Here is a 144,179-nt window from a genome sequence, read left to right as displayed (position 1 = left end):
ACCATGAACTCTTTGCATCTCTTAAGATCTGTGTCAGTTGGAAAGAAAGATATTATGTAGGACTTAAACCACGGATCAAGCAAGGTTGCCAAAATGTCAAGATCCAAATGCAAGATGTTGTAAACTCTCTGGTCCTGATGCAGGGAATAAAGTAACATATTTAACAGAATTGCTTCATTTCATCTCCTTCTTCAGTTTCTCTAGCTGCTTTTTCAGTAGTTTAACAGGATCATCTGATTCAGACTGGCAATGTCTCAACTCACTTCATTGGTTACTATTTCAAATTGTTTCAATATCTTACATAAAATGGAGAGTATTCTCTACTGTGCTGTAGGTAAGATACATTCCACCTCCTCTACCTATGCCATGGCTTGTAGTGTAGGTTTGGATGGCTTTTTGCTGTTCTTCCACTTGATGAAACAGGGATGTATGGTAGTTAATATGCTGGCAGATGGGATGCCACCCGCTGATATAGTGCTGCCAGATTCCCGCCGCCTGTCAAAATGCCAATGCCACTGTCCTGAAGGGTATCAGGATACCAATTTCAACATCCTGACCACCGGAATGCTGAACAAAGGATCCAGGTAACATTAGCCCGGTGATGGGGGGTTAGGTTTAGAAATCCTCTGGGGGAAATCAGAGTTAGGCAACCCCCAGGAAGAATAAGGGTTAGGCTGCAGGGAGGGGGATTTAGTGTTAGTCACCACTGGGGGGAGGTTAGGGTTAGGCACCCCCCAGGGATGTTAGGCACCACTAAGGGAGGGTTAGGGGGGAGAGGGGATCAATAGGGTTCTTAACTGCCCCTGTTGGGATGTTTACTCATCGGGATTCTGGCATCAGGAGTTAAACTATTCAGCCGTCGATATTTCATAGCCATTATGTTGAAACATATAAAGGGTGGAATTCCACATGGCAACTACCTATCACTTCAGTTGGTGGAATGGCAAATTGAACTGTTCTTGCAGCTGCAGCAATATTTTACATGTGGTTGCTAAATGCCAAAAATGCCCAGAAATTTTACAGACAGCATCTCCTGCATGCACCTGTCATTTAAAAAAAAAATCTGAACCACCAAGTTTATTATGTATGTAAAATGTGGTACGTGTTCAAATTCACCCAGTTGTAATGCTCATATAATGTTACTTGTGTTATCGGCAATAACAAATCCTGAGGAGAGTGTAAGCAGGGTAAGCCATTTTGCTATCACACTCCTGAGTTTTGAATTGCTGGAATTGAGGAATTGCTATTCTGTTAAAATGGAATCGAGGTGGAATTTGGTATTGGGGACACAGGATCTCAACTAACTGTCTTAAACCATATGCATTGATAACAGATATTGGATGCAGATCTAATGCTAGCACAGTCATCATGGCTTTAGTGATCTGCTGTGTAGTTGGATGGCAGCTTTCATACTTGCTTTGTCTGAACATTAGTTTTTCACATTCAATTGTTGTTTGAAACTATTAGTTTTCATGGTCCCCTTCTGTGATAAAGATTCACCCCCAGCAGCAGCCCTAGCATGCAAGTCAGTTAGTCTTCACAAATTGAATGCTGGAGGACTACCTCCCATTATTAGTAAGGAGATTGAAGATGAATGTGTTGGCGGTGTAGATTGCATGTGCTGTGATCTATTCATGCTGCTTGCAGCTAATGCTGGACTGCTTGTTATTAGTTTACAGTAGTTTTGAGTTTTACCCAAAATAATTTGCATGCATTCGCTGTAAATTATGTAACAGGGAGGAGGTTTCTAGATAGTTAACATCCATACCTCTACTTACTTTCGCTTCACAAACTGTACAGATGGCTTGACAAATGTTATCAGGATTTGGGTAAAAATAATTCCACACTAAACAGGTGGCTTTTTTGGTCTTATATCCTGCAAGAACTGCAGCCACAGGTGGCTGACTTACTTTGACACAAACAACATCCTCCTCTTGAAATTTATTAACTTGTTCTTGTCCAACAAATTCATCATAAACATCCTCAGTAGTGTCAGATACACAAATATTCCCCTCATCCTGTTGCACTTCTACAGTAGCATCCTCAATTACTATGTCACCATCTTTACTTTTATTGCTACTCATCCTCACATTTGCAAAGGGTGCAGAAATGTTGGAAGGATACATCTCTAGGATTATAGTGTCAGAAATGTCAGACTCACAGCACTCATGGACACCCTTAGACTTTCCTCAGGGAGTTGGGAAGTTTGTGAACACACAGTTTGTTCTTTAGCCATAGTGGGTGGTTTTGTGCACTGATTTGCCTGTTTTAAAGGTGACACCTCTAGATTGAGAGCGAGAAGGTGTTCCATGTGAGGTTACAGAAGATGCCTGCCTGAATTTAGCCCCAGCTTCTGCAACAGGCATTCTAAAGCCTAAAACAGCAGTAGCAGGACCAAACTTGCAAAGAAAGGCCATGGTATGAGCCCTTGCTTGCCACTGCAAGTGTATGGCATGTTGGCAATTTAAAATTTTTAGGTAGGAAATGTTCCCTTTATTGTTAGAGACAATGTTTTTCTTTAATGTTGTGAAATATTGATTAGCTTTCGGATGTCCTTTTTTAAACCTTTTTTCCACTTGACAACATTTAGTAGATGTTGAAGCACTATCATGACTGGCAGCATCAACAGCACTAGTGCTGAGTTGCTGCTCCTGCTCTTCAATCGACTGATCAATGATTGGTTTTATTTTTGACACCAGCCAAGAAATAATTTTTTTACACTTGAGAATTGTTTGGGGGTGCTAGATACCATTGCTTACACTGGTAGGAAAACACACTCTGCAATTTTTTTTGCACTAATATCTTTGTGTTCTATACACAAGCAACACTGGCAATTGTTTTTCACACACTTTGTGTATTTAATTTGGTGCATGTTTTCACCACTAAAAACCTTGTGGACCTCGCACACATTTTGGATTACTGCAGGTATGCGCACTCCCAATACCCGCAGTATCCAATTCTAAAAAAATGGTACAGTAGCTTCCACTAGGGATGCCATCGACCATCGATATTTTCAAAATGTCCAATGGTTGCTGGCCAATGTTAACTAGTTTTACCATCTCTAGCAGAGAACCACTGGTCCGATGGCTGAGCATAAGCTGATGTTTGTTTTTTTAGCGGCAGGACAGAGCCCCCCAGTGCCCACCAAACCCTACCCCATTTTTGATTGGCCCGTGGGCTCACAGCAAAAGTGACCATCAGTAGAGTGCAAACCATCGATTGTTCACCATTGATGATTTGTGTGCTATAAATTGTAATCACAGATGGGCCCATCGATAACTATTGATTGACAACCCACTGCCATCCCTAGTCTCTGCAGTTCCCAGTCATCTCCCTCTATCTATGCAGTTAGGTAGGGGTTGCTGGGAGGTGAGGGGGCTGCTGGAGATGTAGTTCTACTTGCTGCTTCCTCAGGGGGCTTACACAAACCTGGGTGTCACACACTCTTACTAACACACTCATACAAACTACAGACACAATCACACATACACACACTTATTTACACACTGCTGCTGCAGAAAACCAAATCCCAATTCTGGAGGAGGAAGGCACCGCTTAGGAAGGAAAGAGTAATTCCTGACTAATTAAGCCAATTGGAAACTTCCAATTGTTTAATTAGTCATTAGGGGTGTCGCAGGGGTCCCAGAGCAAATCCCACCCCATTTTTCTAAAATTATGGGTTTTAGGACAAATTGGTCGTGTTCTGGGGCTGCGAGAAAAAAACTTCCCTCCCCTCAAAAAATTAAAACCCTGCACCTAATTCCCTTGGAGGAACAGGTCTTTGTGGAAATTGTTTTGGGGTGCAGATGATGAGGAGACACCACCGCAAACAGAACAATTTGTTTTAAATAATAGGGAAAAACTCAAAACTTCATGGGAAGCAGCAGCCTCAGATACAGTAGAGGATTTTTGAAACAAATAAACAATATACTGTATATATTGTGCAGGTTCACATTAACAAAAAAATAAATACAATCAACAACACCACAACCAGACAGTGGCTTGTTTGTTTGCACTGTAGTGTGTGAGTGTGTAGTCAATGTGTGAGACACATAGAACATGCCTGAGTCACTCTGGGCCTGATTCAGACTAGCTCGCAAGCGCTATGGGCCTCATTCAGAGGCAGTCGGAGGATGCAAGCGGTCGCTCAGAAACTGGGCGGCCACTTGCATCTTGACTGGCCGCCTCTGTTGCGGTCGTTAGGCAGTGGGTTAACACCCACAGCTCTAACGACCGCTCGGGTGATGGTCGCGATGGTCAGAGAGGCCTCCCCCAAATGGTAGGTGTTCCCATGGGAACGCCTCCGTTTGGGCTGCCACCCCCCCCGACATCAACAGCTCGCCCCCTTTGGAAAGAGACCCGCTACGACCGGCGCTGTCGGTCGTAGCGGGTCTCACGCATGCGCACGAGGGAGCCGGCTCCCTCGTGCGCATGCACACTGGCAAAACATCGAGGCGGCCGTGCGGTCGTAGACCGTACGGCCACCTCTGAATAAGGTACCATGTGCTCGCAAGCGGATCGATGGTGACCCACTGTGTATGCGCACGACGGAGATGGCTCCGTTATGTGCATGCGCGAGACCCGGATAGCGACGGGCAAACCGTCGCTCCGGGTCTCGTACCAAAGGGGTGTGCTGTCGATGTTGAGTGACAGCACGCCCCCCTTTGGTGGGTGGGCTGGGGGAGTGGCTGCCCAAACAGAGGCGTTCCCAGGTGAAAGCCTCCACGTGGGGGAGGCCCCACTGACATCACGAGTGGGATGAGTGGGAGAGATTTCGGCTCTGTGAGAGCCGAAATCTCTCTGGTGCTTGCAGCAACGAGACCCTACCACAAGGATCTTGTTGCAAGCTCGATGGTCATGATGGTCTTGACCATCGCGATCATCTTCCTGGCCACTCACTATAGCTGTGGGTGGTCACCCACAGCTATGCGAGCGGCCAGGAGGCCGCTCTAAAACCAAGAAGGCCTGCCCTGATTCAGAACAAGCGCTCTGTCAGAGCGTCCAGCTCTGAATCAGGGCCTCTGTCCCTTTCCACCAGTCAGTTACTCCAGCTACTACTTAGAAAACTATTCACACTCCTACCTACTCCTCCTAGTCCTAATGGTGCCCTAATGGCGTGCTAATGGCATTTTCTATATTACAGTGCTCCAGCCCACAGACAATCACCCTCTCCCTACACTCTCCTGTGTAAAATGGTGCCCGATCACAAGGGAATAACTTTTAAATGCAATCCAAAATATGTGAGATCTGATGCTGGGAAGATGACCTTTTACCTCATTTTGAGATCCGAACTTGGCAGGAAGACTCAGAATAGGGTATGGGCTGCATCCGAATGTCTCCCTCGGAGGGGGTGACACCAAAATGCCGGCTCCTCTGTAGTGACAGGAGTTGGGTGCTGCAGTGTGACATTCTCCTGCAGCACCCGGTTTCTGTCATAGAAAGTGCTGACAGACAAGTCTCCAAGGGGCAGCCCAGAATCTCCGGAGATGCTGGGCTGTCCCAACTGGAGTGACATCATTGGAATCCCTACAAGTCCACGCCCATTTATTTTAGCCCATGCCCCCTTTTTGGGCTCGCATAGACACTGAACAGTCAGAGTGCGCACCAGGTGTTACCAGACCCAGTGACGCCTCTGCCCAAGCTGGGACTCGATTTCACTCGTAACATCTAAGTTTGGGTGTGTTCGGTATCCAGGGAAGCTAAATGCTTATCTCTAATAAGAGGATTAATGTTTTTCTCATACTATATAATTTAGGTAGTTTGCTTGACAATTAAATGGAATATCTACCTCCAAAACCATCTCAGCACCTCCTACATCATTAGGAATAGGACCAAAATAATAGTGCACGTAACTATCCTGCTGTACTATATTTGGAACATAAAAAAACATTACAGAAAAAAACATGTCATCACATTACAATAAACCTCCACACGCAACCTTTAGTGCATAACAATGTAAATATGTTTCAGTTTGATTAATTCAAAAGAACTTCTTTTAACCCAGTCTGTCAATCTGTTCAAAAGGTAGAACACAGTCTTAAATAACAGCTATACAATGAAACCTGTTATTCGCCCAAACCTGTTATTCCTCTCTTGGGATGTGACATTCTTGTGCTACTAGTGGTTTAAACATCATTTACCATTTCTAGAACATAATGATGTTAATATCTTGTTTAGGGATGACCGTCGACTATCAGCAATTTCAAACCATTGATGGTCCTCTGCCCTCGGTGGCACAGAGCCCCGCAATGTTTTTTTTCCTACCTGGCGCTGGGAAATGAAGCATAGCTCTGCCTCCTGGTGCCACTCATGAAGCCCCGCCTCCAAATCTGATTGGCCCTTTGCCCAATAGAGCAGGGCTGACTAATAGAGTAGGGCCCGGCTGACCATCAGTGTTTGAAACCATCGATCGTTTTATGGCAATGGTTACACGCCATCGATGTTATCACTGATTGTACCATCAATGCTAACCATTGATGGTTACCCTACCGATGGTCATCCCTAGTCCTGATAAACAAGTTTTATGTCTAGACATTAATAGTGTGTTGTGATGCTGATTGTCACAGGTACAAAGACTTTTGATTGATGCTCTTTGCTTCCTACAGTCCCCTGCTAAATCAGATAACCGGCCATCAAAGGAAATGTATCCTCTGTGAAAACCAAAACCGAATCATTAGCATATTTTCCTAGAGCAAATAACAATAAGAGGTAGAGATGTGCATTGACCCCCATGTTTTGAGTTTGGCTTTGACAAAACCACCCTCAAGTGTTTTGGTTTAGGTTTTGGATTTCTTTAAAAATTGATAAAAACATGTAAAATAATGTAATTCGGGCATATTTTTTGTTAATACAGTATTATTAACCTCAAAAACATTAACTCCCCCCCCCCCCAATATTTTCTGCTTAAATACTTGGATGCACACAAATAAGCCGCTGAAATATATATATGGTAACAAGGCTTGTGCCTCAACTCAATGAAGGACTGAATAATCTCTTTACTGTTAAAAATCTCTAGAATTCACTAACTCTGGCTGGTGTGGTGCACTCTACACCATTACCAATAGTCCTTTGTGTGTGACACCCACCATACGGACAGTTCTGCATGTGGTGCAATATTATATTCTCTTACCAGGCAATACTCTTCAGGATCTTCTTTGATGCTTCACCAAGAACAATCTTACAAAGTTCCTTAGTTTTCACAATAGAACAAATACAATTCAGCAATTCTCAATATGACGCTATGCACATACAATATGAGTAAGACATACACTTGGATTCTTAGGTCAATTTTATTAAGCTGGAATTCTGGAACCAAAGGTCCGACTGCCGAAAAAGGGGTTAAGCAATAGACATTCAAACAGGACAGTATAAATACGCAAACAGGCAAATATACATATGCAATGTCAATATAATAGATAAACTATAACTCTATTATTTTGTGCATAAAACCAAGAATAGTTTCTCACTACCTATGCATGCAAGAGAGTGTCTGATTATCATAGTGTTTGCAAATGGTGCCCAGGATATTTTCTGAAGTCACAGTAGTTTGAAACCTAGCAGTACTGCAGTCTGTATTATAGTCTATTTAATATGAAGAACAAGGGTATTGTATCCTGTCTCCTTATGCTGGCAACTGACAGATGATATCTCTAGCAGATTACAAGTATCTAGACAGGTATGTAAATGCAATTCTTACTGATCGCTAATCCTGGCTCTCCTGCACTGCTTGTTCTATACTTTGGCTACTTTTCTGAATCAGCTGGGTTGATTCAGGGACATAGGCCCTCATTCAGAGCCACTCGCTATCGGCAGTACGCTCGTTCCGAGCGATGTTCGCACATCTGCGCATGCGTACGGTTTTTAGTACGCATGCGCGAACCAGTCAGTGCGGCCAAAAATCATTTGTACGCTATTTTGAGTGACAGAATGAGGCGTATGTGGGTGGTAACAGGGGAAGGTGCTTGAAAACGGGGAGTGGAGATCCGAACGCAGGCGTGCTTAAAGGTCAAAAGGGGCGTTTTAAGGGAATGCATAATTAATACAGCAGCGTCATTGACCACGTCACTTGGTTTTTTTTAACTCAGAACTGCTCGCAAAATAGCGGTTGAAAAAACCAACCACAAGAATAGCGAGCAGTTCATACGCTGTACGATGTACTCGATTAATCTAATAAATAGCGGACATGACGTATGGTGCGAGCGGCCAGGGGGCGTTTTTATCAAATAAACGAGTGTATGTTTTGCTCGCTCGTTCAGACTTAGAGGTGTGAACAGACTGCAATTTGCGAACGGATCATTTGAATAGCCACCCCTTGTTTTTGAACGAACGACCGCAAATAGCGAACGGCTCTGAATCAGGCCCATAGGCACTTAGTGAGGGGATTTACTGCGGTATAGTCAGTGCCAGATTAAGGCCCTCTTGGGCCTGGAGCTGAAATTTCTGAAGGGCCTATTGTGTGCTGCTGCAGGGGGTGTGATTACTGATATGGGGGTGTGACCAGTGATGTGGGGGTGTGGTCTGTGCCATGGGGTGTGGCTAGCACCATGAAGCATAGCTACCCGCCTACATTCAACCATCTCAATCTCCCTCCCCTCTTTGATTATATGAAGCATACACCACCTGTTCTTAAAAAAAAAAATACAAACTTCGGTTTATTAATAAAATGCAACAAATTTTATTAATAACGTGCTTTAACAGAAACATACCTGAAAATTGCTAGTTTTTCAATATTTACAGTTGAACAAAGTAAAAGATGCAGAACATGAAAACATAAATAAATAAACTAAATAAATATTAAATAAAGCTAAAATATATGATCTGAATATTAAATGAAATATGTTAACTGTGACTGCAAAAAATTGCTCCATAAGTCAGGGGCCAAATTGTAAAAAGGTACGCTCTGGAATTTGCTACATAGGGGTCAGAGATAGATAGATACAGTTGCAAGATCCACATTTTCAGCAGGATGCATACAGACATAATACTTAATACCCACATCGGACCTACCATGGTGCTACTTCATCGCGCATTGATGGCGTCAAAGGTTTCACGAGATTCAGGCGACACAGAGCATCCACACTGCAAATGAGCTGTAAACAAAGAGTGTGATTGGGATCCTGCCTCACAATTGTTGGCCCCGTGTCAGTGTTTCAACTGCCAAACCAGGGGCGTTTCTATAGAGGAGGGGGCCCGTGAGCAGTCTCCGACGCGGTGGCCGGCAGCGCACTGAGCTGTGTGCGGCCAGCGCTGGAGTTATAGACTCTGGGTACTAGACGGTGCCCAGAGTCTATAGTGTATGCACAGATCACCAGGAAAATGGCCGCGGCGGCTATTTTCCCTGTACTGCGCATGCGCAAACGACGGCTGCCGCAGCCATTTTCCAGTCATTTTACAGCACAGTACCCCCATGCTGACGTGGGACTTCGGAGAGGTAAGTAATATTATGGGTGCAGTGTGTTCCCCGTACACCCTGCACCCATTAGAGATACGCCTATGAGCCAAACCACTGCGATCACAGGGCCTGATTCAGAGCCGGACGCTCTGACAGAGCGCTCACTCTGAATCAGGGCCGGCCCTCTGGTTTTTTTGAGCGGCCTCCTGGCCACTCGCATAGACCATCGCGACCATCGGGCTTGCGACGAGACCCTTGTGGTAGGGTCTCGTTGCCGCAAGCCCAAGAGTGCTTTCAGCTCTAACAGAGCCGAAAGCACTCCCACTGACATCACTTGGGATGTCAGTGGGGCTGGCCCCAGATGGTAGGCGTTCCCATGGGAACGCCTCCATCTGGGCTGCCACGCCCCTGGCCCGCCCACCAAAGGGGGTGAGCTGTCACTCAACATCGACAGCACGCCCCCTTTGGTACGAGACCCGGAGACCTGAATCAGGCCCACAATGCAAACTCAGCACTACATAAGGACGCCCACTTTACCATACGCACATCTGTAATACATAGCAGAATAGCGAAACCAATCGGTACAACTGAGTACCATCACAGCCTCACACAGTTGCACAAGCCCTGACCTTACTCAGAAATTGCTAACAGCCATGCACGCTATGAGACTTCACACTGTGGCGTGTGAACGCGTCGGCACGCCTGCGTTTCCCCAACCATCCCCCCCGCGCCACCACCCACAAATGGCACTTCCTGTCAATCACTCTGCGATGGATCTGCAAAGTCTCTGAGATCGCAGTCCCGATCGCAGTGGCCTCTTTCCACACTGTGATGCATACACATGTGCAGAACACAACAATTGCCCTATTGCATAGTTGTGATCGATAATGAATCAGGCCCTGTTTGTATGCAACCTGACAAAATGTTAATCTTGCACCTACCCCTTCCTATCTCATTCAAATATTGCACTTTTATTTTCCATTGTTTCACACATGCAAAAATCAAACATGCTCTCTCTATATATATATTTATAATATATACACATATATATTATATATATTTATAAACACATAACACATTTTTATTATCTATATACATAAAAAATATGAGATATGGTAAGAACTTACCCTTGTTATCTCTATTTCTACGAAGTCCATAGGGTTCCACAGGATACCTTGGGGTATAGGTGTGACGTCAGTCGCAGGGCACCAAAGAGTTAAGCTTTCAGCCTCCCAGGATGCACTAGGTTCCCCTCCTATACCCCGCCCCCGGGCCAAGGCACCTCAGTTAGTTACCAAGCCATAGGCCGGAGGAGGAGAAGGAAGAGAGAGAACAAAGATCTGGACACATACAAGAATCACATTCTCACCAGAGGGAGACGGAAAACCGGTGACCAGAGCAAAGCCCATCTGCAGCACAGGTGCGACAGGGCGGGAGTCCTGTGGAACCCTATGGACTTCGTAGAAATAGAGATAACAAGGGTAAGTTCTTACCATATCTCATATTTTCTACTTCAGGGTCCATAGGGTATCCACAGGATACCTTGGGGATGTCCCAAAGCAGTATCCTTTAAGGGTGGGGACGCTCCTGTGCAGAAAGGAGAATCCGCTGCCCGAAGGAAGCATCCTGAGAGGCGAAGGTGTCAAACCTGTAATACCTCACGAAGGTATGGACAGAAGACCACGTAGCAGCCTTGCAGATCTGAACTGCCGAGGCACGTCGAGCTGCCCACGAAGGACCCACAGACCTAGTGGAATGAGCCTTCAGAGAAGGAGGGACCGGTAGGCCTTCATGAAGATAAGCTTCAGAAATAGCCATACGGATCCAGGCTGCCAAAGTTTGCTTTGAAGCAGGCCAACCCTTTTTACGGAAGCCATAGAGGACAAACAAAGCGTCCGACTTCCTAAACGAAGAAGTGCGGTCAACATAAGTCCTTAAGGCCCGCACAACATCCAAAGAGGCCTCACCCACGGAAAGACCCGGTGAGTTAAAGGCCGGAACAACTATTTCCTCGTTAACATGAAACTGGGAAACAACTTTGGGAAGAAACTCGGGCCGAGTGCGGAGCACTGCCCTGTTCCCATGAAAAACCAAGAAAGGGGGTCTACAACAAAGAGCCCCTAACTCAGAAACACGTCTGGCCGAAGCAATGGCCAGAAGGAAAACAGTCTTAGCTGTTAGCCATTTAATATCCACTGAGCCCAGTGGTTCAAACGGCGGTCCTTGGAGAGCCCTCAGGACCACAGCCAAATCCCAAGGCGCCACAGGTGGAACAAAGGGCGGCTGAATACGGAGAACACCTTGCATAAAGGTGCGCACATCCGGGATTGTAGCAATCCTACGGTGAAACCAGACAGATAGGGCCGAAACCGGTACCTTCAAAGAAGCAAGGCGAAGCCCATGATCTAGTCCCGCTTGCAGGAAGGCGAGAATCCGAGACAGACGAAACTCCCGCGGTGCATAACCTCTCGGTCGACACCACTGGAAGAACATATGCCACACGCGATGGTATATCCTCGCGGAAGACGGTTTCCGAGCTCGTAACATGGTACGCACCACAGAGCTGGAAAACCCCCGGGACCTCAGCATGGCCGTCTCAACAGCCACGCCGTCAAAGACAGCCGAGTCAGGTCCGGGTGAAGGCAAGGACCCTGAGACAGAAGGTGCGGTTGTAGCGGCAACCGCAGAGGACTGTCCACGGACAGACCCTGAAGGTCTGAGAACCAGTGCCGTCTGGGCCACGCGGGAGCTATCAACAGGAGCGTCCCTCCTTCCTGTTTGAATTTCCGGATTACCCGTGGAAGAAGGGAGACCGGAGGGAACAGGTATGCGAACCAGAACGTCCACCGGACGGACAGAGCATCCACCAGAGACGCCCCTTCATCTCTTGTGCGAGACCTGTACACCAGCAACTTGTTGTTGTGCCGGGACGCCATGAGGTCGATTTCTGGAAGACCCCACCTGTCCACCAGTAGTTGAAAAACGTCCGGGTGCAGGGACCATTCCCCTGGATGAACGTCCTGGCGACTTAGAAAGTCCGCCTCCCAATTTAGCACTCCCGGGATGAAGACCGCTGATATGGCCGGAAGATTGCGCTCCGCCCAAACCAGGATCCGAGAGACCTCTACGAGAGCCGCCCGACTGCGAGTTCCTCCTTGCCTGTTTATGTAGGCCACGGTGGTAGCGTTGTCCAACTGGACCTGCACCGGGTGACCCTGGAGAAACCGCTGTGCCTGCAGGAGAGCATTGAAGACCGCACGGAGTTCCAAGATATTTATTGGAAGCTCCGCTTCTGTCGGCGTCCACCTGCCCTGGAACAAGTGTGGACCCGAAACTGCTCCCCAGCCCCGAAGACTGGCGTCCGTTGTCAACAGGACCCAATTTGGAACCCAGAACGGACGTCCCTTGTTGAGGTGGGTCGTCTTTAACCACCACGCAAGGGACAGGCGAACCTCCGGGGTGAGCACAATCGTCTGGAACTTCAGAGACTGAGGCAGCCCGTTCCACTTGGACAGGATCAGGTGCTGCAGAGGTCTGGAGTGAAACTGGGCGTATTCCACCATGTCGAACACCGACACCATGGAGCCCAGTAACCTCATCGCCGAGTGTAAGGACACCCGGCGGCTGTGCAGACAACTGCGCACCCTTGACTGTAAAGCAGAGATCTTGTCCTCCGTCACGAAGATCCTTTGCTGTCCCGAGTCCAATAAGGCTCCAAGATGCAGAATCCTCCGAGACGGGATTAGAGTGGACTTCTGCCAGTTGATTAGCCAGCCGTGCCGTTGCAGCAGTGCAATGGTCAGGTCCAAGTGGTGTAACAGGAGCTCTGGAGATCCTGCCACCAATAACAGGTCGTCCAAGTACGGCAACATGCGGACTCCTTGCAGCCGCAGAGAAGCCGCCATGACCGCCATCACCTTGGTGAAAACACGTGGTGCTGTCGCCAGGCCAAAAGGTAACGCCCGAAACTGGAAGTGGTCGCTGCGGATTGCAAACCGAAGGAACTCTTGATGGCGCAAAAGAATAGGGACATGCAGGTAAGCATCCTGTATGTCCAATGACACCATGTAGTCCCCAGGTTCCAGCGCCAGAATGATGGACCGTAGGGTCTCCATCCGAAACTTCGGGACCCGCAAAGACTTGTTGAGTGCTCTGAGGTTGAGAATCGGACGATATGACCCATTGGGTTTCTGTACCAAAAATAGATTTGAATAGAAACCCTGGCCCCTCTGGGAGAATGGAACAGGCACTATAACTCCAGCCTGGAGCATAGTGTGCAATACCTTCAGCAGCTCCGTAGCCTTGTTCCGGTCTGATGGTAGACCTGTGGTGAAGAATCGAGCCGGGGGTCTGTGCCGGAAGGAGAGGGCGTACCCGTGGGAGACCACCTCCAGAACCCAAGTGTCTGTCGTAGTGAACGACCAACACCGGGAGAACTGCAGCAGACGGCCTCCCACCCTGGGATCCCCCAAAGGGAGGCCCGGACCGGCAGGCCGCAGGCTTGTCATCTGGCTTGGGGGCCGGACGTCTGGTACTCCATGCCTGTTTCCGGGGCTTGACCGATTTCTTAGGGCCAGCCTGTCGAGGAAACGACTGTGGTTTGGGCCTGCCCTGGGCCCTAGATGACCGAAAGGACGATGGTCCAGAACCAGAAGGAGCAGCGGCCGACGGGAGACAAGCAGATTTGGCTGCCGCCAGCGTGGCCACAATCTTATCCAGATCCGGACCGAAGAGAACTTCTCCGGTAAACGGCAACGCTTCCAGACCTTTCTTGGAATCTGCGTCCGCCTTCCAGGATCGCAGCCACAAGGTGCGACGAGCAGCTACCGCTGCTGAAGAAATTCTAGACACCAGAGTACTAATGTCTAGAGCCGCCTCGTTGATGTAGGTGGCCGAATCATGGAGATTGCCAATCAACTCCGCCTGTTCGGCCGGACAGTCGGATTCAAAAGAAGCCTCTTATGAATCCGCCCAGCGCTCCATCGTTCTGGCAACCCAGCAAATGGCCATAGCCGGCCGTGCTGCCCCCCCTGCAAGGGAATAAGCGGACTTCAGGCAGATTTCTACCTTGCGGTCCGTAGCATCGGCAATGTGGCACTACGGACAAGACAGGTCACGTGAGAATCCACCTGTGGAGGGGATTCCCACTTAGCAAAATAATTATCCGCGAACGGATAAGCCACCGCCAGGCGTCTCTGCGGCTGGTATCTTTTGCCAGGTTGTTTCTACGCCTCCTCTAAATGGTCCACCAACTGACCCGAAAGAGGAAAGACTGTGGCATCGCCCTTCACATCTTTGAAAAAGGCATACTTAGATTTAGCCGCTGGGGGAACTTCGTCCTCAATCACCAAGGCTGTGCGGACCGCCCGAATAAGTCCAGGAATATATACTTTGGACTTAGCATCAGCGTCCTTAGTATGGAGAGGTTCCTGATCGTAAGGATCCAGAATCTCCCCATCATCAGACGTCCCTTCGTCATCCTCATAAGGAGCAGACAGAGACCACACCGGCCTTTTATGAGGCCGCATCACAGACTCCCCTTGCAACACATCCGACAAGTGCTGTACAGAACTCGTCAGGGTGTTAACCCACGCTGGCTCCTGAGAACCCGGGAGCGGGGAAATAGGGAGACTGTGGGGTACCACCAATTGTCGTGGGAACCCCTGCATGGGTGACGACACCACAGACTGCTGGGACAAACCCATCGGAGTAAACGCGGGCTGCGGAGCTAACTGGCCCACTAAAGCTGTTAACGCCTGAGCGAAACAAGCCCAGGGCGGCTCCTGTACCGGTGCTGTAACCATAATAGGCCGCGCCATGGACAAACACTGGCGGCAAAGGCCCTCCGCGCTACCCTCCCCCTCCGCTAACGGTACTTTGCACGTGGTACACTGTAGCCGGAGGGGAAAATCACTTTCAGACATGATGGCACCACGTATGTGACCTCTCTCACCAATTAAGTATTAAATAGGCGAGAGACCGCCCTGCAGCACCGCACTGCAAGGGCTTTAGCAGAAAGAACAGGGACAGTAATAAAACTGACAGTTTTGAGAAGATAAAGTTACAGGCAGCAGCGCTAGCACAGTCACATACAATGCAGAGAAATAACAATTCCTGCAGTAACAGCGCTGATCACTCAACTACACAGACACAGGGCCTGGTAGGACACAGCGCTGCATACACAGACCTGAGCCACAGCGGAGGAGAGGTATGCGGGGGGACCCAGACCACGATGCTTCCTTCCAGGCTTCCAGCAGCATTCACCATGCGTTGCAGAGAAGATGGCCGCCGAGGAGCAGAGAGAAGCTGGCCTGGGGGAGGAGCGCTGACACAGGACCAGTCAGCACAGTGCAGAGAGGGCTGTGTGCAGCGGGGGAGGCGCCGGCTGTGAGACAGGGAAGGCGCGCTCCCCTGGCATGCATTTAACCCCTGGGACGCCGCAGCGCTACCGCTCTGCTGCGGTCCGCTGTCCCAGGGGGTAGTGGAAAGTGCAGGTTCAGTACCTGGCTCCACGCTGCAGCCAGTCCCCAGGGAGCCCCCTGCCTGGGGACTTAGGACCATGTGACCAGCGGGGACCCACCGCGGGACCCCGCTGCTTACCTTTGTCCCCCTTGGATCCGGCCATGGTCCGGTACATCTGGGGTCACCGCTAGCTGTGACCCCAGATGCTCACCAGCATCCCCGGATCGGTACCGGCGTTCTGGTACCGGCGGGGGTGTAGGGAAGACAGCATGGACGTCAGGACTGACTGTCCATGCTATACATCCAGATGTGCAGCCACAGCTGCACTGAAGAAAGCTTCAGGGGCTCTTCTAGCCCCCACTCCGACAGGTGCACCCGACGCCGGCCGGGCACCAAACTAAACTGAGGTGCCTTGGCCCGGGGGCGGGGTATAGGAGGGGGACCTAGTGCATCCTGGGAGGCTAAAAGCTTAACTCTTTGGTGCCCTGCGACTGACGTCACACCTATACCCCAAGGTATCCTGTGGATACCCTATGGACCCTGAAGTAGAAATACATATATACTACAAATATATATATATATATATATTAACACACACACAGTATATTTATATATACATACACAGCCTATATATGTATATATATATATATATATATATATATGTGCACAGTATTTATATACAGTGTTTATATTATATATACACACATACAGCTTATATACATACATGAAATATAAATGTGTGTGTGTATATATTTTAAATGTTTGCAGTATACTCAAAATATGTATTTATATATAATTAAACTTTGTAACAAACTCTGGGCCTGATTCAGAGCCGGACGCTATTTGCGCTCGCTCGTTCAGAAAAAGGGGGTGGCTATTCAAATTAACCGTTCGCTGTTTGCGGTCTGTTGACGCCTCCATGTCTGAACGAGGGAACAAAACTTGCAGTCGGAATTTTGGAAAAAGCGCCCCCTGGCCGCTCGCATCATACATCATGTCCGCTATTTATTAGATTAATAGAGTACATCGACCGGCGCCTGAACTGCTCGCTATTCTTGTGGTTGGTTTTTCCTACCGCAATCTTGCGAGCAGTTCTGACTATAAAATAACCCAGTGACGTGGTCAATGACGCTGCTCTATTAATTATGCACACCCTTAAAACGCCCGTTTTGACCTTTAGGCACGCCTGCGTTCTGATCTCCACTCCCCGTTTTCAAGCACCTTCCCCTGTTACCACCCACATACGCCTCCTCCTGTCACTCAAATTAGCAGGCATTCGCTATTTAGCGAGCACACGATTTTCAGCTGCACTGACTGGTTCGCACATGCGTATTACAATCCGTACGCATGCGCAGATGTGCGAACATCGCTCGAACGAACAAGCGGCCGCTTACGAGCGGCTCTGAATGAAGCCCTCTGCTCACTGCTCAGCAGCAGGACCGACTTGCAGCTTACCTCAGGACTGCTGCTGCCAGCTGCTGAGTCTGCTCGTGCTTGTGCCTGGTGGACATACTCATAGATAGAGCCGGGCTGCTTCAGGCTTTTGGTGCAGTGGTGGTGGGTGGCATCAATGTGATGTTACACGCAGTGCGTCACGTGGTGCGGAGGTGGCGGCACCGGCGCCGAGTAACTGTGAGCTAGTGGCGCTTGGAGGGCAACTAAAATCCCCCATTCACCACAATCATGTTTTTGCTTTCGGCTTTTGAGCCATCGGTGCCGCGGGTGGGGGAAAGGGGGGGTGTCGTGCGCGGCTGGGGGGCGGGGCCTCGGACTGCCACTGGCAGACTGTGGAACGGGGAAAAAAATCCTGGCTAGCACACACAGCACAGATCTTTCTGTGTGGGCCTATTCTGATCGAGGGCCTGGAGCTGTAGTTCCATCAGCCCCATTATTAATCCGGCCCTGAGTATAGTGATACCATTGCTCCGTCTGACTCCACACTTACATTGCAGCTATTTCAGCTAAAGCCATATGTGTCCGTAAAGCTGCGTTTTTAATAGCTACACCCTGTAATGTGTTGGAAAGAGGTGTTTCTTGAGTTCAGGATTATACAGTCTCAGCTACTTCTCTAGAGGGGCGCTGTGGTGCATCCCAAATACTACGTTCCGTGCCTGAACTTGGTAATAGAGGGGTATGTATGTAGAAACAGCGGTGGTGATGGTACTCACTGCTCCGATCTCTTCAATTAGTGCTGACCCTGGGCTCAGGCGCACCTTCCAGCTGGCCTCCGCAACGATGGGCTCCACCTCCTGTGACATGGCCCTCTTCTGGACCACAGCCTCTGGACCTCAGGGCCGCCCTCAGCACCCCTCCTTGCCCGGCAGACCGGCCTCTCCCTGTCCATCCAGGAAGTCAATCCCCGATCACCGGCTCCTCGATCAGCCGGCAATTGTCACTCCGGACACAGCTCCCAGGTAAGCGCTCTCGGGTCCTGTCACTTCAGGCTCAACTCCGATGACACTGCACTCTCCTGGCAGTGTCCTCACAGCCTTCCGGCTGCTCCGCACAGCCTTCCGGCTGCTCCGCACAGCCTTCCGGCTGCTCCGCACAGCACTCCGGCTGCTCCTCACAGCGTTGTCAGGTCAGTCCCACTTTTCTCCTTGCTCAGGCAGCTCTCTGCCCCGCGTCACTGTTACCGGTATCCCTAAGGTACACGGGACGCTTTACACAGGAGCTCCGCTCCACAGCACTGGCTCAGGCCAACTCCTCAACGGCCCCTGCAGGTACTCCCTTATAACAGCGGTCGCGTGCGGGTTCTCTTCCCGCCGCTCACATGCACTGCTTTAGCCCACTGACATACTGGGCTTATTCCATGGGGACAGTTTTACCCTATACAGTGGCTGCAATGTCTTGTCTCTGGCCGCGTGCCCCTCATTCCTTATAGTTCAGAGAGGGCAGCCTGCACCATTTTCCCCATGTGAGGGGGTTAAAACATATATATATATATATATATATATATATATTAGTAGACAATGCCCCAGCACTCGTCAGAGTGAAAGAATAATAAATGCGAAGGTGCCCTCCAGGGGACAAGCAGACGAAATTACAAGTGATAAATGGCGGCACTCAACGTCTTGAAAAAATGCAAACTCCGTTTTAGTCCAAACGGAGTTTGCATTTTTTCATGACGTTGAGTGCCGCCATTTATTACTTGTATGTATGTATGTATGTATATATATATATATATATATATATATATATTGGCAGTTAAACTGCTCTACTATACAATGAATACATATAAAAATATGACTGGCACTTTTCTCAGTCCAATGGGGTACAGTTTATACACTTTGGGGGTAACACACGTGACGAAACCAGAGCATGTACTTTATACCTATATCCTCATTTCCTTTTCCTATCTCACTTAAGATATTTAGAACTGTGTAATTAGCACCAATTTGATTTATGTATTTTAGGTGTTAATTGGCATTAACAAGCGGTGGAATTGTTGATGTTAAATAAAAATGTAGTCAGTATTGCCTGAAATTAGGGGTGTGCACCGGCCACTTTTCGTGTTTTGTGTTTTGGTTTTGGATCTGGATCTTTCTTCGTGTTTTGGATCTGGATTGGTTTTGCCAAAACCACCCTTCCGTGTTTTGGGTTCTGGGTTTTGTGTTTTGGATCTGTATTTTTTTTTTAAAAAGCATAAAAACAGCTAAAATCACAGAATTTGTTGGTTTCTCTGCTCCTATGCTATTATTAACCTCAATAACCTTAATTTCCACTCATTTCCAGTCTATTCTGAACACCTCACACCTCACAATAGTGTTTTCATGTCCAAAAGGTTGCACCGAGGTAGCTGGATGACTATGCTAAGCGACACGAGTGGGCGGCACAAACACGTGACCCATCTAGGAGTGACACTGCAGTGGCAGACAGGATGGCAGTTAGAAAAACTAGGCCCCAAACTGTACATAATGCAAAGAAAAAAAAGAAGTGCAAGATGGAATTGTCCTTGGGCCCTCCCACCCACCCTTATGTTGTATAAACAGGACATGCACACTTTAACAAATCAATCATTTCAGCGCCAGGGTCTGCCACACAACTGTGGCTGAAATGATTGGTTCGTTTGGGCCCCCACAAAACAAGCTGGAAATTAATGTGTCCCTGCACAAACTGGCTCTACGGAGGCAAGATGTCATCCTCATCCTCCTCATCCACCGATTCCTCACCCTCTTCAGTGTGTACATCCTCATCCTCACAAAGTATTAACTCGTCCCCACTTGAATCCACCACCACAGGTCCCTCTGTACCTTCTGGAGGCTGGTCTCCCTGGAAGAGCTGATAATTCATTTTGATGAACATCATCTTCTCCACATTCTGTGGAAGCAACCTCCTACGCCTTTCGCTGACAAGGTTCCCGGCTGCACTAAACACTCTTTCGGAGTACACACTGGAGGGGGGGCAACTCAGGTAAAATAGAGCCAGCTTGTACAGGGGCCTCCAAATTGCCTCTTTTTCCTGCCAGTACAGGTATGGACTGTCTGACATGCCTACTTGGATGCTGTCACCGATGTAATCCTCCACCATTCTGTCAATGGTGACAGTATCATATGCAGTGACAGTAGACATGTCAGAAATTGTTGCCAGGTCCTTCAGTCCAGACCAGATGTCCAAACTTGGTCCTGCCTGCCCTGCATCACCGCCAGCGGGTTGCTTAGGATACCTAAGTTTTTTCCTGGCAGCCCCAGTTGCGGGAGAAAATGAAGAAGGAGCCGTTGACGTGTCACGTTCCGCTTCAGCTGACAGTGTGTTCACCAGCAGGTCTTTGCACCTCTGCAGGCTTGTGTCGGCCGGAAAGAGAGACACCACATAGGCTTTAAACCTAGGATCAAGCACGGTGGCCAAAATGTAGTGGTCTGATTTCAACAGATTGACCACCCTGGAATCCTGGCAAAGCGAATGAAGGGCTTCATCCACAAGTCCCACATGCCGAGCGGAATCGCTCCGTCTTAGCTCCTCCTTCACTTTCTCCAGCTGCTTCTGCAAAAGCCTGATGAGGGGAATGACCTGACTCAAGCTGGCTGTGTCTGAACTGACTTCACGTGTGGCAAGTTCGAAGGGCTGGAGAACCTTGCACAACACGGAAATCATTCTCCACTGCGCTTGAGTCAGGTGCATACCCCCTCCTTTGCCTATGTCATAGGTGGATGTATAGGCTTGTATGGCCTTTTGCTGCTCCTCCATCCTCTGAAGCATATAGAGGGTTGAGTTCCACCGCGTCACAACCTCTTGCTTCAGGTGATGGCGGGGCAGGTTCAAGAGTGTTTGCTGGCGCTCCAGTCTTCGGCACGCAGTCGCTGAATGGCGAAAGTGGCCAGAAATTTTTCGGGCCACCCAAAGCGTCTCCTGCACGCCCCTGTCGCTTTTCAGAAAATTCTGCACCACCAAGTTTATTGTGTGAGCAAAACATGGGACGTGCTGGAATTTGCCCAGATGTAATGCCCGCACAATATTGGTGGCGTTGTCAGATATCACAAATCCCCAGGAGAGTCTAAGTGGGGTAAGCCACTGGGCGATGATTTCCCTCAGTTTCTCTAAGAGGTTGTCGGCGGTGTGCCTCTTACTGAAACCGGTGATACACAGCGTAGCCTGCCTTGTAACGAGCTGGCGTTTCTGAGATGCTGCTACTGGTGACGCTGCTGCTGTTGCTGCGTAAGGTGATACATCTACCCAGTGGGCTGTCACAGTCATATAGTCCTTAGTCTGCCCTGTTCCACTTGTCCACATGTCCGTGGTTAAGTGGACATTGTGTACAACGGCATTTTTCAGGACACTGAGGACACTTTTTCTGACGTTTCTGTACAGTCTCGGTATCGCCTGCCTAGTGAAGTGGAATCTAGACGGGATTTGGAACCGGGGACACACTACCTCCATCAATTGTCTAAATCCCACTGCACTAATGGCGGATACCGGACGCACGTCTAACACCAACATAGCAGTCAAGGCCTCAGTTATACGTTTTGCTTCAGGATGACTGCTGTCGTACTTCATCCTCCTCGCTAAGGACTGTTGGAGGGTCAATTGTTTAGTAAAAGTAGTGGTGTTCCTACTTCCTCTCTGGGATGATGAACGACTCCCAGCAGCAGCAACAGCAGCAGCGGCAGCAGTAGGCGTAGCAATGCAGGATCCTCCAGAGGAATCCCGGATAGGAGAGTCAGTCATGCCAGTGACATGGCCTGCAGGACTACTTCCGATCTTGACTAAGGAGGAAATTGACGAGGAGGGAGTTGATGGTGTGGTTTGCAGGCGCTTGGATACAACAGGACAACGGGATTTAGGTGTCCCTGGACTGCTTACGGTCTTAGCCAAAGTTTCTGAACTTGACAGTAACTTTTTATGAACGCGCTGCAGGTGCCGTATAAGGGAGGATGTTCCTAGGTGGTTGACGTCCCTACCCCTACTTATTTCACCTTTACATATGGTACATATGGCAAGACAGTTGTTGTCCGGATTTGGATAGAAATATTGCCAGACCAAAGAGGTGGAATGTTTGGTCTTCTGCCCAGGCATGACCGTGATGGGCTTTTTCATCCCACGGACAACAACTGTCTCCCCCGGAGCCTGATTTAAACAAACCACATCACCATCAGAATCCTCCTCGCCAACTTCCTCCTCAGCGCCAGCTACACCAGTATCCTCATCCTGTTGTACTTCAACAGTGACATCTTCAATTTGCATATCAGCAAGTGGACTGTGGGTGCTCCTTTCAGCACTTGCAGGGGGCGTGCAAATGGTGGAAAGAGCCACCTCTTCCCGTCCAGTGCTGGGAAGGTCAGGCATCGCAACCACCACCACACTTGGACTCTCCTTGGGGATTTGTGATATCTTCTTAGAAAGCACAGTTCTTCGCTGTGCTTTTGCCAGCTTAACTCTTTTGATTTTTTTAGTGGGAGGAGGGCTTCCATCGTCATGTGAAGCTGAACCACTAGTCATGAACATACTAGGGATCGACCTTAGCCGTTCCTTGCCACTCCGTGTCGTAAATGGCATATTGGCAAGTTTACGTTTCTCTTCAGCTGATTTAAATGTCTTTTTCAAGGTCATTTTCCTGAACTTTGCCATTTGGGATTGTATGTGCCCTCTACTATGACATTGGGCATCGGCCTTGGCAGACGACGTTGATGGCATGTTATCGTCTATGTCATGACTAGTGGCAGCAGCTTCAGCACTAGGAGGAAGTGGTTCTTGATCTTTCTCTATTTTATTTTTATCGGAGAAAGTTTGGTCCTCCATTTATGTTATATCGATTTGATATATACGTGCGGCTAAACACAGAAAATAATTTTTTTTTTGGTTTGGACTGGAGTGTACTTTGTGGGTTACAGCACCCTTTAACGGTCAAGCCAGCCGGCCCTTTACTTATGACACAGGCGCACTCTTGGCACTACTTTGTTGATGCACGTGCGGCTACTGCGCACACAATTCACAAACACAGAAAATAATTTTTTTTTGGTTTGGACTGGAGTGTACTTTCGGGGGTTACAGCACCCTTAACGGTCAAGCCAGCCGGCCCTTTACTTATGACACAGGCGCACGCTTGGCACTACTTTGTTGATGCACGTGCGGCTACTGCGCACACAATTCACAAACACAGAAAATAATTTTTTTTTGGTTTGGACTGGAGTGTACTTTCGGGGGTTACAGCACCCTTTAACGGTCAAGCCAGCCGGCCCTTTACTTATGACACAGGCGCACGCTTGGCACTACTTTGTTGATGCACGTGCGGCTACTGCGCACACAATTCACAAACACAGAAAATAATTTTTTTTTGGTTTGGACTGGAGTGTACTTTCGGGGGTTACAGCACCCTTTAACGGTCAAGCCAGCCGGCCCTTTACTTATGACACGGGCGCACGCTTGGCACTACTTTGTTGATGCACGTGCGGCTACTGCGCACACAATTCACAAACACAGAAAATAATTTTTTTTTGGTTTGGACTGGAGTGTACTTTCGGGGGTTACAGCACCCTTTAACGGTCAAGCCAGCCGGCCCTTTACTTATGACACAGGCGCACGCTTGGCACTACTTTGTTGATGCACGTGCGGCTACTGCGCACACAATTCACAAACACAGAAAATAATTTTTTTTTGGTTTGGACTGGAGTGTACTTTCGGGGGTTACAGCACCCTTTAACGGTCAAGCCAGCCGGCCCTTTACTTATGACACAGGCGCACGCTTGGCACTACTTTGTTGATGCACGTGCGGCTACTGCGCACACAATTCACAAACACAGAAAATAATTTTTTTTTTGGTTTGGACTGGAGTGTACTTAGGGGGTTACAGCACCCTTTAACGGTCAAGCCAGCCGGCCCTTTACTTATGACACAGGCGCACGCTTGGCACTACTTTGTTGATGCACGTGCGGCTACTGCGCACACAATTCACAAACACAGAAAATAATTTTTTTTGGGTTTGGACTGGAGTGTACTTTCGGGGGTTACAGCACCCTTTAACGGTCAAGCCAGCCGGCCCTTTACTTATGACACAGGCGCACGCTTGGCACTACTTTGTTGATGCACGTGCGGCTACTGCGCACACAATTCACAAACACAGAAAATAATTTTTTTTTGGTTTGGACTGGAGTGTACTTTCGGGGGTTACAGCACCCTTTAACGGTCAAGCCAGCCGGCCCTTTACTTATGACACAGGCGCACGCTTGGCACTACTTTGTTGATGCACGTGCGGCTACTGCGCACACAATTCACAAACACAGAAAATAATTTTTTTTTGGTTTGGACTGGAGTGTACTTTCGGGGGTTACAGCACCCTTTAACGGTCAAGCCAGCCGGCCCTTTACTTATGACACAGGCGCACGCTTGGCACTACTTTGTTGATGCACGTGCGGCTACTGCGCACACAATTCACAAACACAGAAAATAATTTTTTTTTTGGTTTGGACTGGAGTGTACTTTGGGGGTTACAGCACCCTTTAATGGTCAAGCCAGCCGGCCCTTTACTTATGACACAGGCGCACGCTTGGCACTACTTTGTTGATGCACGTGCGGCTACTGCGCACACAATTCACAAATACAGAAAATAATTTTTTTTTTGGTTTGGACTGGAGTGTACTTTCGGGGGTTACAGCACCCTTAACGGTCAAGCCAGCCGGCCCTTTACTTATGACACAGGCGCACGCTTGGCACTACTTTGTTGATGCACGTGCGGCTACTGCGCACACAATTCACAAACACAGAAAATAATTTTTTTTTGGTTTGGACTGGAGTGTACTTTCGGGGGTTACAGCACCCTTTAACGGTCCAGCCAGCCGGCCCTTTATTTATGACACAGGCGCACGCTTGGCACTACTTTGTTGATGCACGTGCGGCTACTGCGCACACAATTCACAAACACAGAAAATAATTTTTTTTTTGGTTTGGACTGGAGTGTACTTTCGGGGGTTACAGCACCCTTAACGGTCAAGCCAGCCGGCCCTTTACTTATGACACAGGTGCACGCTTGGCACTACTTTGTTGATGCACGTGCGGCTACTGCGCACACAATTCACAAACACAGAAAATCATTTTTTTTTTGGTTTGGACTGGAGTGTACTTTCGGGGGTTACAGCACCCTTAACGGTCAAGCCAGCCGGCCCTTTACTTATGACACAGGCGCACGCTTGGCACTACTTTGTTGATGCACGTGCGGCTACTGCGCACACAATTCACAAACACAGAAAATAATTTTTTTTTTGGTTTGGACTGGAGTGTACTTTCGGGGGTTACAGCACCCTTAACAGTCAAGCCAGCCGGCCCTTTACTTATGACACAGGCGCACGCTTGGCACTACTTTGTTGATGCACGTGCGGCTACTGCGCACACAATTCACAAACACAGAAAATAATTTTTTTTTGGTTTGGACTGGAGTGTACTTTCGGGGGTTACAGCACCCTTTAACGGTCAAGCCAGCCGGCCCTTTACTTATGACACAGGCGCACGCTTGGCACTACTTTGTTGATGCACGTGCGGCTACTGCGCACACAATTCACAAACACAGAAAATATATTATTTTTTTAGCACTTGGGGGGAGCACCCCTGATGGACAGAGCACCCCCTGGACAACACTACAGCACTCCTTTAGGACTGGGACACTGCACAGGACTTTGGAGTGGACACAGCCCCTATGGAGAACTGACTGCACAACACAGTCCAGCCAGCCCCTATGGACTTTGAAGTAGTGGACACAGCCCCTATTAACAACAGCAGCACAACACAGCCAGCCCCTATGGACTTTGAAGTAGTGGACAACAGCAGCACTACACTACACTACACTACACAGCCCTAACTCCCACCCTCCCTCTTCACTGTCCACAGCCGAGTGAGAAAATGGCGCCGACGCGGGTACCTTATATAGGATCCAAAACCCGCGAGACTCGGAAGGCGGGATGATGACGTTTTGCCTCGATTTCAGATCCGAGTCAGGCGGGAAAAGTCGAGCCTAACTCGGATCGGACTCGGATCGGGGGGGCTCGGGGGGGTTCGGATTTCAGAAATCCGAACCCGCTCACCCCTACCTGAAATAAAGTAATTATTAAGGTTTTATTCTAATAAATGTGTTTATAGCTTTTGCAGTGATTTGGATGGATATGGGTTAAAATTAGGGATGAGTGGGTTCGGTTCTCTGAGAACCGAACCTACCTGGATTTCGGGGATCCGGGGAGATCCGAGCAAATCTCAGATTGACCTGCCTGCCCCGGATCCCAATCCCGAGGCAAAATCTTGCGATCTGCTGTCGGATCTCGAGGTTTTGCCTCGAGCGGCCATTTTTGAAAATCCCTTTGCCTTCAATGGGCAAAGCGCTGATTGGCTGACAAAGCCATCTGTCACGTCTCTCAGCCAATCAGCGTTATGCCCATTGAATGAAGAGAAAACACAACTAAAAGAAGATGGTGCTGGTTCTCGCAGCCGGCACCCCCTGCTGCCGACACACCGGCTGCCAGCACCCCACCCCCCTGCCAACACACCAGCTGTCGGCACCCACACTGCTGACACCACCGTCAGCCCAGCTGCTGACACCACTGGCTCCCCCATGCTGCCGACACCGCCTACACCCTGTTTTGAGAACACCCCTGCACTGCCGACACAGTCAGCGAACCTGCACTGAGGACACTGCTAGCACCCCCGCTCTGCCGACACCACTGGTACCCTGCACTGAGGACACTACCAGCACTCTACCACTGCCATTCCAAGGACACAGTCAGCAACCCCTGCACTGCCGACACAGCCAGAAAATCTGCACTAAAGACACCGCTGGCACCCCCGCTCCACTGACACTGCCGGTACCCTGCACTGAGGACTCTGCTAGCACCACAGCACTGCCATCCCATGTACTGAGTACACCATCAGCAACCCCTGCACTGCCAGCACAGCCAGCAAACCTGCACTGAAGGTACCGCTGGCACCCCCGCTCTGCTGACACTGCCGGTACCCTGCACTGAGGACACTGCTAGCACCGCAGCACTACCATCCCATGTACTGAGGGCACCATCCATATATTGTCATTAAAATAATCATCCACCAACGTATTGATGCTTGCTGTATCAGACTGAGTCACGTTAGAGATGTCAATAATTTGGGGAAATTCTTTTTAGCCTGACCAGATGTCATAATAGTGTTGCACTGAGTTGACTCATCATCATCACCAGTGGGTCTCTTGGGAAAGGTAATTTTACCTGGCAGCAGCATTTTCAGGATAAACTGAAGCAGGAAACATCATGTCATGTCCCAACTTGCTCACCATGAACTCTTTGCATCTCTTTAGATCTGTATCAGTTGGAATGAAAGATATTATGTAAGACTTAAACCAAGGATCAAGCAAGATTGCCAAAATGTCAAGATCCAAATGCAAGATGTTGCAAACCCTTTAGTCCTGATGCAGGGAATAAAGTAATGTACTTAACGGAATTGCTTCATTTCATCTCCTCCTTCAGTTTCTCTAGCTGCTTTTTCAGTAGTTTAACTAATGGAATCATCTGACTCAAACTGGCAATGTCTCAACTCACTGCATTGGTTACTATTTCAAAGTTTCAATATCTTGCATAGAACAGAGAGCATTCTCCACTGTGCTGAAGTAAGGTACATTCCACCTCCTCTCCCTATGCCATTGCTTGTAGTGATGTTTGGATGGCTTTTTGCTGTTCTTCCAGTTGACAAAACAGGGATGTAGTTAATATGCTGGCAGATGGGATGCCACCTGCTGATATACCGATGCTGGACTCTCGCCGCTCTGCAAAATGACAATGCCACTATCTCAAAGGGTATCAGGATACCAGTGATGGCATCCTAACCACCGGAATCCCAAATGAAGGATCTGGGTAAGTATCAGCATTAGCACAGTGATGGGTGGGATAGGTTTAGGGACTCTCTAGGGGAAATTAGAGTTAGGCACCCCTGGGGAGCACTCCAGTGGAGCATTAGGGTTAGGCTGCGGGGAGGAGGGGTTAGGCACCACTGGGGGAAGTTAGGGTTAGGCACACTCCTGGGAGGGTTAGGTTAAGGGTGCTGGAAGGGGGTGTTAGGCACCACCAGTGGGAGGTTAGGGTTAGGCACCCCCCCAGGAAGGATAGGGTTAGGCACCACTAAGGAAGGGATAGGGGGGGAGAGGGGAGGAATAGGGTTCTTACCTGCCCCTGTTGGGATGTTCACTCATCGGGCTTCCGGCATTGGGAGTTGAACTATTCAGCTGCTGATATTTCATACCCATTACGATGAAACATATAAAGGGTGGAATTCCACATGGTTACTACCTATCGCTTCAGTTGGTGGAATGGCAAATTGAACTGTTTTTGCAGCTGCTGCAATATTTTACATGTAGTTGCCGAATGCTGAAAATGCCCAGAAATTTTACAGACAGCATCTCCTGCATGCACTTGTCATTTAAAAAAAATCTGAACCACCAAGTTTATTGCGTGTGTGTGATATGTGTTCAAATTCACCCAGTTGTAATGCTCATATAATGTTACTTGTGTTATCGGCAATAACAAATCCTGAGGAGAGTGTAAGCAGGGTAAGCCATTTTGCTATCACACTCCTGAGTTTTTCCAACACCACCTGTATGTCTCTTAGTGAAGCCAGTGATAAAGAGTTGCCTGCCTGTGAATGAGCTGGGGTTGCGTGTACTGCTGCTGCTGAAGGTAATGCATCTACCCAGTCAGTGCCAGATTAAGGCCCTCTTGGGCCTGGAGCTGAAATTTCTGAAGGGCCTATTGTGTGCTGCTGCAGGGGGTGTGATTACTGATATGGGGGTGTGACCAGTGATGTGGGGGTGTGGTCTGTGCCATGGGGTGTGGCTAGCACCATGAAGCATAGCTACCCGCCTACATTCAACCATCTCAATCTCCCTCCCCTCTTTGATTATATGAAGCATACACCACCTGTTCTTAAAAAAAAAAAATACAAACTTCGGTTTATTAATAAAATGCAACAAATTTTACTAATAACGTGCTTTAACAGAAACATACCTGAAAATTGCTAGTTTTTCAATATTTACAGTTGAACAAAGTAAAAGATGCAGAACATGAAAACATAAATAAACGAAATAAATATTAAATAAAGCTAAAATATATGATCTGAATATTAATAAATATTAAATGAAATATGTTAACTGTGACTGCAAAAAATTGCTCCATAAGTCAGGGGCCAAATTGTAAAAAGGTACGCTCTTTGGAATTTGCTACATAGGGGTCAGAGATAGATAGATACAGTTGCAAGATCCACATTTTCAGCAGGATGCATACAGACATAATACTTAATACCCACATCGGACCTACCATGGTGCTACTTCATCGCGCATTGATGGCGTCAAAGGTTTCACGAGATTCAGGCGACACAGAGCATCCACACTGCAAATGAGCTGTAAACAAAGAGTGTGATTGGGATCCTGCCTCACAATTGTTGGCCCCGTGTCAGTGTTTCAACTGCCAAACCAGGGGCGTTTCTATAGAGGAGGGGGCCCGTGAGCAGTCTCCGACGCGGTGGCCGGCAGCGCACTGAGCTGTGTGCGGCCAGCGCTGGAGTTATAGACTCTGGGTACTAGACGGTGCCCAGAGTCTATAGTGTATGCACAGATCACCAGGAAAATGGCCGCGGCGGCTATTTTCCCTGTACTGCGCATGCGCAAACGACGGCTGCCGCAGCCATTTTCCAGTCATTTTACAGCACAGTACCCCCATGCTGACGTGGGACTTCGGAGAGGTAAGTAATATTATGGGTGCAGTGTGTTCCCCGTACACCCTGCACCCATTAGAGATACGCCTATGAGCCAAACCACTGCGATCACAGGGCCTGATTCAGAGCCGGACGCTCTGACAGAGCGCTCACTCTGAATCAGGGCCGGCCCTCTGGTTTTTTTGAGCGGCCTCCTGGCCACTCGCATAGACCATCGCGACCATCGGGCTTGCGACGAGACCCTTGTGGTAGGGTCTCGTTGCCGCAAGCCCAAGAGTGCTTTCAGCTCTAACAGAGCCGAAAGCACTCCCACTGACATCACTTGGGATGTCAGTGGGGCTGGCCCCAGATGGTAGGCGTTCCCATGGGAACGCCTCCATCTGGGCTGCCACGCCCCTGGCCCGCCCACCAAAGGGGGTGAGCTGTCACTCAACATCGACAGCACGCCCCCTTTGGTACGAGACCCGGAGACCTGAATCAGGCCCACAATGCAAACTCAGCACTACATAAGGACGCCCACTTTACCATACGCACATCTGTAATACATAGCAGAATAGCGAAACCAATCGGTACAACTGAGTACCATCACAGCCTCACACAGTTGCACAAGCCCTGACCTTACTCAGAAATTGCTAACAGCCATGCACGCTATGAGACTTCACACTGTGGCGTGTGAACGCGTCGGCACGCCTGCGTTTCCCCAACCATCCCCCCCGCGCCACCACCCACAAATGGCACTTCCTGTCAATCACTCTGCGATGGATCTGCAAAGGCTCTGAGATCGCAGTCCCGATCGCAGTGGCCTCTTTCCGCACTGTGATGCATACACATGTGCAGAACACAACAATTGCCCTATTGCATAGTTGTGATCGATAATGAATCAGGCCCTGTTTGTATGCAACCTGACAAAATGTTAATCTTGCACCTACCCCTTCCTATCTCATTCAAATATTGCACTTTTATTTTCCATTGTTTCACACAGGAAAAAATCAAACATGCTCTCTCTATATATATATTTATAATATATACACATATATATTATATATATTTATAAACACATAACACATTTTTATTATCTATATACATAAAAAATATGAGATATGGTAAGAACTTACCCTTGTTATCTCTATTTCTACGAAGTCCATAGGGTTCCACAGGATACCTTGGGGTATAGGTGTGACGTCAGTCGCAGGGCACCAAAGAGTTAAGCTTTCAGCCTCCCTGGATGCACTAGGTCCCCCTCCTATACCCCGCCCCCGGGCCAAGGCACCTCAGTTAGTTACCAAGCCATAGGCCGGAGGAGGAGAAGGAAGAGAGAGAACAAAGATCTGGACACATACAAGAATCACATTCTCACCAGAGGGAGACGGAAAACCGGTGACCAGAGCAAAGCCCATCTGCAGCACAGGTGCGACAGGGCGGGAGTCCTGTGGAACCCTATGGACTTCGTAGAAATAGAGATAACAAGGGTAAGTTCTTACCATATCTCATATTTTCTACTTCAGGGTCCATAGGGTATCCACAGGATACCTTGGGGATGTCCCAAAGCAGTATCCTTTAAGGGTGGGGACGCTCCTGTGCAGAAAGGAGAATCCGCTGCCCGAAGGAAGCATCCTGAGAGGCGAAGATGTCAAACCTGTAATACCTCACGAAGGTATGGACAGAAGACCACGTAGCAGCCTTGCAGTTCTGAACTGCCGAGGCACCACGTCGAGCTGCCCACGAAGGACCCACAGACCTAGTGGAATGAGCCTTCAGAGAAGGAGGGACCGGTAGGCCTTCATGAAGATAAGCTTCAGAAATAGCCATACGGATCCAGGCTGCCAAAGTTTGCTTTGAAGCAGGCCAACCCTTTTTACGGAAGCCATAGAGGACAAACAAAGCGTCCGACTTCCTAAACGAAGAAGTGCTGTCAACATAAGTCCTTAAGGCCCGCACAACATCCAAAGAGGCCTCACCCACGGAAAGACTCGGTGAGTTAAAGACCGGAACAACTATTTCCTCGTTAACATGAAACTGGGAAACAACTTTGGGAAGAAACTCGGGCCGAGTGCGGAGCACTGCCCTGTTCCCATGAAAAACCAAGAAAGGGGGTCTACAACAAAGAGCCCCTAACTCAGAAACACGTCTGGCCGAAGCAATGGCCAGAAGGAAAACAGTCTTAGCTGTTAGCCATTTAATATCCACTGAGCCCAGTGGTTCAAACGGCGGTCCTTGGAGAGCCCTCAGGACCACAGCCAAATCCCAAGGCGCCACAGGTGGAACAAAGGGCGGCTGAATACGGAGAACACCTTGCATAAAGGTGCGCACATCCGGGATTGTAGCAATCCTACGGTGAAACCAGACAGATAGGGCCGAAACCTGTACCTTCAAAGAAGCAAGGCGAAGCCCATGATCTAGTCCCGCTTGCAGGAAGGCGAGAATCCGAGACAGACGAAACTCCCGCGGTGCATAACCTCTCGGTTGACACCACTGGAAGAACGTATGCCACACGCGATGGTATATCCTCGCGGAAGACGGTTTCCGAGCTCGTAACATGGTACGCACCACAGAGCTGGAAAACCCCCGGGACCTCAGCATGGCCGTCTCAACAGCCACGCCGTCAAAGACAGCCGAGTCAGGTCCGGGTGAAGGCAAGGACCCTGAGACAGAAGGTCCGGTTGTAGCGGCAACCGCAGAGGACTGTCCACGGACAGACCCTGAAGGTCTGAGAACCAGTGCCGTCTGGGCCACGCGGGAGCTATCAACAGGAGCGTCCCTCCTTCCTGTTTGAATTTCCGGATTACCCGTGGAAGAAGGGAGACCGGAGGGAACAGGTATGCGAACCGGAACGTCCACCGGACGGACAGAGCATCCACCAGAGACGCCCCTTCATCTCTTGTGCGAGACCCGTACACCAGCAACTTGTTGTTGTGCCGGGACGCCATGAGGTCGATTTCTGGAAGACCCCACCTGTCCACCAGTAGTTGAAAAACGTCCGGGTGCAGGGACCATTCCCCTGGATGAATGTCCTGGCGACTTAGAAAGTCTGCCTCCCAATTTAGCACTCCCGGGATGAAGACCGCTGATATGGCCGGAAGATTGCGCTCCGCCCAAACCAGGATCCGAGAGACCTCTACGAGAGTTGCCCGACTGCGAGTTCCTCCTTGCCTGTTTATGTAGGCCACGGTGGTAGCGTTGTCCGACTGGACCTGCACCGGGTGACCCTGGAGAAACCGCTGTGCCTGCAGGAGAGCATTGAAGACCGCACGGAGTTCCAAGATATTTATTGGAAGCTCCGCTTCTGTCGGCGTCCACCTGCCCTGGAACAAGTGTGGACCCGAAACTGCTCCCCAGCCCCGAAGACTGGCGTCCGTTGTCAACAGGACCCAATTTGGAACCCAGAACGGACGTCCCTTGTTGAGGTGGGTCGTCTTTAACCACCACGCAAGGGACAGGCGAACCTCCGGGGTGAGCACAATCGTCTGGAACTTCAGAGACTGAGGCAGCCCATTCCACTTGGACAGGATCAGGTGCTGCAGAGGTCTGGAGTGAAACTGGGCGTATTCCACCATGTCGAACACCGACACCATGGAGCCCAGTAACCTCATCGCCGAGTGTAAGGACACCCGGCGGCTGTGCAGACAACTGCGCACCCTTGACTGTAAAGCAGAGATCTTGTCCTCCGTCACGAAGATCCTTTGCTGTCCCGAGTCCAATAAGGCTCCAAGATGCAGAATCCTCCGAGACGGGATTAGAGTGGACTTCTGCCAGTTGATTAGCCAGCCGTGCCGTTGCAGCAGTGCAATGGTCAGGTCCAAGTGGTGTAACAGGAGCTCTGGAGATCCTGCCACCAATAACAGGTCGTCCAAGTACGGCAACATGCGGACTCCTTGCAGCCGCAGAGAAGCCGCCATGACCGCCATCACCTTGGTGAAAACACGTGGTGCTGTCGCCAGGCCAAAAGGTAACGCCCGAAACTGGAAGTGGTCGCTGCGGATTGCAAACCGAAGGAACTCTTGATGGCGCAAAAGAATAGGGACATGCAGGTAAGCGTCCTGTATGTCCAATGACACCATGTAGTCCCCAGGTTCCAGCGCCAGAATGATGGACCGTAGGGTCTCCATCCGAAACTTCGGGACCCGCAAAGACTTGTTGAGTGCTCTGAGGTTGAGAATCGGACGATATGACCCATTGGGTTTCTGTACCAAAAATAGATTTGAATAGAAACCCTGGCCCCTCTGGGAGAATGGAACAGGCACTATAACTCCAGCCTGGAGCATAGTGTGCAATACCTTCAGCAGCTCCATAGCCTTGTTCCGGTCTGATGGTAGACCCGTGGTGAAGAATCGAGCCGGGGGTCTGTGCCGGAAGGAGAGGGCGTACCCGTGGGAGACCACCTCCAGAACCCAAGTGTCTGTCGTAGTGAACGACCAACACCGGGAGAACTGCAGCAGACGGCCTCCCACCCTGGGATCCCCCAAAGGGAGGCCCGGACCGGCAGGCCGCAGGCTTGTCATCTGGCTTGGGGGCCGGACGTCTGGTACTCCATGCCTGTTTCCGGGGCTTGACCGATTTCTTAGGGCCAGCCTGTCGAGGAAACGACTGTGGTTTGGGCCTGCCCTGGGCCCTAGATGACCGAAAGGACGATGGTCCAGAACCAGAAGGAGCAGCGGCCGACGGGAGACAAGCAGATTTGGCTGCCGCCAGCGTGGCCACAATCTTATCCAGATCCGGACCGAAGAGAACTTCTCCGGTAAACGGCAACGCTTCCAGACCTTTCTTGGAATCTGCGTCCGCCTTCCAGGATCGCAGCCACAAGGTGCGACGAGCAGCTACCGCTGCTGAAGAAATTCTAGACACCAGAGTACTAATGTCTAGAGCCGCCTCGTTGATGTAGGTGGGCGAATCATGGAGATTGCCAATCAACTCCGCCTGTTCGGCCGGACAGTCGGATTCAAAAGAAGCCTCTAATGAATCCGCCCAGCGCTCCATCGTTCTGGCAACCCAGCAAATGGCCATAGCCGGCCGTGCTGCCCCCCCTGCAAGGGAATAAGCGGACTTCAGGCAGATTTCTACCTTGCGGTCCGTAGCATCCTTAAGGGAGGACATGGATGGCATCGGCAATGTGGCACTACGGACAAGACAGGTCACGTGAGAATCCACCTGTGGAGGGGATTCCCACTTAGCAAAATAATTATCCGCGAACGGATAAGCCACCGCCAGGCTGGTATCTTTTGCCAGGTTGTTTCCACGCCTCCTCTAAATGGTCCACCAACTGACCCGAAAGAGGAAAGACTGTGGCATCGCCCTTCACATCTTTGAAAAAGGCATACTTAGATTTAGCCGCTGGGGGAACTTCGTCCTCAATCACCAAGGCTGTGCGGACCGCCCGAATAAGTCCAGGAATATATACTTTGGACTTAGCATCAGCGTCCTTAGTATGGAGAGGTTCCTGATCGTAAGGATCCAGAATCTCCCCATCATCAGACGTCCCTTCGTCATCCTCATAAGGAGCAGACAGAGACCACACCGGCCTTTTATGAGGCCGCATCACAGACTCCCCTTGCAACACATCCGACAAGTGCTGTACAGAACTCGTCAGGGAGTTAACCCACGCTGGCTCCTGAGAACCCGGGAGCGGGGAAATAGGGAGACTGTGGGGTACCACCAATTGTCGTGGGAACCCCTGCATGGGTGACGACACCACAGACTGCTGGGACAAACCCATCGGAGTAAACGCGGGCTGCGGAGCTAACTGGCCCACTAAAGCTGTTAACGCCTGAGCGAAACAAGCCCAGGGCGGCTCCTGTACCGGTGCTGTAACCGTAATAGGCCGCGCCATGGACAAACACTGGTGGCAAAGGCCCTCCGCGCTACCCTCCCCCTCCGCTAACGGTACTTTGCACGTGGTACACTGTAGCCGGAGGGGAAAATCACTTTCAGACATGATGGCACCACGTATGTGACCTCTCTCACCAATTAAGTATTAAATAGGCGAGAGACCACCCTGCAGCACCGCACTGCAAGGGCTTTAGCAGAAAGAACAGGGACAGTAATAAAGCTGACAGTTTTGAGAAGATAAAGTTACAGGCAGCAGCGCTAGCACAGTCACATACAATGCAGAGAAATAACAATTCCTGCAGTAACAGCGCTGATCACTCAACTACACAGACACAGGGCCTGGTAGGACACAGCGCTGCATACACAGACCTGAGCCACAGCGGAGGAGAGGTATGCGGGGGGACCCAGACCACGATGCTTCCTTCCAGGCTTCCAGCAGCGTTCACCATGCGTTGCAGAGAAGATGGCCGCCGAGGAGCAGAGAGAAGCTGGCCTGGGGGAGGAGCGCTGACACAGGACCAGTCAGCACAGTGCAGAGAGGGCTGTGTGCAGCGGGGGAGGCGCCGGCTGTGAGACAGGGAAGGCGCGCTCCCCTGGCATGCATTTAACCCCTGGGACGCCGCAGCGCTACCGCTCTGCTGCGGTCCGCTGTCCCAGGGGGTAGTGGAAAGCGCAGGTTCAGTACCTGGCTCCACGCTGCAGCCAGTCCCCAGAGAGCCCCCTGCCTGGGGACTTAGGACCATGTGACCAGCGGGGACCCACCGCGGGACCCCGCTGCTTACCTTTGTCCCCCTTGGATCCGGCCATGGTCCGGAACATCTGGGGTCACCGCTAGCTGTGACCCCAGATGCTCACCAGCATCCCCGGATCGGTACCGGCGTTCTGGTACCGGCGGGGGTGTAGGGAAGACAGCATGGACGTCAGGACTGACTGTCCATGCTGTACATCCAGATGTGCAGCCACAGCTGCACTGAAGAAAGCTTCAGGGGCTCTTCTAGCCCCCACTCCGACAGGTGCACCCGACGCCGGCCGGGCACCAAACTAAACTGAGGTGCCTTGGCCCGGGGGCGGGGTATAGGAGGGGGACCTAGTGCATCCTGGGAGGCTAAAAGCTTAACTCTTTGGTGCCATGCGACTGACGTCACACCTATACCCCAAGGTATCCTGTGGATACCCTATGGACCCTGAAGTAGAAATACATATATACTACAAATATATATATATATATATATATATATATATATTAACACACACACAGTATATTTATATATACATACACAGCCTATATATGTATATATATATATATATATATGTGCACAGTATTTATATACAGTGTTTATATTATATATACACACATACAGCTTATATACATACATGAAATATAAATGTGTGTGTGTATATATTTTAAATGTTTGCAGTATACTCAAAATATGTATTTATATATAATTAAACTTTGTAACAAACTCTGGGCCTGATTCAGAGCCGGACGCTATTTGCGCTCGCTCGTTCAGAAAAAGGGGGTGGCTATTCAAATTAACCGTTCGCTGTTTGCGGTCTGTTGACGCCTCCATGTCTGAACGAGGGAACAAAACTTGCAGTCGGAATTTTGGAAAAAGCGCCCCCTGGCCGCTCGCATCATACATCATGTCCGCTATTTATTAGATTAATAGAGTACATCGACCGGCGCCTGAACTGCTCGCTATTCTTGTGGTTGGTTTTTCCTACCGCAATCTTGCGAGCAGTTCTGACTATAAAATAACCCAGTGACGTGGTCAATGACGCTGCTCTATTAATTATGCACACCCTTAAAACGCCCGTTTTGACCTTTAGGCACGCCTGCGTTCTGATCTCCACTCCCCGTTTTCAAGCACCTTCCCCTGTTACCACCCACATACGCCTCCTCCTGTCACTCAAATTAGCAGGCATTCGCTATTTAGCGAGCACACGATTTTCAGCCGCACTGACTGGTTCGCGCATGCGTATTACAATCCGTACGCATGCGCAGATGTGCGAACATCGCTCGAACGAACAAGCGGCCGCTTACGAGCGGCTCTGAATGAAGCCCTCTGCTCACTGCTCAGCAGCAGGACCGACTTGCAGCTTACCTCAGGACTGCTGCTGCCAGCTGCTGAGTCTGCTCGTGCTTGTGCCTGGTGGACATACTCATAGATAGAGCCGGGCTGCTTCAGGCTTTTGGTGCAGTGGTGGTGGGTGGCATCAATGTGATGTTACACGCAGTGCGTCACGTGGTGCGGAGGTGGCGGCACCGGCGCCGAGTAACTGTGAGCTAGTGGCGCTTGGAGGGCAACTAAAATCCCCCATTCACCACAATCATGTTTTTGCTTTCGGCTTTTGAGCCATCGGTGCCGCGGGTGGGGGAAAGGGGGGGTGTCGTGCGCGGCTGGGGGGCGGGGCCTCGGACTGCCACTGGCAGACTGTGGAACGGGGAAAAAAATCCTGGCTAGCACACACAGCACAGATCTTTCTGTGTGGGCCTATTCTGATCGAGGGCCTGGAGCTGTAGTTCCATCAGCCCCATTATTAATCCGGCCCTGTACCCAGTGGGATGTTACGTCATGTCATTATTAGTTTGACCAGTACTGCTTATGCACATAGCTGTAGTTAAGTGGATACTCAGCACAATGGCATTTTCTAAGCCAAGAATACGTTTTTTTTTTTAACATCCTGATACAGGCGAGGAATTGCTATTCTGGTAAAATGGAATCGAGATGGAATTTGGTATCAGGGACACAGGACCTCTATTAACTGTCTTAAACCATATGCATTGATAGCAGATATTGGACACAGATCTAATACTAGCATAGTCATCATGGCTTCGGTGATCTGCTGTGCAGTTGGATGACAGCTTTCATATTTGCTTCCTATGAACATTAGTTTTTCACATTCAATTGTTGTTTGAAACTACTAGTTTTCTTGGTCCCCTTCTGTGATGAAGATTCACCCCCAGCAGCAGCCCTAGCATGCAAGGATTCTTTTGGGGAATCCTGGATAAAGTCAGATAACCTTTGCAAATTGAATGCTGGAGGACTACCTACAATTATTATAAGGAGATGATGATGAATGTGTTGGCGGTGTAGATTGCATATGCTGGGATCTATCCATACTGCTAATGGTGGACTGCTTGTTATTAGTTTACAGTAGATTTGAGTTTTACCCAAATAATTTGCATGCATTCACTGTAAATGACATAACAGGGAGGAGGTTTCTAGATAGTTAACATCCCTAACTCTACTTACATTCACTTCACAAACTGTACAGATGGCTTGACAAATGTTCTCAGGATTTGGGTAAAAACAATTCCACACTAAAGAGGTGGCTTTTTTGGTCTTATATCCTCCAAAAACTGCAGCCACTGGTGGCTAATTTACTTTGACACAAACAACATCCACCTCCTGAATTTTATTAACTTTTTCTTGTCCAACATATTCATCATAAATCTCCTCATTAGTGTCAGATACACAAATATCCCCCTCGTCCTGTTGAACTTCTACAGTAGCATCCTCCATTTATATGTCACCATCTCTACTTTTACTGCTACTCATTCTCACATTTCCAAAGGGTGCAGAAATGTTGGAAGGATACATCTCTAGGATTACAGTGTCAGAAATGTCAGACTCACAGCACTCGTTGACACCCTTAGACTTTCCTCAGGGATTTGGGAAGTTTGTGAACACACAGTTTTTTCTTCAGCCTTAGTGGGGGGTTTTGTGCACTGATTTGCCTGTTTTAAAAGTGACACCCCTAGACTAGAGCGAGAAGGTGTTTTATGTGAGGTTATAGAAGATGACTGACTGAATTTGGCCCCAGCTTCTGCAGTAGGCATTCTAAAGCCTGAAACAGCAGAAGCAGGACCACCACTTGCAAAGCTAGGCCATGGTATGAGCCCTTCTTTGCCACTGCATGTAGTGTATGGCATGTTGGCAATTTTACATTTATTGGCAGGAAATTTTCCTCTTATTGTTAGAGACAATGGCCCTGATTCAGACCCACTCGCAAGCGGCTGTCCGCTCGCAAGTGGGTCGATGGTCTGCACTGAGCATGCGCACGACGGAGGGAGCTCCGTCGTGCGCATGCGCCAGATGCGATGAGCGAAGGAAAGTCCTTTGCTCGTTGTGTCTGATCAAAGGGGGCGTGCTGTCGACGTTGATTGACAGCACGCCCCCTTTGGTGGGCGTGGCGGGGGCATGCCTCCTGATGGGGGCGTTCCCAAGGGAACGCCTACCGTCAGAAGCCGGCCCACTGACATCACTAGTGATGTCAGTGGGAGTGATTTTGGCTCTGATAGAGCCAAAATCACTCCGGGCCTTGCGGTTGAAATCCTCAACCGCAGGCTCCGGCTCGCAGTTTCGATGGTCGCGATGGTCACGACCATCGCGGCCATCAAACTGCATGCTCATATAGGCTGTGGGTGGTGACCCACAGCAATACGAGCGTCCAGGAGGACGCTCCAGAATTATGGAGGGTGGCCCCCATTCAGAGCGTGCGCTCTGCTCAGAGCGTACGGCTCTGAATGAGGGCCAATGTTTTTTCGTTAACGTTGTGAAATATTGTTTCGATTTCAGGTGTCCTTTCTTAAACCTTCTTTTCCCTTGACCACCTTTAGTAGATGTTGACATACTATCATGACTGGCAGCATCCACAGCACTAGTACTGAGTTGCTGCTACCGCTTTTTGTCACGGCTGCTGACACTTGAGACTCCTAGGAGGAGGCAGGTCTACTAGGCACAATAAACTGGGGTGGCTTTAGGAATGACCTTTTCATGAAATCTCGATAGTACGGAATAAAAGTAAATAGAATTTATTCACAGGAGAAATATAATAGTAACGTCTCACATAAAGTCTCAACAACACTAAGGTTCACATAAGCAATAATGAGTATAGGAGAAAACCCCCCATATTTTCTTTAACACAGAAAAATTAATATGGTAGGGAACCCCGCGTCCAGTATGAGGCTACCACCTCAGGATGGTTTAGAGGAGCTTCACCTTGGTGGAACCCTGTAGTGATGGAGATCTGAAGCAGAGTGAGCCCTGTGAGGCAGTGAAAGATGGAGCAGGGTTGAGCCCTGTGATGTGGTGAAAGACGGAGCAGGGTTGAGCCCTGTGATGCTGTGAAAGACGGAGCAAGGTTGAGCCCTGTGATGCAGTGAGAATGGAGCAGGGTTGAGCCATGTGATGCGATTAGGTTGGAGCAGGGTTGTGCCCTGTGATGCGATGAGGTCGGAGCAGGGTTGAGGACTGTGATGCAGTGAGGTCAGAGTAGGGTTGAGCCCTTTGATGTGGAGGTTGAAACAGGGTTGAGCCCTGTAAAGCGGTGTGGTTCCGGAACAGGGTTGAGCCCTGCAGTGTAACTAGAATCCGGAGTGGGGTTGAGCCCCGCGATGCAATGAAGGTTGAAGCAGGGTTGCGCCCTGTGAGGCGGTGTGGTTCTGGAACAGGGTTGAGCCCTGCGGTGTGACTAGAATCTGGAACAGGGTTGAGCCCCGCGATGCGGTGATATCATCTGTAATGGTGCAGTTGACAACTGTAACAAAGATGGGTTCGATGTCCACAGAAGTGAGAGACAACAGGCAAAGTAAATCGTGCAGCAAAAGGTGAAACCACAGCAGTGGAGCAAAAGCAATACTTAGGCAATGGCTATGCTGAGCTCTGTAGTGCGGCTGGTAACTGGTATCAGAAGTTTAGCACCCACAGGCACAGCAGGGTTCTGGCAGGAGTCCAAGAAAGACCTGAAAGTAATGTTGCACAGACACTGAGACACAGTTAGTAACAGGCTTTATACTAGAGGTCTGTGGCCCTCATTCAGAGCCGTTCGCTATTTGCGGTCGTTCGTTCAAAAACAAGGGGTGGCTATTCAAATGATCCGTTCGCAAATTGCAGTCTGTTCACACCTCTAAGTCTGAACGAGCGAGCAAAACATACGCTCGTTTATTTGTTAAAAACGCCCCCTGGCCGCTCGCACCATACGTCATGTCCGCTATTTATTAGATTAATCGAGTACATCGACCAGCGTATGAACTGCTCGCTATTCTTGTGGTTGGTGTTTGCTACCACAAATTTGCGAGCAGTTGTGGCTATAAAATAACCCAGTGACGTGGTCAATGACGCTGCTGTATTAATTATGCACACCCATAATACGCCCGTTTTGACCTTTAAGCACGCCTGCGTTCGGATCTCCACTCCCCATTTTCAAGCACCTTCCCCTGTTACCACCCACATACGCCTCATTCTGTCACTCAAAATAGCAGGCACTCGCTATATAGCGTACAAACGATTTTTGGCCGCACTGACTGGTTCGCGCATGCGTACTAAAAACCGTACGCATGCGCAGATGAGCAAACATCGCTCGGAACGAGCGTACTGCCGCTAACGAGCGGCTCTGAATGAGGGCCTGTGATCCATAGGAAGTTCAGAACATGTGACCCAAATGGAAACAGGTTTGAAATAATGAGCAATCTAGGAATCCCACAACCTGACAACACCTTGGAAACAGATGATCACTTTAACACTCTATTCCCTGTATGTGAAGAACGCCAGCAAGCAGGATAGCTCCTCCAATGACCACAAAGGAACTTTGGGAAAAGTAATCTATCTTTATGTACTGAAATAGTCACAGTCCTGACACTTTTCTATCAACTGATCAATGATTGGTTTTATTTTTGACACCAGCCAAGAAATAAGTTTTTTACACTTGAGAATTGTTTTGGGTGCAAGATACCACTGCACACACCATCGCTTACACTGGAAGGAAAATACTATTTTTTTTGCACTAATGTCATTGTGTTTTATACACAAGCAACACTGGCAATTGTTTTCATGCACTTTGGGTACTTAATTAAGTGCAGGGTTGTATGGTTAGAAAACCCTGAAGGACTAAAAAAAAAGAGATACTTACCAGTCTGGTGGTCTCTGGTAGTCTCCATTAGGGATGGCCATCGACCATCATTATTTTCAACACCTCCATTATTAAGCATTTTCAAAACGTCGATGGTTGCTGGCCAATGTTATCTAGTTTTGCCATTAACATCGGTTGGTCGATGGCTGAGCAAGAGCTGATGTTTTATTTTTTTTAGCGGTAGGTTGGAGCTTGGCCCCTCCCCCAGTGCCTGCCAAGCACCACCTCCATTTTTGATTGGCCCGCGGGCCCGTAGAGAAGATGACTATCGATGGGGTGCAAACCATCAATGGTTCACCATTGATGATTTGTGTGCCAAAAATGGTAATCACCAATGAGCCCATCGATGATAACTATCGATTGACAACCCACCGGCATTCCTAGTCTCCGCGGTTCTCAGTCATCTCCCCTCCATCTTTGCAGTTCGGAAGGGGCTGCTGGGAGGCGAGGGGGCTGCTGGGAAATGTAGTTCTAACTTCTGCTGCTTCCTTCTAAAAAAGCAATAACGACACTGCCAACAACTGCTTGGTTCAAATCAGAATTGATGTATATATTAATTGCAAATTTATTTTAATGAAATAGGGTGGCAAAAGAAGATGCTACCACAACCCAGTTCTAGCCAAAATACCTCTTACCACAAAAATGGGGGACGACTAAAATGCCCCCCTTTCAATATTCGTAACCTGCATTGTGCAAGTCTCACCACCCCTTACTTTGGCACAGTACTGGCGCTTCCACAAAGAAAATGCCCAATCATTCAACCCGTATAGGTAGGACACACTCACCATCCTTCAAAGGGGCAAGTGCCCCAAAATGACCACTTATGCCACATGTGGCCATTGGTTAGTAGTGCCTTCCCACCAATGCTAGGTTCAATGAACCGCAGCCTGCCACCAAAAACCACACCAGCTAATCAAATGCTGAAAAAATTCCTCTAAGGAAAATCCCCAACCCCAAAGCCGATAAATGCACTCCATCTGGTCTAAAATAATTCGGACTCTCAAGAACCAACAAAGGGTGCTTGACCACAACACCCCCGGTAGCAATCACGAACTTAGACACCACAATGTTTATCTTTTTTCTAGTCTTGTCCAAAGCCGCTAAATCTCTGGAGCCTCTCCAAACAAATCTACGTACAATCTCTGACCACACTATATGTACCCCCGGCCAATTGCATAACACCCTATCCAATTTTTATTTGAAGGATCAGCTCCATGCCTTTAATATGGCCCACATCTTTGCCCCCTAAATGCAAAATGAGCCAATCTGGATGGCCGCCTTGCTGCTCCTTCTTAAACAGCAAAGCATGAGGGTAGCCCAACGTAATCCTCGTACCCCAAGCCATCTAATTTCACGACCTCCCCTCAACATAACTGCCTTTTTAGCCAACAGGTGCCTTTCAGCCCACAAGCCACACCTGCTCCCCAGACCAGTGGATGCTGAAAAAGTAAAATACCTAACTGTCAGTGGTCTGTACCCCAAAACCATGTAAATGAACGAAAACATGCAACAAGCAATATTAATACAGAAACCCAGGTGAAAAAGAAAATTTAAAACACTTCCTGTGGACCACCTGCACAGCCAATTATAATCAGGGCCCCCTCAGAGGGAAAATAAAAAATCCCTTCAAACCGCCAGTTTTTGAATGCTAATCATTCAAACACTGACAGGTAAGCAACGTTTCTGGGTTGGCGCAATGGGCACAACATCAAAGTTTATCACAATGAACATAACTCTAGCTCAACCCTTAAGGGCCTTGGATAGCTCAAAAGTCTTGGTGGGATCATGGATCTGATAAATCCTAATGCAGCAGCCATGGCTGCCTTAGATCTACCCCTAAGCCCAAATAATGCTAACAAACAATCCTCCTGGGACTTACCCTTATCCCCATGCCTCCCAGTCATGCCAAGCAGATGTATATGCCCTCAAAGTAGGGAAGTGCCAAAGATTTACGCGCCAGTCCAGCTATGCCTGCTCGATAATCTGCCAGACACAAGGAGGACATGTTAGCCCAATGGGGGCAGCCCCAGTCAACAAAGTGCGAAATCTAGCAAATTTGAAACATGATAAGGTATCCGCTATCTCGTTCTCAACCCCTGGCACATGTTCTGCTGAAAAATGTATATTGAATTGTAAACATCTCAGAACTAAATGCCTCAGAAGCCACATAGCCTGAGGGGAAGAGGAACGCTGACTGTTAACAGTGTGGATCACTCCGAAATTGTCACACCGAAATACCACGCTGTGATTTGCCAACCTGTTGGCCCAAAGCTCCACAGCCACAATTATTGGAAATAGTTCCAGTAACAATAGGTTGGCCGTGAAACCCCAGACAAACCATGGCGGCGGCCAATGCGAAACGCACCACTCCCCCTGAAAAAATGCACTGAAACCAACAGAACCTGCCGCATTGGTAAATAATTGCAAAGTGGAATTAAAAAACTCAGTAGAGGGCTATAAAAGCTCACGATTAACATTTTAAAAAAAGTAAAACAACACCCAAAGATCATCCTTATATATGCGGCTTAACTAACCCCGCCGTTGATTTCTCCAACTTATGGCAAAAACTTGCCCCATTGGAATGATCCGGCATGCGAAATTAAAGGAGCCTAAAAGGGACTGCACTTGCCTCAACCTAAGCCTGTCTAGCTCTAAACTCTCTTCAATTTGCCCTAACATCTTCTGAACCTTATCTGCCGGGAGGTGGCAGCATCCTGCCATGGTGTCGACCTCGATACCCAAATACGACAAACAACAATTGGGGCCCTCCGTCTTATCCCGCGCAATTGGAACCCCCAAAACCTGTAATAGCGAACTTTTTGAAAACAAAATTTCTTGACAAATATTACTGTCACCTGGGCCCACAAAGAGAAAATCATCTCAATAATGGGTGACTCGATGCTGGCCTGTGCCTGCCACAATGCACCAATGAAGGAAAGTGCTGAACTTTTCAAAATAAGCACAGGAGACAGAATATCCCATTGGCAGACACTTGTCAATGTAAAACTTATCCTCCAACTTAAAACCCATATACCTCATGGAATCATGGTGCAATGGCAGTAGCCGAAAAGCCGATTTGATGTCTAATTTTGCCATCTATGACCCAGGGCCAAAGCTGCGAATCAAAATCTAAAAGCCGCTAACAAAAACTCTGCCTCATCCCGCTTAGGATAACTTGCCAGCCATTTTCTTATCTCTTCTATAATTATAGGTGTTGGTGCCCTATTTAGCGGTCCATCTGCTCTCCCCACGCTCTGACTGGGCACCACCACTCACGACCCTGCAGTCCTTGGCTGGGTGTCTTGCCCACAATTGCGACATGAGTGTCGAAAACGACAACTTGCTCCTCTCGTACATTTAGAATCATTAAAGGCAAAGAACTTACCCTTTGCCACATACCCAGAACTGCCCTTCCCTGCCATGTTTGGTTTCTTGTAGTGACTCTCTAATGGGTTTTTACTATGCTGGGTAACTTCCAACCACACCTCTATGTCCTTGGCACCCAAAGGCATGACTGATTTCCCATCCTGTTTACGACGACATTTCTCATCATATTCCCTCCAAACATAACCTTGGGAATTAGTGAACATTTCTTGAATAAGGTAAATGTATTTAAGCATGTTCATGTGCTCATCAGGCCTGGTTTCCAATAACAAGTGGAAAAAGAACAAAATTCCCCTCATCCAGTGATGGTAACTGTGAAAAGCATTTTCTCCAATACCACCAGTCTTTTTGGCCTTCTAAAAATCCTGCCTCATGTTCTCCGTAAGAGTAAACATGTCCACATATTTGCCCTTTCTTATCTTTTCTCTGATCCTCTTGCTCAAGCCCCTAGTTATAGCCGTATTGGTGCAATGTACCATATCAGCATACGGTGCCGCTTTAGCAGATGCAGTTGCCTTGCCCTTTGAACCCTTGCTCTTCGCCGTTTTCTTAACCATGCGATGCACAATTAATCTTGCTAATTTCTATGGACGCCTAGGGGATCCCGAGGACTCGCTGCTAACAGATGATTCAGATGAAGAACTGTCATTTAAAACTTGTGCCAATGTATGCTCACTGGATCCAGATGGGTCTACAAGCTCCGAATCACCAGCTGAAATTCCTTGGGCCTCGACAGCGACAACCAATGTTGATGCCACTTTCTTACGAACCGCCTACCTCTCGTGTCGCACCACCTCCTCTGTAACTGGAGGTGCAACTGAAGCCCCAGGTAGAACTTCAGGAGTGGAAACAAAAACACAGCATAAACCATGGGAAGGGGAGGAGGTTGAGGTGAAGGAGCAGTGATCGGAGAAGCCTGAGATAACAGTGAAACAGTTTCCGCAGGGCTGACAGGAGGGCCCACAATGGTCAGCGAGGCAGGGACCTGTTGTTGCAGCAAGCCTGGCAAGCCTGGTGAAGGATAAACTTGCAACCAAGTGATGCATAAGCGTACTGCCAGGGGTAATACGGGCTGGGTAGCTGCTGCGGAAAAGAAAAAGTCGGCTGCCCATATGAGAATTGACTAGCTGTTGGGGCAGGTGAGGTGTATGATGGATAAGACACTGCCATTGTGGAAAAATTGGGATTCTGGGCAAAACCCTGCGAAGCGCCTAATGACCATGTGGTTTGCGCAGCATGAGGAGAGGAAAACAACAAAGGTAGATGGGAACTAACAGCGGGTGACATGGGATGCGGAAAAGATGGCTGCCCAGCAGCACTGATAGCAGGTACAACAGGGAAAAGAGGCATGCTTGTGGGAACAGTGGAAAAGGTATAGCCAGCTACAGACCTTTGCGAGTTTAATGCAGGCTGAGCTGGAAAACTATAAGCTGCTGCCATGGTACATTCAGTGTTAATTAACTGCAGATAGCCTACAGATGCTGCAGGGGGCACCCCAGAGGCACTGAAAGTATTGGTTGTCATTAAAAGAGCTGTAGAGCTCACTCTTGCAGCCCCCAAAATGGTGCCCACAGACACAGCGGCAGGTGCGGGCCCTGGGACCTCATAAGGGAGGCCAGGTGTCACTGCACTTGAACTGCTTTATATGTGTTACCAGACACTGCTGGGGATTCCCAGTCCCCGGCACTCACGTCACTTACATCCCCCACTGTATCTTCACCGGCGCTAGCGCCCGCATGCACACCCTGGCCGCAATGCCTGCTGGGCCCGGGGTTGCATGGTAAGGGTGGCAGAAGCAGTGCTCCCGGGAACTGAGTGTCCCCAGGCCATGCATCACTGCCAGTCCTCTTCCCGTCCCCGGCAATGATTCCACGGCCTGCACTGTGCTGGATGCCCAGGGAGGGGGGTGCCGACAAGCAGGAGGTGAGTATTGGCGGCAGGGGAACTACAGTCTCATCTGACTGAGAGGCGTTTACCGTGGTGAGCAACCCAGCCCTAGTGGGAATGAGAGCCACGTTGGGGTGGCGGTAACCCGCAGCCGCAAGCAGGTGGGCCGCCTCAGCAAGTCATTGGGGGGTGCTAAGCGCTTAGGACAGGGCATAATGCTGGCAAGAAAGGGGAAAAGAAATAGAGAAAAGGTAAAGGGGCAATGCAGAAAGGAGATGAAAGCATGGGGGAGGTAAAATGCTGTGTGAGGGAAAGGTTTGGAACAGGGGTGTCTTAAGAGAGGAGAGGGCCCGTGTGCACTCCTTGTGCGGGGCCCCCTCCTCTCTCACCGGTGGACGGCAGCTGACTGGCCAGCCACCGGAGCATTAGTAGACTCCGGGCACTAGAGTGTGCCCGGAGTCTACTGCGCATGCGCAGAATGCTGGAAAATGGCCGCGGCGGCCATTTTCCAGTGTTCTGAGCAGCGCTGACACCCGATGCGGGACCACGGACAGGTAAGTTTAAACTAATATGGGTGCAGGGTGTGCGGTGCTGCCCCCACACACACTGCATCCATTATATATACGCCACTGGTTTGGAAATTTTAAGGTGACAGACAGGCAGAGATATAAAGGGAAAACAGACACCACAGCAAGGGGGGAGAAAAACAAAAGGCTAAATGAAATGAGGGGTTTTGGAAAGAAATTGTAAGCACAAGAAAGCTCCTGAGGTAACCACAGTAATACACATGTACTACTTACCGTATATACTCGAGTATAAGTCGGCCCGAATATAAGCCGAGGTACCTACTTTTACCACAAAAAAATGGGAAAACTTATTGACTCGAGTATAAGCCTAGGGTGGGAAATGGCAGCAGCTGGTAGTGCCCCCAGTAGTAATTCCCCCTGGTTGTGCCCTCAGTAGTAATCCCTCCTGGTAGTGCCCCCAGTGGTAATCCCCCCCTTTTAGTGCCCCCAATAGTAATCCCCCCCTGGTAGTACCCCCAGTGGTAATCCCCCCTTTTAGTGTCCCCTGTAGTAATCGACCCCTGGTAGTGCCCCCTGTAGTCCCACCCCCCAGTAGAGAGAGACGTAATAAGTTTAAAAAAAAAAAAATCACTTACCTGAAACCCCCGCTCCTGGTCCCGCCGCTAACAGCTCTTCATCATTACACATGTCGTCTCTCCCATTACCCACTGCGGGAGCCAGAAGATGGCTCCCACAGTGGGAGCAGCAGCAACCGCTGAGAGTCTGACAGACTCTCAGCGGCTGCTGATTACAGCAAACACACAGCTGCCGGCTCCGAGGGGGTACTTTTTCAGCACAAGAAATATGCGCTGAAAAACTCGGCTTATACTCGAGTATATACGGTAGATGGCTTCCAACTGAAAAAGAGACTAAACCTATTCAAAATTCAAATTAGCCTTAAATAGCAAAACTTAACTGTACCTGCCCTTATAAACCCTAATTGGCTGACCGTAAACTAATAAAATAAAAGACCTCACAAAATAGAAAACTACCCATCACAAAAACTGGGGATTCTTATAACCTGTAGTCTCATTATTATACAGCCTTCGTCTAGTCAAAACCTTGCACCTAATTCCTTTGAAGGAACAGGTCTTTGTGAGAATTGTTTTGGGGTGCAGATGATGGGGGGACACCACCGCACACACTGTCGCTTACTCTGGAAATTGAACACACTATGCTAATTCTTTTGCACTAATGTCTTTGTTTTTTATACAAATACAACACTGGCAATTATTTTCACGCACTTGGAGGAACAGGTCTTTGTGGAAATTGTTTTGGGGTGCAGATGATGGGGGGACACTACCGCAAGCAGAACAATTTGTTTTAAATAATAGGGAAAAACTCAAAACTTCTTGGGGTGCAGCAGCCTCAGACACAGTAGAGGATTTTTTAGACAAATAAACAATATATATATTGTGCAGGTTCACATTAACAAACAAAATAGATACAATCAACAAGACCACACCCAGACAGTAGCTTGTTTGTTGAGTGTGCAGTCAATGGGTGAGACACATAGAACATGCCTGAGTCACTCTGGGGGTTATTCAGACCCACTCGCAAGCAGCAGTACGCTCGCAAGTGGGTCGACATTCCCCACTGCGCATGCGCACGACGGAGCTCCCTCCGTGGGACCCGGACTGCGACAGCCAAGCTGTCTCGCACCAAAGGGGGCGTGCTGTCGATGGTTGAATGACAGCACGCCCCCTTTGGTCGGCGTGCCGGGGGCGTGGCGGCCAGACGGAGGCGTTCCCATGGGAACGCCTACCGTCTGAAGCCGGCCCCACTGACATCACTAGTGATGTCAGTGGGAGTGATTTTGGCTCTGATAGAGCCAAAATCACTCCAGGGCTTGTGGCTGGGAGACCCTACCGCAGGGTCTCCATCGCAAGTCCGATGGTCGCGATGGTCAAGACCATCACGACCATCTTTTTGGACGTTCGTATATGCTGTGGGTGGTGACCCACAGCTATACGAGCATCCAGGAGGACGCTCCATTTTAATGGAGGAGGGCCCTGATTCAGTGCGAGCACTCTGGTCAGAGCGTCCGGCTCTGAATCAGGGCCACTGTCCCTTTCCACCAGTCACTTACTCCAGCTACTACAGTACTTATAAAACTATTCACACTCCTACCCAGTGGCGTAACTAGGGTCTTCAGAGCCCAGGGCAAATTTAAGATTGTCGCCCCCCCACACACACACACATAGAAAAATACATGTTGGGTGCTGATGGCGAGCAGCAAAAAATGGGCGTGGTCAAACAATGAAAGGGTGTGGCTACTAAAAATGGGGAGGACCAACATGACATGCAACCAATTTCTTGTCAGTCTGGGAACATTCCTTTCTATTCCATGTGCACCTTACCTATACGGTGGTTTCTCACAATTGGAACCTCTGAAGAAATACATCCTCCCTGGGACAACGCCTTAAGTCGGTATTCACTATTCATGTAGGTCACATCATCCGGAAGATGCCTGTTTTTGTAGGAATATTAACAAGGTCATCATCATATGATAGCGGGTCTACCAGACTTGTTCCCCCTGTGTAACTTTCTTCCCCCTGCATCTCTCAGCCACACCATCATCTCACTGCATCATCTCTTAGCCAAACCATCATCTCCCTCCCTGTGTCGTCTCTTCTTAGCCACACCATCGCCTCCCCCCTGCGTCATCTCTCAGCACACCATCACTGCCCCCCCATGTCAACTCTCAGCACACCATCACCCCCCTGTGTCAACTCTCAGCACACCATCACCCCGCCCCCTGCATTCTCTCTCAACAAACAGACACACACTGACAGATATATATACACACACACTGACACACATACACACTGACAGATATACACACACACTGACATATACATTCACACACACACACACACACACTGACACAGATACACACTGGCACACACACACAGTCACACACTGACACAGATACACACACACAGTCACACACTGACACAAATACACACACACACACACACACACACTGGCAAAGATACACAAACACCTTTCACACAAATGCAGCCAGCCAAGTAAAAACATCACTGACAGCAATTGAAAGTCATCCCCCCCCTCGTGGAAGTCCGCCCCCCCCGTCATGGCAGTCCGGCCCCCTTACCCCCTCCCATCCCTGCAAAAAAAAAAAATACTTACCTGGCTGGCAGGAGCAGAGAGAGCACCGAGAAAGGTGGAGCACTCTGTCACAGTCACCTCTGGCATCAGCTCTCAGTATAGAGAGAATGGGAAGACTGCCTGGGAGGGGCTGCGCGCTTCTGCTGCAGCTCCCCCTACAGTACCCCAGCAGCACCAATAGGCACACATGCCTGTTAGTTCTATATTCAGTCCGGGAGCAATGGAGGTGGGGGGCTGGGTGGGGGGTACGGTGTACTGGCTGGTGGTGCCCCCCTCTACTGGGCCTGACACCGCACCCAGGACACGTGCCCTGCTTGCCCTGCCCTGGTTACACCACTGCTCCTACCTACTCCTCCAAGTCCTAATGGTGCCCTAATGGCATTTTCTATATTACAGTGCTCCAGCCCACACTCTCCTGTGTAAAATGGTGCCTGATCATGAGGGAAAAACGTTTATATGTAATCGAAAACATGTGAGATCTGAGGCGTGGAGATTATGTTTTGCCTTGTTTTGAGATCTGAACTTGGTGGGAAGACCCAAGCTCAGTGGAGTCATGAGGAGGGTGCATGGGGTATGGGCCGCATCTGAGTGTCTGCCTCGGAGGGGGTGACACCAAAATGCTGGCTCCTCTGCAGTGACAGGAGTCAAGTGCTGCAGTGTGACATTCTTCTGCAGCACCCGGCTCCTGCCATAGAAAGTGCTAATAGACAAGTCTCCAGGGGCAGCCCAGCATCTCCAGCAATGCTGGGCTGCCCCGGAGAGATGTCATAGGGATCCCCACAAGGCCACAACACTTTATTTTATGCCATGTCCCCCCTTGCAGGGACACTGAAACAGTCAGAGTGCGCACCAGGTGTCACCAGACCCGGTGACGCCTCTGCCCAAGCTGGGACTCAAATTCACTCGTAAAAAGTTGGGTGTGTTCGGTTTCCAGGGAAGCTAAATGCTTATCTCTAATAAGAGGATGAATGTTTCTCTCATACTATATAATTTAGGTAGTCTGCTTGACACTTAAATGGAATATCTACCTCCAAAAACTGTCTCAGCGCCTCCTACATCATATAGAATAGGACAAAAATAATAGTGTACGTAACTATCCTGCTGTACTATATCTGGAACATAAAAAACATTACAGAAAAAACATGTCATCACAATACAATAAACCTCCATACGCAACCTTTAGTGCATAACAATGTAAATAGGTTTCAGTTTGATTCATTCAAAAGAACTTCCTTTAACCCAAACTGTCAATCTGTTAAAAAGGTAGAACACAGTCTTAATAACAGCTATACAATCAAACCTGTTATTCGCTCAAACCTGTTATTCTTCTCTTGGGATGTGACATTCTTGTGCTACTAGTGGCTTAAACGTTTACCATATCTAGAGCATAATGATGTTAATATCTTGTTAAGTGATGGCTATCGACCATTAACAATTACAAAACATCGTTCGCCCTCTGCCATGGATGTCACAGAGCCCCACAATATTTTTTTTCCCTACTTGGCGCTGGGAAATGGAGAATAGGGACAGGATTAGACTTAGGGTTCCTGTTACCATTAGGGTTAGTGTTCCCCTGTCCTATTTACCCCGTAGCCCCCCTTTCCTGCACCCATACTAACTAGGGGTGAGCGGGTTCGGATTTCTGAAATCCGAACCCCCCCTAGCCCCCCTGATCCGAGGCAGATCCGAGTCAGGCTCGACTTTTCCCGCCTGACTCGGATCTGAAATCGAGGCAAAATGTCATCATCCCGCCTTCCGGGTCTCGCGGGTTTTGGATCCTATATAAGGTACCCGCGTCGGCGCCATTTTCTCACTCGGCTGTGGACAGTGAAGAGGGAGGGTGGGAGTTAGGGCTGGCTGGGCTGTGTAGTGTAGTGTAGTGCAGAGTAGTGTTGTGCTGTGCTGTGCTGCGCTGTGCTGCTGTTGTCCATAGGGGCTGTGTCCACTACTTCAAAGTCCATAGGGGCTGGCTGTGTTATGCTGTGCTGCTGTTGTTAATAGGGGCTGTGTCCACTACTTCAAAGTCCATAGGGGCTGGCTGGACTGTGTTGTGCAGTCAGTTCTCCATAGGGGCTGTGTCCACTCCAAAGTCCTGTGCAGTGTCCCAGTCCTAAAGGTGTGCTGTAGTGTTGTCCAGGGGGTGCTCTGTCCATAAGGGGTGCTCCCCCCAAGTGCTAAAAAAATAATATTTTTTCTGTGTTTGTGAATTGTGTGCGCAGTAGCCGCACGTGCATCAACAAAGTAGTGCCAAGCGTGCGCCTGTGTCATAAGTAAAGGGCCGGCTGGCTTGACCGTTAAAGGGTGCTGTAACCCCCAAAGTACACTCCAGTCCAAACCAAAAAAAATAATATTTTCTGTGTTTGTGAATTGTGTGCGCAGTAGCCGCACGTGCATCAACAAAGTAGTGCCAAGCGTGCGCCTGTGTCATAAGTAAAGGGCCGGCTGGCTTGACCGTTAAAGGGTGCTGTAACCCCCAAAGTACACTCCAAACCAAATAACAAAATATTTTTTCTGTGTTTGTGAATTGTGTGCGCAGTAGCCGCACGTGCATCAACAAAGTAGTGCCAAGCGTGCGCCTGTGTCATAAGTAAAGGGCCGGCTGGCTTGACCGTTAAAGGGTGCTGTAACCCCCAAAGTACACTCCAAACCAAATAACAAAATATTTTCTGTGTTTGTGAATTGTGTGCGCAGTAGCCGCACGTGCATCAACAAAGTAGTGCCAAGCGTGCGCCTGTGTCATAAGTAAAGGGCCGGCTGGCTTGACCGTTAAAGGGTGCTGTAACCCCCAAAGTACACTCCAAACCAAATAACAAAATATTTTTTCTGTGTTTGTGAATTGTGTGCACAGTAGCCGCACGTGCATCAACAAAGTAGTGCCAAGCGAGCGCCTGTGTCATAAGTAAAGGGCCGGCTGGCTTGACCGTTAAAGGGTGCTGTAACCCCCAAAGTACACTCCAAACCAAATAACAAAATATTTTTTCTGTGTTTGTGAATTGTGTGCGCAGTAGCCGCACGTGCATCAACAAAGTATTGCCAAGCGTGCGCCTGTGTCATAAGTAAAGGGCCGGCTGGCTTGACCGTTAAAGGGTGCTGTAACCCCCAAAGTACACTCCAGTCCAAACCAAAAAAAAAAATATTTTCTGTGTTTGTGAATTGTGTGCGCAGTAACCGCACGTGCATCAACGAAGTAGTGCCAAGCGTGCGCCTGTGTCATAAGTAAAGGGCAGGCTGGCTTGACCGTTAAAGGGTGCTGTAACCCCCAAAGTACACTCCAAACCAAATAACAAAATATTTTTTCTGTGTTTGTGAATTGTGTGCGCAGTAGCCGCACATGCATCAACAAAGTAGTGCCAAGCGTGCGCCCGTGTCATAAGTAAAGGGCCGGCTGGCTTGACAATTAAAGGGTGCTGTAACCCCCAAAGTACAGTCCAAACCCCCCAAAAAAATATTTTCTGTGTTTGTGAATTGTGTGCGCAGTAGCCGCACGTGCATCAACAAAGTAGTGCCAAGCGTGCGCCTGTGTCACAAGTAAAGGGCCAGCTGGCTTGACAATTAAAGGGTGCTGTAACCCCCAAAGTACACTCCAAACCAAATAACAAAATATTTTCTGTGTTTGTGAATTGTGTGCGCAGTAGCCGCACGTGCATCAACAAAGGAGCAGCGCCAAGCGTGCGCCTGTGTCCCATAAGTAAAGAGCCGGCTGGCTCATTTCTTAAAGGGTGGTGTAACCCACAAAGTGCACTACTCTCCAGCAAAAATAAAATATATTTTCTGTGTTTGTGTGCGCCTTAGCCGCACGTATATATCAAATCGATATAACATAAATGGAGGACCAAACTTTCTCCGATAAAAATAAAATAGAGAAAGATCAAGAACCACTTCCTCTTAGTGCTGAAGCTGCTGCCACTAGTCATGACATAGACGATAACATGCCATCAACGTCGTCTGCCAAGACCGATGCCCAATGTCATAGTAGAAGCCACATACAATCACAAATGACAAAGTTCAGGAAAATGACCTTAAAAAAAACATTTAAATCATCTGAAGAGAAACGTAAACTTGCCAATATGCCATTTATGACACGGAGTGGCAAGGAACGGCTAAGGTCTTTCCCTATGTTCATGACTAGTGGTTCAGCTTCACATGACGATGGAAGCCCTCCTCCCACTAAAAAAATCAAACGAGTTAAGCTGGCAAAAGCACAGCGAAGAACTGTGCGTTCTAAGAAGATATCACAAATCCCCAAGGAGAGTCCAAGTGTGGTGGCGGTTGCGATGCCAGACCTTCCCAGCACTGGACGGGAAGAGGTGGCTCTTTCCACCATTTGCACGCCCCCTGCAAGTGCTGAAAGGAGCACCCACAGTCCACTTGCTGATATGCAAATTGAAGATATCACTGTTGAAGTACAACAGGATGAGGATACTGGTGTAGCTGGCGCTGAGGAGGAAGTTGGCGAGGAGGATTCTGATGGTGATGTGGTTTGTTTAAATCAGGCTCTGGGGGGGACAGTTGTTGTCCGTGGGATGAAAAAGCCCATCACGGTCATGCCTGGGCAGAAGACCAAACATTCCACCTCTTTGGTCTGGCAATATTTCTATCCAAATCCGGACAACAACTGTCTTGCCATATGTACCTTATGTAAAGGTGAAATAAGTAGGGGTAGGGACGTTAACCACCTAGGAACATCCTCCCTTATACGGCACCTGCAGCGCGTTCATAATAAGTTACTGTCAAGTTCAGAAACTTTGGCTAAGACCGTAAGCAGTCCAGGGACACCTAAATCCCGTTGTCCTGTTGTATCCAAGCGCCTGCAAACCACACCGTCAACTCCCTCCTCGTCAATTTCCTCCTTAGTCAGGATCGGAAGTAGTCCTGCAGGCCATGTCACTGGCATGACTGACTCTCCTATCCGGGATTCCTCCGGAGGATCCTGAATTGCTACGCCTCCTGCTGCCGCTGCTGCTGTTGCTGCTGCTGGGAGTCGTTCATCATCCCAGAGAGGAAGTAGGAACACCACTACTTTTACTAAACAATTGACCCTCCAACAGTCCTTAGCGAGGAGGATGAAGTACGACAGCTGTCATCCTGAAGCAAAACGTATCACTGAGGCCTTGACTGCTATGTTGGTGTTAGACGTGCGTCCGGTATCCGCCATTAGTGCAGTGGGATTTAGACAATTGATGGCGGTAGTGTGTCCCCGGTTCCAAATCCCGTCTAGATTCCACTTCACTAGGCAGGCGATACCGAGACTGTACAGAAACGTCAGAAAAAGTGTCCTCAGTGTCCTGAAAAATGCCGTTGTACCCAATGTCCACTTAACCACGGACATGTGGACAAGTGGAACAGGGCAGACTAAGGACTATATGACTGTGACAGCCCACTGGGTAGATGTATCACCTTACGCAGCAACAGCAGCAGCGTCACCAGTCGCAGCATCTCAGAAACGCCAGCTCATTCCAAGGCAGGCTACGCTGTGTATCACCGGTTTCAGTAAGAGGCACACCGCCGACAACCTCTTAGAGAGGTGGTGCAGAATTTTCTGAAAAGCGACAGGGGCGTGCAGGAGTCGCTTTGGGTGGCCCGAAAAATTTCTGCCCACTTTCGCCATTCAGCGACTGCGTGCCGAAGACTGGAGCACCAGCAAACACTCTTGAACCTGCCCCGCCATCACCTGAAGCAAGAGGTTGTGACGCGGTGGAACTCAACCCTCTATATGCTTCAGAGGATGGAGGAGCAGCAAAAGGCCATTCAAGCCTATACATCCACCTATGACATAGGCAAAGGAGGGGGTATGCACCTGACTCAAGCGCAGTGGAGAATGATTTCCGTGTTGTGCAAGGTTCTCCAGCCCTTCGAACTTGCCACACGTGAAGTCAGTTCAGACACTGCCAGCTTGAGTCAGGTCATTCCCCTCATCAGGCTTTTGCAGAAGCAGCTGGAGAAAGTGAAGGAGGAGCTAAGACGGAGCGATTCCGCTCGGCATGTGGGACTTGTGGATGAAGCCCTTCATTCGCTTTGCCAGGATTCCAGGGTGGTCAATCTGTTGAAATCAGACCACTACATTTTGGCCACCGTGCTCGATCCTAGGTTTAAAGCCTATGTGGTGTCTTTCTTTCCGGCCGACACAAGCCTGCAGAGGTGCAAAGACCTGCTGGTGAACACACTGTCAGCTGAAGCGGAACGTGACACATCAACAGCTCCTTCTTCATTTTCTCCCGCAACTGGGGCTGCCAGGAAAAAACTTAGGTATCCTAAGCAACCCGCTGGCGGTGATGCAGGGCAGGCAGGACCAAGTTTGGATATCTGGTCCAGACTGAAGCACCTGGCAACAATTTCTGACATGTCTACTGTCACTACATATGATACTGTCACCATTGACAGAATGGTGGAGGATTACATCGGTGACAGCATCCAAGTAGGCATGTCAGACAGTCCATACCTGTACTGGCAGGAAAAAGAGGCAATTTGGAGGCCCCTGTACAAACAGGCTCTATTTCACCTGAGTTGCCCCCCCTCCAGTGTGTACTCCGAAAGAGTGTTTAGTGCAGCCGGGAACCTTGTCAGCGAAAGGCGTAGGAGGTTGCTTCCACAAAATGTGGAGAAGATGATGTTCATAAAAATGACTTATCAACTCTTCCAGGGAGTCCAGCCTCCAGAACGTACAGAGGGACCTGTGGTGGTGGATTCCAGTGGGGACGAGTTAATACTCTGTGAGGATGAGGATGTACACAACACTGAAGAGGGTGAGGAATCGGTGGATGAGGAGGATGAGGATGACATCTTGCCTCCGTAGAGCCAGTTTGTGCAGGGACAGATTAATTGCCAGCTTGTTTTGTGGGGGCCCAAACGAACCAATCATTTCAGCCACAGTTGTGTGGCAGACCCTGGCGCTGAAATGATTGCTTTGTTAAAGTGTGCATGTCCTGTTTATGCAACATAAGGGTGGGTGGGAGGGCCCAAGGACAATTCCATCTTGCACCTCTTTTTTTTCTTTGCATTATGTACAGTTTGGGGCCTAGTTTTTCAAACTGCCATCCTGTCTGCCACTGCAGTATCACTCCTAGATAGGTCACGTGTTTGTGCCGCCCACTCGTGTCGCTTAGCATAGTCATCCAGCTACCTCGGTGCAACCTTTTGGACATAAAAACACTATTGTGAGGTGTGAGGTGTTCAGAATAGACTGGAAATTAGTGGAAATTAAGGTTATTGAGGTTAATAATAGCATAGGAGCAAAAAAAAAAAAACCAACACATCCTGTGATTGTAGCTGTTTTTATGCTTTTTTTAAAAAAAAATACAGATCCAAAACCCAGAACCCAAAACATGGAAGGGTGGTTTTGGCAAAACCAATCCAGATCCAAAACACGAAGAAAGATCCAAAACCAAAACACAAAACACGAAAAGTGGCCGGTGCACACCCCTAATACTAACCCTCCCTACCCCGCAGCCTAACCCTTCCCCCTAACCCTAACCTACCCCCTTAGTGCGTAACCCTATCCCCCTCCGGTGGTGCCTGAACCTAAATCCCCTGCCTGGAGCCTAACTCTACCCTCCCACTCCCGCAACCTAACCCTAAGTCTTCCGGGCTGCCTAAACCTAACTCCCCCCATGGCTGATAGCTCCCCAGTATCATTATGATCAAGATGCCGTCTGCGAGCGTCGGCATCCGGAGTCATGTCGGGATTTCAGAGCTGGTGTTGTCTCGGCGATCGGGATTCCGAAACAGAGGGAAATATTGCAGAACAAGTTGGGCCAGAGCCCATAAAGGGAGTACGCAACATATACAGTAACATAAATAAAACAGAATAATTATTATAATTTGTTTATATGTTGCCACAAGAGTTCCGTAGGACCGCACATAGGGGTAACATACAACGAATTGCATATATGCAAAATAGCATAGACATCAACATAATAATACACATCATAATTGCTCTCTCTCCCAGAAGTTGCGGGCGACTCCCAAATTTGGGGGAGAATGTCCCAGCATCCCCTTGCCCGGCAGTGAAGTGTGAGGGGTGCGGGTGATGATGACGTGAATTTCATAATCGTGGCCCTATCCTCATCTTTGAAAATACATTAATGATGGCTAACCATCACAGGGGTGGAGCTGCAATGACGTGATTCGCATTGTTCGTCCCCATTCCGTGGGAGCACTGGTGTATCTATAATGGGTGCAAGCTGTGCACACATATAAATATACTTACTGCTCTGTCGGCCCAGCGCTGGCTGCAAAGCTGCAGAAATCACTGGGAAAATGGCCACCACGGTAATTTTCTTGTAAATCGCGCATGCACAGTAGAGATGTCCCAAGAACGCGGCACGGGCTAAAAAAGGACAATGGCCTCATGGGGAAGGGCCAGGGAAGAGAAAGGGGAAGCCAGAAGATGCTGGGGATAAAAGAAGAAGAAGCTACAAGTGAGTATAATAATCAACAAGAAAATTGACAAGTCCAAACAGCGCCCCCTGCCCTGCGGTGCCCTGTGCAATGGCACAGGTTGCACTACCCTAGTTATAGCAGCCGGTAGCAGAGTTAGAGCGACATGAGAGGAAAATGGGGTGGGAAGCAGCATTATCGAAAAGAGGGTGGAAAAGAGCAAGATTTGACTTGTGCCATGACTCCGTTGACAGTACAATTAAGCAGACAAACATAACAAGTCATAAACATGTTACACATAAAGTGAGTGTCTGAAATGATACACTTCAAGTAAAGGTGCCCATACACTGTGCGATGCACCATGTAGGGCGATTGCTGATCCGTCGGCAGACGGATTGTGCTTTCCCAGTGCGGTCCCCACTGACCACACGATATGCCGGCTCCCCCCTCCTCCATCTGAATGGGATCGTACATTGCATCCCAGATCTGATGAACCTGCGGGAAGATCTGGAGATGCGATGTACGATCCCGCGGCAGCACGCAGCACAATATCAGGTACGATATTGTGCCCATACACGGCACGATGTAGCACCTATATCATGCCGATCCGTCGAATCAACACTTATATCGTGCCATGTATGGCCACCTTATGAATTCAGAATTTGCGATGCATACTAACATGCCTCCTACAGGGCAAGAGGCATACACTGGTGTGATGCTGTTACAGTACACTTGATTCAACAAATAAAATGATAATCATAAATGTAAATAACCGAACAAAAGTGTTGTAAAATTCTTTATTCGAATTATTCATACATCATTTATTTGTACTGCTTTAATATTTTACCCTATTTTGAGTGTAACTTTTTTTTAATGCATATCAGTAAAATATTGAGATTTTTTTTAACACACCCAATTCATTCAACCCCATGAGTGCCTCCACTTAGAATATTTTTTGTGGAGTTCTTCTCTGTCGATCTTGTCCTTTTCCAAGACGTGTCATCTTAATTAAAAGGAAATGAGCAATGCAGATCGTTGTAAGGAATTACTGTAGCTACAAATAAAGTGATATTCATGACGTCATTACTCAGCAGAATGTTACTACTGAACCAAAACCAGCTGATGAAGTCTCGGGTACATGTTTTATTAATTGCCCTTATTGAAAGGACAGTGAGCTATTGTGATTTATAGTTACTAGAGGGATGCAGTGCCCATTACTGGACGTGGAGTAGTTCGAACCAATGAGCATCCATCCTGCAGATAACTAATTCCATGGTTTAGCTTTATTTATCCTTGTACATCATGAGGTTTGGTCACATTAAATGAAATGAAGATACCTCCCTTTGCTCTGTAATATGTATGCACTGTATAGTACATGTATTAGCTACATTTGTTTTAAGACTATAACAAGTGTGTGCAAACTGTATTGTTTATTTTGCAGTGCAGAGATAAAGAAAGGGGGGTTATTGTATTATTTTGTACTTTTCCCCCTAAATTACTGTATTTATGCTTTGCTTGGTAATTGAAAGCTCTATTACTGTCTTCCTAATTTACATGTCCTTAAATACAATAGAAGTACAGGTACTGGCTTTAGACTATCCAGTTTGATTAGGTAAATGCTGGTGAACCTGTTCTTGCCCAGTCTTCACAGCAGCTTCAGGAACACACACGCTGGTAGGTGCTCCTAAATGTTTCCGAAAACAATTTGCACAATAATTTTTTAATTGGACTATATAGGGGAAAAACCTCTTAGTTCATCTAAAAATGTTTGCTACTATTATATTATATATCTATTCTATAACTACTGTTCAGAAATGATTGTGAAAGTATTCTGTGTGTTGAATATGTGTCACTGCTATGGTAATTGTAATTTCAATTGCAGTACTGATACAGCTCTATGAGATTTATGTTTCCTAATCTTTGTTCTCTGCGTGTCTCTTTGTGTGGCTTTTTTTTTTCTTTTTACTAAATTGTGAATTAATACAAGAGATAGCTCAACAATTATTCTTGAGACTGTAATGATATAGTATTGTTATATATAACATAGTAGTGATATGCGTATGTGTGTGTATATATATATATATATATAGATTTGGTGATGTTGTCCATAGCAACCAATCAGATTCTAGCTATTATCTTCTAGAATAGGGGTGGACAATAAGCTGCCCCCCAGATACTGTAGAACTACACATCCCAGCATGCCCTGCAATAGTTTTGCTGTTTGGCCATGCTAAAACTTTTGCAAGCCATGCTGGGATTTATAGTTCAACAACAGCTGAAAGGCTGCTTATTTACCACCCCTCTCTAGAAGGTGTTAGATAAATGATATGTAGAATCTGATAGGTTGCTATGGTCAACAACTGAATTTCTTTAACCCTGCACTTTAGTAAATAGAGTATACCCCTTTGTGTCAGTGGTTGTGAGTTTAAGGGATCTTTTCATTTATGGATTTTTAGATCTGCTATTGGTTCAGGATTTGGGTGCAGGGTCTTGGGCAACAGTCATTGGCATCATAAACTCTGGTTATAGTGATTTTACATGCTACAGTATATTCAGGGTGAGTTTAGTGTTACTTGTTGTATGCTTCGACATCTGGAAAAATGCAAGTTTATGACTTGAGTCGGTTTCTTCCCCTCCCCTATTACTTGTCCACATTGTGTGTTATTGACAACATGCAAAGCTACAAAGATCAAATTCAGGTTATTCACAGCAAGGGAATGTGCCATTATTTGGCCATTATTGATCTCTCCCTTCAATTTCTATGATGGGTATATTACTACATTTTCTGATCTGACAAGAAATATATATTGTATAATTATTATTTTATTTATTAAGTGTCTTACAGTATATAGTGCAGCATAGTCCGTTTTGCTTTACAATTGGAAATAACTTTAGTAGAACAAAACTGGGTAGTAACAGACTGAAATAAAGGTAAGAGGGCCCTGCTCGCAAGCTTACAATCTATACAATTGGTTTTACGTTTATACTCCTTAGTATTTTATGAAGATCCAGAGTTTCTTAGGTTTTATACTGTTACTCTTGAAGAATTCAGGAAGCTGAAAAGTATTTTGTGGGAGGGGAGCTGTTTAAACTCTGCAAAATATTTCTGTAGTCTTTCTGACTTTCCTGACCTGCCACAAATGAGTTATGCTGGGCATACACTGTACAATTATCTATCAGATATCTGTCCAATATGGCTGGTTGGAATGAAAATCTGGTAATGTATGGGAGCAAATGACAATCGAACATTTGTTCACAAACACTGGAAAGCAGACAAAAATGAACATTCAGCCAAATCGGTTAAATAAAACAAATTTAACCAATTTGAACAATCGTTTTTGTCTGTTTTCCAGTGTTTAAAACCATATAATCGATTTTCATTTGCTCCCATACATTACCAGATTTTCATTCCAACAAGCCAGTTTGGACAGATATCTGACAGATGATTGTATAGTGTATGCCCAGCATAAGAACTGCAATGCACACGTTCATTTCCTTGTCAGTGATTGATTTGATTTATTGGTAACTGTTTTGTGAGGTTAGCTTTCTAAGGGGCATATTCAATTAGCTGCGATAAGCCGTTTTCGGCGAAAAGTTTTTGCCGGTGACGTCATTTCGCCAGACGAAAACTTATCCCCGTATTCAATTCCAAAGACTTTTCGCTGGTGCGGAAAGTCAATGCATTGGAAAAGGCAAAAAAGATTTGCCTATGAAACTAGGCGGAAAAAAGTGCAGAATTGGGGTTTTGGAGTGCAAACTTGCGTAAACCACCCTGCACCCTTGGGACAGCACCCCAAAGGTAAACAGTGTCAAAAAAAGTAAAAAAAAAACTTAAGAAGACCCCAAAAAAGTTCTTTCATTTTGGGGGCAAAAAAAAAAATCAAAGTTGGGGGACAAACATAAAAACTAGTGAAATAGACTCCAGGGGGGTCCCCAAGTATGCCCCCGGTGTTTTTAAGATTGCAGGTGTTTGCGGCATGTGGACATCTTCATAATAAAGCCACTGAAATCTTTACAGCCTCCCGAAAATCGGTATAAATCCCGGCAACAGAGGGGCCATTAATAAAGGCATTGTGAAGAGGGGGCTGAGCCACGATGACGCGATCGCAATATCATGCCCCAATGCTCCACCCCCAAGTACTTGGGATTTCCGCCCCATGCCCCCTTTTTTCCGCGACCCGCCCCCGCCGAGAAAGCCTGACAGCTCCCTCCCGGAAGGAGGGAGTGAAATGTTGGCAAGTATGGTATTGGTATAGGTGGTGTTGGGTATGAAATGCCATTGGGTATGAAATGCCTAAACCTAACTGCCCCTCCTTGACCCTAAACCTAAGCCTCCCGGGGTGGTACCTAACCCTAAGTCCCACCTGGGATCCCTAAACCTAAACCCACGGCTAAACACTAACACTGCTCGGCTTACCTTCGTTTGGGAAGCCGTCCGTCTAGATTTCTACATCGGGATTTAGATGGGCGTCGGTATCTTGATGCCGGGATTTAGAAAGACGGCATCCCGGCCGTCTGCATTTTGACTGTATCCCGTTTAGGTGACATGAAAGGAAAAGTCTTTCGCAACAGCATAAGACTTCTCCCCTCTCAATGAGAGACCTGTACCCAGGGCCTAGGCAAGCTTTCACCCTAGGCAAATATTCATCCTACCACCCTGCAACCTTCCAATGCCACCATCTCCAGTCCCTCACACAAACAGGTGTTTTCAGGGAGTACCCAAAAATAGTAAGGATCCCCTAAATATAACAAGGAGGGTCGCAGCTGATACCGCCGATATTTGCTGCTGCCCTTCCATTTCTATGGGGGCACAGTAAACTGTCGGCTATGGGCTACTCTTTTACAAATTTTATTCCGGATCCCTCTTCATCGGCCCCCACTGATGCATGCCCAGTGCACGTGCCAATGCTGAAGCCGGAAGTAGAGTGATAGCGTAAGCTACCACTCTGCTTTCGTTTATATCGTCCTTTTTTTTAGCACCCTCCAATGACCAAACGACCATCGATGCGCGGGCACGGATGGTCGATATCAACCATCGCCCGTACATACAGGCCAACCTAGTCAATATCGACCGATATTACAAAGATAGATATGAGATAGATAGATAGATAGATAGATAGATAGATAGATGGATAGATAGATATTAGAAAGATAGTTATTAGATAGATAGATAGATAGATAGATAGATAGATAGATAGATAGATATTAGAAAGATAGATATTAGAAAGATAGACATGAGATAGATAGATATGAGAGATAGATAGATAGATAGATATTAGAAATATATATTAGATAGATAGATAGATAGATAGATAGATAGATAGATAGATAGATAGATATGAGAGATAGATAGATATGAGAGATTGAGAGATAGACAGATATTATACACATTGTGCATGCATAAAAATGGTTCTCCAAATGTTAAATTACACAATTTTTTTAAATGTATAATCACAACATGTATAAAATAGGGATGAACGGGTTTGGATTTCTGAAATCCGAACCCCCCCGAGCCCCCCCGAGCCGAGGCGGGTGAAGAGTCAGGCTCGGGTTTTCCCGCCTGACTTGGACCTGAAATCGAGGCAAAACGTCATCATCCCGCTGTCGGATCTCGCGGGTTTTGGACTCTATAAAAGGTCCTCGCGTCGGCGCCATTTTTCACTACTGCTGTGGACAGTGAAGAGGGAGGGTGGGAGTTGTGCTGCTGTTGTCCATAGGGGCTGTGTCCACTCCAATGTTAATAGGGGCTGGTTGGGCTGTGTTGTGCTGCTGTCATAGGGGCTGACTGGGCTGTGTTGTGCAGTCTGTTGTCCATAGGGGCTGTGTCCACTCCAAAGTCCATAGGGGCTGGCTGGGCTGTGTTGTGCAGTGTCCCATAAAGGCTGTAGTTCTAAAGGGGTGCTGTAGTGTTGTCCATGGGGTGCTCTGCCCATCAGGGGTGGTCCCCTCCAAGTGCAAAAACACAATTCTTTTATTTCTGTTTGTGTGCGCTGTAGCCGCACGTGCATCAACAAAGTAGCAGCACCAAGCGTGCACCTGTGTCATAAATCAAGGGCCGGCTGGCTCATCTGTTGAAGGGTGGTGTAACCCCAAAGTGCTCCAAAAAATAAAACATATATTTTTTTTTCTGTTTGTGACTTGTGTGCGCATTAGTCGCACGTGCATCAATAAAGTAGCAGCGCCAAGCGTGCGCCTGTGTCATAAATCAAGGGCCGGCTGGCTCGTCTGTTGAAGAGTGGTGTAACCCCCAAAGTGCCTGAATAAAAAATACAATTTATTTTTTTCTGTGTTTGTGACTTGTGTGCGCTGTAGCCGCACGTGCATCAACAAAATCCCTTTTTCCTGTTGTATCCAAGCACCTGCAAACCACACCGTCAACTCCCTCCTCGTCAACTTCCTCAGATCGGATGTAGTCCTGCAGGCCATGTCACTGGCATGACTGACTCTCCTATCCGGGATTCCTCGGGAGGATGCTGCATTGCTATGCCAACTGCTGCTGCTGTTGCTGTTGCTGCTGGGAGTCGTTCATCATCCCAGAGAGGAAGTAGGAACACCACTACTTCTTTTACTAAGCAATTGAACCTCCAAAAGTCCTTAGCGAGGAGGATGAAGTATGACAGCAGTCATCCTGAAGCAAAGCGGATAACTGAGGCCTTGGCAGCTATGTTGGTGTTAGACGTGCCTCCGGTATCCGCCATTATTGCAGTGGAATTTAGACAATTGATGGAGGTAGTGTGTCCCCGGTATCAAATCCCATCTAGAGTCCACTTCACTAGGCAGGTGATACCGAGAATGTACAGAGACGTCAGAAAAAGTGTCCTCAGTGTCCTAAAAATGCGGTTGTATCCAATGTCCACTTAACCACGGACATGTGGACAAGTGGAACAGGGCAAACTAAGGACTATATGACTATGACAGCCCACTGGGTAGATGTATTGCCTTATGCAGCAACAACAGCAGCATCAGCGGTAGCAGCATCTCAGAAATGCCAGCTCGTTCCAAGGCAGGCTACGCTCTGTATCACCGGTTTCAGTAAGAGAGAGGCACACCGCTAATAACCTCTTAGAGAAACTGAGGGAAATAATCGCCCAATCGCTTACCCCACTTAGACTCTCCTGGGGATTTGTGATATCTGACAATGCCACCAATATTGTGTGCTCATTACATCTGGGCAAATTCCAGCACATCCCATGTTTTGCTCACACAATAAATTTGGTGGTGCAGAATTTTCTGAAAAATGACAGGGGCATTCTGGAGATGCTTTGGGTGGCCCAAAAAATTTCTGGACACTTTCGCCATTCAGCGACTGTGTACCAAAGACTGGAGAACCAGCAAACACTCTTGAACCTGCCCCACCATCACCTGAAGCAAGAGGCTGTGACACGGTGGAACTCAACCCTCTATATTCTTCAGAGGATGGAGGAGCAGCAAAAGGCCATTCAAGCCAATACAGCCACCTATGACATAGGCAAAAAAGGGGGTATGCACCTGACTCAAGCGCAGTGCAGAATGATTTCTGTGTTGTGCAAGGTTCTCCAGCCCTTCGAACTTGCCACACGTGAAGTCAGTTCAGACACTGCCAGCTTGAGTTCGGTCATTCCCCTCAACAGGCTTTTGCAGAAGCAGCTGGAAAAAGTGAAGGAGGAGCTAAGATGGAGCGATTCTGCTCGGCATGTGGGACTTGTGGATGAAGCCCTTCATTCGCTTTGCCAGGATTCGAGGGTGGTCAATCTGATGAAATCAGACCACTACATTTTGACCACTGTGCTCGAGCCTAGTTTTAAAGCCTACATGGTGTCTCTCTCTCTGGCTGACATAAGTATGCAGAGGTCCAAAACCCTGCTGGTGAAAACACTGTCAGCTGAAGCGAAACGTGACATGTCAACAGTTCCTTCTTCATTTTCTCCCACAACTGGGGTTGCCAGGAAACAACTTAGGTATCCTAAGCAACCCGCTGGTGGTGATGCAGGGCAGGCAGGACCAAGTTTGGACATCTGGTCCGGACTGAAGGACCTGGCAACAATTTCTGACATGTCTACTGTCACTGTATATGATATTGTCACCATTGACAGAATGGTGGAGGATTACATCGATGACAGCATCCAAGTAGGCATCTCAGATAGTCCGTACCTGTACTGGCAGGAAAAAGAGGGAATTTGGAGGCCCCTGTACAAACTGGCTCTATTTCACCTGAGTTTCCCCCCTCCAGTGTGTACTCCGAAAGAGTGTTTAGTGCAGCCGGGAACCTTGTCAGCGAAAGGCGTAGGATGTTGCTTCCACAAAATGTGGAGGAGATGATGTTCATCAAAATGAATTATCAATTCTTCCAGGGAGACCAGCCTTCAGAACGTACAGAGGGACCTGTGGTGGTGGATTCCAGTGGGGACAAATTAATACTCTGTGAGGATGAGGATGTACACAACACTGAAGAGGGTGTGGAATCCGTGGATGAGGAGGATGAGGATGACATCTTGCCTCCGTAGAGCCAGTTTGTGCAAGGACAGATTAATTGCCAGCTTGTTTTGTGGGAGCCCAAACGAACCAATCATTTCAGCCACAGTCATGTGGCAGACCCTGGCGCTGAAATGATTGGTTTGTTAAAGTGTGCATGTCCTGTTTATACAACATAAGGGTGAGTGGGAGGGCCCAAGGACAATTCCATCTTGCAACTCTTTTTTTTCTTTGCATTATGTACTGTTTGGGACCTAGTTTTTCAAACTGCCATCCTGTCTGCCACTGCAGTGTCACTTCTAGATGGGCATAGTCATCCAGCTACCTCGGTGCAACCTTTTGGCCTAAAAACAATAGTGTGAGGTGTTCAGAGTAGACTGGAAATGAGTGGAAATTAATGTTATTGAGGTTAATAAAGCATAGGAACAGAAAAACCCACAAATTCTGTGATTTTACCTGTTTTTATGCTTTTTTCCAAAAAAATACAGATCCAAAACACAAAACCCAGAACCCAAAACACGGAAGGGTGGTTTTGGCAAAACCAATCCAGATCCAAAACACGAAGATCCAGATCCAAAACCAAAACACGAAAAGTGGTCAGTGCACACCCCTTGTATAAAATATGAATTAAATTATTACATGAGAATATAGCAAACAGCTAGAATCTGCAAACATTGGTCTCTTATGTGCTAGCACAGAGCGTGTGTGTGTGTTTATGTGTGTGTCTGTGTGTGTAAAATTGGTTTGAATTGAATGCACTGTAAAAGTGAGTGCAGTGTGAAGAGCTGACAATTTCACTTAGGTAATGTCTAAATCCCCTTCCCGGAGAGGACCCTGACATCATCAGCCAGTGTCCAGCATCATTCCCTACCATCCAAGTGGGCATAGAGGGGGAATATAACCTTGTGGCGAGCTTAGCGAGCCACTGAGCCCGCGAGGGGACAACTTTCTTTTTTAGGTGGGGACAACTTACTTGTTTAGCTTGGCCTTAATGGGCATGAACTGCACTTCCACCCTCTGTCACGTCACTTCTAGGTCCCTACAATGAAGGGGAAATAAGCTCTACCATTTCACATACCAGACACTGGATAGTTCAACAGCTCCTCATCGTCTTGACTGGGAGGTGGAGCTTCATCTATGAGTGGCCAGCTGGTAGGAGAGGGAAGTGGAGGGGAGGAGTCTGGAGAGGGAAAAAGCTGGGTGCTGCACCGTGCAATCACTCCTCGTTGCTGCCTTGTTCTAAATTCAACACCTGCATGTGCATGTCAGAAGACTCGGATGGTGCCAGAGCAGGGGAGACGTGCGTCAGTGGCTGTAGCTTATAAGGTCCACGGCCACCACCATAATTAAGCAGCATAAGGATGTGTCTTTCAGAGACATCCTTTGCTTGGAAGTGGAAGACCTCTGGTGCCCCGACAGGTGCCGGCACTCTAGGCAGCTGCCTAATTATAGCACTGGCCTTGGCTGCTCAAAGGCACATGTGCAGTGCGGACTGGTAAATGGGACATGAGTGGCTGCTATGTTTCTGCCAGCTCCCCCAGCACTCTGCTGCTACCTGCCCTCATCCTTCTTACAGCCATTACATAAATGTCACCCACCATATCTGCCCCTGCAGGTTCTCACCCTTTCACCTACCTCACTTGTCCACATAGACTCTCTTAATCTGTCACCCTCACACCTGTCCACGTAGACTCTCACAATCTGTCACCCACCATACCTGTTTCCATAAACACTCTCATCCTTTCACTTGCCCCACCTGTCCCCACAGACTCACCCTGTCACCCACATCTGTCCCCGCAGACTTGCAGCCTGTTATCCTCCACATCTGTCCCTGCAGACTTTCTCATCCTGTCACTCACCACACCTGTCACCAGGCCCGGCGACAGGGGGGGACTAGGGGCACAGCCATACCAGGCCCGAGATTCTAAGAGCCCCGGAGGGGCCCAGAGACAGGCGTCATGTCTGGCGGTGCATTGCTCCTGGGGCCCGTGGTAATAAAGGGGCCCGCAGCAGTATTGATAGCAGTACTGTAATGAGTCAGACTGACTCATTACAGTACACTACCAGGGGCCGTAATCTTCCCTACCGGCTCCTCCCCTCCTCTCTGATAGTGCTGTTGCCAGGGGCCTGACGCCAGCAGTCGCAGCTCCTCCCCTCTCATCCACTCTGAAGCTGTTGCCGTGGGCCTGACGTGACGTCAATGTAGTGACCGGCCCGGTGCAAAGGTTATGCCTTCTTCTCTCACTGCGCCATCCAGAAGAAATGTACATAGGAGTGAAAGGTAACGTTCGGATTTTCTGTTGTGTTTTTTTTCTCTTTCTCTCTCTCTCTCTCTCTCTCTCTCTCTTTCTCTATCTCGCTCTCTCTCTCTCTCCTCCCCCCCTACACGGCCCTCACTTACCCCCTACCTCTCACCCTTACACTGTCACCACCCTCTGTTTCTCACCCTTTTTCTCTACCTCCCTGTCACCTTCTGCTTCACCCGGGGATGGGGGGGGGCTAAGAAAATGTGTGTACTGGGCCCCTTGTTTTCTGTTGCTGGCCCTGCCTGTCACCACACACTCTTTCACCCTGTCCCCATAGACTCTTACTGTCACCAACCACACCTGTCGCTGCATACTCTTTCACCCTGTGACTTAGCACATCTGTCCCCGCAGACTGTATAAGCCTGTCACCTACCACACCTGTCCCCACAGACTCTCTCACCCTGCTAAACACCAGACCTGTCCCCGCAGATTCTCACCCTGTTACACATCACACCTGTCCACGAAGACTCTCAAATTGTCACCCACCACACCTTTCACCCACTAGTCCTGTCCCCGCAGACTCTCATTAGCCAAACTCCAAAACTGTACCCGCAGACACTGAGGCTGTAGCCGCTGCTGGTGCCTGTGCTGCCCGCAGCTGATGGCGAGGAGGAGTGGTACTGGGGTTATTAATTTAAGTAAAAAAATTTTCCTGTAGGGGCAAATGTGCTTTATTTTTTCCTGTGGGGCCCAATGTATCTGTTTTTTCCTGTGGTGGCCAATGTGTTTTTATTTATTTTTTGTCAGGGCCAATGTGTGTGTTTTTTTATAGTTTCTGTGGGGGCCAATATTTGTGTTTTTTTCCCATGGGACCAATGGGCCTGATTCAGACCCACTCGCGAGCGGCTGTCCGCTCGCAAGTGGGTCGATGGTGTGCACTGAGCATGCGCACGACGGAGGGAGCTCCATCGTGCGCATGCGCGAGACACGACGAGCGAAGGACTTTCCTTCGCTTGTTGTGTCTGATCAAAGGGGGCGTGCTGTCGATGTTGATTGACAGCACGCCCCCTTTGGTGGGCGTGCCGGGGGCGTGCCTCCCAGACGGGGGCGTTCCCAAGGGAACGCCTACCGTCAGAAGCCAGCCCACTGACATCACTAGTGATGTCAGTGGGAGTGATTTTGGCTCTGATAGAGCCAAAATCACTCCAGGGCTTGTGGTCGAAAACCCCGACCACAGGCTTCTGGTCGCACTGGCGATGGTCGCGATGGTCAAGACCATCGCGACCATCATCCTGCACGCTTGTATGTGCTGTGGGTGGTGACCCACAGCTATACGAGTGTCCAGGAGGACGCTCCATTTTTATGGAGGACGGCCCTCATTCAGAGCGAGCGCTCTGCTCAGAGCGTCCGGCTCTGAATGAGGGCCAATGTCTTTTATTTTTTTCTGTGCTTTACAGTATATTTTCCTCTTGGTACCTATGTGTTTTATTTTTTCCTGTGCGGGGCCAAAGAATGTGTTTTTTTTTTTCCTGTGGGGGTCAATGTGTTTTTTCTGTGTGAGGCTTCTCTGTGTGATAATCACCTCTGTGTGATTATCACACAGAGAAGCCTCACACAGCAGACAGGATTTAGCTGCAGGCACAGGAGAGTGAATACAGATCCATCATATGGAGATAAATTATAAGAAAAACTTCGGGGACAATTAAAATAAACCTTTATATGCAGAACACAGGATACTTACTACATGAGTAGGGTACGCATGACCCAGCCCCCTGTGTGAATACTACATATATACAGAAACCAATATCTAATGAGTTGGAGGGACAAAGAAACCTTTTGGGGATAACATTTATTTATCTGAACGTGAGTCGGGGTACGCTCCCACTATACCTGACCAACTAATAGAATTATGTTACTTCCCCTTATCTATAACATATAGACACTTTGAGGAATACTTACCAGCTTTCTTAAGACAGTTTTCTCTGTATTTATTCTTTTTCATGTATTAAATGGATAACGTTTGGAGACCCTGAGAACACTACTTATAAGGGGACATACGTCAGGATCTTCTATCTGCAATAAGGACCTCATTCAGAGTCGGTCGTTGCGGCCGCATGGTCGTACACCACCGATGTTTGCTAAACTGCGCATGCGTAAAATTCGCAATGCGCGTGCGTAAACTAGCTGTTACGATCGGAAATATCTCTCTCCTTAAACTTGGCCAAGTCGTTAGTTTGAGTGACAGGATGAGGCGTTTGTGGGTGGTAACAGGGGAAGGTGCTTGTGGACGGGGGAGTGGAGATCCGAACGCAGGCGTGCCTGACTATGCAAACGGCGTTTTATGGGAGTGCATAATTAACAAAGTAGTGTCATGGCACATGTGACATGGGAGGATTTTACACTGACTTGATCGTAGAGCTTAAGAGAGGGTATGGTCAACCTTAAGCTCTACGACCAGCTCCGATGGTTCCCGATGGTCTCGATTAATCCTTATATGACCGGAGATGATGTGTAATGTGAACGAGAAGGGGGCGTATTTTTAGTCTTACGGCCGCATCCTCCCCTTGGTCGTCCAGCTAACGATCCCATCTTAACGATGCAACTTGCGAGTGCATCATTTGCATATCCGGCCCCTTTTCCCTTACGACCGTGCGACCGCAATGACCGACTCTGATTGAGGTCCAAAGTACCATACTATTTGTTCTATATCTTCACATTTGAATATCCAGTGCCACCCGGGTACACAATAATCTTTTTGGCCATTTCGTATATATTGGGGATAAGTGAGTCTCCTTTTTTGTGTTAGGCCGGAGGCAGCAGGTTTTGCGCACTACATTTTATAGTCTATTCTTTGATACTCTAGAGCAGTGATTTTCAACCGGTGTGCCGCGAGCAGTCCCTAAGTGTGCCGCGAGAGAATCGCTGCCCGGAGATGCCCCCCGCAGCTTAACTTTTAACTTTGTGCTCGGGCAGCGCTGAGCTCTTCCAGGTGGCTCAGTCGCTACCCGAGTCGTACCAATGTAGACGCGGCCGCGTGACATCATAGGTCACACACGCCGCATCGCTGCCCCCGCCTGCACAGTACTGCTCACTGCTGATGAGCAGTAAATGTGACAGGCTGCTGCAAGCCTGCACCAGATGGACTGAAGGTGTCAGATCTGCCCAGAAAAAGAGCATCTAGCGCTGTCGAGGGAAACGGAGCTCCAGGTAGGGGGGCAATGTATATTACTTTGATGTCTGTGGGGGCCAATGTAATTGTGTTTTTCATGTGGGGGCAATGTATATTACTTTGATGTCTGTGGGGGCCAATGTAATTGTGTTTTTCATGTGGGGGCAATGTATATTACTTTGATGTCTGTGGGGGCCAATGTAATTGTGTTTTTCATGTGGGGGCAATGTATATTATTTTGCTGTCTGTGGGGGCCAATGTAATTGTGTTCTTTTTATGTGGGAGCAATGTATATTATTTTGCTTTAGTGTGATTTTTTTTTTTTTATCGTTTGTGGGCCAGTATGTTTTATTTTGCTGTCTGGGGGACCAGTGTATTATTTTGCCTTCTGTGGGGGCCAGTGTGATTGTTTTTTTTTTTAAATGGGGGCAAATGTGTTTTATTTTTGTTTTATATGGAGGCCAATGTGCTTAATTTTGTTTTCTGGGGAGACTTATGAATGTGTTTTCCCCCCCATGGGGACCAATTTGAGTGTTTTTCTCCATGGGGGACAGATGGTGTGCCTTGGCAATTTTAAAATCTTGTTCGGTGTGCCGCGAGTTCAAAAAGGTTGAAAATCACTGCTCTAGAGTCACATTATTATGTCCACCAGCTAATAGCCAGAGTAACTGCCGTGTGCAGTACGGACAGCAGCTAGATGGGCTGGGAGTGACTCAATAAGGTGGTGGTAGGTTGGCACAGGTATCTTGAGCCATGCTGACTGCAGTGCATCCCACAACTGCTGGAGCGTGCGTGGTGCAGTATACATAGACCGAACCGAACACAACAATCAAGGTGGTCCCACAGATGCTCAATTGGGTTCAAGTTCGGGGACTTAGGGGGCCAGGGAATTAAAGTCTTGGTCAATCTCGTCCAACCACTGTCGGACATTTCTGCCATGTGACATGTCGCATTGTCTTGCTGGAAGATCCCTTCCGCCTCGGTAGACAAGCAGCATATATGGATGTACGTGCTCTGCAAGGATGGATTCATAAAAAAATCGGCTGAGCGTGCCTTCCACATGGATGAGTGAGCCCAGAGAATGCCATGAAAACATTCCCCAGACCATAACACTGCCACCACCAGCTTGTATTCTTCCAGCAATGGTTGCAGGGTGATTGAAGCCTTTTCCGACTATGCACCTTCGTTAGCATAGGTGCAGTGACCATCCGTTTGCTTCGGAGCCCCATACACAGCAGGGTTCACTGAACTGTCATTTTAGACACACATCTTGTGGTCCCACAGGTTCATTTTGATGGTGAGCTGCTCCACTGTAGCCTATCGGTCAGCCCTCACATACCTACGTTCACCTCTAACATCAATGGCACGTGGTGCTCCACAGTTTCTATGTCCGTTATTCGCAATGGTGCCATTTGTCCAGTCATGATACAACAGCATGCAAACAGTTCACAAATTGCGCTGTTTCAGAAATACTGCCAAACTTGGCCTTTTGGCAACTCGGATAAATCGCCCCTTTTACCCATGACGTACTTCATGGGCTACGCGCTGCCGATGTCAAATGCAGGAGGTGGTCATAATAATGTGACTCGACTGTATATATATATATATATAAATATATATATATATTAAAAAAACTATATATATATATATATATATATATATAAAAGCATTTTTATGTTTACTGAATAGAGCCCTCAAAATTAAAACATAATATTATTGTGTATACGTGTGATTATGCCTTTCTTTCATTTCACTTGTGTACTCTCCTAAACATCTTGTTGTTATGACTCACTTAACACAACCCTCCCCGTTGGCCTCACTCTCCTATACTGTATATCTGCTTTCTTGTGTATTATTTAAATTGTTCTCTAAATTGACCAACCCAAGTGACATAAGACATAAAACATAGATCTCAATTACAGAGGCTTTATAAATATGCAGTACTGTAGGAATGAATTGACAGATCAGCATTTTAAGCTATATGTATTATTTACATTTTTTTTTAATTTACCAACCCAAGTGTGACACCCCGACAGGTATAATGTATTGATTAGGGTATTGTGCAGGATGGGGTTTCCCAGTCATACCAGAACTGAATGAGTCTCTTGGTTCTTCTTAGTGAATCAAAGAGGTAAGAAGCAGGGGACAGGCATAGATGATAACCGCTTTTGGTTCAAATAAGAGTTTTAATTTATTGAAAAGATGTTTTTCAAGCAATTAGGAAAAACTAGTAAATGATATATGATATACAATATCACGACCATCTATTTTATTTTTCTGGAAATAGCTGGTAACTGAAATCTCATCCTACAGGGCCGTACTCTTCCAAAAGGACTATTAACACAAATTTACCTGTTTAAAACTAATACTTTTCACAAACTATTTTCTTACCATTGGTGTCTTACGAATAGTTCCCTAAAACAGTAAATAAGATCCTACCATACAATCTACTATATAAAAGCGAAAATTTGTCCCAATTTTTGCATAGTGTTCGCCCTCTACAGGTGAGGTACGGAATTACAAAAGGATTTAGCTTATCTACTATTTTTTTTCTATCTTCTCTACTTAATTGAAATTAATTACTGTTAATTTTTAATTAATTAAAAAACACAATTTTTGCATAGCATTCGCCTTCTACAGGTCAGGAATGGAATTAGAAAAGGATTTAGCTTATCTACTATTTTTTTCTTTTCTATATTCTCTACTGTATAAAAGAGAAAATTTGTCCTTCTGTACTTCTGTCTTTCTATACAAATCCACAGTTTACAAGCGAAGATTGTGACATTTTACATAAGAGTGTATTAAAACACAGTGGATGCAACTAAAATTTTTTTTAGTGGAAATTAATTACTGTTAATTTTTAATTAATTCTGAAAACAAAATTTTTGCTGGACACTCATTGTGGGGCCTCACAGCATATGGGTAGGGCCTCTGAGCAAGCATTCTGTGTTGTCATGTTTTGTCATGATCTTAATGTTTATTATCGAAGAGAGCTTTAGAAGGCTTTGCCAGCATTATCTCTGTCTATACCAAATTACGCAACAACATTCACTTCTTTCTTCCAACTGTGTCAAAAGGATGACTTTGCAAGGACCCTGCTGTACAGTGAGCTGCCAATATATTACACACAGAATGCTAATCCAAAAGTTTTTCTGCGCAGGAAACAGGGATTCGCTGTAGATGGTCATCCTGGTATCAGAGAAACAGAAGCTCTTGGCCGAGTTTACACTGTACATCCTACAAATTTTTAATGCTTCTATCTCCGTAGTTTGCTTTACACTGTTACAGGTCCTACTTCCTTCAAAGACTTTAGGACTGTTGATGGGAAAGTTTGTCAAACTTTTCTTGAGGCCTGCCTAAGGAGAGGTTGGTTGGAGGATGATGTGTAAACAAACATTCTTAAAATCCCGGGCAATGCCGGGTACTCCGGCTAGTACCCAAACGGTCAATAGCCAGCCCCTTTTTCTGAACGAGCGTCCGCAAATAGCGTCCGGCTCTGAATCAGGCCCTAAGATGCATGTTAAATTATCACAATAAGGTTAAAACCATAACATCAATGAATTACATCACAATGTACATTTGACATGTATCTTTAACTAAATCCAATTACTAAGACATAAATATAAGTATTGCATGCATGCAGGATATTTTCAGAAATCCAGCACTTTCTTTACAGGTGGTGCACTTCCAGGGATTGCCCTGTTTTGTTTCCACTAGTGGATAAAACAAGGTGAGGAATTGCAGTTCACAAGCACTAAAAGCCTTTGTTATATAAGAACGGCTTGCCGGATCCCTAAAACAAAATACTTTGTAGTTGCTTTCCTTTAGCAACATTGAAATCAGGGGCTGATTCATTACGGATCGCAACTGCATTGCAATAGCGATTACGCACACAGTCACACTGCGATAGTATGCTAATCTAATGCGATCGCTATGCCATCGCAGCATAACATAAGGACACCCACTTTACCTTACACACATCCGCAATGTTTAGCAAGACTGCAAAATCATTGGTACTGTCGAGTACCATCGCAGCCTCACGCACACTTGCACAAGCTCTGACCTTACTCAGGAATTGCTAACTTTATCGCACGCTGTGAGTATGTACAGTATCGCAGTGGATAATTTATGCATGCCCCTGCAATGGCATTCAAATGCCTTCCCCTCCACAACCGGCACTTCCTGTCAGTCACTCTGCCATGGGTCTGCGTAGTCACTGCCATTGCATTGGCCGGTTTGTGCATGCACACTGCGATGCAAACGCATGCACAGAATGCAACAATCAGCTGATTGAGTGCGTAATCACAGTTGCGATCGGTAATGAATCAGGCCCTCAATTAATTACAGCTACTTGAGGGACTTGGCAATAAAGTAACTTTGGACATTATACAATTGTTTTACTGTGCCCAATCTCCCATCTAAAGTGACAGGAGATCGCGGGGTGCTGTTCAATTGATGCTAATTATCGTGTTGATCGCACCCATAGAGGTCGGGTTTAGCTGCGTAAACCAGCTAAACCTGACCAAAGTGCTTGGCACGAACGTGAAAAGTGCCATTTGGGTGCACAGACGGGTCACTTTTTGCTCATTGCAGCTCGCCACCCCCGGAGGGTGTGAGCTGAAAAGCCGACGCTGGTAGCTGAGCATGTCCGGCAGGAGCAACAATTGATTAGCTCCCTTGAGCGCGGGGGGGTGAGGGGGGTCAGCTGCCAGTGAATTGCATCCTTTGTGTAGCAGTATTGGGAGACCTTATTAGCACTTTCTGAGGTTAATGTCTCTCTCTTTAGTAGATCCTCTTTCACTGTCTACAAATCATTTACAGAACAGCCTGGGACTATTGATAACAGCTGAGGACTTATTATTAAATAGTCTTTCCTGCACTGAAGGGAATCCTGGCTGCTACAATGCTCACGGACTGCAGGAACTCTTCCTCTTAGCAGTAATGTAAGGGCCGCTAAGTAACTCCCGCTCCGCTGCAATATATTTAGGCTCTCTGTCCTCTTTCTCTCTATTAATAGCATGTCCTATGGAGTCTGTAGGGGCTTTTAGTATGAAAGGAGGAGGAAGTCCCTGTACAGTGGCGTAAGTTCACCCTAGATACCTGGAGGCAAGTAATAATTTGGTGCCCCCCTGTCAGCATTTCACATGCAGACAGGCTATAGATAAAGGCAGCAGCTAATGGTCTGACATAGAGCTCTCCACTAGTATATGGGTAACTGCCCCAGACTCTGGTGGGACATTAAGTTAACGGTCAGTTACCGTATGGTTCCATATTAAACATTCTGTACCACATACACAGTGCACACTGTACTTACATGATATGTATTTTATATAGGACCCAACATGAGTGAATACAACTACAACCAGGTCTGGGGTACCACAAAAGTGACATAAGACATAAGCTTTATAAATATGTATAAAGTACTTGCGTTTAAAGCTATATGCACATTTATTCAATCTGGAATGGTCCAAAATGGTTAGTGTTGCTGCCGCACAGATATTTTGTCAGGTGACCTGCAGAGAAAGCTTATCTTCACTAGTGATGAGCGAGTTCAGTTTCCAGGAAACTGAACCTACCTGATCTGAGTGGATCTGAGCCGAGACTCTGATCTCCTCGACATTTTCGGATTCCATAATGAGGCAAAATGTCATCTTCCTGGGGACGAATCTTGCGTGTTTTGGATCCGATATAAGTCCCTCCCACAGTGATTCGGATGCCATTTGTCACAGAACCGAGGTGTAGAATACAGCGGAGCTGCGGTGGCATTCACTTTAAGCTCAACTTCAAAGTGACACTGTTTGATGGGTAGTGGCACCCACATGTCCCTTAGGGGTAAATTTACTAAGATGGCAGTTCTATTAAGAATAAGAAGTGATGTTGCCCATAGCAACCAATCAGATTCCAGGTATTAACTTCTAGAAGGTACTAGATAAATGAGAAGTAGAATCTGATTGGTTGCTATGGGCAACATCACTTATTAAATAGAACTCCCATCTTAGTAAATTTACCCCATAGAGTAGATACTGGCCAAGCTAGTTTTGATATAGGCAGTTAGCAAAACATAGTTTTTTATTTTTATAGTGCAGGAACATCTTATGTTACTTATTACTATTGTCAGTGTCACACTGGTGCTGTAACTTAGCACTGCAGCATTAACCCCTTTATTTATTGGTGCACTATGCTGCCCACCACTACAATAAGTAATTTGCAGCAGTGTGTAAAAAAAAAAAAAAAAAGATAAAAGAAAAAATAATATTTGTGTGTATTCAAATAACTTCAGGCTGTGATACAGTAAGTAAGTCAAGTACTAATGGTCAGTAGGTCAAGGGCCACCACCTTAATTAATATCTTCGCAGTGCCTCTTAATTGGTGGGCAGTTGTTGCTTTTATTAAAAAAGAATAACATTTTTTTGTTGTGGGTGTATATTCAAAGAATTTCAGACCGTGATACAGTGTGTAAGCCTAACACTAATGGTCAGTAGGTCAAGGGACACTGCCTTAATTAATATTTGTGCAGTGCCTCGCATATGGTAGGCAGTTGTTGCTTTTCTTAAAGAAGAAAAAAACTTTTTGTTGTGTGTGTTCAAAAAAGTTCAGACCGTGATACAGTGTGTACACCTAACACTAATGGTCAGTAGGTTAAGGGCACTGCCTTAATTAATATCTGTGCAGTGCCACACAGTTGTTGGGCAGTTGTTGCTTTTATAAAAAATAATCAAACTTTTTTGTTGTTTGTTCAAAAAACTTCAAGGCCATGATACAGTGTATAAGTCTAACACTAACAGTCAGTAAGTCAAGGGCCAGTGTCTTAATTAATATCTGCACAGTGCCTCGCAGTTGGTGGTTTGGTGGCATTTGGAGTCAGGTGATTCCTCAAATTAGACTTTTGAAAAAGCAGCTTGAGAAACTGAAGGAAAAGATGAAACAAAGCGAATACGCTAAGTATGTTGGAGTTGTACATCAAGTCCTTTATTTTCTTTGCCAGGATCCAAGGGTTGTTGACATTTTAAAATTGGATCACTACATTTTGACGACTGGGCTTGTTCCCAGGTTTAAGTCATACATCATGTCTTTCTTTCCAACTGACACAGATCTTAAGAGATGCAAAGAGCTCCTGGTGAGCAAGTTGTCAGCTCAAGTGGCACATGACATGATGACGTCTCCTCCTTTAGTTTCTCCAGCAACTGCGGCTGCCAGTAAAAAACTGAGCTTTCCCAAGAGACCCACATGTGGATGAGTCAACACAAGTTTTGAATCTGATCAGGTCTAAAAGAGTTGCCCAAAATTAGTGACACCTTTACCTTAAGACAATTTGATATGGTCACCATCCACAGAATGGTGAAGGATTATTTTAATGACAGTGTACAAATAGACATGTCAGATAGTCCCTTTGACTACTGAGATGAAAAAAGGCAATTTGGAGGCCATTGTCAAGAATTGGCATAGGAGGCTACTTCCTCAAAATGTGGAAAATATGATGTTCATCAAAATGAACTATAAATTCCATGATGAAGACCTTTACTGGCACTTACATCAAAGTACAGAGACTTCTGTAATATAGATTCCAGTGGGTATGAATTAATATTGTGTGAAGATGATGTAAACACAGTATGAGGATGTTAATGATGAAGACATCTTGCCACTGTAAAGATCATTGACAGCACTATTAGCTTAACCGACTTAAACCCATCATTAACAATAACACTGTTAGCTGCCATAATCCCATTATTAACAACACTATTAGCTGCCCACTAGTAGCTTGTTTTGTTGGGGCCCATACATACAAACCAAGGACAATTCCATTTTGCTCATCATTTCTTTGCATTATGCTCTGCTTGGGACATTGGTGACTGTCTTTTTGCATAGACCACAAACATTATAGTCTATTAAACTGCCACCCTATCTGCCACTGCTGTGTGGCATTGTTTCATAGATGTCCTTTATTCTTTTAGACTACTTTGCATTTGAGCCGCTGCTCTGTAGCTTAGTTTAGCCACTAGCCAGCCATCTCACTGCCACCTTTGACCTATATTGGTGAAAATTGAAAACAATATTGTGAGCTATGATGTGCTCAAAATTGACTGGAAATTACTGGCAGTTATAGTTATGGAGGTTAATAATACTGTAGGCCCAAGGTGATAGTAGCTGTTTTTAAAAATGTTTGAAAAAATACAGATCCAAAACCAAAACACGTGAGGGTGGTTACCAAAGCCAAAACCAAAACACGATGATGAAATAGAACCAAACCCAAAACATGGCGGTCGGCGCACATCTTTAATCTGCATGGTGGATCTGCTAAAAGCCTTGAGGTAAGTATATGTGTTTCTGTATAATGAGTAGGAAGTGTGATTTTATCAAACATCTGAGGTGTGTGAGGCTTACATATGGAGGCCTGAGGTACAAAGTTTAAAAAAATGGAGGCAGGAGTCCTGTGGGATAAACAGCACAGGCAGAAGGTGTTGTGAGATAAAATTGAGAATGGAAGTGCAGAGGTTAAAAAAAAGTTTTCAGGAATGAAAAATGAATGACTTTTAAAAATGAAGGTATGAGTCTTAACTTTGAGACATAGCATTTTTAAAGATATTACACATGAATGCGTTTAGGCTTATTGTTCTTAAAATCTCACTGTAGTCCAGAGAAGCAGGTTACAGTAGGTTGGTTACTAGCCATGGGCATGCACAGCACATCTTTTTAGGGTGTGAGCCCAGGGAAAATTAGAGAGGCACACTCTGTGCCAAGGGTTGTGTCTAGCACCACCTTACTATTATTATCTTTTATTTATATGGTGACACAAGTGGTCCACATCGCATTACAAAGTACATATTCAAATAAGTGAACAAGCAACCAGGTGATTTATAGTACAATACATTGCAGGACAAGCTTTATATACATTACTGCATTAGTGATCATAACTCCCAAAAAAGCAACAGGGCATAAGCAACCAGGTGTTAGGTGCCCGGTTGAGGAGTAGATGATAGTATAAGTAAGGAGAAACACAAGAGGGTAGAGAGCCCTGCTCGTGAGAGATTACATTTTAAAGGGGCGGAAGGGCTCCCCTGGCTGTGGCATCAACCCCCACTAGAAAGGGTCCGGTACTTTTTCTGGAGATTACAGGGGAACCCTACACATATTTTCCCCTGTAATTCCAGAACCAGGACAGGATCAGAGCCCAGTGCTGGTTGTACTAAGTACAGGGGGAACGTTACGCAGTTTTTTTCCCTGTACTTACACAACCAGGACTGGCTATGAAAAGTCCGGGGCTGGTCCTGTTCTAGGGGGGGACCCCAAGACAACTCTTTCTAATCTTGTTACAGTAATATATGTGCAGGCATCTCACTGATGTATGCATGTATCTGTGTCAAAATGAACTGCTCATTCAGAAAATGAAAGCATGAAGCAGTTCTATTCAGTCAGAGATTTGCAGTTCGTTTTGAAGTGGGATTTGCTGTTCGATTTGTACATGAACATGCCAATTCGAACAGAAAATCACTGTTCCAAACCGAACCAAATCGAATTCAATTTAGAAAATGCTACTAAAATCAAATTTTAGTAAATGAGGGATTTGAAGAGGGATTTGTACTTTTGATTTGAGGTGTGCTAAATCGAACATCAAATCGAAAGTAAAAACGAACTTTGATAAATATACCCCTAAATATCATAAAACACAGTAATTGCAGAAGTACTGTATACATAATTACAAAAGCCTAAAACGTGTATGACCAATACATCTTTGATCATTACTATAAAGTGCAGTAGTGTATGTTTTAAAATACAATCCTCACAATTACTTATAAAAACCATTTAATCTCAAACTCCACGGTCAGACCTCTAGGTATCTGTGATTTCAATAAATATATAATTTCTTCTTCAGGGTCCATAGGGATCCACAGGGATACCATGGGGATATTATGGTTGGCGAGATCCAGTCACCAAACAGTTAAAGCTTCAGCTCCCAGAATGCCTTGGGTCCTCCTCCATATATTCCTCTCCCCTAGCCATAGGCCTTTAGTTGTTCGTTTGATGTGGCAGGATCAAGCACTTTTGTAACAGGGGACTGCTCAGGCAGTCCTAAGCTTTTATTTTATGTGTTATTTTATTTCTATGTTTTTTTGGGTTGTCAGTACTAAGCATCTGAATTAAGAGGCATGTACTGCGACTTCATCTACCTCCGCCAAGCCGCAACATCAGTAACTAGGCTGGTGATTTCAGTGCGTTGCAGCTGAGCTTGCTAGCAGCAATGCTGCAACCGGATGCACGGAGATGTCAGGTAAGGTGATTCCTCGCTTATGGGGAATCGTGCGTGGCAGTCCTTGCTCCTGGTGTCAGAGACGCACCAGAAGCCGCTGCAGTCAGTGCCCAGGATTGTCCGCATCCTCAATACACCATCGGGGCCTTATCATCTGACACCAGGGATTGGCAGCAGATGCTTCTGCTGCCACGAGGCCAGCGTACCCGGCTGGTTAATGCAGCTTAGGGGAGGTAGGCATTCCCCCAGCAGCTCCTCCCCTGTCCCAGAAGTAGTCCCTATGAAGAGTTTTGAGCAACTGGGTTATTCAGCCTACTTTCCACATATATATGAGACACTCATGGTACACTATCAGTGCACCTTGGTCTCAGGAGGGTTTGGGTCAGTATCCGTGTATACCTCTCCCATGGTTAAGGTATACAGGTCTCTATATCCTACTGTACCATTCCTAGCGTTTGTGTAGTTGATTTAGAACCCATTGTAATTATATTATATATGCATTGTATGTGACTGTTTGTTAGCTTCTGTTGATACTGTCTTTCATTTCTGTCTGTCAATTATAACTATCACTATTTTTTTCTTCCCATCCTTTGGGTTGGAGGTTTTTCTTTGAGTACTTTGCGTTCATTGGAGATTTTGTGAAGGCTGTCACATAGCATTGCATTTATTACCTTTATGAACAAGCCTAAAGATAAAGAGAAACAGGAGAGGGAGCCCCCTGTGCTGGTTTCATGTAAATCATGTATGGCCTATGTGTTCTCTCAGGATGTAAAGGATGGTTTGTGTGTTGTCTGTTATAAAGAGCCACCTCACCAGTCCAGTTTACCTGTCTCTGGACAAGAGCCATCTTGGGTATCCTCTTTGTCCCAGGTAATGAAGCAGTTTGTGGATCATATGGCTGCTCCCACAATGCCTTCTTGGGAGGGGTGTCCACAGCATGCCATGTTTGCACCTCCTATGCATCCTTCCTGTAAAAATGTTTATGGCCATTCTATAGAACAACACAGGAACTGCACTGCAATCACATCTGACTATATAGAATGATCTATCATATAATAGAACATACACTGTGTGAATAAAAAATAGATTTTACTTCTGAAAAATAGATACAAACAGTACATCCAATACATGAAACATAAAAAGACTTGGCATATAAATAGAACAATAAATGGAAATTGTAGCAAAAAATATATTGTGGCAAAAAATAAGTCCTCTATTGAGCAAATGTGAAACAGTTGAAATGTGGCAAATCAGTTCAATCGGATCATATCAATTATAGATAGAATTGTACTGGATATGTCCTTGTACAAGATGTTTATAAATAGTGCATTCTGACATCCATACTGGACAACTGAAAAGGTTGTTTTTATACCTGTATAAGGTGGAATGGCAATGAGCCATGCTGGCGTCCCAGCGTAGTGACCGACTCTTGTGAATCCAATTGAGGTTTGAGACTTCTATTGTATTTAGAAGTCTCCCCGTGGGAGACTGTGTCCGCCGGCACAGATGCTGGTTGAGCGGCAGACAGGTGGTTTCACTCTCTCCGTATAGATGTGAAGGAGAGAGTGTGTCTTACCGCTGTCAGGAGCTGAATAGTGGTGCTCTGTGAGACCAGTGTCTCCGCTATCTGTATCTCCACGGTCGGTTCGGGAATCTCTCCAGGGGAACAGGTGTATGGAATGCAGTGGATGGACTCAACGGCAATGACGTCAACGCGTTTCGTCTCTCTATTCCAGAGACTTTTTCAAGACTGACAATGCAATCGTAGGTGCCGTATTTATCCTCCAAGGAAGTCCGCCTTTGTAATTAATTTAGTCATGAACAGCTGAATTAGATTTTTTTCATTCAAATGAGCTTGGCAGCTGTTTTCCACAATTCATTAGGTTTGCAAATGGTATGAAGTAGAATAAAAAGGAACAGGAACAATTTGGCATCTGCAGATGCAAAATATGAAACATAAAAAAGCGTGTGTAAATACACACATAAATTGCAATTGCAGAATAAATATTATATACAAAAAAGAAGAAGAAAAAATGCATATGTACATAAGGAAATGAGAATAAAAATAAGAGTGTAAATGAAAATGAAGATAGAAATAAAAATAAAATATGTAAATATAAGGATGAAAATAAAAAATAGTAAATGATAAATATTTATTGATGAAGACTAAACAATAATACAGGTAAAAATGAGTATGAAAATGAAAATAGATCAAAAAGTGCATATATATGTATGTAGAATGCATCGAAAGGTGTATATAAAAAAGTATAATAACGAATGTATACTGAATGTCTAAAATTATATACATGATTTAAACTAGGGGTGTGCACCAGCCACTTTTTGTGTTTTGGTTTTGGATCTGGATCTTTCTTCGTGTTTTGGATCTGGATTGGTTTTGCCAAAACCACCCTTCCGTGTTTTGGGTTCTGGGTTTTGTGTTTTGGATCTGTATTTTTTTTAAAAAAAGCATAAAAACAGCTAAAATCACAGAATGTGTTGGTTTTTCTGCTCCTATGCTATTATTAACCTCAATAACCTTAATTTCCACTAATTTCCAGTCTATTCTGAACACCTCATACCTCACAATAGTGTTTTTATATCCAAAAGGTTGCACCGAGGTAGCTGGATGACTATGCTAAGCGACACGAGTGGGCGGCACAAACACGTGACCCATCTAGGAGTGATACTGCAGTGGCAGACAGGATGGCAGTTTGAAAAACTAGGCCCCAAACTGTACATAATGCAAAGAAAAAAAAGAGGTGCAAGATGGAATTGTCCTTGGGCCCTCCCACCCACCCTTATGTTGTATAAACAGGACATGCACACTTTAACAAAGCAATAATTTCAGCGCCAGGGTCTGCCACACAACTGTGGCTGAAATGATTGGTTCATTTGGGCCCCCACAAAACAAGCTGGCAATTTATCTGTCCCTGCACAAACTGGCTCTACGGAGGCAAGATGTCATCCTCATCCTCCTCATCCACCGATTCCTCACCCTCTTCAGTGTTGTGTACATCCTCATCCTCACAGAGTATTAACTCGTCCCCACTGGAATCCACCACCACAGGTCCCTCTGTACGTTCTGGAGGCTGGTCTCCCTGGAAGAGTTGATAATTCATTTTTATGAACATCATCTTCTCCACATTTTGTGGAAGCAACCTCCTACGCCTTTCGCTGACAAGGTTCCCGGCTGCACTAAACACTCTTTCAGAGTACACACTGGAGGGGGGGCAACTCAGGTGAAATAGAGCCAGTTTGTACAGGGGCCTCCAAATTGCCTCTTTTTCCTGCCAGTACAGGTATGGACTGTCTGACATGCCTACTTGGATGCTGTCACCGATGTAATCCTCCACCATTCTGTCAATGGTGACAGTATCATATGTAGTGACAGTAGACATGTCAGAAATTGTTGCCAGGTCCTTCAGTCCAGACCAGATGTCCAAACTTGGTCCTGCCTGCCCTGCATCACCACCAGCGGGTTGCTTAGGACACCTAAGTTTTTTCCTGGCAGCCCCAGTTGCGGGAGAAAATGAAGAAGGAGCTGTTGACGTGTCACGTTCCGCTTCAGCTGACAGTGTGTTCACCAACAGGTCTTTGCACCTCTGCAGGCTTGTGTCGGCCGGAAAGAGAGACACCACATAGGCTTTAAACCTAGGATCAAGCACGGTGGCCAAAATGTAGTGGTCTGATTTCAGCAGATTGACCACCCTGGAATCCTGGCAAAGCGAATGAAGGGCTACATCCACAAGTCCCACATGCCGAGTGGAATTGCTCCGTCTTAGCTCCTCCTTCACTTTCTCCAGCTGCTTCTGCAAAAGCCTGATGAGGGGAATGACCTGACTCAAGCTGACAGTGTCTGAACTGACTTCACGAGTGGCAAATTCGAAGGGCTGGAGAACCTTGCACAACACGGAAATCATTCTCCACTGTGCTTGAGTCAGGTGCATACCCCCTCCTTTGCCTATGTCATAGGTGGATGTATAGGCTTGAATGGCCTTTTGCTGCTCCTCCATCCTCTGAAGCATATAGAGGGTTGAGTTCCACCGCGTCACAACCTCTTGCTTCAGGTGATGGCGGGGCAGGTTCAAGAGTGTTTGCTGGTGCTACAGTCTTCGGCACGCAGTCGCTGAATGGTGAAAGTGGCCAGAAATTTTTCGGGCCACCCAAAGCGTCTCCTGCACGCCCCTGTCGCTTTTCAGAAAATTCTGCACCACCAAGTTTATTGTGTGAGCTAAACATGGAACGTGCTGGAATTTGCCCAGATGTAATGCCCGCACAATATTGGTGGCGTTGTCAGATATCACAAATCCCCAGGAGAGTCTAAGTGGGGTAAGCCACTGGGCGATGATTTCCCTCAGTTTCTCTAAGAGGTTGTCGGCGTTGTGCCTCTTACTGAAACTGGTGATACACAGCGTAGCCTGCCTTGGAATGAGCTGGCGTTTCTGAGATGCTGCTACTGATGACGCTGCTGCTGTTGCTGCGTAAGGTGATACATCTACCCAGTAGGCTGTCACAGTCATATAGTCCTTAGTCTGCCCTGTTCCACTTGTCCACATGTCTGTGGTTAAGTGGACATTGGGAACAACAACTTTTTTCAGGACACTGCGGACACTTTTTCTGACGTTTCTGTACAGTCTCGGTATCGCCTGCTTAGTGAAGTGGAATCTAGATGGGATTTGGAACCGGGGACACACTACCTCCATCAATTGTCTAAATCCCACTGCACTAATGGCGGATACCGGACGCACGTCTAACACCAACATAGCAGTCAAGGCCTCAGTTATACGTTTTGCTTCAGGATGACTGCTGTCGTACTTCATCCTCCTCACTAAGGACTGTTGGAGGGTCAATTGTTTAGTAAAAGTAGTGGTGTTCCTACTTCCTCTCTGGGATGATGAACGACTCCCAGCAGCAGCAACGGCAGCAGCGGCAGCAGGAGGCGTAGCAATGCAGGATCCTCCGGAGGAATCCCGGATAGGAGAGTCAGTCATTCCAGTGACATGGCCTGCAGGACTACTTCCGATCCTGACTAAGGAGGAAATTGATGAGGAGGGAGTTGACGTTGTGGTTTGCAGGCACTTGGATACAACAGGACAACGGGATTTAGGTGTCCCTGGACTGCTTACGGTCTTAGCCAAAGTTTCTGAACTTGACAGTAACTTTTTATGAACGCGCTGCAGGTGCCGTATAAGGGAGGATGTTCCTAGGTGGTTAACGTCCCTACCCCTACTTATTACACCTTTACATATGGTACATATGGCAAGACAGTTGTTGTCCGGATTTGGATAGAAATATTGCCAGACCAAAGAGGTGGAATGTTTGGTCTTCTGCCCAGGCATGACCGTGATGGGCTTTTTCATCCCACGGACAACAACTGTCTCCCCTGGAGCCTGATTTAAACAAACCACATCACCATCAGAATCCTCCTCGCCAACTTCCTCCTCAGCGCCAGCTACACCAGTATCCTCATCCTGTTGTACTTCATCAGTGACATCTTCAATTTGCATATCAGCAAGTGGACTGTGGGTGCTCCTTTCAGCACTTGCAGGGGGCGTGCAAATGGTGGAAAGAGCCACCTCTTCCCGTCCAGTGCTGGGAAGGTCAGGCATCGCAACCACCACCACACGGACTCTCCTTGGGGATTTGTGATATCATCTTAGAACGCACAGTTCTTCGCTGTGCTTTTGCCAGCTTAACTCGTTTGATTTTTTTAGTGGGAGGAGGGCTTCCATCGTCATGTGAAGCTGAACCACTAGTCATGAACATAGGGAAAGACCTTAGCCATTCCTTGCCTCTCCGTGTCGTAAATGGCATATTGGCAAGTTTACGTTTCTCTTCAGATGATTTAAATGTTTTTTTCAAGGTCATTTTCCTGAACTTTGTCATTTGGGATTGTATGTGCCCTCTACTATGACATTGGACATCGGCCTTGGCAGACGACGTTGATGGCATGTTATCGTCTATGTCATGACTAGTGGCAGCAGCTTCAGCACTAGGAGGAAGTGGTTCTTGATCTTTCCCTATTTTATTTTTATCGGAGAAAGTTTGGTTCTCCATTTATGTTATATTGATATATACGTGCGGCTAAGGCGTACACAAACACAGAAAATAATTTTTTATTTTTGTTGGAGACTAGTGCACTTTGTGGGTTACACCACCCTTTAAGAAATGAGCCAGCCGGCCCTTTACTTATGGGACACAGGCGCACGCTTGGCGCTGCTCCTTTGTTGATGCACGTGCATCCACAGTGCACACAATTCACAAACACAGAAATTTTTTTTTTATTTTGTTTGGACTGCCCTTTGGGGGTTACAGCACCCTTTAGCGGTCAAGCCAGCCGGCCCTTTATTTATGGGACACAGGCGCACGCTTGGCACTACTTTGTTGATGCACATGCGGCTACTGCGCACACAATTCACAAACACAAAAAAAAATATTTTTTTATTTTGTTTGGAGTGCCCTTTGGGGGTTACAGCACCCTTTAACGGACAAGCCAGCTGGCCTTTTACTTATGGGACACAGGCGCACGCTTGGCACTACTTTGTTGATGCACGTGCGGCTACTGCGCACACAATTCACAAACACAAAAAAAAATATTTTTTTATTTTGTTTGGAGTGCCCTTTGGGGGTTACAGCACCCTTTAATGGACAAGCCAGCTGGCCTTTTACTTATGGGACACAGGCGCACGCTTGGCACTGCTCCTTTGTTGATGCACGTGCAGCCACAGTGCACACAATTCACAAACACAGAAAAATATATTTTTTTATTTTGTTTGGAGTGCCCTTTGGGGGTTACAGCACCCTTTAATGGACAAGCCAGCCGGCCTTTTACTTATGGGACACAGGCGCACGCTTGGCGCTGCTCCTTCGTTGATGCACGTGCAGCCACAGTGCACACAATTCACAAACACAGAAATATATATATTTTTATTTTGTTTGGAGTGCCCTTTGGGGGTTACAGCACCCTTTAGCGGTCAATCCAGCTGGCCCTTTATTTATGGGACACAGGCGCACGCTTGCCACTACTTTGTTGATGCACGTGCGGCTACTGCGCACACAATTCACAAACACAGAAAATATTTTTTTATTTTGTTTGGAGTGTACTTTTGGGGTTACAGCACCCTTTAGTGGTCAATCCAGCCGGCCCTTTATTTATGGGACACAGGCGCATGCTTGGCACTACTTTGCTGATGCACGTGCGGCTACTGCGCACACAATTCACAAACACAGAAAATATTTTTTTATTTTGTTTGTAGTGTACTTTGGGGGTTACAGCACCCTTTAACGGACAAGCGAGCCGGCCCTTTACTTATGACACAGGCGCACGCTTGGCACTACTTTGTTGATGCACGTGCGGCTACTGCGCACACAATTCACAAACTCAGAAAATATTTTTTTATTTTGTTTGGAGTGTACTTTTGGGTTACAGCACCCTTTAGCGGTCAATCCAGCCGGCCCTTTATTTATGGGACACAGGCGCACGCTTGGCACTACTTTGTTGATGCACGTGAGGCTACTGCGCACACAATTCACAAACACAGAAAATATTTTTTTATTTTGTTTGGAGTGTACTTTGGGGGTTACAGCACCCTTTAACGGACAAGCCAGCCAGCCCTTTACTTATGACACAGGCGCACGCTTGGCACTACTTTGTTGATGCACGTGCTGCTACTGCGCACACAATTCACAAACACAGAAAATATTTTTTTATTTTGTTTGGAGTGTACTTTGGGGGTTACAGCACCCTTTAATGGACAAGCCAGCTGGCCCTTTACTTATGACACAGGCGCACGCTTGGGACTACTTTGTTGATGCACGTGCGGCTACTGCGCACACAATTCACAAACACAGAAATTTTTTTTTTTTTAGCACTTGGGGGGAGCACCCCTGACGGACAGAGCACCCCCTGGACAACACTACTGCACCCCTTTAGGACTGGGACACTGCACAGGACTTTGGAGTGGACACAGCCCCTATGGACAACTGACTGCACAACACAGTCCAGCCAGCCCCTATGGACTTTGAAGTAGTGGACACAGCCACTATGGACAACAGCAGCATAGCGCAGCACAGCACAACACTACACTGCACTACACTACACTACAACACTACACTACACATCGCAGCCAGCCCTAACTCCCACCCTCCCTCTTCACTGTCCACAGCCGAGTGAGAAAATGGCGCTGACGCGGGTACCTTATATAGGATCCAAAACCCGCGAGACCCGGAAGGCGGGATGATAAAGTTTTGCCTCGATTTCAGATCCGAGTCAGGTGGGAAAATTCGAGCCTGACTCGGATCGGGGGGGCTCGGGGGGGTTCGGATTTCAGAAATCCGAACCCGCTCACCCCTAATTTAAACAATAAACATTTTTGTTGTATTGATTGTCTCATTTAATTTCCTGAATGTAAAAAACATGTAGATATATATATATACTCTTATACAGCGCATGAAAAATATGAATAATATGAAAATAATGTCTTAAATATTAATATTAAAAATATTGATATTAAAAAATAATAATAATGATATAATGTAAAAATAAATGAAAATATTAATATGCTTTTTTTTAAAACTTCTAGTCAGAGTATGGCACCATCTAATGTTGAAAGCAGACCGGTGGTTACTAAGGCACTTCAGCGCAAGTTCAGAAACAGACAGATCACAGACAGACCTAAGCGCAAGTTATCTTTTTATCAGTCTGCTGCTATTGATTCAGACGCATCATCAGAGGATCAGATGATGCACAGGGTTCTTCTCCAGGGTCTAGCTCGGAGAGGAGGACCATCCGTCCACAGTGGATGTTCCTTCTTTGGTGAGGGTGGTTAAATATATCCTAAATATTCAGGATGATGAACCAGCTCATAGTAAGAAGGCTCCAATGATTAATCACCACCGGAAGGTGGTCAAGACAGAGTTTCCTGTATCTGAACAGCTCACTGAGCTTATGGATGAGGCATGGGGTAACCCGGATAAAAGTTTTTATGTGAATAAAATAATATCATCGTTGTACCCTTTCCCAGCTTCTGTATGTACTAAGTGGGAGGGACCTACTGTGGATGTTCATGTAACGCATTTAATTATGAATGCTACATTGCCTATTCTATCAGCATCTTCTCTGAAGGATTCCACAGATAAGAGAATTGAAGTATGTCTTAAGGTAATATTTTCATCATCTGGAGCTGTTACTCGCCCAACTATGGCTGGAGCCTGGGTAGCCAAAGCTGTTGAAGAATGGATTGGGGCATTGGAAGACACTCTACCAGATGTTACCAGAGAACAGATGATGTATATCTCCCACATACAGGAATCAGCTTCCTATCTGGGAGGCGCTGCAGTAGATGCTGGAATTTTAGCTTCTAAAGCAGCTTCAATAGTGGCACGCAGGGCTCTTTGGTTAAGATCCTGGAAAGCTGATACAGGATCAAAGAGGGCGCTGGAAGTCTTACCTTTCTATGGAATGGTACTTTTTGGAGCAGAGTTGGATAAAATTATAGCTACTCTGGCAGCTTCAAAATCAGCAGGTCTGCCATCTATGGAGACTATAAAATCTAGGCAGGTTTCTTTTTGTTCCTTCCGTCCTCAGGCATGAGCAAGGGAACAGTCTTCCTCTAGGTCGACTAGTTTTCGCAAGACAACAAGGTGACAAACTATGAGCTCTGGCCCGGCAAGACGACAAACATTTAGCCTGATGGGGTGGGCCTCCTCCTGGGGAATCCCAGGGTTGGAGGCCGACTTCTTCAGTTTGCGAATTATTGGCATAAAACAACAACAGATGCTTGGATCCGAGAAGTGGTCTCTCAGGGGTATGCCCTCACTTTCAGAAGGCATCCTCCCCAGAAGTTGTTTTGCACAGATTCTCAGATGCGGTCAAGACCTTGGCTTTTCTGGAAGCCATTTACTCCCTGCTGCAGGCGGGGGTAATAGTCCTGTGTCGCAACAGGGAAGGGGTTATTATTCCAATCTATTTCTGGTTCAGTAACCGAATGGGGCTTATCGCCCTATTTTAAATCTAAAAACCCTCAACATAGAATAGTCAGAAACGCGTTGGTGAAGAGGGGGGGGGGGTGTCGCTCAGTTGCTGTGAACTCACTGATAAATTTTTTCAATCTGATGTATAGACTAAAGGCGAGATGTACTAAAGGGGAAAATGCTGTAAAACCCTGATAATACAGTTTTCAGGGGTTTTACCGCATTCCCCGCTAGGTAACACCACCTTCAGGTGTTGTTACCCAATAGAAGCCTATGGGCTTCTTATCGCTACGCTCATGGCTGGGAAGGATCCGATCAGATACCTCCCATGAGCCCCCGCGGCCCGCGGCCTTCTACACATGCGCAGAAGGACTTCTGGGTGTTCAACCCGGAAGTCCCTCTGCCCGGCAGCATCACAAAGAACAGCTCTTATCAGGAGAGCTGTCCTTTGCAAAATTCTTGGTACATACCGCGGTAATGAACCGTGGTATGTACCCAAAGTCAGGGGGTATGTACCGCATCGTGGAAGCGATGCTTAATACATTCTGGGTGAGATGATTTCTTTGTCTTGTGAAGATCCATGTAACACTGAGGGCCTAACCTAAGGAACTATGCAGTCAATTCAGACCCAGACGCTAAGCCGCGATAGCTCGCATCCAAAAGGGGCCGGGTATGCAAATTCTGCAAGTGTACTGTCTAGTGTAAGGATGCCTTCTATGTCTTAAAGAGCGACGGCAGAGTGAACGCACGCCGGTATAAAGATGTCCACTATTCTTACTTAGCACACGTCATCTCCAGGAAGTGTATGATTAATCAGAACCATCGAGAGCCATCGGAGCTGCACGCAGCGCTTGAGATAAACCCTACTCCACCGCAAGCACTGCGATCACTGCAGGCTGAAATACAACCAAGTGACATGTACAATGACGACTCCATGCTAATTATGCACACCCATAAAACTCCGTTTTGACGGCCAGACACGCCTGCGTTCGCAGCACCACTCCCCCGTTCACAAGCACCTTTTTCCTGTTACCACCCACAAATGGCACTATCTGTCACTCAAAGTAGTGCTCAGTCTTTGAGCTACGATTCCTGATCTCAGTGACTGGCGCACACGCACTGTGATGCATACACATGCGCAGACGGGCAACAATCGCCCATAGCGAGCGATCGTGGCTTAGCATCCAGGTCGGAATCAGGCCCTATGTTTTATATTTTCGTGAAAAAAATATTTTTTAACTATTTGTAAATAAATCTTTATGGAAAGCATCTTACTCTAATGACGGTTCTTCTTGCCTGCACACTGTCACCATCAGCATAACATATATTTGTGGACACAAGGAAACCTTTTGGTGAACATGTATACCTTGTCCAGGTGAGTTTATTCCCAAAAGGGAACAAGCATTGAATTGTGACCAACCTATGTTTACCACTGTGGGAGGATTTAAAGATACCTTTATAGGAATGCATCTCACTTAGGTTAGGTGAGTGAAGTAGAAGGGCTACCGTCAGCTGCTCCAGAATATTTTTGAATGAAGTATAACCATATGTTACATCTTTTTCCTTCTTTGAGAGTATCGCATCCGCAACGTCAGAATAACAGAAGACGTATTTAATATTTCAGCCTGGGGACAGCGCTTTCGGAACGCTCATATTTCTGTTTGTGTATTTGGAGGAGTGGTGCTCCTGAGCATAGACTGTGCTGCAGTCCCGGGGCGCAGGTGGTTTTGACTATCATTTGTATCTGTATCCACGCAAGCGAAGCTGCGGGCACATGCTAGTATCTATATAAATCATATCTGACATCAGAGATAGGTTATAGGCATGGCAAGCCTCACACAACACAACAAACTAGAAAATGGCTTGTCCCTCTGTCACAAAACATTGAATCCTAAGAAGGGGTGGGGACAACATGTGACTGTGTAGAGTAGACCAATAGAAAGCTGCAAGCAAAGTGGTTACATTATGCTATAATCAGGGTGACAAACTGTACTGGTTTGCCCGGGACTGGCCAGGTCTTGACACACTAACGGGCATATTTATCAATATTATTTTTCACACTATTTTCACATTATTTTAGTATCACTTAAATGTAATAAAGGGCTTTTGGAGCCATTTTCATAAAAAACATCTCCAAGCACTTAAATTCACATTGTTTAAGAAAGCAGATAGCATTTACCATACTTGTAATGGGAAATGTGCTCTACTCAAATTTACTAAAATAAAATTGTAAAAAAATAACAGGGGGAGCCCTGCGATAATAACACCACCTGGAGATGATGTTATTAGGGCTTTACCCTGTTTCACCGGCGCGTGCTCTGCTCTGACAGGCAGAGCAGAGCTGGGAGCTGACACCTGTGATCAGCCTTGTGTGTCTAAATTGTCCATAGGCTGTTAAAAAAAAAAAACCTGCACGCAGGGCCAAGTAATCGGTGATCCGGTGAGTTCCTCTGTAATTCCGGTCCATAGGCAATTGCAGGGGGAATTCCAGTTGCCTAGAAACCTCCTCTCCTCAGCCCACACCATAACCACAATAGAAATAGTAAAATCATAAAATTTTAGTAGTGCTGTATGTTCTTCTCAGTATCACCTGTGAATGTTTTGTTTTAACATGTGTCAGCCAGTAATAAATACACCTGTGCACAACTAGGATATCTGGAAAACATGCACTGTTAGGGGTGCAGTGCTATAGACCATCAATAGAGTTCATTATTAATAGTGTATAATCATAGGCGTGCGCAGGTGCCGGCACAGGGGGTGCTGTAAAGCCATTTCCCTCTCTGCCGTGTCATGGACTACCCTGCCCCCCTCCCTCAGGGACATACACTTCTCACCTGGACTCACCTGGCCATCCAGGTGAGTTATCTATGTCCTGTTGGGAGGTTGTGGGCGGGGTTGTCCATGACCCGGCAGAGTGGGAAGTACTGAAGCGGCACCCCCTGTGCTGGTCTCTTCGCACGCCTATTTGTATATTACACCATCCAGTGCATAAAGAGACCAATATGTACATATATGTCCAGGCCAGTTCTAGGTTATTCTGCTGCTGCCCCAGACTCCCAGATGGGATAAGGTCTATATCCTGGCTTATGATACTGGCTCCGGAATTCTGACACCTGTCATAATCCCGGCAATGGCATCCTGAAGGTAAGTATCGGGGTTAGGGGTAGGGGTTAGGGTTAGGCACTAGGGGGAGGGTTTGGGTTAGACACTAGGTGGGGAGGGTTAGGTTAAGGGTGCGGTGAGAGGGAGGTTAGGTTTAGGCACTAGAAGGGGAGGTTAGGTATAGGCACCGAGCAGGGAGGGTTACGGTTAGGTGTAGGATTGCTCTGCAATAGTGCTCACATCTGAAATAAAAGTATTCATCTCAGGCAGACAGGATGGCCCTTCTGCTGCATTTAATGGCTTACTGTGATCGCTGGTCATGTATATGAAAACATACAGAGGGCAAACCTCACAATGGCACTAGTGTGACTCTAAATTCTCACAGTTCTCCACAGTCAAGAAAAACAAATGTGATCCTAAAATTCTTGTGATAACTCATTACAGTACAGAGCGCTAACCATATATAGTCACATTTTAATAATCTTAATAATAGGCATAAAATAAAACTATAATAAAATAATACAAACATTAATAGATATTCAATAGATCACAATATCCGATATAGGTATAAAATGATAGGCACAATCAATTAAACAAAGTAAAAACAATCAAAAACATCCTAATTGTGTGTGCAGTAACTTCACATGTATTAATAATCTGCTGGTTTTCCCATTCATCTGGAAAGTGATTAAAAACAAAACATATCTGGACTCTGTCGTATATTAGTAATCCTCAATTAGATATGCACAGCATCAAGTACGTATATGGATTCCTGCAGTTTTTTCTCTACCTTGCGGCAGTATGTGAGTAGCAAGAAATTTTTTTTAAGGTGAATGGTATCAAATCATCTGAAATGTCTCAATTCAATGACAACAGAAGAACTTCAATTAGTCAGTCCTGAGGCAATTTCATAGATAGCCGTCTGTTAGGAACACTTGTAAAGTAAATATATTTTGAACAAGTTTAATCACCTCATAGGTCATTCCAAGCAGTCAGGCATAACTGTCAGCCTGTAATACACAGGATAGTGGCTCTGATTCAGACCACCCACAGCTTTAGCGGGCGGCCTGGCGATGGTCGCGATTATCGTGACCATTGGGCTTGCGACGAGACCCTTGTGGTAGGGTCTCGTCCACCTCAAACCCCAGTGAACTTCCTGCTCTAATAGAGCAGGAAGTTCACTACTGACATCACTGGTGATGTCAGTAGGGCTGCCCACAAATGGCAGGCGTTCCTTCAGGAATTCCTCCGTTTGTCTAGCCACCCCACTTGCACGCCTACAAAACGGGGTGAGCTGTCAATCACAATCGACAGCCACCCCGTCTTTAGTAAGTTCCGCAGCGAGTAAAATTCACTTGCTACAGGGCTTGCGCACGCGCAGTGCGCACGCAGCGCATGCGTACTGCTTGGCCATCAACCTGCTTGCGAGTGCTATGTGCTCGCGAGCGTGTCTGAATCAGGCCCAGTGTTCACTGACAGTAATTATCTCTGCCCTCCATGTACGGCTCAATCTCACAATGTACTGCATGTGGGAGAGTCCGTCAGACACAGTTAGGGCTGAGTAGTGCTATACAGGTGTTGCTTACCGCTACCTCGTATGGGACCTCAGAAGGTTAGTTTTTTTCTCCCACGTAAACTTATTCCAGACTTAAAGCTGCTGTATTGCGGTGTACACCGTATTAGTTGGTGCTCTTGTAAGGTCCTGAAGGCTGCTGCCTGATCTGTGAGAGAACCTCTTGTTCAGGTAATGTCCTTGACAAAGGAATTAGGGATGGAGCTTGATGTGTTTCTCAGCAATGAACAAGGGGCTGTTTCCTCAGAAGTGCTTCCCCTCAGAAACTCCTGTCCTTTTATTCGATCCTTGTGCTGTTCAATTAACTCATTCAGACTGGTTTGTCATTATTTGATATAGTTACTAACTTTTTTAACATTTGCCTTATAATATCAGAATATGAATGTAAGCTTGGAGTAAATATTAGTGTCATAGCAGATTTGTGGCTATAATGTAACAACATAAAAGTATCACGTTTAAAGCCTAGAATTCTAAACTGGAAATAGTAATATAGATCATTATGTGGGCTGCATCACTATATTTGGATTTGATAATCCATATTTCGTTAGACCGTTAAATAAAACTAAAGGAAAATAAATTTACACAGAAAGAAATACAAAGTGAACAACCGTTTAAGGTCACATCATATCCCATTCAATAAAAAACTTTTCTTGGATATAGATAATCAATGAAACATATAATCAAGACTAGACCCAATCAGTAAGTTTGATATGCAGATGTTCCTGTAACTAACTTTATTTATGCATTCACAAACCAGAAGATATGAAGAAATATATATAAAAGCAAATGGAAAAATATATATCAGAAAGAAGGAGGATGAAAGACAAAATACATGTAGAAATAAACTTATATAAACAATATGGTATTTCTTAGTATTGAAAATTCATTACTTCATTTTTTGTTTTATATTATCTGTATTATTTCTGTATATTTTTTAATTATTATTTTGTTTATTGTTTTTTCCGTAATTATTTTATTTTGCTTATTTCTTATTTGACAATTATTTCATATTTTTCTATATATCTATTTGTAATTTTTATTTGAAGATGCCTATAGTTATCTTAATTTGCTGACATTCTCCTTAATAGTATATGAAGAAAGAGACATAGGATGGAGGACAATAAAATTGAGAGATAAGGAAAAAAGAGAGATGACATGGAGAAGTTATAATACCAAAAGAGGGCCACTGAGTATAACAATATGCTTTTTATAGGTTTAATAAAAAGCAGTGCAAATGGGGAGTATATATGCAGATCTTGAAAATATGTATATAAGAGGGACAAGGGACCAACATCCTAAATATAGGTGTATTAATACACAGGTTTAACATTCAAACAGAAGTCAAGAGATAGGTTATGACTAAGGGGTATTAAAAAGATGGTGAACCCCCAGGGACATGGGGTGATCATCTTCCCAAAACACTCGATTGTCTACCAGAAGGATGGAATAATTTCATACTCCATTAAGTTCTATTGTATCATTAAGCCCATTAGGAGCTAAAGTGGCTAATTTGAATATCCAGAATGCCTCCTTTCTACATAGTGATCTGAATCTATCACCCCCTCTTGCTGTTGGTTTTATTTGTTCGCTTTAATTTTGATGTTTGTAAGATCTCCAGAGGGGCACCCAGATACATGGTTGGGTAAACTATGGGTTTTTAGATTCTTCATCATACAGCGTCTGTGCTTTAAAAATCTAGTGTTTAGGGTACGGTTGTTCATCCCACATATTGGATGCCACAACCGCATGTGATAACATAAATTATGAATTTTGACTGACAATTTAGAAAGGAGTCTATACTAAAAGAACTCTTATAAAAAAAGGTTTTTAGTATTGCTTTTGTGATCGGCACGATTACACGTGTGGCATTTTGTTTTTCCACATTTGAAGAAGCCTTTTGGTTTTGGCCTCAACCAAGTAAGACTGGATTCCTCTCTAGAGTTTTTTATTTTATTCCTAAAAGAACTAGGGGCTAATTTATTTTTTAGGCTGTCAGCTTCCATAAAAATTACTTTACCCCCACCCTCAAGATCTTTACCCAAAAGTCTCTCTCTTTTTAGGAGTGCTGAGTTCTTATTTATGATGCTCTTGATATCATTAGCTGAGTAGTTATATATTGTTATAAAGGCCAATGACATCTTATTAATTTCTAGTTCTTTCTAAACATTATTTGTTACCTGTCCTCCTTTTGTTATTAAATCCTGTCTTTCTATTTGACTCACTTCCTCTAGTGCTCTATCTAGTAGTCCTTTTGGATATCCTTGTTTTTCAAGCGCTCCATAAAGTGTTTTAGATTGCTCTAAGAAGATGTTATTATTAGAGCAATTCCTGCGTAAACATAGGAATTGGCCTTTGGGAATATTACTCTTCCAGCTCTTATTGTGACAGCTCCTATAGTTAAGATATTTATTGCACTCTGTATTTTTGGTATATGTTGAGGTACAGATTTTATTATCAATAATATTGACTGTGATATCCAATAACTTATTGTAGTGTTATCACAACTACTTGTGAACTTTAGACCAAAATCATTGTCATATAAAGAATCAGTGAAGTGCTTAACTGAAAGTGCATCCCCATCCCAAATAAAAAACAAATCATCTATATATTTCCCGTAAAGAACCAGCTTCGCTCCGAACCTGCCAAACCAAATATGGTGCTCCTCGAAGCACCCCATATAGAGGTTGGCAAAGTTCTGCGTGAACCTGGTTCCCATATCTGTGCCATGCGTCTGTAAATAAAACTGTTATTCAAAACAAAATAATTGTGATGTAATATAATTTCAATTGGCGCTAAAATGAATTCCTGCGAGAAATCTGTGGGTCTTGTCGCAAATAGTATTCAACTGCCTTGATACCCTGAAGACTAACGAGAGGTGTGATCTCGCACCAATAAGTTTATAAATAAATCTCCATTCCAGAGAAACTTCTTCTTATTTAATCTTCAAGACCCTTAAACTTCACCTCTTTTATTAGGATTATAGTTATAAGTGTGTGTGAAGGTGCTACCTTGTAATCTTGTAGTTATCACAAATTGAAAAAACAAACAAAGAAAAGACAAGATTTTATCTGGTGCACTTATAGGGTCAAAATATCCTTGTATTCAATGGTTCTGTAGAACAATGTTAAAATATAACTTTTATTTTTTATGTTCTTAAAATTATGGTAGCTAAGTCCAAAAATATGGGCGAAATATGATTAAAATAGAAAAAAGTAAGTAAAGAGTGTATACATATGTAGAAAAATAGTATTGAAGTGATTTAAAATGCCACCTGGCGTCGGTCTGTTCAACGTATTTTATAATACCCAAAGCTTGTATGGTGCAGCTTTATTATATGTGTTCACGGTGTCAGTATTGCTACACCGTGTAAATATCGCAAATTGTTACACATGGTTAATAATTATAAAGTGGAGAGTATGTGTGATATTAGATTAGTTCTTTGGTTTTTAACACTTGAGTTTTTATGAGGAGTAAAGGGAAGAGACAGCTTGTATTATCACTTGTAATATATGTCCTATTGACTCCTGCGATGTTATATTAATATAGAAAATAATTTCAATACTATGTTGCTTGAAAGCAGCAGTCAGTTTACTGAATATATATTTTTAGTATCTTATCCTTAATGTCAGTATTCTTAGACTGCTGGTATTTGTTGCCTTTAATGCTTGCAACAAAACTGCAACATATTTGGATAAAAATACATTTGCAGGTATGTTTCAATTGTGGACTCCCTCACAGCTCACATATTGTATGTACAGCTGTTAGTCTCAAACCAATCAATAGCCTTCATATAATATTATTTAGCTGCTTTTCTATAATGCTGTGATGTTTATTATAAGGCATATCTAGTCTATGCTATCGTGCACAGACTTGTATCTCAAAGCCCCATCAGCTCCCCATATACACACTGATCTTCTATTATGATATCACAGCCCATCTGTTACAATCACAGAACGGCATCATACATTTCTCCCAATACAGACAATCCCCGTAAGCCCAGTTTCACATATATATATATATGTTATTGCTGGTGTTGCTGACGTGTTTTAGCATATGTTAGTGCTATAGACCGGCGGCAGCGTGGTTTGCCGATGCGCGTTTCGCTGATAGCTGCTTTGTCTAGGCAGTGCAACCAGAATGTCTGCCGTGTCCTGTTTTTATCCCATCAAAGGATATCCCATAGGTCAGTTTGAATTTTCCTCTCCGTTACTCTCTCTAATTGGTTCTTCTATATGCTCCATAGTATAGTCACTCCTCAGGTGTATCAATTAATAATAAGTGTGTTTTAATGGAACTTATTAATATTACCCAGTGTTCACAATAAATATGATATGTCCTACCATCCCAACCTTGTCACTTGTTATTATTAACCATTAGATGACTTTGTATGATGTTATAACAAAGTATATTAAACTTCATTTCCTTTTTAATTGATTAATAACCTTGTTAATTAGATATTTTATATTTTGTCCCCGTTATTAGGATAATCATATACATCGACCCGTAGCTATCCTCTAGCACTATAGAAATCCATTTTGCTATAATATATTTTAAATTATATATCCCTTAACTCCCTCTTAAAATGTACATATCTCTAATTGGTACAATTATAGCATGTTCCTAGTACTGCTGTCTTTGTAACAGTCCTTATAACAGTACTTAGAATTTTTATTATAATACTGAACAATTTGATCATATGTTAAATATATTAAGTTTTTAATATAAATGTATATGCACATAATAATATGAAATAAAACAAAACAAAGCAAAAGGGAGAAAAAAATATAATATATATAAAATAATAATAATTGTTGTGGAATCTAATCACAAAGTATGGAGAAAATTGAATTATATAGATATACATACAAATATTAATATAGAATAAAACATATAATAATAATAATAATAATAATAATAATAATAATAATAATAATAATAATATTGTTGTGGGGTCTAGTCACAATATGTGGAGGAAATGTAATTATAGGATATATATTATAATATTAGTATGTGCTTTAATTCTAATATTTATATTTATTGTGCCTCTATATTCCAAATCTATTAATATGTTATTAATAGTAGGATAAAGTTAATAAATTTGCTATAGTGTAAAGTAAAACTAATGAATTAATAAATTGTGAAAACCCAAACAAGAGTCATAAACCAAATAAATAAAGTGCATGTCCTAAGTAAAAATAATCATATTGTGAAAAAATTGTATATTATCTCATAAATTTCCCTTATTCTTTACTCAAAATGAAATAAGATAAAATTCACTTGAGTATTCAAATAATATCTTGTGATTTTAACCTACAAATAATTCAGTGATGTATTATATATTGTGATTAAAATATAGTGAGTGATATAATTTTTAATACGTGTAGTGTTAAATATGTGCTTGATATAATTCATATTAATCGTGTAGTAAAGAGGAAATGAAATATTTTGAGTACAAAAAGTTATTATATCCCTATATAAAACTATCTTCCAATATTAAAATATACATATCTCAACATACAATATCCATTATCAAAATAGTACATCCCTCATATTCTAATCTAAACTTTTATATAGAAATCTATCCATCATAAGATCCTTGGACTATTGGTAGTGCTTTACATTTTAATGATTCTAGATAAGGGGTCCATTCTTTTGTATTAGTAACAATCATACATAATGGTCCTCTATTTAAAAGGGGGGGATATTAATGAAATTATCATAAAATTGTCATATAATCTACAAGAAGGCTCCAAATTGATTGTGTTCATTTAATCCATGAGGGTCCACACTATTCATCAAGAATATCATCCTTGATTCTTTTCTCAACAATTCTTTGTTGATGTCCCCTCCTCTGATTCCTAGTATTATTCTTTCCATACCATATGCTTTCAAATGGTTTGGATCACTATTATGTTTCTTCAAAAAGTGTCTGGCTACACTTGTAAGTGGCTTGAATTTAATTGCATCTGTTCTGGCATTTTTTATATTTCATATGTGCTCAGAGATTCTTTGTCTCATTTGTATTTTGGTCATGCCAATATAATTCAAGCCACATGTGCAGAAAAGGCAATAGATCACTCCTATTGTTTTGCAATTGATAAAGTCTTTTATCTCTATATCCCTGCCAAATCTGTCAATTGTCTTATTTTTAGGTATTATATATTTGCAGGTAGTACAATTTCCACACTTATGACATCCTGTTATATTTATTATTTATGACTTTCTTGTCTTTTGAAGTGACTATGTATGTACTAATCTTTTTTGCAGATTATCGGACCTCCGCCAGCTGACATCAATCCTCTCACCAAGTATCATCTCCAGATCTCTCTCCATGGTGAGTATATTCCAATGTCTTTGTAGGTTTTCTTTTATCTGTTTCCATTCGTTACAGAAGGTTCCAATAAATCTGACTTTATTATCTTTTCCTTTTTCTTTTTTGGTAGAGAATATTAACATTTCTCTATTTTTTCTCTTTGCTTCGTAATATCCTGATTTAATGGTTTTCCTACTATAGCCTCTCCTCTGTAATCTATTTGTTAATTCTCTAGCTCTTTCCTAAAAGGTTGCTATCTCCGTGCAATTGCGTCGGATTCTCAGAAATTCCCCCTTGGGTATTCCCTTGATGGTAGCAGGGAAATGGGAACTATTGGCATTGAGGATTCTATTAGTAGCCATTTTCTTCCGAAACAGATCAGTGACTATATGCCCTTCTTCTGTTATTTTTATCTGTAGATCTAGAAAGGTTACCATTTCCTGGCTCATTTCACTGGTAAGCTTCAAGTTGATCTCGTTACAATTTAATATGGTAATAAATTCCATCAGTTCTTCTCTCGTTCCTTCCCATATTATCAAGATATCATCAATATATCGAAACCAAGATGTTATATGGTCAGTATATCAATCATTTTCCCATGAGAATACCATTTTTTTCTCCCACCACCCGAGGTACAGATTGGCATACGTCGGTGCACAAGTTGTGCCCATCGCTGTACCCCGGGTCTGTAGGTAGTACCTCTCATTGAAGGTGAAGAAATTTTTCGTTAGAATAAATACAAGAAGTTGTAGAATGAAGCCATTCAAATCTCTACCCTCTTCCATATCCAGGAAGTATTTAATCGCTTCTATACCGTTCTTATGGTTTATGCTAGTATACATTGACTCTACGTCGCATGTACATAGCCAGGTCTCCTTCGTCACTGTTAAATTGTGTATTTTACCCAAAATGTCCAGGCTATCCCTTGTATAGGATGGTAATTCTATTACAATTTTTCGGAGATGTTTATCAACATAAATGCTCACCCTTTCTGTCAAACCATCGATACCTGACACTATGGGTCTTCCTGGCAGCTGTTGTAAATCCTTATGGGTATTGGGTAGGATGTAGAGTGTTGGAACCTTAGGATGTTCAACCCATAAATAGTCCCTCTCATTTTTGGTAATTATACCTTGGTTAAAGTTTCTTTCAATCATCCTTCTGTACTCACATAGGAAATTTGCGGTTGTGTTGAAGATTAATCTCCTATAGCAATTGGTATCATCCAGTTGCCTAAGAACCTCTTTGGTATAGTCTTCCTTCTTCCACAAAACAATGTTACCCCCCTTGTCTGAGGGTTTAATCTCAATCTCATCACATTTTTCTATCTCTCGTAATGCAAGATATTCTGATTTGGAGAGGTTGAAATCAAGCTTCTTGTTCTTTTGTTCATAGAGTTTATCCAAATCTTTAGACACTTGCTCCATATAGACTCTAACTTGAGGACAAATCTGAGGGTTATCAGAAGAGTTTAAATATTAGTTATATTATATTAAATATTAATTATATTATATTAAATATAAATTAAATAATATAATAAGTGGAATCAAACAAAAGCCAGAATATCCTTATTTAGTTTAAGTCAGGATTTGATGAATAGACAAGACAAATGGAAAATGGAAGTGAATTCCATTTTTGGATGATATCTGATGGAATTTATTACCATATTAAATTGTAACGAGATCAACTTGAAGCTTACCAGTGAAATGAGCAAGGAATGGTAACCTTTCTAGATCTACAGATAAAAATAACAGAAGAAGGGCATATAATCACTGATCTGTTTCGGAAGAAAATGGCTACTAACAGTATCCTCCATGCCAATAGCTCCCATTTCCCTGCTACCATCAAGGGAATACCCAAGGGGGAATTTCTGAGAATCCGACGCAATTGCACAGAGATAGCAACCTTTGAGGAAAGAGCTAGAGAATTAACAAATAGATTACAGAGGAGAGGCTATAGTAGGAAAACCATTAAATCAGGATATTACGAAGCAAAGAGAAAAAATAGAGAAACGTTAATATTCTCTACCAAAAAAGAAAAAGGAAAAGATAATAAAGTCAGATTTATTGGAACCTTCTGTAACGAATGGAAACATTATACAATGTAGCAGTTCCCACCGTAGACTTCAATGGAGCACACCATTAAAGTCTATAGGGGAAAGTGTGACACAGGCTGACCTCTCACAGCCCAGGGCTGGTTATGCTTGTGGGGGGGGGCACTATTAATGTAGTACATGCTGGTACTTGTGGTCTTCCAAGTACCAGAATGTGGGGGAGCTTGTTGGGACCTCTAGTTCTCCAGCAAAAGACAATATTATTAGTTTTATTTTTAACACATACATTCACACTATCAATCCAGCACCCACTGGCCAGGGGTGCCAGGGATAGCCCTGGGTTACCAGCCCAGCCCTAGGGTGCCCTGGAGAGGGGGAACCCCTTTATTGTGGAGGCCCCACCTCCCCAGATCCCTTGCTTGGGCTGACTAGCAGTCAGGTGTAATGCTGTGGCCACGGGAGCCGGTGAAATGGTTGCATTACACTCCTGCTAGAAAGAGTCCAGTGCTGGTTATGGAAAATACAGGGCATCCTACTCATAATGTCCCCTGTATTTACACAACCAGGACCAGCTTAGCAGAGCCTCGTGCTGGCTCTTAATATACAGGGGAACCCTACACATTTTTCCCCTATATTTTAAGAACCAGGACAGGCTCAACAGAGCCCGGGGCTGGTTATGCTTGTGGGAGGGGGGACACACACGTGATTGTTTTATTTTCTACTATTTTCTTTTTTTAAACACACAGAAACATGCACAGATCTCACAGATATGTGCATCTTTCTGTGTAACTCTGACCTGCTCAGGCTAGACTCACTGAGTTAATGGGAAGCAGTCGGGAAGCTGATGGACGAAACCCCAACCGCCGGCTTCCCGACTGTCTAATCCCGGCAAGGTAATAATGACAGATGTCAAAAATCCCAACGCCTGTCATTAGACCTATGCCGGGAGTCCAACACCCAGGATACCGATCGAGGGTAAGATGGGTGCCGGGCTCAGGCAGCCGTGGGGGAGAGGGTTATGTTAGGGGCTCCCGGGGGGAATTTAGGGTTAGGCACCCCCCCGGAATGGTTAGGGTTAGGCTAGGGAAAGGGGGGATTAGGGTTAGGAACCCCCGGGGGGAGGTTAGGATTAGGCATCCCCCCAGGAGACTTAGGGTTAGGGTGTGGGGAAGGGGGGGTTAGGTTAAGGCACTTGGGAGGAGGTTAGAGTTAGGCATCCCTAACGGAGGGTTAGGGTTAGGGGGGGTAATTAGGTTAGCGATACTTACCAAAAAGGACGATCGGGATTTTCACCTCTGCCGGGCTGCCGCTGCCAGGATTAGAGCCGCCATGTGGCCGGCGGTAACTCATACTGATTCCAAGTTAACAGGAAGTAATAGTGTGTGAGTAAAACACTTGCACTCTATTACATTGCCAGACTTGTATGCCCACAATGGCAAAACATCTGGATGCGTGTTTTGCCATTGTGAGTAGCAGGGGTGTGAGAATCATTCGAGATTGCATGTTCTCACACCCTATTACATAGGGTGAGTTCTGAAAATGTGCGAGTATAGCTCTACACTCACTCATTTTACAAACACACATCCTATTGCATCTCGCCCATAATGTTATAACAAGTGAAATACAAATTCTGCACGAGAGAATAATAGTTCGCTCATTAAACCACTATGTATTACCAACTCCCCCCCACATTTTTTTTTTTAAATTGTCAGATTCTGTCTGTTTGACGTGATAATTGTTAACTTTCCATTTCCTGGATAAAACAATTGTAAAATTATATTTCAATGATTAATTATTGTGTTAAACAGATGGAATGTTCCTAAAGGTATATATATAATTAGTTAATTAGTTTAAAAAAAGTTAAGATTACGCTCTCTGGTGTTGGAAATGTATAATAAAGTAACATTGAAGATACTTCCATTCAGACCAGTTGTCCAGGATACAATATGAAAAGAAAAAAATTGAGTATAGCTTGTATAAAAACCATTGGCACCCTATTTACAAGGCGGAAACAGAGGGGCTGTAATTAACTGTCTGAATTAAAATGATTGATTTCTCAGCTACAGCCAAGTGGGAAAAACTATGATAGCAAACAAAGTGAGTAAAGGAACATGATACAGGACTATGAAGATCTACATATTTGATGCAGAGAGCTGGGACACTTCAACCTAGTGTGGGAATTATTCTGCTGGCAAGATATCTATAAAGTGGAATAACTGTTATACCATTTAATGAGAGGATAAATAACAGCAAGAATATAGACCAGGAAGATTTTCTTAATTGGAATATAAAGGAAATATCTTAAATCGACACCAAAATTAAAGTTAAGGGTAACATCTGCGGTAGATGGTAAAAGTGCAACATAATAGAACCGCAATATTAGAAATCTGACTATGTTGGTAATATTTCAAATAGAAAAGGACTTGCGATTTTGAAGCAATAAAGCGTGGTAATTGGTCGAATAATGTGACTGGAATATATAAACCACTAGCAAATATGTGCTAACATGTGCTAACTGTATTCTGGAGGCTTCTTTCGGTAATTAATTTGGTATATGTGGATGTGATAAAAAACAAGAGTGTTGGAATAGGTAGGGGTAAGCCCTTTTTTTATCTTCCTTATGTTATAGGGAATGCAGAAATATCTTGAACAGCGAACGGTCAAGAATATGGGGAGAACTAAGCCGGTAGGATCTAAAAACCCACAAGCTAAATCTAGCTCTCCCCCAAATCCACGTAGTAGCATAGGCTCAATACCTGCCTCCCCGTCTCAACATGGTCCATCCTCCCCGAGAGGACACTTCAGGCCTCCCTAAATGCCCCTTCTGCGACAGAAGCAGCCCAAGAAATGCTGATTGTAACAATTTCAGGAATTTAGAAACACTTTGACAACAGTGGTATCTCAGCTTGAATCTAATACCAAGAGAATCAGAATATTAGAACAAAGGGTAAGCGATATACACATTAAAGTGTGATTAAAAAACTTTTAGAGAAAATTGATGACCTAGAGAACAGAAACCGTAGAAGTAATTTGAGATTTATAGGGATACCAGAGGGGGTTAAAGGGCCAGAAATAATTTATTATCTCCAGACAGATCTCAATCAAGCATTAGGGATTCCAATAAAATAATCTCCTATAATCATAGAGAGAGCACACAGGTTGGGTTTAGAAAGAGTATCTCAAGAGATACTTATACCACTTTTATGTTATGTTCTGGGTTGTTTGTGGACCCGGGGTGGTAGCAGGAGCGATCACAGAAGCGGGTTTGAATAAAAAACTAGGTTTTTTAATATGTGCTTGAGTAGACATAAACTATGGCAGTAAATAAAAGTCCAGGAATATATAAATGTGCACAAAAGTTCTGTGGTGGGAGCAATGGGTTAATGTCCAGGCAGAAACAATTAGAGCTGTCCAGGTGTGCAGGTAGTGAGACTGAAAATGATCAAGCAGGTATACAGGTAGTGATGCAGGAAAATAGAAAGCCAGGTATGCAGGTAGTGAGCTAAGGCAAATGAGCAGGATGTCAGCAGGCTCAGGCACTCAGGTATGGGCAAGGGTGATGGAGGAAGTGGGGTAGTCCAGCGGAAGCTAGGGGCTGACAGGCAGACTGGCAGACAGCGAATTCACAGGAACAGGATAAGCACAGAGAACTCCCTCTCAGCTAGGCTGAGATACACGTTGCACTGGCAATGCAAGGGAGCTCTGAACTCCCTTAAATCCCCAGTGCTCAGCCGTGACTGGTCAGAGAGGAGCATGTGACACAACAGGATAGGGCAACTAGGTCACCTGACCGGAGACAAGATGGCGGCGCCCATGCCAGAACGGAATGGAAGCACCCCCAGGCCTAACCAGACCAGAGTGACAGTATGCCCCCACAGAAGCACGCACAGCCAATGCTCTTCGCCAGGCACCACTGCCACCGCCAGATGCCCCTCGCCATAGCGTCCTCACAGGTATTACCCGTCGACTACCATGCCGAGAGACCCTGGTCGTGACATTTTATACCTAAATTCCGGGATCTGACCCAGGGGTTGGAGCAGAGTTCCAAACTGGATCTGACCTGGAATTTAGCCAGCGCTGACCCAGGATATTCCCGAGTCAGTGCCGTTCACACCGGAGCCGGGTCTACAGTGGCCCGGCTCTTCCGGCATGGAAGTGGACACTTGGAGATGATGTCATTTCCAAGCACCACTGAAGCCAGCCATGCTGCGCGCTCCAGGTCATCGTGACCCGGATTGCACCATTTACACGGCAGGGTTTCACGGGTCATTCCCGTGTTAAACCCTGCAAGTTACATGGGTTGGATTACCAGGTCACCCAACCTGGGAATCGAACCCTGTCCCCTTTTACACCAAGGAGCTACCCTGGATAACCCTGCAATAACCCAGGTTTTAGCTCTGGTGTAAAAGGGGTATTAGTTTCATGGAATGTACATGGTTTAAACTCAAATAAAGTGGAGAAGAGTAGCCACTCACTTGAAGTCACTATCCCCAGATATTATATTTGTACCGGAGACACACTGGGCTAAAGCCCAAATCATAACAATATGTGACTCCTGGATACAGGAATTTATCATGATAGATGTAAATGGCAGACATATTTTACTGGATGTACTTATTAGAGGTGAACCATATACCCTTTTAAACCTATATGCACCCAACAGCAACAATTTGGGATTTTTCAAACATATCTCGAATGTGCAACTACAACGTACGAATAATGAGTTGATAGTGAGGAGAGACTTCAAGACTTCAATGGCATGGCTGACTATAAGATGGATCACTCTAAATTACATTCATCTCTCACTAATTTAGGAGATTGGGTATACATATCTATTGATGAACATACACAGTTTACATGATCTTTGGCATGTTTTTAATCGGGGTAAGAGGACATACACTTTCCACTCACATGTGCATAGATCCTTCTCAAGGATTGATTATTTCTTGTTATCTGGTCAAGTACTGGCAAAGACATCTATAGTAAACATATTTGATGTTCTGGTCTCAGACCATGCTCCTATATCCATACAATTTTGTACTAAAAGTTATAATAATACTACAAGGTTTTCAGCAGGTAATTAACCACTAAATGTCAAGAATTTACAAGGGACAATTTAGAACATGAAAATGACCCAGCCCTGTTTTGGGCAACATCGAAGGTAGTAATTAGAGGACATATTATAGGCACTAGCGGCTCCAGGCATGGGCAAGCTGGTCAGTTGCCCGGAGCGCCATGGAATCCCGGAGGGTGTAGGATAATCCCTCCCACCCACCCAGCGCTATTTTGATGATATATGCACAAGGGGAGGGAGTGGAGGAGGGAAGGGGCGGCAACACGGGATGGCGCTGGGCGCAGCAAACCCTAGCGCCGGCCCTGATTATAGGTTATCAAGCCCAAAGGAAACGAGAGTAACAAATAAAGTATGACTCTATAGATAAAAACATTAAAGGACCGTATCATAGATATATCACAAATCCAACTAAGGAGAGTTTTATAGGCCAATTAATGGAGGTTTTCCTATTGACAAAAGTACAAGCAAAGGTGGACTATATGATAATTCGATACTACAGGTGTGGAAATAAGGCAGGGAAATTACTGGCCAATATGACTAGAATACAGAAAAGCAAACAACATATAACAGGTATAAAAGATTTGAGGGGGAAACACAAAGCGTATTCTACAACAGATATTTTTGCGCAATTTAATTATTATTATATAAAACTACTCGGCGAATAATGTGGATTCCTTATTACAAACTAGGTGATAAAAGGAGGCAAATGTGCCAAAATTATCTTCAAATCAGGGAGAATTCTTAAATAGAAATATTGAAGAAATGGAGATATCTACAATTATAGCCCAGTTACAAAATAATAAATCACCAGGGCCAGTTGGATATGTAGGGGAATATTATAAAATCTTAAACCCCATATTGTGCCTATTTTGACCTCACTGTATAGAGCATTTCATAAAGAAAATATTCCTTTTCCTCATTTTATGAGGTTCATACAATAATGTTGCCTAAGGCAGGGAAAGATCCAGAACTAGTTGCGTCATATTGACCTATAACATTATTTAATCAAGATTTTAATATATTGTCAAAGGTAATTGCAAATCGCCTCCAGACTCTTATACCTCGAATTTTGACCCCATGCCACCTGGGGTTTGCACAAAATCAGTTCTCAGTAAAGGGGATCCGTACTGCATTAGCCGCATTTATGTCGGTGGCACACAGATCATAACCTGATCCGGATATGCTTCTCAGCTTAGTTGCTGAGAAAGAATTTGATACCGTGTTATAGAATCATCTTTTACAGATAATTGAAATTAGTGATTTTGGGGAGATATTCTCAAGATTTTTTAGATATATGTTTTGGAATTCAATTACATATATAATAATAAAGGGGGACCGGGGGTCTTCCCTGTCTATGACAAGGAGAACAAGACAGGGGTGTCCCCTCTCCCCATTGTTGTTTAATATAGCATTGGATCCTATGCTGAGGATTCTACAATTGTGGAAAGTGTTCAAAAGGTATACAAATGGGAAAATAAAAATAACGGCATTTGCAGATGATTTGCTGCTATATATTTCCTCCCCAGAATTTACATTAACATCAATTCTATCAAAATTCGGGGAATATGGTAAAGCCTGGGGCAGGGCCAGTGCTAGGGTGTATGGAGCCCTCCTGCAAACTATTAAATTTGTGCCCTTCCTTTCAGTTTTCTACAAAGGGACCGTGCGTGCCGTAGGCGCACAGTGCACAAAGGGTTGTGGTCTCACAATAATATCCCCAATTCAAATGAAACCACACAGTAGCACAATCTTATTCACATTACACCACGCATAGTGCCCCTGATTCACATTACACCACATAGTAGTGTCCCTTATTCCCATTACGACACACAGTATTGCCCCTTATACACAATGCCCATAGTGGTGCCCCTTATGCAATACTCACATTAGTAGTGCCCCTTTTGCAATGGCCACAGTAGTAGTGGTGTCCCTTTTGCAATGTCCCCCTGTAGTAATAGTGTCCCTTTTGCAATGCACCCTGTAGTAAGAGTGTCCCTTTTGCAATGCTTCCTATAGTAATAGTGCCCCCTATGTAATGCCCCCTGTAGTAGTACCCCTTATGCAGTGCCCCGGTATTAGAGCCCCTTACTCAGTGCTCCTTACGTAGTACCCCCAGTATATGTGCCCCTTACTCAGTACCCCCAGTATTAGTGCACCTTTATGCAGTGCCCCCAGTACTAGTGCCCTTTGCGCAGTGCTCACAGTAGTAGTGCCCCTTACGCAGTGACCCTTACACATAAAGTCATAGACACACACACACACAACACAATACTATACTCACATGAAGCCCCGCTCCTGCATTCACCACTGTCTAACTACTCCATCCTCGGTCCTCGCGCTGGGCAATATGGGAGAGATGTCATGACGTCTCTCCCCTCACACACTGTGGGAGCTGGAAGGGTGCCGCTTCAGGGAAAGAGCTACTGGACGCCCGCTGGTAACAAAATCTCAGCGGGCACCTGAGAAATGGAGTAGCACAGGGCTGGCTGATTATGTTGTGCCAGCCATGCCCCTAACCCTCCCTCCCCACAGCCTACACCTAACACCCCTAGAGTCTAAACCTAATCTATCACCCCCCACCTCGAAGTCTAAACCTAACCCTTCTCTTAGTGCCTACCCCTAACTTTCCCCCTAAACCCAGAACTTACCTCCGGTATTCTGATAAGTGTCGGGATTCCAGCGACGGCATTCTGACTGCCGGAATCCCCACAGTCGGGAATATAGACTGCATCAATAATAAAAAATAATAATAAATACTATATTTAATATTTTGAATTAAATATACACTATGTATATTTCATTTAAAATATTAAATATATCATTTATTAAATGAATACACATATACATTTTATCTTATTAAATAGATATATTATAAACATTTAAAATAAAACAAGTTGAAAGGAGAGAGCACTCGTGATTATGTGAAAAATAACAATTTTACTTATAACATTTGCTCACATACATCAAAGTTTAAAACATTAAACTCCACCATGGACGTTCATCTGGATCCTGGTGTAATTGACAGGCCACGCCGCAGTTAGCAATTCAGCGGACCACCGCTGGCTCTGGGAATACCAGATGACGTCACACGACCACGTCAATAGGCCACGCCCAACACGTTTCCTAGGAGATATTAGGAGAAGCAAAAAAACCCCAAAACATATGATTGGAAAGAATTGTAATATCTAAAGCAAATTAAGTTTTTTATTTTCTCATTTTATATGAAGGCAACAAGCCATGAATAAAGTTAAATAAAAAAAAAATTCTAAAGAGAAGAAAGCACTGTTAAGCTGGGTACACACTGATAGATATATAGCCCGTTCCACTGAATTGGCGATATATATCTATAGTGCTTTGCCGGGTGTGTACAGCCAGTGAACGATGTCGTGCAGCACAGCAGATGGATGATATATCTAAAAGATATATCAGTCATCTGCTGGTGTGTATGGGTAGGGGCTGGCTGGCAACTTTAGGCCTGGGGGGCAAACGCTAGCTTGTGGCCCTCAATATTCTACCAAATAACTGCGATGGAAAAAATAGCAAAATAATCTTCTCGTCGGGGTGGTGTATCTAATGTTGGTGTGGTTTAAATAATCATAGAAATTTCTTGTTATGCCAAAGAGCTATAAACAAACACATAACCTACCAGCCGTATATAACAAAGCAAAACACAGACGGTGTAATGGTTAAATGGATAGCATTACTGCCTCACCACACTGAGGTCGTGTTTTCGATTTCCACTATGACCCTAACTGTGCGGAGTTTGTATATTCTCCTTGTGCTTGCGTGAGTTTCCTCCTGGTGCTCTGGTTTCCTCCCACACCCCAAAAATATACTGGTAGTTAATTAGCTCCCATCAAAAATTAACCATAGTGTGTGTAAATGTGGTAGGGAACTTAGATTGTAAGCTCCACTAGGGCAGGGAATTATGTGAATGGACCAATTTTCTCTGTAATAGCGCTGCGGAATATGTGTGCACTATATAAATAACTGGTAATAAATAAATAACTATACTAGTGTCCTCTGTTGAATACAGTGATCAATATAGAATAATTAGACTTAAAATCAGATCCACAATATGACCGCCTCTCCTTGCTCAATAAAAATCACATGCCAGATCTGCCCCCCCTTTTAAATTAGACCCCAGATTTTACTGACTCCCACCTACTTTCTTAAAAATCATATTCAATACACTCACACACCTATCTTATTGAAAATAATACCCCATATCTGAAGCACTCCCTTTTTATTAAAGATGATTCCACAAATCTGTATTTCCTCCCAACCTCATAGCACATAATGCTGATATAGACAGGAACACAAAGAGGAGAATGATAAAGAAAAAGGGTTAGGAAGATACTTATATTTTCCTTCAGTCCTTGTTATTCTTGCAGGAGGGAGGAGAAGCAGGGGACATCACAGGCTGGTGGAGAAGTAGATGATAACAGATCAAGGGCAGGTATTAAACTATGAGGTGACCCCCATCCCCCTCTCCAGTTTAAATACACCAGAATTCTGGTGTGGTACTTGAGTGGACCATGCTGGGCTGTGCAGAATGTGGAGCCACATGTTTGGGAAAGGACTGGAGAGGTACATGCAGGAAGTGCGCAGCGCTCCTGCCAGTAGTTGAATAAAAAAAGTCCCAAAACAACGTGCCCCAGTCACCACTCCATCCCCACCAACCCTGACTGTGACCGACAGCCAGGGGAGACTCATACACTACACTATGCACGCAGACAAAGAGTCTGCCCAGCCACTTACCTGTCTAGTCCTACAGCAGCCTTCTGAATTCTGATTGGTGGATAGCTGCAGCCATCCACCAATCAGTGTGGGAGGACATCCCACCACTGTGATTGGTGGATGAGACTAGAGCCATCCACCAATCAGCATTCTGACAAATACTGACGGACATAGTGTGGCTGCATCACAGGTATGTGTGACAGGCGGCCAGGAGACCGAGAGAAGATGCCCTCCGGCCACTCTGACTGTGTGAATATGTGAATAACTTAAATGGAGCGGTCTGGGAGCATCTTCTCTCTGTCTCCCGTCAGCAGGGTATGTGATGCAGCTGCAGCCACCCAGCGGCCCCTTAACTTTAAAATTGTAGCGGCCCGGGAGGCAAATGTCACCCTGCCCCCCGGTCCAGCCCGACCCTGCGTATGGGTGACTCGCCAATCACCCATACACATGCTGCGGGTACCCAGTGGTGATTGACAGCTCAACTGTACAGGCGATTTAAAGGCCCACCCATTTGAGCACTCAAGTCCGGCACATCGGGCAGATGAATGGTTAAGTGTGTATACAGTACACTTACCAATTGTCAGATAGGTTGGTGGGTTGGCCAAAAGGCTGACCGGTCGACCTAGCTTGTACCCAGCTCTACTATCACAAAAGAAGATAAGTCCTGTATTTGAGATAAAAGAAATAAAAAATAAGATAGGGGGGAAGTATGGAGGAATGAAAAAACAAAACATTAAAAATTCAGCTTGAAAATAAGACACAGACTATAAAGGAAACACAGAGAGTGGCTAAAAGTGAGAATACAGAGACAGAGTGTCACAACTAGTGATATAGACCTCAGACTCAGACCCTGTCATTTAACTGTGTGGGTGCTGACATGCTGTCCTCCATCGCAACTCCACTTCGGATCTCTCTTGCTGGGGCAGCTAGTCCTCCTGGTCCCCTCCGGCACCTGCATGCTGTTTGCAGCCCGCATCTCCCGGACCACGGAGTGACTGAAACAGGGTTCGAGCCATGAGGCTACACCCTTACCCACCCTTTTTGACAGTGTGCGACTTCACCGTGTGACAGTGTGCGACTTCACCGTGCGCACAACAAGCCTTCCCGTCCCTACCCTACCGGGTATCACCACTTTGAGGGACACCGCTGCTGCTGATGTTCAGCTTACCACTGTACTGTCAATAACAAATTCCTTCCTGATACCCTGGCCAATCAACTCCCAGTCAGTGGTATGAAAGGGCTTCCTGTAGTGCTAGCAAGCTGCCAGTGCAACGTCCCTCTATGCTGCTTGCCAGAGGTGAAGTCCTGTGCTCCCTAGTATCCTAGTATCCTGACACTCTGCTTTCTCTTGTGATCCTGCGTTCCAGTCCACAAAGCTCTTGTTCCATCTCAGAGTCTAGCCTCAGTACCGCTGCTCCATCAGCATCCAGAACCACTGATACCAGCCCGGTTTTCAGCCTCAGTATTGCTGCTCTATCAGCATAGAGTACTTTCACTATTGGTGTTCTACAGATGTGTCCTCATTAGAGATGCGGTTTGGTTTTCCTGAAAACTGAACACACCCAAACTTTGGCGTTTCCAAGTTGAATCGAGTCCCTGCATTGATCACTGTTGGGGTTCCGAGTTGAACTGAGTCACAGCTTGGGTATGCTGTACGTTGGAACTCCGATTTAATAACCAAATCTCTGGTTTTGATTTGCATCTAAACAGGACCAAATTACATGATTTTAGCTGTTTTATCAATTTTAAATAAATCCAAACCGAATCCGAACCAAATCACTTGAGGGTGGTTTTGCCAAAACCATAACCATAACCATAACATTTGAGTTTGATTTTGTAAAAACCAAATCACTTGGGTCTGCGCACATCTCTAGTCCCCTCATACGTCTAGCATCTAGACGCGAGACACCGGGCATGACTGAGGCGTAGAGTACAGTCTTTTATTTTGCATCTTATTTGCATCATACACGCAGTGAAAAGCCGCTCGCAGTTTATCAGAGACATTAGGCTACAACTTTAACTGCATAGGAATTCATTTAAAACACATACGATAATGAAGATAATATTGCTAAATGTAATACAGAGGACCGGCTTCTCCTCCCTCTTTGTTATTGCCGTGGCTCCACCCTTCTTCCCTTCTGTTCATTCCCAGAGCCGGATTAAGATCTCACAGGGCGATATGCAATATACAGCCTCTGGCTCCATATTAATGTATATATATATATATACATACAGTGTATACATTTCTCACAGCTCTCCCCCTCACTCAGATCTTTCCCCTTCTCACACATATCTCCTCCTCACAAAACACACACAACGAACCCTCATTCAGACCCCACCACAGCTCTCCCCCTTACACATCTCTCCCCCCTCTCAGCCTCCCCTCACACACAGTGCTCCCCCCTCACACACACAGCGCTCCCCCTTACACAGCTCTCCCCCCTCACTCAGCCTCCCCTCACACACACAGTGCTACTCCCTCACTCAGATCTTCTTCTTCTTACTCAGATCCCCCCTTTCACACACACACAGTTCTCTCAGTCACAAAGATCTCCCCACCTCACAGACCAACCCCTGCACACACTCATACACACACAGATATTCCCCCTTAATCAAATCTCCTTCCCCCCTCCTTACTGTTGCACGGCGCCAGAGATCAGCCATTCGACTGGGGAGGGGGGGGAATCACCTGCTGATGAGCTGAGCCTGAAGCACATAAAGAGATCAGTACATCCATACTGGGGGTGTGGTGTGGGCGGAGCCACAAGCGAAGCTCCATCCACACCATGCCCCTGTCTGGGGGTACTAATCTCTTTATGTGTTTCATACTCAGCTCAGCAGGTACTCTGCCCTTCGCCAGGTGGCTGATCTCCAGCGCCCTGGCCTGAGCAGGCGCCTGGAGCAGGTGCTCCACTGGAGCCACCCTCGCTACTCCCTGGCTATATAGCATGCAGTACTTTCCGCAACTCACCGCATGCATAGTGCCATTTATTATCCTTTAGATCCCTCTCGGGGAATGCTGCAGAAATAAGCCCATAGGCTTCTATTTGCAACACCATCTGTAGATGGCATCACCTATTGGCATAGCAGAACATCGCAGACCTATAGCATTCTATGGGGACTGCAGTGCCGGTGATCCGCAGTGGATATCTCCGATGTCTGCTGTGAACCACTTTTATGTATATAGGGATTGCAGCTAACTGACATTTTCTGAAATTTTACCACATTTTTAGGACTGATACATCCCACCCACTGTCACATAACGCAGTTCAAATAAATGTCTTTGCTTTTGCAATCTTGTTGCATTTAATAAAGTGAAAGTGATCTCTCAATGATTTATGAATGGCATTATGGAAACATTTTGGGACACAGTAAAACAATGTTTTGCTAATGCACCAAAGGCGTACCGCGCATGCATCCCGAATGTGTCTGTACAGAGTTGTGATTTCAGATGCATGATCGGAGTAGTAGTGAAAATGTAGTGGGCATTCCTGCGTGGTGGCTCAGTGCACGCACAGATGTGGTCAGTCTTGTAGGCATGTTATGGGAGCGTTGTGGGTTTGTTGGTGAAAGTGGTTATGTACACAGACGTTCAACCGCTCACATACAAGGCCATACTAGGATGGAAAAGTTTCACCTGCCAAAGGGCGTCTTCAGTAGCTGAAAGTGGGCATCTCTGTCTTTACACATTCATACGCATGGATGTAGACCATGGAAGGGCTTAGTAGTGCCATTTACGTAAAGTCGCAGTCTGGTGATTGTCAATAGACACCGATGCTGCTGTGTCCAACTCAGAATTGGCTTGTTTCTTTTTATAATAATACTTAGCAGGGAGATCTGGTAAATGCCAACTTAGTTTTGGTTTTAGCTGCACACCGAAATGTTACCTCTTAGGGGCATATTCAGTTAGCCGTTTTTGGTGAAAAGTTTTCGTCAGTGACTTCTTTTCGCCAGGCGAAAAATTTTCCCAGTATTCAATTCCAAAGACTTTTCACCTACACGCAAAGTCATTGGTATGAACCCAGCGAAAAAGATTTGCCTATGAATAGGGGTTGAAAAAAAGTGCAGAATTGTGGTTTTGGGATGCACACTTCTGAAAACACCCCTGTACCCTTGGGACAGTCCCCCAAAGGTAAACTGCGTAATTTTTTTTTAAAGAATACTTTAAAGAATACTTTAGAACAAAAAAGTACTTTTGTTTTGAGGGAGATAAAAACCAAAGTTGGGGGACAAAGTTAAAAACTAGCAAAATAGACTCCAAGGGAGTCCTCTATTGATACCCCTAAATCTATATACCCAAAATGTTGCTGTTTAGCGCTACAAGTCGCATAAGAAATAATTGCTTTCCAGACTTACATTGTGGTTGCAAAGCTCAAAAGTTCTTATTGCAATAAAAGACAGTTACACGCTTTGATCTAACACAATTAGCACAAAAGACAATTAAATACAAAAGGTACAAGCCGATAAATACGCATGCACACTGGTCCCAGTAAACAGTCATCTCTCCAGAAGACTGTGGTCATCCAAGAAGAATGGCTGTATTCTATAACCAGTGAGCAGGCTATATACCTTACAGAACAAAGAAACTAGTTAACAGGTTTCCATTGGGTCTTGCTCCTGGACATTCTGGTACGATGCAGATCATTGGACAGTTCATACAGCAGGGTATGTCCCAGTTCCTTAGATGTTGCTTTGTGTGGTTTTCCCGCTGAAGAACTGGTTTAAACTACATACAGCTTTACATTCTAACCACTAATTTCATATAGTTCATAACTTGCAGATGTATGATGCGATCTCCTTGTCAATAGAACCGGAGATCTGCAAATAAACAGTGATTTAGAATGGTACCAACCATGATATGTCTACTAGCTTATGCACCTTAAATATCGTATACATTACATTTCACAACATAAGTATAAAACCTCTAATATTAAGCTTAATGCTTGTGAACCTGTTTATAAGTGATTGCATGTGTGGGAGTGAAAATATTGTGTAAAGACACTAGTATGCGTTGTGTGTCTATGTGTTTTGTGGTTTGATAAACAGCGCAAGTGTGCATTGTGCATCTTGTATATTTTATATGTATTATTTAATGTGCGTATAGGTTTTGATAGGACTTTCAACAATATGCGGTAGCAAAGCAGACGCACGACGTTAATAATCAAATGTAGCATTGTACGCAATGGTTTCGTGCTGACAACGCAAGATGGCGTCATCAGGGGCGACACAAAATGGCGTCGCCCAATATTAATTTAAGATTTGGTCTCAGCCAATCACCCGTCTTCGACACCCCAAGTATGTCCCAGGTGTTTTTTCTATTGCAGGTGCTTGCGGCAGGTGGATTTTTTTTGTTTTATAAAACTTCATTTTAACAACTTAAAAATATGCTAGCACCCATTTTCATGTACCCCAATTTTGCTGGGACTACTTATTTTCACCCAAAAATAATGCAAAATGCTATTCTTCACCACGCTAAATAGCTATTGAGATCATTTAAGTACCCCAAATACCTTCAGAAGGGCTATTCGGGGGTATCCATAGTGATCCACAATGTCAGTGCATATTTTGGGAAATGTCAGGCTGATTTCCCCAAATCTGAAAGCACTTTTTGCCTATTTGAGTGTCGCCGGGTCCCGATTTCACGTCCTTTGGAATTGAATAGGGTGAAAAGCGGCCACGGGCAAGTAAACTGTTTTCTCCAAAAACCCGCGATGTAGGCAGAAAGTCCAGGAGGTGAAATTAGCTGACTTTTCGTGGCTAATTGAATATGTCTCTTAGCATGGGGTCATAGAAACCATCTTATAATATCATTAATAAAATGTCATTTTTTTATGCAGGCACTAATTGTATCGCAATGTCATTATTAAATATATGTAAATATATGTTCTCTATATTTGTTTTTCCAACAGTGAAGAAAATTGTGACGGGAATCCAGTAATTGACAATACTGTTCCAGTGTTTCTACTTAATTAAATGGAGGTTTTAGGGAATAAAGTGTCTATGCATAACTCTTTTATAATATGTATTGCACAGTTGTGCCTTTCAGCCATTTTGTTTACACTCTATAACAATTTAGGTCGCTCAGAAATAATTGATGGAGTTGAATATGTGGAAACTATGCCAGAATCAGCTGAACCTACTCAAATCATCCTGATTTGGACTTGGCCATTTGGTAATAAATTTCCCCTTAATGAATGTCCATCATTCCTTAATATCAGTGGATGCGTCTATACAGATAACAGAACATTGTTTTCTTCTGCTAATGCGGTTGTTATCCATCACAGGGATATTTGCTACTCTCAAAAACAACTTCCCCAGATGCCAAGACCACCAAATCAGTACTGGGTATGGTATAACTTGGAGTCTCCATCTCATACCCCAAACTTACACTTTATGGACAATCTCATCAATCTGACTATGTCCTACAGGGCTGACTCTGATATATTCTCACCTTATGGTTGGTTGGAGGAGAATAAAGAAGAAGTGAACTTCACTATCCCTACAAAGACTAAGCTGGTGGCCTGGGCTGTCAGTAACTGGAACCCAAACTCTAGGAGGGTGCGCTATTATGAGCAGCTTAAGAATTTTTTATCTGTGGACATATATGGAAGACAGCATAAACCTCTACCCAGAAGTGAACATATACAAACACTTTCCAAGTACAAATTTTATCTGTCATTTGAGAACTCAGCTCATGAAGACTACATTACAGAGAAACTGTGGAGTAATGCCCTCACATTTGGTAATGTACCAATTGTTATGGGTCCCTCTCGTGAAAACTATGAACGCTTCCTTCCCAATGACTCGTTTATTCATGTAGATGACTTCTCCACTGCCCAGGAACTGGCTACATATATCTTAAAGTTAGACAGTGATGACAAAGCCTACCAGCAATATTTCCACTGGAGGTCCAGACTTCATCCTTTTGCAGGCACTAATTGGCAAACTTCTTACTGTAGAGTATGCAGAGCAATAAAAGAAGCTCCTAAACATAAGACTATTACACGACTTGGAGACTGGTACAAATGAGTTAAAGCCTTAAAGTATTAATCATGGAAATGTGAATTATATATAACTAAAAACAAACTGATAGAGGAATTCATATATTATTTATGATAGCCACTACTTTATTACTAATTATTTTCTAATTATATTCACTAGTGACTACCTTTTTAGCTGTAAACCTATCTTCAATTAACAAGAAAATACAATGATTAAATGTTTGGAATAACTAAATAAATAAAATATTAATTTAAAATAAATGATGTGCCAAATGAGTAAATTACCTTTCTAAATCCCATGGTTTCTTTACCCAAAACTTTACTATTGATTTTGTGAAAAGTTTTCTGGGAAACGGCCTTTATTTTAGTTTCAAATGATGGGCCTTATGCAGATCAATCATGGTGTGCACTCACTTCTAGAGCACCAACAGACTGAAAACGTGCAAGATATGCTCCGCCCACAGACGTACGTTCAATTAAGAATAAAAAAATTGCTAAAAAAATATAATAGATAACAGCTAAACATGTATGATGTTTTAAACAATCTAAAATAATAAGTAATGATTTTTATTTGTATGTTTCATGAAGAGAGTAGTAAATGGCTGACTATCACGTTTTACAGGGAAATTTACCTGTGTATGTGTGTCTAATGCTCAGGGCCGGATTAAGTCATGTGGGGGCCTCAGGGAAACTAAATTGAGGGGGCCCTTGTCCCCCTCCAATACAGCCACAGTGCCTCCTCCCCCTGATGACACTCTGACAGACCCTGTCTGTCTCTTCGGCACACTGCGTCTCCCTCCCCAGCGCCTAGCCCCCACACTTACCTTATTTGTTTGTCGGCTGCTCACTGCAGCACAGCTCCTCGTATGCCTGGTCTTTCAATAGGTGCAGCGCTGCATGACGTCATGACGTCACGCACGCTTCACTGATTGAACAAAAAAAACATTATTGCACCGGCCACTGGCACCGCCGGTTCAATAAAGTTACTAAGCGACGCGGATCCCTGGACTGTCCTGTCCCCTTACAGGTATCTGCCTTCGCCCTGCTGATCATGCAGCAGCGCAGGCAGCAGTCTACATGTGCCCCTAGTCCCCGCGTCACCAGCCGGGTATGTGTGTGGGGGCCCTCCTGTGTGTGGGGGCCCCTGGACGACCGCCCCTGTCGCCCCCCCCTTAATCCGGCCCTGCTGATGCTGGAAGAAAGCAAGTTTCAGGTGAACTGAAAGCTTAATTGAGCACACACCGGGTAGTGCAAGGTGAAGCTGGTTTTAAGCAGGCTAATAAACAGGTAAACACTGGGAAATAGCACCTAACTCACACTAGTAATGTCAATAAATCGGTGAAGTGCTGCACATGGGAAACACTGGGAAATAGCCGTTAACTAAGACTAGTAATGTCCATGAATCGATGAAGTGCTGCACCTGGAAAACACTGGGAAATAGCAGGTAACTAAGACTAGTAATGTCCATGAATCGATGAAGTGCTGCACCTGGAAAACACTGGGAAATAGCAGGTAACTAAGACTAGTAATGTCCATGAATCGATGAAGTGCTGCACATGGAAAACACTGGGAAATAGCATGTAACTAAGACTAGTAATGTCCATGAATAAATGAAGTGCTGCACCTGGGAAACACTGGGAAATAGCAGGTAACTAAGACTAGTAATGTCCATGAATCGATGAAGTGCTGCACATGGGAAACACTGGGAAATAGCAGATAACTAAGGTTAGTAATGTCCATGAATCAATGAAGTGCTGTACATGGGAAACACTGGAAAATAGCAGGTAACTAAGGCTAGTAAGTTCCATGAATCAATGAAGTGCTGCACATGGGAAACCCTGGGAAATAGCAGGTAACTAAGACTAGTAATGTCCATGAATCAATGAAGTGCTGCACATGGGAAACACTGGGAAATAGCATGTAACTAAGACTAGTAATGTCCATGAATCAATGAAGTGCTGCACATGGAAAACAATGGGAAATAGAAGGCAACTAATACTAGTAATGTCCATGAATCAATGAAGTGCTGCACATGGGAAACACTGGGAAATAGCAGGTAACTAAGACTAGTAATGTCCCTGAATCAATGAAGTGCTGCACATGGGAAACACTGGGAAATAGCAGATAACTAAGACTAGTAATGTCCCTGAATCAATGAAGTGCTGCACATGGGAAACACTGGGAAATAGCAGGTAACTAAGATTAGTAATATCGCTGAATCAATGAAGTGCTGCACATGGGAAACACTGGGAAATAGCAGGTAACCAAGACTAGTAATGTCCATGAATCAACAAAGTACTGCACATGGGAAACACTGGGAAATAGCAGGTAACTAAGACTAGTAATGTCCATGAATCAATGAAGTGCTGCACATGGGAAACACTGGGAAATAGCAGGTAACCAAGTCTAGTAATGTCCATGAATCAACGAAGTGCTGTACATGGGAAACACTGGGAAATAGCAGATAACTAAGACTAGTAATGTCATGAATCAATGAAGGGCTGCACATGGAAAAACTGGGAAATAGCAGGTAACTAAGACTATTAATGTCATGAATCAATGAAGTGCTGCACATGGGAAACACTGGGAAATAGCATGTAACTAAGAGTAGTAATGTCCATGAATCAATGAAGTGCTGCACATGGGAAACACTGGGAAATAGCATGTAACTAAGACTAGTAATGTCCATGAATCAATGAAGTGCTGTACATGGGAAATACTGGGAAATAGAAGATATAGAAACCTGGAATTAACTTGATACTTTAGCACGGTGGTCTATGTGGGGCTGGTTTATATTAGCAAATCTCAGCTGCAGCCACAGATGATTAATACATCAATAACACTAAGGGCCTGATTCAACAGTGCTTGTAAGTGCACTGCTGAATGCAGATTCCCGGATTATCAGGAATCTGCACATGCGCAGGACCCATTCTGCCTCCATGCTGCACATTGGTGGAGGAGCTCCTTTCCAGACCCAATGCTGTAAATGCAATAAAATTAAGACAAATTGCTACATGTAAGATAAGCCCCATCAATGTTCTAAAAATTTTTTCCAGCCAGGGGGAATTATGAAGTAGCTGTGTAGGAATAGATTGAGCACACATATATTAATTAGAAACAGGCCCGGATTTATGGGGGGGAGTCGCCCTGGGGCTCTCACACAGAGGGGCTCGAACACAGGGTTGGTGTGACCCTGCTGGGAACAAGTGTCTAGTGGCACCTGCTCCCAAATGGGGGCTCAACTATGGTGGTTCTGTATTCTGCATACAGCAGCACAGTTAGTGCTGCTGCATACAGTGCAGAGCAGCTCCCAAGTCCCCTCATAAGCATCATGTGACACATCATGTACGTGATGCTGATCACTGATGTGGGGCCCAGGAGCTACTCTGCGAAACATCGGAGGTGAATAATGAGGGGGATGTGGTGGATGATATGCCTCGGGAGCTGCTATGCAAATCATGGGAATTAATTAATCTGGAGTATGGAAGGCGTGGGGGTGGATATGCTCCATGTGGCTTGGAAGGGGCCCCGATAATTTAGCAGCCCTGGGGTCCCCACAAGCCTTAATCCGGCACTGATAACAAAGACTAGTATTATCAGCTATGTGGAAAAGCACAGCTTAGATGGGAATGTATCAAACCTTCCAAACAGTGGACAAGTGGAGAAGTTTTCCATAGCAATCAATCAGCTTCTAGCTAGCATTTATCAAGTACAATATGTAAAATGATAGGTAGAAGCTGATTGGTTGCTATTAGCAACTTCTCCACTCTTTAGAAAACCTTATACATTTTCCCGCCAGACCCAAAATAATATAAATAGTGAGTGACCAAGTATATAATGGAACAATGTACAGAAATTCTGTGAGACAACTGAGTAATAGCGTAACACCACTGATCTAATCTGCATTCACACTTGAAACATTGAAAAGTGTTTCCACCACTCCACCTGCCGCTATAGTGGGTGCAAGGAATGCCATTGCTATTGGGTCCAGAGGCTTAGGGGATCCCGTATCCAAACAATATAGTTGTCTACCAAGTTCTTGAAATTACCGGGCCTGAAAAGGGGAAAAGTCAGTGTTTCTCAATAAAGCTTCACATTGATATGATCCATCTCCCACACTCCTGTGGACAGACACAACTAAGCTAATCAGTAAACCCTGCACTGTAGCAGGGAAGACTTTTCCTTGTTTACAGCCTTTATGAAGCTATGGGTTGGGAATTGAGATTAGGATGGTCCCAGAAAGGGACAGTGTGCCTTTATTAGGAAGGTCTCTACTCAAAGTGGAATTCCTGCATTAGGAAGTATCCAGCCAAGTAGGAGCTAGTTGGTCCCTGTCCACTGTTTGGCATAATGTGACCTGGAGACACTGTGTGCCATAATATGTATTGGCAGCACTACAATGTGGCATATTGTGAACTGGAGTAATAATATGAACTGGTGGTACTATGTGCTATAATGTGAAATAGGACACTACTAAGGGGCATAAAATAGACTAGGGCACTATTACTGTATGGTGCAGAAAATGCACTAGAGCAATATTATGAGGTATGAAATGAACAAACCCTGTGGAGATAGGTGTCTCTCTAGAAGCATTAGGGAGGGGCCCCTTCAAAATGTTGCTGTGGGCCCACAAAGTTCTGGTTATGCCCCTGCTGCCACTCTAATGCTATGTCACACTAAGTGGAGGGATTGAATGAGGAGTGGAATGATAGTGAGTTGTAGGGCTTTAATGAGGAGTGGGATGGACAGTGAGTCGGAGGGATCTAATGAGTAGTGAGAATTGGTGACTGCTGCCGTAATCCTTGGCTGTCAATCATGGACATTGGAACATACTGATAGTTGGGTGGTTTGGGAAATATGCCGGGTGGACACCCGTGAAGAAGGCCTGAAGAGAACATTACCCATGTCCACACAATGACTAATATAATCCTTAAATGAGTTGAATTTGGGGAAATAAATGAAAAGTGTAATTGATTCAAATGGTTGGCACTAAAGGGGTTAATAGGTTGGACTTTATAATCAGGTTTACAATTTTCACAGTGTGCAAATAAGGATTTTCCTGCCTCTCCATGTACCAAGGATACTTCTAAATTGAAAAGTAATTTGCAAAGAGTGGAATGTTATGCTTAAATATTCCTGTCTGGGTTGTTTGTATTGCATAAGTCATTTAGCAGTATTAATGAGTATCTATGGAATGTCATACATCTTGTCAAAATTCAATAAATCAGACATTGTCACATAACATAGTTCAGGTAAATTGCTTTCGTTAACTTGTTGCATTTAATGAAGTGAAAGTGATTTGTCAATGCTTTATGAATTACATAATGGAAACATTCTGAGTCGCATGCACTGCCGATGTCAGATGCAGTGGAGTGAGATTTTGCTATTGTGCATTTGTCCGTCGCCCCACGCTTGCATCCCAATTGCATCCATACAGAGTTGCAGTTGCAATTTCAGATGCACACACAGAGAACTGTACTGAAAATGAAGTGGGCGTTCCTAGCCGGTGACAGGGAGGTTGCTTAGCGCACGCACAGAGACGGTCTGTCTTATGGGAGTGTCGCGGCGGTGTCAGTGAAAGTGGTTGTGTTTACAAATGCTCAACTGCTCACACAGGAGGCCATACTCGGGCAAATAAACTATACCTACTACAGGGATGGTGCAAGTTTTTGATTGGTGTGACCAATGGTGCCAATCAGTATTTCATCCTCTTCGGACGCTTTTAGTGGGCATCTCAATCCTTGCACATTTATAGGCACAGAAGTACACCAGGGAAGGGATTTGTAGTGGCATTTGCATAAAGTTGCGGAAAGGAGATCACCAATAGTCGCAGACACAGACGTGGCTGTGTCCATCTCAGAACATCCCTATTCTCTTTCTAATAATAGTTTTGGTTTTAACGGTACATTTTTTTTAAACTAAAGTGTCTACTTCTTCATATGGGATCATATAAACCATCTTATAATATTCATTAAAATGTCTTCAAAATAAAAGCACATGCAGCATTTTTTATTTAGGCACTAATTGTGTTGTTATTATATATATATTCTCTATATTTGTTTTTCCAACAGTGATGAAAATTGTGACGGGCATCCAGTAATTGAAAATACTGTTCCAGTGTTTCTACTTAAATAAATGGAGGTTTCAGGAAATTGTCTATGAAGAAGTCTCTTCTGATATGTATTGAACAGTTGTGCCTATCAGCAATTTTGTTTACACTCTATAACAATGTAGGTCACTCAGCAATAACTGATTGAGTTGAATATGTGGAAACTACGCTGGAACCTACTCGAATCATCCTTGTTTGGACTTGGCCATTTGGTAATAAATTTCCCCTTAATGAATGTCCTTCATTCCTTAATACCAGTGGATGCGTCTATACAGATAACAGAACATTGTTTTCTTCTGCTGATGCGGTTGTTATCCATCACAGGAGCTTATGTTACTCTCAAAAACAACTTCCCCATATGCCTGCGTGCTATACCTCCAATGAAGTGCATCCTCCATAGGCAGGATGTACTTCACATGGATCTATTCATACTGGGTATATCATACTGCCAGACACGTCAGTTTTCCCATATATGCCTTGGGTCCTTGTACGGCTTATTTCCCACATGGTAACCTTCGCAGTGCGCCCAACATGGCTGCTTCACCTGGTACACTCGTGGATGGGATGAAAATACATGGACCTGACGATTATGGTGGGACACTACTCCGAGTCCTAGCGTTAGGATGCTGCAACCACTCATTTTGTGTCATCTCTTCTAGGCATAACCTATTCCACCCAGGGTAATCCTACGTAGTGCGCCCAAGATGGCTGTCTCATCTGGTACCTTTTGTTGGTGAAATATATAACCTGTGGAAGTTATTTTGCAAAATGTCTGCACCAACCCTGCAATATGTTTATTGTGCTCTTTAGTTTCTGGTTGTTTTTAATTATCTCCGTGTGGTTTTCTATTTTCTGCAATACCTAATCCTTGAACAATGTATCATGTTTTATGATGTCTGAAAAGCGACTTGAGTCCTGCGGGAGAAAAGCGCTATATAAATACATTTATTATTATTATTATTATTATTATTATTATTATTAAATCAGTACTGGGTATGGTTTAACAAGGAGTCTCTATCTCACAGCCCAAACTTACACTTTATGGACAATCTCATCAATCTGACCATGTCCTACAGGGCTGACTCTGATATATTCTCACCTTATGGCTGGTTGGAGGAGAATAAAGAAGATGCAAACTTCACTATCCCTACAAAGACTAAGCTGGTGGCTGTCAGTAACTGGAACCCAAACTCTAGGAGGGTACACTATTATTAGCAGTTTAAGATTTTTTTTTATCTGTGGGCATATATGGAAGACAGCATACCCAGAAGTGAACATCAACAAACACTTTCCAAGTACAAATTTTATCTGGCGTTTGAGAACTCAGTACATGAAGACTACATTACAGAGAAACTATGGAAAAATGCCTTCACATTTGGTAATGTACCAGTTGTTATGGGCCCCTCTCGTGAAAACTATGAATTTTCATTCCCAAAGACTCATTTATTCATGTAGATTACTTCTCCACTGCCCAGGAACTGGCTACATATATCTTAAAGTTAGACAGTGATGACAAAGCCTGCCAGCAATATTTCCACTGGAGGTCCAGACTTCATCCTGTTTTAGGTACAAATTGGCAGACTTCTTACTGTAGAATATGCAGAGCAAATAAAAGAAGCCCCTAAACATAAGTCTATAGCACAACTTGGAGACTGGTACAAATGAGTTAGAGGCATATTTATCAATATTATTTTTCCTAAAATAATGTGAAAACAAGTGTTTTTACACCCTTTTCATATTACTTTAGTATCAATTAAATGTGTGAAAGGGCATTTGGAGGAGAATTTGCAAAATCCTACTCCAAGCCCATAAATTAGCATTTTTTTTAGTAAGCTGATCGTATTCCCATACTTGTAATGGATAATGTGATCTGCCAAAATTTACTAAAATTAAATTGTAAAAAAATAGTGGAGGGAGCCCTGTGATAATAACACTAACTTCAGATGGAGTTTTTATGGCTTCTGTCCTGTTTCCCCTACTCCATCTCTGCTCTAACAGCCAGAACAGAGCTCAGAGCTGGCACCTGTGATCAGCCATGTGTATCTAAATAGACCACAGGCTGATCACTAAAGAAAATAAAAAGTAAAAACAATAAAAAATAAAATAAAACTTACCTGCAAGCTGCTGCAGCCAGGGATCGGTGTCTGGCTCCTGTGTGCCCAGTCAGCTGATGATGTGAAACTCCCAGCTGGCATCTCAGTTTACAGCGCTGATCAGTTGACTGGGGTCACGGAGAGAAGAAGTTGGTCACCGATCCCTGACTGCAGCAGCGTGCAGGTAATTGTTAACTCAGCAGTGGAGAGGGGGGATTGTGGGGAGAGGGTAGCAGGTGGCAGATGCAAAAAATATCAGGGAAGTGTGGGGAAGAGATTAGCAGGGACAGAACTTTCTCACAAGCTTTGTCCCTGCATGTGAAAATTGATCCATCCATGCAAATCTGGGTGAATTAATTACAAGATGCGGATTGTAATCATTATGCCACTCAAAGCCTTACTGTAATGATCGTGGAAATGCGATTTTTATATAACTAAGAACAAACTGAAAAAGAAATTCCAAATTTAATTATAGCCTCTGTTCAGGTGCATTTCAAGAGAGGATGGGGCACATGTGCAGTCCCCGTCACGGGCCCCCTCCTCTTAGTCCTGTAGCTGGCAGTACACTGAGCGCAGAGCGGCCAGCACCACACTGATAGACTCTGGGAACTAGAGTGTGCCCACATTCTATAGCGCATGCACAGGCGCATTCTATAGCGCATACACAGGCCACCGCAGCAGCCATTTTCAGGCATTTTTACAGCACTGACACCGGCGCCAATGTGGAACACCAGAGAGTAATGTATAATATGGGTGCAAGGTGTGTGGTGCGGGCCCCCCTGGACCCAGGGGCCCATGTGCACCGCACACCCTGCACAAATTATAAATATGCCCCTGCCTCTATTTCATTACTAATCATTTTCTAAGTACATTCTCTAGTGCCTGCCTTTTTAGCTGTAATCCTATCTTCAATGAACAAGAAAAAAAATAAGCAATGATTAAATGTTTAAATTTTTAAATAAATAACTTATTCATTTAAAACACATGATGTGCAAAATGAGTAGGGATGTGCAGGCTCGGATAGGTTCGAGTTTGCACGTTCAGTTCGGATTTTTCCCTCCAAAAAAACGGAACTCAGAAAGAGGCTAAACGTCACCTTACATGGATGAACATCATCATTCCTGGACTTTTGTCCAGGAATGATGATGTTCGTCCATGTAAGATGACGTTTAGCCTCTTTCTGAGTTCCGTTTTTTTGGAGGGAAAAATCCGAACTCAACGTGCAAACTCGAACCTATCCGAGCCTGCACATCCCTACAAATGAGTAAATTACTTTTCCAAATCCGATGTGTACTTTACCCAAAACTTGTGAACAGCTGTGATCTTGGTTTTAATTCTTTCAATATTTTTTACTAGTGATTTTCTGAAAAGTTTTCGGTGAAATAGCTTGTTTTTTTTATAGTGCCAAATGATGGACCTAATGCAGATTAATCATGGGGTGCACTTAGTTCCAGAACTTCCACAGACTGAAAACATGCATGAAGATATGCACCACCCACAGATGTACGTTCAACTCAACATTAGCCCCTATTTGTGCACCTAAAAATATTTTTGCAACAATATAATAGCTAAATACACCACAACAAAGAAAATGTTTCTGATGTGAAAATAGTTACTTCTAATTGATTTCAGCATGCAAAGAATGAATATGACATTTAAAACTCTCAGTTAGCTCTGAGTTCCGAGATATAGCCCATTTATGACGATGTAGGTGTATTCCTAGTGAAGTGGGCAGAATGGAGAGAATCTTACCAGCAATCTGCATTCCAAGCAAAGGGGGTGGGGCCTAATGAGGCAATTAAATGAATCAGTTATTTGTCCCCTACCCTATTCAAATATATGCGATTCATGGGATTACCCACACAAGATAACTGTGGTGCACTGAGTGACAAGCATAGTGAGCGATTCCACCAAGACATTTCAGCAATGGAACAAAGATATCAGGGTAGGTGAATCACTATTGTTGGACAGTGACAAGAGATGCCCCAGAAGAGGTGTACAAGCGACAAGCACAGAGAAAGCACCCCCATGAATAGGCCACTATATTAGACAGTACTTTCGTATGCTGTATGTTTATTTCATATGCTGTATGTTTGTTTCGTATGCTGTATGTTTGTTTCGTTTTGTGGTCTTATTTGTGATTGATTGAATTAAAACAACAGTTATTTATTTTCTATCAAGAAAATATCAGATTATTTTAAAATAGCTTTTCACTATGACTATATTACTAATGTACATACAGTATAATGCAAGTAGTGTAGCTCAAAAAATTAGCAAAACATTCTGAAATCATTTTAGTTTTTCTTGACCTCAAATTAGTAATGTATAACTATTTTTACAAATTAAACAAATTAAAAGTATTAATTTGCTCTACAGTGATATCAGAGCCGAATCTAAACTTTTTGGTGCCCTGGGCCAGAAAGAGCATTGGTGCACCACCCCCTTTCACACACACACAATGTCCATTCCCACATGATATATACAGTATGTCTGTGTATATATATATATATATATATATATATATATATAGTGTAATGTAAAATGGCAGCAGCACTCCAAACAATAAATCTATAATCGAGGTTGAGACCTTTACTTCAACGTTTCATTCAAAGATGATTTTCTTCAGGAAGTTAACAAACAACATGAATAACACTTACCTATATAACATACATAATGCTGAGTGCGACCAGCTCCGTCCATCTGAGAGGGCGTTTGACGTCATCGCGCAGCACCACGCAGCCCACATGACTTTCAGAGCTCCGCTCACTATGGAAACCAGAAAAAAACAAATGAGGTGAGAAACCTGCACCAAAGTATATACACAAAATATAGACCAAAGGGGACATTGCATAATAAGAAAACAATATTAACCGAGCAGTGGCATCATAAATGTATAGCAAAATATAGACAAGCCAAGCATATCACTATAATGCATATAATCTGCCACATAGCTAAACAGCATAAAAATTAGCAAGTAAATAATGATATTAGATATTTATATGAAGGTATAGGGATTAATCAAAACAGGAAAGTGATAATGTCTCATTGAGACCATGTGTCTGCAAACTGTTTAGGCGATAGATCCAAAAAGCCTCTCTTTGTAGTAGCCTTTTGGCTCTATCACCCCCTCTATGATGCTCCGGGACCTGTTCTATCATCTTATAACGCAAGGTGGAAAGGGTGTGATTATATTCGCGAAAGTGGCGAGCCACAGGCTGCTCATTCTCCTTGCCAGATAAGGCAAGGCGAATGGCAGACCTGTGCAAGGCCATTTTTTCGCGAAATTGTCTAGTGGTTTTCCCTATATAGAGTAATCCACATGGACAGCGTATAAATACACTACAAATTGGCTCGTGCAGGTCAATATACTTTTAATGGCAAATCTTTGTCCCGAATGTGGATAAACAAAACTATCACCGGTCTCGAGGAATACACATGTGGTGCAACCCAAACACTTATAGTTTCCTGGCTTTTTGGTCAGAAAATGAGTAGACGGGGTATGCGTAAGACCTGTAATATCATTGTGTACAAGCCAATCGCGTATGTTTTTGCCCCTCTTATAGAAAGGTAACAGACTAATATCCTTTAGACTTTTCAGGCCTGGATCAGTGTTTATCATCGGCCAAAATCTTTTGGCCGTGCCAACTATAGTTTTACTGGCAGTGCTATAACTATTAACCCATACCAATTTCTGATCCATATTATTTTTTCTCTCTGTGTTGTTAACACTCTCTTTTTGAGCAACCAATGCTCGTGTTTTTGCTTCCAGCAGAGGGTCACAAGGGTAGCCTCTGCTGATAAATTTATCAAACATGATATTAAACTGCTTGAGTTCATCCTTTGGGTTACTACAGAGCCTATGGATCCTGAGGAACTGGGAGCATGGTAATCCCCTCTTCAAATTTTTAGGATGAAAACTGGAAGCTAATAGTAACGTATTGCGATCTGTAGGCTTCCTGTATACTGAAGTTTGTATACAGCGATGTGATAGTTTTACTGAGACATCTAAGAAATGAATCTCTTTTGAATCAATCTCATACGTAAATTTGATATCGCTGTCTAATAAATTAACATCCTCCATCATATTTACAAATTCATCTCTATTGCCTAGCCAGACAATAAATATGTCGTCTATGTATCGTGTGAAGAATCTGATCTTCTCAGCGTACTCAGGTCTGCTGAAAAAAAGATCATGCTCCACACGATACATAAACCCATTGGCATACACCGGAGCTGCACAAGAGCCCATGGCACATCCATGGGTTTGAAGATAAAAGTTGCCATCAAAAACAAAATAGTTCCTAGTCAGAGTAAGATGCAACAATTCTGTAAAAAACGCTAGGTCAGGTCCACAATAATGTGGATTATTAGTCAATAAGTGTTCAATTGCCATAAGACCCCTATTATTGGGTATGCTGGTATATAGGCTAATGACGTCAACCGTACATAGCAAACTTTCCTCTGGTAATCTGCCTAAAGCCTTAAGTTTTTCCAAAAAAGAAGAGGTATCCTTAAGATACGTTTTCTCAGCCTGTATCACTGGTTGTAAGTAATAGTCAATGTATCTGGATATTTCATAATACAAAGATTCCCTTGCCGATATAATCGGTCTACCCGGTGGATTGACTGGGTCCTTATGCAGTTTGGGTAGTGTATAAAAAACAGGTACCCTAGGTGATGTAGGCAACAATTGATCTCTAGTATTTCTGTTAATAAGTTGTTCTTCTACAGCTGCTGATAGTATATTAGTTAGCTCCGCTTGATATTTTTTAGTAGGATCTCCATCCAATTTGCAATAACCCTTAACGTCCATTAATTGTTTCAATGCTTCATTGCGATATGCAACAATGTCTTGTATTACTATTCCGCCCCCTTTCTCAGCAGGGCGGATAGTTATGTTCGTATCCTTGCTAAGTTGCTTAAGAGCCACTAGTTCATTTTTAGATAAATTAGGATGTATTTTCTTACACTGTTTCTTGCATTTGGAAATGCAAGACTCCATCAGGTTAGTAAATCCTTTTATCGCCAAATTGTTGGAAGTTGGCTCGAACGTAGATGTTGACTGGCTTGACCGAAAGGTTGGAATATCTGTCATTAAGTTAGGTTTGTCATAAAAAAAACTCTTTTAAATGAAGTTGTCGATTAAGTCTATGCACATGGCTCCTCAGCGTATCATGCTGTACTGTCGGGACAAAGCTTAGACCGTTATGTAATACACTTAGTTCGTCAGCCGTGAGGATTCTGTTAGACAAATTATAAATTATTTCTTCTTTTTGGACACCTGTTTTTTTCTGACTTTGTCACTGGCCTCCTAGTCTTGTATAGAGTCTGGGGGATGATCTTTTTTGCCCTTGTAATAACCCCTAAAGGGGGCCTGCGGGAAGATTGAGACCCACTTATGCCAGCACATTCCTGATCTGTGGACTGTCCTCCACTGAAGGTATCAGTTTCCAGAGCGAACTTTTTATATCTTCTGTTGGGGCCTATATATTGAGGTTTTCTCGCCCCTATTGGATTATTTGCCCAAGAATAAACACGTTTTTCTTTGTAATCCTTATTAACAATATTAAGTTTGTTTTGTTCAAACTTTATAAGATCACTACGATATTTGTCTACTTGTGTTTGCAATTTGGTTATCCAATCACAGGTATTGTCGCCTCTCGAGCTCTGAACGTCACGTGGGCTGCGTGGTGCCGCGCGATGACATCAGACGCCCTCTCAGATGGACGGAGCTGGTCACACTCGGGGTGCATTATGTATGTTATATAGGTAAGTGTTATTCATGTTGTTTGTTAACTTCCTGAAGAAAATCATCTTTGATTGAAACGTTGAAGTAAAGGTCTCAACCTCGATTATAGATTTTCTTCCAATATATTTTTTATTGAAGCGAATAACACCGCACATCAGAATATTACAAAATAAATTTCTAGTTCAAAAAGACAGTATAAGATGTCTTAACATTTACAAATATTCCAGGACATTTTCATGTTTACGTACATAACTGTGTCCAATTTGTCCAAAATTTAAACCTATTCAAATAAAACTTAGACACTAATAATAGACAAAAAACAAATAATCTATTAAGTAAATAAGAAAGAATGAATGTCCGGCACTCACCCACCAGGCAGCGTAATAGGAGGATCACCCAGGAGGACTCTAGTCTCATACCATTGGGTCAGACGCATACTGTGATAAATTTGGGTTTGTGTTAAAATTGGCAGAGTCGTAATAAAGCTTTCCCAGGTATCGAAAAAAAAGGCGACCCTCCTCTCCTTTTCAAGCACCGACTCAATCCAATCCATACGGAAAATAAAATTTTATTTTTCTTTATATAATTGAAAGTTGATGGGAGTTGGGTTTATCCAATCCTGCAAAATAGTCTTTTTTGCTGCGGCACTTATTGCAAGTAATAATTTTCTGCTTCCCGCAGTGAGCCTCTGGCCCCTTGGGAAGATACCCAGGATAGCCCATTCTGGAGTAAATGGTACAAAATTGACTAGGTGGTTCTCAGCCTCCCGTCGTACTTGCCGCCAGAAACCCTGGACCACTGGACATTCCCACAAACAATGATAAAGATCGGCCTCTTCCCTGGCACATCTATGGCAGTTATGAGAGTTGGTTAGACCCATTCTGTATAATCTGTGAGGGGACAAATAGGTCCTATGATATACATTTAAAAAAGTTCATTATATGAACTAGCAGTTAATAGTGTGCGAGACTTCAGTAGCCCTTTTACCAAGTCTTCAATAGTCAATGTTGGAAATTGTGTCAACCATTGGTGCATCCCTTGACTGACCAAGTCATGATTTAGATTTTCACTCAAGAATCTATAGTAAATAGAGATAGCTTTGCGTGAGGTTATTGGTCCCAAGAGCCGTTGATCTAATGGATTACACCAGTCATCAGCTGAAAGTGGCCGTATTACCGTGGCTATGTAATGTTGTGCCTGAAAATATGCTAGAGGATAAGCCCTTAGAGTCTCAAATCTTGCAGTCGCCTCGCGGAATGTCAGGGGCTTCTGGGTGTCTACATCAAGCAAATGACTTATATTATGGAGTCCCTTCTCTCTCCATCACGTAAAGCGATATGCTGCCCCTCCATCTTGGAAATCTAAGTTACCCAACAGCGGGAGATAAATGGATTTATAAGCATTAAGACAAGATTTGTGATGCAAAATATGCCAGAGGCGTCTAGTTGTCATTAGTAAAGGATTGTCAAGAACCTCTGGCGGAACCTCTTGATCGTGAATGTGGAGGAAATATTTCAGGGCCATGGTAGGTAAAAATTGTGATTCAAGGGATGTATTTGCATATATCTCTTGGTCTTGTAGCCATTCAACCAAAAATCTCATTAAAGAAGCATGGTTATAATCTAGGACATGAGGGAAATTTATTCCTCCATTAGCTTTAGGTTGATATAATTTTCTAAGGCTGATGCGAGCCCTACCACCCTGCCATAAAAATGAACGAAACAGTTTATTAATTAGTTGAACATCTTTTTTGGTGAGAAGAATAGGTAATGCCTGCAACATATAAAGAAGACGGGGAAAGGTCATCATTTTAATAAGGGCAGCTCTTCCAAGGTATGAGAGCGTCAAATGTTTCCAGCTCCGGAGCTCCTCTGTAATAAGTCGAGTCATCCATGACACATTCATATTATACAATTGAGTAGGGTTTTTAGGTAAAATAATACCCAAATATTCCAGGTGTGAGGAGGCCCAGGAGAAGGAAAAAAGCGAGGCCCAAGGGGGAGTAACAATGGTGGAGTGGAGAAAAATTGCTCTTGATTTATCTGCATTGATTTGAAGGCCAGAGATGTTGCCAAACTGATCAAACTTTTACATAATTAACTGTAAGGTATGTTGAGGATCCTGAATGTATAAAAGAATGTCATCTGCATATACTGTGAGTTTGACATTTTGAGTGCCCACACGGACTCCCTGAAAACTAGACCACTGCTGCAAAATACGAAGGAGAGGATCAATAGCAAGATTAAAAAGGAGAGGAGAGAGGGGGCATCCCTGCCGAGTGCCGCGTCCCAGCTCCATGGGAGTACCATGTAATCAATTAATCAATAGTGACATTGAGGGGGAGTGATAGAAAAAGTGAAGTAATTTGATAAAATTTGGAGCAAATCCTCTGCGACTCAAAACCTCAAATAGATGGGGCCAGAGAACTGTATCAAATGCCTTGTGTGTATCATGGCTCAGGAGCATAGTTTGAGTGTGGGGGTTCTGATTGGAGGCAACTATGGTGGCTATAGCGGTATCGATACCTTTAACCGAGTGTCTTCCTGCCACGAATCCTAACTGGTGTTCAGTCAAAAGAGTGGGTAATATTTGCTGCAAACGGGTGGCCATAATTAAAATCTACATTTAATAATGTCATTGGACGGTATGAACCAAGAAGGAGGGGATCCCTATCTGGCTTGGGTAATAAAATCGTATGGGAAGTATTAAAGGACCTAAGGGAGGGAGAGTCGCGATGAATATGATGAAATAAGTCTAAAAGAAGTGGGGAGAGATCATCTTGGAGGATTTTATAGTACTCTCCTGAATAACCGACTGGACAAGGGGCTTTGTGGGTGGGCAGGGCCTTTATCACATCACGAAGTTCTTGTTCAGTGATTTCCGAATCTAGAATCTCACATTGATCCTGATTAAGTTTAGGTAGATGAGCTTCGTCTAGTATAAGTCTCTGTTGTTCTGAGTTAATTGGTTGTGGGGAATATAGTGTTGAATAATAATTGTTAAATAGGGACAAAATGGTCTGTGAATCAGTAGCGGGGGAACAGGTAGAAGGATTAAGAACTGCAGAAATGTGACTTCTAGGCTTTCGTGATCTGGCTATATTGGCCAAAAAACGTCCAGCCTTGTTGCCCCAGCGATAATATTTATGTTTAGAAAATTCCAGACTCTGTTTCGCCTGTGAAAGGAGAAACTCCTCTAATAGCTGACGAGCTTGCTTATAAAGTCGCAGATGTTCAGGGGATGGGTCCAAAGTATATATGGCAAAGGTTTGGGTAACAGATGCACGTAGTGTAATACAAGTAGTCGTTGTTTCACGTTTCCGTTTAGCCATGTAACCAATGATATGGCCCCTTAATACCGCTTTTGAGGTTTCCCACATAAGTCCTGGGTTGTCCCAGTGTTCAATATTATCATCTATAAAATTGGACCATTTTAACTTAATATAAGAACGGAAATCTTCGGAAGATGCTAAGTATGCAGGAAACCGCCATATGCTATCACGGTATGGGTTTGAGGGAAATGTGAGAGTGACAGTGATGGGAGCGTGATCAGAGATCAAGATGTCATGAAAACGTGTATGGAGGCGAGACATCAGGACATCAGCTAATAATAGATAATCAATTTGTGATAGTGAACCATGTGCTGCGGAGAGATGTGTATATGACCGATCGGTGGGGTTCAGGAGGCGCCAAGGATCGGATAGTTGTAATAAACTTAATAAAGAAGGGAGTATTTGACATGATGAGGGGGATGGTCTAAGGGGTGGAGGGGCCTTATCAATCTGTGGATCGAGGACTGTGTTAAGGTCTCCCCCCATGATAAGAGGGTAATTGTTTCTTTGCTGCAGTAGTCTAGTAATTTGTTGAAAGAAGGTCGTAGAGTCCGTGTTTGGTGCATAAACATTCACCAACGTGAAACGAGAATGCAGAATTTCAACATCAATAATAAGGAATCTACCATGTTTATCTACCAGCTGATCTAATATTGTGAATGGCAAACCTTTTCGGAACAAAATGGCAACACCCCTGGACCTAGTGCGGAATGGAGCTGCAATACATGAATCTATCCAGGGGGCACGTAAAGTAGCAATATCTCCCGTGCGCCAATGTGTCTCCTGTATAAACATTATGTCAGAGCATAATTTTTTAAGATGGGTAAGTACCCTCTTACACTTAATGGGCGAGTTCAATCCCCCAACATTCCATGAGGCAACATGCAGTTGAACTGGATCTCGGGAGGGAGTCGTGGTCGCTATTGATATTGATGAATTATCTCTGTGTGCCATTTGAGAAATTGATGAAAGACATTCTCAGGATGTACAATCCGCCGGCAAAAACTCCTATGGGTGAGCACCGGACACTTAACAAAATTAAACTCAAAATATGCATTAAACAAAAAAGAAAACAATGCACAGTGTTTCGCTTCCTACTACTCCAATTTTCAATTTTCCTACCAACAAAAAATGAGGACACATGTCGCCCTAAATGGATGGCATGTGTCCAAAATTGCAACCAAAAAAACATCAGTAACAATAAATAAAGAGACTCTGAAAATAGTCAGGGGCATCTGACTAATGTAAATCTTACAATAAATAACCTGTTAACTTTGCTTGTATATACTAAGTTAATGTGAGCTGTAAAACTATAATGAATTATTTATTGCCCGTCCTTAAGCTAATGTGGTAAGGGCAATAGGCTTAAAAAAAGAAAAGAAAAATGCACTATTTTGTAAATAAACATATAGAGCCCCTAATGGGATTACTAAGGATATCGTATACAGCCCAAAATCCCTAGCACAAATAACACTTTAGTGTAAATTTCAGTGAACCAACATATAAGATCAATCTAAATCAAGGAGGTAAAGATGGCCTAGGAGGTGAACGTGTGGGGAAAAAATGACGTTTGGCCTCGTCGGGATTCTCAAAAAATAATGGGCGGCCATCCTCAAACACTCTGAGTTTTGCTGGGTAAAGGAGTGCAAAACGATGATTATGGGAATGTAGATAGTTGCAAATTTCAGAAAAAGCTTTGCGCTTTTGAGCAACTAACATGGAGAAATCTTGGAAGATCATAATTTTTTGGGATTGGATTACCAAGGGATTCTGTAGAAGTTGTTCTTTAGCTCTGTAGTCAAGGAATTTTGCTATGACAGGGCGAGGTCTATTATTATCACCCTGTCTTTCTGGACCTAGTTGATGAGCTCTCTCTATTTGGGGAGTACCTAATGTATCTGCAATGTCTAAGGCTAGAGGTATGTCCTTAGCAAGAAAGTCAAGAAGTTGTGGGCCCTCAGGGATACCAATAAATCTTAAATTGTTTCGACGGTGTCGATTTTCTAAATCATCGATTTTTTCCTTTAGGGACTGAATAGTGGAGGAGTGGGAGGCTGTATCTTCTTGGATGGTCTGAACTCTATTCTCTGTGTCGCTGACCCTTGTCTCTAAAGTGGTCAGACGGGCAGCATGAGCATCGATTCTATTCAGAGCAGCCTCTATCTTCATTTCAGTACTTTCCAGTCGCTTATCAAACTGGGGCATTAGTACTTTGGAGATGGCCTCTGCCATTTCAACCATAGGTAGGGAAGAGACGGAGATGATACTTCGGGCAGAAGAGTCTGTAGATTCTAGGACATCTGTTGGCTCAAGGGGTGGAGAGGGAGGGACATTTTTACCTGATCCTTTATTTGATTTGCCCATTGTGGCTGGAGATGATATGTCTGAGGATATGGATGAAGAGGCCTTATGCAAATATCTGTCCATACCCCGTAGGCCGGGATTAAGTAAATTACCCCCCAAAAATATAATGGCCGCCTATAATATATTGTCACTGAGAACTTGGCTACTAAAAATAAATACACAGGTTACAGTGGTAAATTTTTAACGATGCCCCTAAAATAGTATTCGGGATCACATAATTATTATCTAGAAAAAATAATGGGGGGAAAAGAAATCACCCCGCAGTGAAAAGTGGATAATACTGTAACCAAAATTCGTCAAATATAGATATCCATAAAATGAGTAAGTATAATTTTAAACAGTAACTCTACAACAGGTGGATGTGTTGTGTTAAGAAAGTTATAGCTACTGCCAAAAGAAAAAATTACAAAAGTACTAACATTAAATAAATATTGTGAGATATTATATCTGGTGATTCTGCACAGTAACAAAATTAATTAAATGAGAGCTCA

At 44.9% G+C, this 144,179-nt stretch overlaps 1 protein-coding gene and 1 pseudogene across 4 annotated transcripts; both read left to right on the top strand.

Moving 5' to 3' along the window:
* The first annotated feature begins 61,713 nt into the window (after positions 1-61,713).
* LOC148525270 (4-galactosyl-N-acetylglucosaminide 3-alpha-L-fucosyltransferase FUT6-like) lies at positions 61,714-124,259 on the top strand. Of its 4 annotated transcripts, XM_088471067.1 has the most exons (5): positions 61,714-61,776; positions 105,129-105,195; positions 122,951-123,213; positions 123,326-123,386; positions 123,470-124,259. In XM_088471067.1, the coding sequence occupies exons 3-5, from the start codon at positions 123,015-123,017 to the stop codon at positions 124,068-124,070; spliced, it is 861 nt and encodes a 286-aa protein (XP_088327193.1). In that variant the 5' UTR covers positions 61,714-61,776; positions 105,129-105,195; positions 122,951-123,014; the 3' UTR covers positions 124,071-124,259. The 4 variants fall into 4 exon arrangements, with proteins under 4 accessions (XP_088327193.1, XP_088327190.1, XP_088327191.1 ...); XM_088471064.1 differs by having other exon boundaries at positions 122,951-124,259; XM_088471065.1 differs by lacking the exon at positions 61,714-61,776 and adding an exon at positions 69,042-69,149 and having other exon boundaries at positions 122,951-124,259.
* A 5,935-nt stretch (positions 124,260-130,194) lies between these two features.
* LOC148525269 (4-galactosyl-N-acetylglucosaminide 3-alpha-L-fucosyltransferase FUT6-like) lies at positions 130,195-131,816 on the top strand (annotated as a pseudogene).
* The last annotated feature ends 12,363 nt before the right edge of the window (positions 131,817-144,179 follow it).

This window comes from Taudactylus pleione, unplaced genomic scaffold (genome assembly GCF_031769625.1).
Source record: "Taudactylus pleione unplaced genomic scaffold, aTauple2 ptg000109l, whole genome shotgun sequence".
NCBI classification, from domain to species: Eukaryota; Metazoa; Chordata; class Amphibia; order Anura; family Myobatrachidae; genus Taudactylus; species Taudactylus pleione.
The sequence above is the reverse complement of the archived record's forward strand: the minus strand, read 5'-3'. Positions and strand labels throughout refer to the sequence as shown.

Coding starts and splice junctions, on each gene's coding strand:
- LOC148525270 (XM_088471064.1), top strand. CDS start 123,015: ATGGAGGTTTTAGGGAATAAAGTGTCTATGCATAACTCTTTTATAATA.